Below are 144,179 nucleotides of genomic sequence, written 5' to 3'. Positions count from 1 at the left end.
GGTTTGCAGTAGTGAGGAAAGTTTGGGGCTTACTGACTTGGAACTCATTAAAATATCACTCTTTTAGTAAAAATAGAGGGTATATGCATCTCCTGTTTTTTTCTTGTATTTACTTAGTTATATGCTTCCTTTTATGTGACAAAGAGAACCATTAGGTTATGAAAAGAGCACAGATGTTGGAATCAGACAGGGCTGAGTTGGAACCCAGACTTGTACTGAGTATACCTGAGATGTTTTATGTCATCTCACTGAGAATGAACTTGGTATGTGGTGGCTACTGTCATTAACTGATCATAAGTTGATGTGTGGGTCAAATAAGCTGATGTATGTGAAATATTTCACATAATAACTGGAACATTAAATGTGCTCAAAATTCTATCTTTATAACTCCTCTATTCTCCTTTCTACTTGAACTTCTAGTAAATTCAGAGACAAACCTCAGTTGTTCAGTTGTAATGATTAACCAATCCTAAACATTTGATGTAGCTAGCTTTCTGCATTCTATAAACTACTTTTTTTTGAGTGGATTTTATTCTTAATTGTTTCCTTTTGAAGGTACTTTAATATAATATTAGAACCCCCCTCAATTTGTGGATATAGATGGGAATACAAAAAAGATGAATGAATAAATAGTTGGTGTAGGCATACCTTAGAGATACTATGTGTTCAGTATCTTTACGGTAAAGTATCTCTACCACCATGGTAAAGTGAATATATTGTAATAAAGTAAGTTACATTACTTTTTTGGTTTATCAGTGCATATAAAATTTATGCTTACACTACACTGTAGTCTATTAAGTGCAAAATAGCATTAGGTCTAAAAAAATGTACATACCTTAATTTAAAAATACTTCATTGCTAAAAAAAAAAAAAAAAGCCAAGCATCATGAGTCTTCAGTGAGCATTTTGCCCATGGTAGAACTTCTTTAAAAAATGGAGTCAGTCGTCTCTAACCTTGTCATTGCTTTATCAATGAAGTTTATGTTATATTCTAAATCCTTTGTTGTCATTTCAACAATCTTCACAGTGTCTCACTAGGTTTATATTCTATCTGAAGAAACAACTTTCTTTGCTAATCCATAAGAAGCAACTCTGGTTCCTCTGCCTTTTCTAAATCCAGCTTGAACATCTGAAAGTTCATGGTTCACGTACTGTTGAAGCCTGACTTAGACAATTTTGAGTATTACTTTGCTAGCATGTGAGATGAGTGCAATTGTGTGGTAGTTTGACCATTCTTTGGCATTGCCTTTCTTTGGGATTAGAATGAAAACTGACCTTTTCCAGTCCTGTGGCCACTGCTGAATTTTCCAAATTTGCTGACATAGTGAGTGCAGCACTTTCAAAGTATCATCTTTTAAGATTTGAAATAGCTTAACTGGAATTCCATCACCTCCACTAGCTTTGTTCATGTGATGCTTCCTAAGGCCCACTTGATTCTAGGATGTCTGGCTCTAGGTGAGTGATCACATCATCGTGGTTATCTGGGTCATGAAGATCTTTTTTGGATAATTCTTCTGTGTATTCTTGCCACCTCTTCTTAATATATTTTGCTTCTGTTAGGTTCATACCATTTCTGTCCTTTATTGTGCCCATTTTTGCATGAAATGTTTCCTTGGTCTCTAATTTTCTTGATGAGATCTCTAGTCTTTCACATTCCATTGTTTTCCTCTATTTCTTTGTAGTGATCACTGAATTTTTGAATTGATCACTGAATTGATCACCATGAACTTCCAGATGTTCAAGCTGGATTTGGGAAAGGCAGAGGAGCCAGAGATCAAATTGCCAACATCTGTTGAATCATCAAAAAAGCAAGAGAGTTCCAGAAAAATATCTACTTCTTTATTGACTATGCTTTATTGACTATGCCAAAGCCTTTGACTATGTGGATCATAACAAACTGTGGAAAATTCTCAAAGAGATGGGAATACTAGACCACCTGACCTGCCTCCTGAGAAATCTGTGTGCAGGTCAAGAAGCAACAGTTAGAACTGGGCATGGAACAACAGACTGGTTCCAAATCAGGAAAGGAGTACATCAAGGCTGTATATTGTCACCCTGCTTATTTAACTTTTATGCAGAGTACATATGCAAAATTCTGGGCTGGATGAAGCACAAGCTGAAATATCAATAACCTCAGATATTCAGAAGACACCACCCTAATGGCAGAAAGTGAAGAACTAAAGAACCTCTTGATGGAAGTAAAAGAGGAGAGTGAAAAAGTTGGCTTAAAATTCAACATTCAGAAAACTAAGATCATGGCATCTGGTCCCATCACTTCATGGCAAATAGATGGGGAAACAGTGGAAACTGAGAGACTTTATTTTGGTAGGGGCAGGGGGGAGGGTGCTCCAAAATCACTGCAGATGGTGACTGCAGCCATGAAATTAAAAGATGCTTGCTCCTTGGAAGAAAAGTTATGATCAACCTAGACAGCATACTAAAAAGAAGAGTAATTACTTTGCCAACAAAGGTCCATCTCGTCAAAGCTATGGTTTTTCCAGTAGTCATGTATGGATGTGAGAGTTGGACTATAAAGAAAGCTGAGCGCTGAAGAATTGATGCCTTTGAACTGTGGTGTTGGAGAAGACTCTTAACTGCAAGGAGATCCAACCAGTCCATCGTAAAGGAAATCAGTCCAGAATATTTATTGGAAGGACTGATGCTGAAGCTGAAACTCCAATACTTTGGCCACCTGACGTGAAGAACTGACTTATTGGAAAAGACCCTGATGCTGGGAAAGATTGAAAGCAGGGGGAGAAGGGGACTATAGAGGATGAGATGGTTGTATGGCATCACTGACTCGATAGACATGAGTCTGAGTAAGCTCTGGCAGTTGGTGATGGACAGGGAGGCCTGGCATGCTGCAGTCCATGAGGTTACAAAGAGTCGGACATGACTGAGTGACTGAATGAACTGAACTGAAGAAGCAACTTAATTCCTTTAAAGTTTATAAAATTCCAGCAATTCAGTTACATCTTTGGGCTCCATTTCTAATTCTAGTTCTCTTGCTGTTTCTACCACATCTGTAGTTACTTCCTCTACTGAAGTCTTAAACCCCTCAAAGTTATCCATGAGTTCTGAAATCAATTTCTTCCAAACTGTTGTTAAGGTTGATGTTTTGACCTCTTCTCATGAATCATGAATGCTCTCATTGGCATCTAGAATGGTGAATCTATTCCATAAGGTTTTCAGTTGACTTTGCCCAGATCCATCAGAAAAATCACCATCTCTGGCATCTATACCCTTACAAAATGTATTTCTTAAATAATAAGACTTAAAAGTCAAAATTATTCGTTGATCTGTGGGCTGCAGAATGGATGTTGTGTTAACAGGGATGAAAACAGCTTGTACATCTCATCTCCATCAGGGATTTTGGTAACACAGTTGCATTATCAATGAGCAGTAGTATTTTAAAAAGAATTTGCTTTTTTCTCTTGAGCAGTAGGTCTCAACAGTGGGCTTAAAATATTCAGTAAACTATGTTGTAAACAGAGGTGTTGTCAGCCAGGCTTTGTTATTTCATTTCTAGAGGAAAGGTAGCATAGATTTAGCATAATTGTAAAGGGTCCTAGGTTTTTCAGAATGGAATATGAGCATTGGTCTCAACTTAGTCACTAGCTGCATCAGCCCTTAAAAAGAGAGTCAGCCTGTCCTTTGGCATTGATGTCTCTCTAGGTATTAAAATATTAGAGGCATCTTCTTCCAATGTAAGGCTGTTTTGTCTACATTGAAAATCTATTGTTTAGTGTTACCACATTCCCCAGTTATCTTAGCTACATCTTCTGGGTAACTTGCTACAGCTTCTACATCAGTATTTGCTGCTTCACCTTATACTTTTGTTATGGAGATGGCTTCTTTCCTCAAATCTGATGAATCAGTCTCTACTAGCTTCAAACTCTTGCGCAGATTCCTCATCCCTCTCAATCTTCATAAAATGGAAGAGAGTTAGGCCCCTGCTCTGGGTTAGACTTGGGCTTATGGGGCTGTTGTGGCTGGTTTGGTCTTCTATCCAGACAGCTACAACTTTCTTATCAGCAGGAAGGCTGCTTTGCTTTATCATCCATGTGTTCACTGGAACAGCACCTTTAATTTCCTTCAGAATTTTTCTTTGCATTTACAACTTGGCTAACTGTTTCGTGCAAGAAGCTTTTGGCCTGTCTTGGCTTTCAACAGACATTCCTCACCAAGTTTAATCATTTCTAAGTTTTTAAAGGGAGAGATGTGAAACTCTTCCTGTCACTTGAACACTTAGAGGCCATTGTAGGGTTGTTAGTTGGCATTATTTCAATACTGTTGTGTCTCAGGGAATAGGGAGGCTCGGAGAGGGAGAAATTTGGGGGAATAGCTGACCTATAGAGCAGTCAGAACACACACAATTGTTTAAGTTCTTCTATGAGCACAGTTTGTGGCACCCCCAAATAATTACAATAGTATTTCAAAAGTCCCTAATCAGTGATAGCCTTACAAATACAGTAATAATGAAAGAAACTTGAACTATTGTGAGAACCACCAACGTGTGACACAGAGACACGAAGTGAACAAATGCTGTTGGAAAAATGGCACCAGTAGGCTTATTTGATGCAGGGTTGGCACAAAGTTTCAATTAGTAAATAACACAATATCTGTAAAGCACAGTAAAGCAGAGAGGAATAAAATGAGGTCTGCCTGCATTGCATTTCGGCCCCACTGGGGTACAAATCATATTACCCTCCTTACATTCTTCAGCTGGTGGAGGGCTTTACTTCTGAAATAATTTAGTTTGCCCTACAGATATTTAGTTGCTGTTCTACAGTTGGCACAATATCAAGTCTGTGACCATGATGTTTTATCTGCTAGCCCCTCACTGACAGCCTAGAATAAGAGCTGGTGCAGTTTGAAATGGAAGAAATAATGCTTTGTATTCAGCAAGACCTATCACATTTATTCTTTCTGGCTCACAAGAAAACTACCTTTGTTTACAGTTAGGTTGAAGTCATGACTGGGTACATGCAAATAAGATGTGGGTAGAAGTGATGGCCTGGCCAAGAAACTTTTCCAGAAATTTATATCATTATGTTCTGATTTCCCGGTGACTTCTAAGGCTGTTTTTTGTTTGTTTGTTTGTTTAACAGAGACTGATAATATAGAAAGGTACTGGTTATCACTCAGGAAAACCATCTCAGAGACCCATATGAACCTGCATCAGAAAATAATATGACATGAAATCAATCTTTGTTGAGTTAACTTCTGAGCTATTAGGGCTTGTTTGTTATTGAGGCATAGCCTAATCTATGCTGACTAAAACACTCCCCTATATAAATCACGAGATTTTCTGGGGAGAAGATGATACTACCCTCCTGTTAATACTTTTAAAATGTATAAGAAAACAATATGTGAATGTATCACATTGTTATTTGTGGAAAGTGCCCAGGTTTGGAAGGTAAGAGACCAAACTCTTATAAGGATGTCAAATCCTCCCATCTCTCTCATCTTTTTAGCCCCCTCAGCTGTGAAGTAACAGTCCTAATCCTTTCCATGACTACTTCTCTAGGTTGTTACAAGATGTAAAGGAAATCATGGACCTGTAAGAACCTGGTAAACTGTGAAGTTCTGTCAAATAAAAGGCCCTGGAATGATTTCTCTGGAACTTCGAATCTCTCTGAGGATTACCCTTTTCACATAGAAGAGGGATGTCTCACTACCCCCAAAGTGTTACTGTTTTCTAGAATGTCAGCACTGATTCTTGTTCAGCAAAGTACGAACCCAAACCTCCCGAATGTAATCCGAAACATTTGGCAGGCATTTTCCTGCCTGGAACATCTGCTTGGAGCTGAAAATAAAGGTGGCTGTAATTCTAAACACAGAATGTCTGGAGGGAAGTAAAAAGAACCTTGAACAGAGCTTTGATCTCTCCTAAAGACAAGGGTAGAAACAGAGAGGAGGGTATGTGATCAGGGTCTGGCATAGGAGAGGGAGAGGGGTCAAACTTTACTTGGGGGACAGCTCATAGAACCCAGAAAGACCAGGGTATGGTCATGGCTATACTAAGCTGCCTACAGTAAGCTTTTGCAGGAGCAGATGTCCCCAGGATTACATTCCCCTCTGTAGCTGGTCTCTGAAAATTCCAGGGTAAAGTGCCTATCTTTTTAGCTGGCAGCATTGCTTCCTATCTGGATTCAACTAGTTGAATTGAATTCAACCAACATTCAATTCAACTTGAACAGCCATGTTGTGGGGGTATTGTGCCAAAAGTTAATATTGTCCTAAGGAGACTTTGGAGGAATGTGGAAGCTGAGATGTGGTTTTGATGGCATGGGGAGACAGAGTGATTCACAGATGAAATTTTGGAGCCAAGATCAACCAATAGTCCCTTAACCCAACTTTCCCATTTTAGGGCCCCTCCACTGCAAAGACCTCAGTGTTCACTTTTGTAGCTCTTGCTGCATGCCAGACACCCTCAAGTGCTTCATAAATATTAGCTAATCTGACAAATATTAGTCATAAAAAGACCCTGGGAAGTATGTACTATTATCCTCCTCATTTTAGAAATGGGGAAACCAGAGCCCAGAGAAGCTGAGTTCTGGGACACAAAATAATAATAAGTGGCACAGCTGGGGTTCAAGCCCAGGCAGCAGGCTCTGCAGTCCTTGCTCCAAGTTCTGACTCTGCCAGCTTATCCAGAAAAGGAGCCGAGTTTGCTCCTGAACCTCAGAGATTCCCTGGCCTTCCGTATCCTGGAATTTCTCTGGCTTATACCCATCAGATGAGATTCAGTTAAAAACAAAATCAAGCACGAAAGCCACGTCTTGACCAGTTCATGTTGTACAAATACGTGCTTCCAGCTAACAGAAATAAATTGCAAATCTTCTTTGCCAGTTCCTTGCTCCTGGATACAGCATCTCACTCTTTGAGGCTCTGAAGCGAGTCAAACGCATCCATCGGTGACCCCCCAGGGCCCAGAGCGTGGAAAGCCAGACCCGAGTGAGCTCATTACCCATCACTTGGTTGTTGGCTGAAATAAATAAATAATCAATAAATAAAAAGAAAACCCTCTGGAGTGATGCCTGCAGTCGGGCACACTAACATTCATTAGCATATCTTCATAAAAATGCGTGTCTGCTGCACATGTTCATTGCTCATCACAATGGTTATACACACCTCATTAATTACCAGTTGCCTTTAGGCATTTACTTGAAGGCAGTCAAGTACTATGTAATCGAGTAGAGCTAACAAGTTACTTTTGTGAGGAATCTGGAAAAAGGAAAATGTGAGATTAGCAATTAGTATTTGTCTCTGACTTTGCTTGATGGCTGGTTGCTTACCTTGTAATGATTTGAGGATCGCACAGCTGGGTTTCAGTGAGTCTTCTCTCTGGACTCTCTGTCTCCATCTCCCAGATGAGTATTTTTCTGCCATCTTCTCTTCTTATGATTAAGTCAGAATTGTTCAAAGTGTGGCCCAGACTACCTGCATCTGGGTTTGTTCAGGGGGTCTTGATTAAAAGTGGGGGGTCCCTGGCTCCAGCACAGGCCACTGAATCAGAAAATCTTTACAAATGAGGCCTAGGTGGGCTGACAGCATGAACCAGTCTGTAACCATTAGTTAAGAGTTGCTTTCAAAATCAGAAGGGTTCTGATTTTGATAATAAACTCCATGGGTACTCCAGGCCTGAAGTTATGCATTGGCACATGAGCCCAGGTGATTCTTAAGCATATTAAAGTTTGAGAACCACCATCCTAAGTGTGGTAGAGGGCCTGGATGGGATAAAACTGCCAGTAGTAGTGAGTTTGATGGAAAAAACACTCTCAGTTGTCATTTATAAGAATCATATTACAAGTATCACTTGTTTGGGATAGAAGAAAGATTCTTCTATAGGGAGAAAACCATGAAAAATACACTATCTTACATACTAATTATGAGACTGCTTCTCTGATTGGCCTCAAGTCAGGAAATGTGGCAAAACCCACATCATTTTAGAACACAGTAGAATTCATCTCTGCCTAGAAATTCTCTGAAGACAGGTGTGGCCTGAACACAAACTCACAAGCTTCTTTAGAACTGGCCCCCAAGGAGTGGCCACCATAAAACAGCATCAGCCTTGTCCACAGGGCTGAGAAACTTTGCAACAGTCACAAACTAGCCAGCCACAGCTACGTTCTGCTTTGCACATCATGACTTACACACTTTATGTCATTTTCATATATTTAAAAATCATTGTCCAAACAATTATCCTATCTTCTCTTGAAACATCAGAGGGCTGAGAAAACATGGGCTTTGTTCCCACATGGCAGGAGCTGACTAGCCTGATAGTGACTGCCCTCTTTGGACAGAGTGTAGGTTTTTACTTCCGTGTGGTCCCCAGGCAGCCTGTTTCCTCCATTTCCATCTCCCGCCAAGCCCCATGTCTGGGATGTTGCTGCTTCTGCTCTGTGACCTGGGAGTCTTCAACCTTGGCTACATGTTGAAATGAACTTGAGAGCTTTGATTTTTTAAAGGAGGAGGAGGAAGCAGAAGAGGAGGGAGGAAGGAAGAAGAAAAGAGGAAGAAGAGGGTTGAGAACCACAGCTTCACCCTTAGACCCCTCATAGAAGCCACCTCTAGGGAGGATCACAGCTGATTCTTGTGTACTTGATGGCTCATCTGTAACTAGTTTATTTAAGAATCACTTGGTGAATTTAACCTTGAGATACTACCCCTAGAAGATTCTATCTAAGTGGGTGCTATGGGGTCAGGGTTTACATTTTTCCAGGCAATTTTGAGGCAGGTAGTTCAGAGCCCACACTCTGAGTGGAGTATTTGCTCAGAACTCTCCTTCCCTTCATCCTAACAGTGAACTTTAAAAGAATCTCACCCTTTTCTTCTCACCTGACTTCTGTGAACAGCTGGTCTCTGAGGATGAGGTGTCGCTGTTTGAAACTTAAGTGCCAGGAACAGTTCTTGGCTAGAGCTAATTTATCCCTCTCTGCCTGTTTGGTGCCATTTGACCTTTCAGAAATGCTGTCTCTACTAAGATAAAATGGTGCAAATGGAAACTCATCAGAGGAAAGGCCACTCAGGTTTTCCCTGACTCCAATTCAATTTGCTCCACCTTGTCATTCTGCATGTGGCTGAAAGTCTTGATTAAGTTTTCATTCAATAGTTCCTTTCAAGGTCTAAGAAAGAAAGAGAAATGGGAAAACATAGGAGAAATTCTTGTGACATGGGATTAGGTAGAGATATCCTAGGTAAGCCACCAAAAGAGTAATCTATTTAAAAAAAAAAAACAGATAAGTTGGACTTTTATCACAATTAGGAATTTCTGGTCTTTGAAAGTTACTATTGACATGGAGAAACTATTGGCAAATCCCATATTTGATAACTATATCCAGCATGTATAAAGAATTCTATAATTCTCAAATATTGAGAAAACAGCCCAATTTTAAAAATAGGGAAAAGATTTGACTAGACACTTCACCTTATAACAAGATGAAAAATAGTCATGTAAAAAGCATCTCATTATCTTTACTCATTAGTGAAATGCAAATTAGAACTTCATTGCAATGCCACTTTATACATTAGAATGTCCAAAATTAAAAAGACTGACACATCAAATGCTGGTCAGGATGGTGAGGAACTAGAACTCTTAAGTGCAGCTGATGAGAATTAAAACGGTACAAGAACTTTGACAAAGAACTTGGCAAAGTTTTGAGTGATTACTCCAATGCAACAGGATCCAACCATTCTACCTCTAGGTATTAACCCAAGGGTAATGAAAGTACATGTCCTTATAAAGACATACCTGAATATCCATAGCAGCTTTGTTTGTAATCACCTCAAACTAGAAACTATTCAAATGTTCATTAACAGGTTAACACAACACACAAATTGTGGCATATACCAGTGGAGTACTACGCAGTAATAAAAATAAACTAAGGATACATGCAGCATATAGATGAATTTAAAAGTAAATATGCTCAGTGTGCGAAGTCAAGCCAAAATAACAGTATGTACCGTATCAGTTACAGTTATATAAAATTCTAGAAAATGCAATCTATAACAGAAAGCAGATGGGAAAAGGGTGAGAAAGAATAGGAGGGGGAGGGATTATGAAGGGAGAAGAATAAAGTTTTGAGGGAAATATGTTCATTATTTTAATTGTACAGATGGTTTCTGGGTATGTGCATACATCAAACCTTATCAAACTTTGTGTTTTCATTATGTGCAGTTTATTGCTTTCAGTTTTACATAAAACTGTTTAAAAAGAAAAGAAAAAACTGAACAACAAAAAATCAGTTTTGTGATTGTTGTTCAGTTTCTCAGTCATGTCCGACTCTCTACCACCCCATAGAATGCAGCACACCAGGCTTCTCTGTCCATCATCTCCTGGACCTTGCCCAAACTCATGTCAATTGAATCAGTGATGCCATCCAACCATCTCATCCTCTGTCATCCCCTTCTCTTCTGCCTTCAATCTTTCCCAGAATCAGGGTCTTGTCTAATGAGTCGGCTCATCAGGTGGCCAAAGCTCTGAAGCTTCAGCTTCAGTGTCAGTGAATGTTCAGGGTTGATTTCCTTTAAGATTGACTGATTTGATCACATTGCCGTCCAAGGGACTCTCAAGAGTCTTCTCCAACACCACATCAATTCTTCCGCATTCAGCCTTCTTTAACATATTTAAAAATTTTTTTATTTTATTAAGATTTTTCTGTTATAAGTGATAGAAAGTTGAAGGAAAATGGGTATAGATGAACCTGAGTCCTCTGGAAGACGTTTGCCTCATTAGAAGGAATAAAAGTGAAATTCAGGAAGCTAAAGCTTGGACAGTTTTCTGTTCAACTATTTTTTCCTTTTGGCATGATCAGAAATAAATGAAGTTAACTCGCTTTCCCATTTTCTTTATAAAAAGTTTTGTCTTCTCAAAGGTAAAACAGAATGAAAGCAGAGCTTCTTGGCTGGACATAAGATGTATATTCTTCCAGCAAGAGGGCATGATGGTAAAGCAAGGAAAAATGTCTTTTCTCCCTTTCATCAAGGTCTTTGGATAAGCTTTTTCTTTGTTCTTCCTTTTGCAGAAGGAAAGGTATAGGTCAATTACTTAGAAGGCAGGTCATACTGAAGAGCTGGAAATTATAAGGAAGCTTAAGGATCTGTGAGGACAAAAGTCCCTCCATGGCTCTGGATACCAGACCGTGGTGAAAAGACACCATGCCCTTTTACACCCATCAGTGTGCCATTTGAAAGAAACCTTTCCTTTCAGTCATTAAAGACAAAGGACGGGGCAATGGAAATGTCCAGACAGTCCATGATGTAAGTGAACAAGGAGATGCTCACTGCTAAAGAGAGGGGTGAGTTTTCAACTCATCTGGTCCCTGGGAAATGAGTGTTAATAGATCCACTGCATTGATAAACAAGTCAAAATATCTAGAGAACTCATAATATTTTTTCAAATAAAACGAACTTCTAGGCATTCATTGCTCCCACCAGGAATAGTTAGTATTTTTTTTTTTTTTTATCATTATCTCCATTGTGTAACAGAAGTGATAGTGACTGCTCCATCCAGCATCCCCCTAGAGAAGTTAATCCACCACAGCTCTGGAAAGGTTAGCCCTCCACACCGCATGACCTTGCGCCTTGGCCACACTGATGGATGCTGTCACTCACTGGCTTAAGAATTGGTAAAACCTCAGGCACCAAGTTGGTGAATGCTACATGGTCTGAAAACTCAGACCAAGAGGGGGAATTCACCATAATTTCTGGTAGAGGCTAGAATTCACATCTCTTCACTCCTGTGCTGTGCTTAGTCACTCAGTCATGTCCAACTCTTTGTCACCCTATGGACTATAGCCTACCAGATTCCTCTGTCCATGGGGATTCTCTAGGCAAGGATATTGAAGTGGGTTGCCATAACCTTCTCCAGGGGGGTCTTCCTAATACAGGGATCAAACCTAGGTCTCCTTCATTGCAGGCGGATTCTTCACCGTCTGAGACACCAGGGAAGCCCAAGAATACTAGAGTAGGTAGCCTATTCCTTCTCCAGGGGATCTTCCCCACCCAGGAATCGAATCAGGGTCTCCTGCATTGCAGACAGATTCTTTACCAGCTGAGCTACCAGGGAAGCCCCTCCATGCTCCTTAGGTCTATGCTTTTTGCCATACCAGCATCTTTTGTCCTTCTAGCCTCTATACTCTTTCCATCATTTATACGGGTGACCTCAGAAGGGCCAGCAAACATCTATATTACTCCCATTGTTAGATCTTCCCTTTTCTGTAAAAAGAAGGTTCAGAGAGTTCCAGCTCACCCACCCAGCACCACTCCATAACTAGGGAGAAGTGGTGATGTATGGGTTTCCCAGGAGGGGCCTGACCCTGGTGACAGAAGCAGGAAGGGCCAGGGAGAGTGGCTCAGGATGGGACTGCATCACTGCCTCACCCCTGAGGCCATCACTAATTCCAATCTGCTTTCTCACATCCTTCCTAAGCCAGCATAAGGTCTACAAGTCAGAAACCCAGGAGTGGATTTGGACTAATTGATTGGCCTGGGGAAGCCCCTGTGTTGACTTTTACAACCTCCAGAAATAAATACCATGTGAATGAGACATGATTAACGTGGATGCAAATGCCAATAAACATTTGACACTTATTAAAAAGTGTTGCTAGAAAAACATGAATGATTATTTTAATATATTCAGTAAATGCCGTGCAGTACATATCCCCTGCTTTCCCTTCATTTCCCCAGAGATAGGCTGCTGTGCTTGCCATCCCTTGTGAAGCAAATGAGAAATTATATTTGGAATTAAATTTTCCAAAGGAATTGAAATTGTTTTAGTTACAAGTCACCTAGGATGGGCCCTGAGCTAGCCAGGAATTGGGGTGTCAAAATTGGCAAGGAATTGAGCTCCAAAGCACAGGACTTGACTTTGCGGCAAACACTTACGCTACTGCTCACCTCCCACGGGGAGGAGCATATTTGTTATTATTATTAAATGCAAAAGCAGGTTGAGAGCCTTTTTCATTCTAACATCCTAGGCCTTCCAGCTATGTAAATCCTATTAAACCTAACGGGACTCCTCTGATTAAGGATTTGTGCTCTAAATTCAGAAGATGCTCTTCAGGGCATATTGTGAGGGAGCCTCTTGAGGTCTTTTGGGTAAATAATCTATATATTAATAAGCCTTTAAGTTACCATTAGAATTCAAAAAGTCTCCTCTATATGTACTGAATTACCACTAGAATAGGAATTCCAAAGTAAGTTGTAACCCTTTCTTCAATTTTTATTGAAATATAGTTGATTTGCAATGTTCGTTTCAGGTGTACAGTAAAGTGATTCAGTTATACATGTATATATATTCTCTTCCATTACAATCAATATCTTTCAACAGCCTGCTGCTGTTGCTGCTAAGTCGCTTCAGTCGTGTCCGACTCTGTGCGATCCCATAGACGGCAGCCCACCAGGCTCCCCCGTCCCTGAGATTCTCCAGGCAAGAACACTGGAGTGGGTTGCCATTTCCTTCTCCAATGCATGAAAGTGAAAAGTGAAAGGGAAGTCGCTCAGTCCTGTCTGACTCTTAGCGACCCCATGGACTGCAGCCTACCAGGCTCCTCTACCCGTGGGATTTTCCTAACCCTTTCTAATTCAGCATAATTGAAATAACACACTTGTTCTTTCCTTATGCCTGCTTCTCCTCTTGTGCTTTTAATATCATTAATGGCACCACCATCTACCCTGATAGTCCTCTCTTTTCTCCATTCTTAACTGAAGCGGACATCATGAATCATCTCAGCACCATTTCCTGCTGTCCTGAGATGCTTTTCATCTGGAGCTCTAGCCCAACCCTGCCCAGGTACAGCATTGGCTCTCGGTGTGAAGACATTTTCCAGTTCATCCTGATAGCTTCTCTCCTCATCCACGTTTCTGACTGGTCACTGAGTGCAGGGGAGCCCACCTTCTACATAGCTCTTTCATTCTCACTTTCTTCTTATGTGCATTTTTACCACCCTCCTTAAAGACCCTCCAGATTCTCCCATCACCTTCTGAGTAAGTTCCAAGCTCTGTAGTCTGGTAACTGAAGTCCTAAATGATCTCTCCTAATTCTCCAGCTTTTATTAACCCCATCTCTGCACTGAGTCCTTCTGAGCCATCCCAACTCACTGCAGTTCTCTAAGTTCAGGAGGTTGTTTCAAGCCCCTGTGCCTTTGCTACTGCTGTGCCCTGGGCCTGCTATATTATGTGTTCAGATGCCAGTCACAGCCTGCTATTGCCACAGCCCACGTCCCTTCCCTTAGTGATGCTACGTTTGATCCTCTACTCAAGTTGAGGATTTCACCATTGTCTACATTGTCTTCAGATCTCACCATTGTCTACTTCCCTTTGTCATTAGTGAGAAGTCTGTGGGTAGCGTTTTGTGACTGTGTGATGTCCTATTCTCCACGAGCAGTTTATATAAGGCACTGAAAAAAGGTGATTTTTTTCCATTTCTGTCATTTGTTACATTTCTCATTTAGTTTTTCTGTAAAAAGAACTACTTTTCCTCTTTGTCGTTCTCTCATTCCAAATAACCAAATGTTTTTTTTTTAAATAGCATTCAATGCATATGCTGCTGCTGCTGCTGCTAAGTCGCTTCAGTCGTGTCTGACTCTGTGCGACCCCATAGACGGCAGCCCACCAGGCTCCCCCATCCCTGGGATTCTCCAGGCAAGAGCACTGGAGTGGGTTGCCATTTCCTTCTCCAATGCATGAAAGTGGAAAGTGAAAGTAGGAAGTCACTTGGTCGTGTCCGACTCTCAGCGATCCCTTGGACTGCAGCCTACCAGGCTCCTCCGTCCATGGGATTTTCCAGGCAAGAGTACTGGAGTGGGGTGCCATTATAGTCCTTTACTATTAGTATTTCTCTCCGATGTTTAAATTGTTCAAAATTTGACCAGTGAAAACTGTTCAAGTCAGCCCTTACGTCATTCTCATGCGCTTCCGTTATACTTGAGCACCTCTGGCACAAAATAAAATGCCAGGTTCTCTTTATTTTGTCTCAGCTCCGGACTCAGACCCAGGCACTTCTCCAGGGAACTCCGGTGATTTCCAGTGGGAATGATAGTCAGAATCCAAGGTGTGAGTCCTACCAGGTATCATTGCTTCCAGGCCCCAAGTTTATGGAAGGATTTTCTATTCAATCTTAATATAATTGATATTACAAGGTCTGTTCTTACCTTCCTTTTTTTGTATGCACATTTATAACAAACATCTTAGTTCTAAGAACATGTTTACTTTATCTTATTTTCTATTATAAAAGAGTTTCAGGATTACTAAACTCATTTTAATAAAATAAATGTATTTAAAGTTCCAGGATTCTTTGCAGTTCTTTTAGATTTAAAAAACCTGTGTTCATACAAAGATTTGTACATGAATGTTAACAGCAGCCTTATTTGAAATCACCAAAAATCTCAGATGACCCAAATGTCCATCAAGAATAAACATATATTCAAGTTGTGGTACAGTTATACAACTAAACATGCCTCATCAATAAAAGGAAAGAACTATTACTGTGTATTTCAATAAGAGTGACTCTCAAAATAATTATCTGGAGGGAAACAGCCATAGAAAAACAGAAGAAGAAGAGAGTACTGTATGATTCCACTTATATAAAACTCTAGAAAATACAAATAATCTGTAACCTTTACCTACAAATAATCTCTAGAAAATACGAACAATCCATCTGAAAATACAAACAGACTACCTGAAGAGTGAGCTTCCCTGGTGGCTCAGCTGTAAAGAATCTGCCTGCCAGTGCAGGAGATGTGGGTTCGATCCCTGGGTCAGGAAGATCCCCTGGAGAATGAAATGGCAACCCACCCCAGTAATCTTGCCTGGAGAACCCCATTGACAGAGAAGCCTGTCAGGATACAGTCCATGGGGTCACCAAAGAGTTGGACACAACTTAGCGACTAAACAACAAGAATAACCACCTGAGGGGTAGGGAAGGTAGGACCGGGTTGGGGATTTCCAAGGGGCACAGGGGCACTGCTGGGTGATATATATGTCTACCACCTTCATCATGGTTACAGTTTCACAGGGGCATATATACATCAAACAAAAACTGTACACACATGTGTGTGTTTATTGTATGTGATTAAACCTAAATAAAATGGTTGATTTTTAAGTAAAAGAAAAAAATAGTTATAGATTTATAGGGAGTAAAAAGAGGTCTTGTGTATGCTTCACCATACACTGGACACAACTTTCTTTTTTTTTTTTTTCCAACTGTAATTTTATTTTATTTTTAAACTTTACAAAATTATATTAGTTTTGCCAAATATCAAAATGAATCCGCCACAGGTATACATGTGTTCCCCATCCTGAACCCTCCTCCCTCCTCCCTCCCCATCCCATCCCTCTGGGTCATCCCAGTGCACTAGCCCCAAGCATCCAGTATCGTGCATCGAACCTGGACTGGCAACTCGTTTCATACATGATATTTTACATGTTTCAATGCCATTCTCCCAAATCTTCCCACCCTCTCCCTCTCCCACAGAGTCCATAAGACTGTTCTATACATCAGTGTCTCTTTTGCTGTCTTGTACACAGGGTTATTGTTACCATCTTTCTAAATTCCATATATATGCGTTAGTATACTGTATTGGTGTTTTTCCTTCTGGCTTACTTCACTCTGTATAATAGGCTCCAGTTTCATCCACCTCATTAGAACTGCTTCAAATGTATTCTTTTTAATGGCTGAGTAATACTCCATTGTGTATATGTACCACAGCTTTCTTATCCATTCATCTGCTGATGGACATCTAGGTTGCTTCCATGTCCTGGCTATTATAAACAGTGCTGCGATGAACATTGGGGTACACGTGTCTCTTTCCCTTCTGATTTCCTCACAACTTTCTGAACTTTAGCAGAGTATCAAGGCCAGGAAATTAACATCAGTACCATCTACAGAGTTTATTCAGATTTTACCAGCATCTCATGCATTTATTTGTGTGTGTGTGCATGTATGTATATTGTGTTAATTTATCAGTCAGTCAGACTCTTTGTGACCCCAGGACTCTAGACCACCAGGCTCCTCTGTCCATGGAATTCTCCAGGCAGAAATGCTGGAGTGGATTTCCATTCCCTTCTTCACTCTATGCAATTTTATCACATGTGTAGATTTTTGTAATACATTCAAAATACAGAACTTTCTCATTACCACAGAACCCCCTCATTTGCAGGGTTTTTTTTCTTTGTCTTAGAATTTATCCCTCTAAATTTTTATAACTAGAGAGCTATGTTTAGAAGTTACTTGAATTAACTCTTTTTCTATGGGCTGTGCTATTGACTTAACACAGTTTCATCACTTTCTATTTGACTTCAATTTTAGAGTTTGCATTTTTCATCCCTTTGATCTCAACTCATTTCAAAACCCAAACTACAAATAGGTATACTTGGGGAATTCCTGCTCTCATTCCTGTCTTCCTCAGCACATTCCCACCTAGCTCCTAGAGGTAATAGCCTTTAATAGTTTCTGATATATTTTCCCTATGATTCCTTTTGACAAAACAAGATACATGCTTTCCTTTTTCTTCTTACACAAAAGATAGCACATCGTATTTGCTTTCTTGCAGCTTTGTAGCAGGAGCTCCCAGTCCAGCTTCAGTCAGACCTATGGCTCCACAGGTGTGCCCAGGGTACCTGGGGATGGGTGAGTGGGTGGGTGGTGAAGAGGGGAGGCAAGGCTGGGCTTCAGGCTTATTATCCCTGTTGTTACCTTAGCTGTTCACTTGGCCACTTGTCTTGTGTGATGAGATTTCTGTGGAATACTTTGTTTAAAATGAAAGATTGAAAATCACTGATAGAGGTTGAAGAAAAAGTTTGCAAATACAAAAAGCTAGGAAATTAGGGTACATATTTGCTTTTTCTGGAGAAAACCCAATTTTGTCATAAAGGATAAGTTTAGATTGACAGGAGCTGGCAATTGGCTATTTCTGACTATTCTCCATTGACCACACCACCCCCAGATCTTGTCTCTCTTCTCTGCTCACTCTGTGGCCCAGGTGAGGCTGACCTCTGGAGACTGTACCACAAGGATTCTCTTGCCCTTTGGTTTCTGTTTGAGTTTGGAAAACAGAAGGCACTGGCCAGAGATTGGGGTGGCAGAGGGGGTAAGGGGGGAAAATAAGAGGAGAGAGGTATAGGGTTGCTAAAGTTTGCAAATAAAAATACAGGATCCCATAGAAGCTCCTGAGCTTGATACCCTTCTGCAGCTTGCTCTGTATTCCTCTTCCTTTGGCTGTTCATCTCTGTCATTTACAGAGTCCTTTATAATTAACTGGTATTTGTGCTCAGTTGCTTAGTTATATCTGACTCTTTGCAGCCCCATGGGCTATGGTCTGACAGGCTCCTTTGCCCATGGAATTTTGCCATTTCATACTCCAGGGGATCTTCCTGACCCAGGGAGGGAATCCTTGTCTCTTGAGTCTCCTGCACTGATAAGCGGATTCTTTACCGTGAGTGCCACAATGGGAAGCCCATTGCTGTTTAGTAGCTAAGTCATGTCTGACTTTTTTGTGACCACATGGACTGTAGACTGCCAGACTCCTCTGTCCATGGGATTACCCAGGCAAGAGTACTGGGATGGGTTGCCATTTCCTTCTTCAGAGGATCTTCCTGACCCAGGGATTGAACCCGTGTCTCATGCACTGGCAGGCAGATACTTTACCACTGAGTAACCAGGGAATCGGGAAACTCATAGTTAACTGATAATAGTAAGTACAGTGTTTCCCTGAGTTCTGTGAGCCATTATAGCAAATTATTGAACCCAAGGAGGGGGTTTTAGGAACCCCTGATTTAATGTAGCCAAGTTGGACAGAACTGTGTATACCTTAGGAACAAACACATGTGGTTGATGTCTGAAGAGGGGGATTAAGACTTTAATCTGTGGGGTCTGTACTAACTCCTGAGCGCTGCTAAGTCACTTCAGTCGTGTCCGACTCTGTGCGACCCCATAGATGGCAGCCCACCAGGCTTCCCCGTCCCTGGGATTCTCCAGGCAAGAACACTGGAGTGGGTTGCCATTTCCTTCTCCAATGCATGAAAGTAAAAAGTGAAAGTGAAGTCGCTCAGTCGTGTCCGACTCTAGCGACCCCATGGACTGCAGCCTACCAGGCTCCTCCATCCATGGGATTCTCCAGGCAAAAGTACTGGAGTAGGGTGCCATTGCCTTCTCCAAACTCCTGAGTAGTAAGTATCAGAAATACTTGGTATGGAAATCCCACAGATTTGATGTCAGAAGTGTAGTGAGTAGAGGAATCTTGTTCTTTTATAATGGAATTATTATTAATTATTTTATGAGTGATAATTGTATGTGGTTGTATTATAGAAAGGGAGCTTCCCAGGTGGCTCAGTGGTAAAGAATCCTCCAGCCAATGCAGGAGACATGGCAACCCACTCCAGTATTCTTGCCTGGGAAATCTCATGGACAGAGGAGCCTGGTGCAACCTAAGCCAGGGGGTCACAAAAGGGTCCGGCACAACTCAGCAACTCAACAACAACAAATGTTAAAAAGAGTTCTTACTGCTAGCTATATACTGAAATATTTATGGGTGAAATGCTATGATTCCTGAAGTTTATTTGAAAATAATACGTGGGAGGAGGCAGGTAGGGATATGGATGAAGGCAATTTATGAGTTGGTAATTTATGGCTTTGAGTGATGGGTACATGAGGGTCTATTATTTTTTTCTACTTTTTAAAAATTTATGTAATACAAGCATTACAAATATAAAAAATACAGTATCCTGGCATGTCCTGTTTCCTTCATCATCTAGCCTCTGGTAACCACCCTTCTACTCTCTGTTTCTGTAAATTCAACTTTTTAAATTTATATTTTATGTAGTAGTGAGCTCACACAGTATGTCTTTCTCTGTTTAATTTTATGGCTTTATTCTGTTTAATTTTAATTTTTTTCCAGTTCATTCATGTTGTAGCAAATGGTAGTACTTCCTTCTTCCTCATGGTTGAGTAATATTCTGTTGTACAATATAATATACAATAATAATGCATTATGGTACCCCACTCCAGTACTGTTGTCTGGAAAATCCCATGGATGGAGAAGCCTGGTAGGCTGCAGTCCATAGGGTCACTAAGAGTCGGACAACGACTGAGCAAATTCACTTTCACTTTCCACTTTCATGCATTGGAGAAGGAAATGGCAACCCACTCCAGTGTTTTTGCCTGGAGAATCCCAGGGACGAGGAAGCCTGGTGAGCTGCTGTCTATGGGGTCGCACAGAGTCGGACACAACTGAAGCGACTTAGCAGCAGCATACTTCAAATTTACTGAGAGTATATCTAAAGCATTCTCATCACACACACAAAGAAAAGGTGACTGTGAGACGATGGGTATGTTAATTAACCTGATCGTGGTCATCATTTCACAATGTATACATGTATCAAATCATCACATTGTACACTTTAAATATATATAATTTTATTTGACAACTCTATCTCGGTAAAGTAAGGGGAAACATACAGGATCCCAGTGAAGTCTAAATTGTAGGTAACCAAAAACATTTTGTAATGTAAGTACATCCCATGAAGTATCTGGGGCCTAATTATACTATAAAATTATTTGTTGCTTATCTGAAACTCATATTAGACTCTGCACATCCTCTATTTTATCTGGCAGTCCTAGAGATGCTGGAGTGTTCATTCCTGTTCTTGCTGCTTCCTGGCTGAGGTTTTGACAATGACTCTGTTCTTCTGACAACAGCTCCTGGTGGGCCCCTTTCTGTGGCTTGACTTTTCACTGGGCTCTGAAAATGCCATTTCATTCCCTTCCCACTCCCCACTGTTTCCAGTCTCTGAGAGCCTCACCTTCCCTTGTTGGAAATAAGGGAGGAAATAGTCAGGAAATAGTCCCTTCATAAAATTTAGTTCAATGAAATCCTTTGGAATGGATCATCTGCTTCCTGTCTTAAATAAGAGCCACCCCCATACAGGTCATCATCTGGCCCCTGGTATGTGAGGAAGGGCGCCCCTAGCTTGGAGTTCACACTGTATTATTCTCCAGGGCAGCAAGTCAAAAGGGTGGGTCCAGTGATCAGTCACCAGCACACCCATATCTATTGTGAGGATTGGAATTAGAATATGGTATAAGTGTTAGTCACTCAGTCATGTCTGACTCTTTGCAACCCCATGGACTGTAGCTCACCAGGCTCCTCTGTCCATGGAATTCTCCAAACAAGAATACTGGAGTGGGTAACCATTCCCTTCTCCAGGGGATCTTCCCAACCCAGGGGTTAAACTAGGTCTGCTGCATTGCGAGCAGATTCTTTACCATCTGAACCACTAGGGAGGAATATAGTATAAGCGGAAATAATTCAGGTTTTATAGGCTAGCTATCAGACTGGATTCCAGAAACATGAGAAATGTCAGTCATTTGGTGTGTCTGTGTGTTTGCACACATAATGCACCTACACATGCGTGTATACATATACATACATGTATGTGTGCTACATACACAATGTGCATTCTATTTTATTTTTGAAGTTAATTTTAAAAGAAAAAATTTCTATATAACATATAGAAATTATATATTTCTATATTTTAATAAAATATAGAAATTTTTTCTTTTAAGATGAACTTCAAAAATAAAATAGAATACACATTATATATGTAGTATGCATATATATGTATGTGTATGTATATAGAACAGTCTTTTGGACTCTGTGGGAGAGGGAAGGGGGGGATGATTTGGGAGAATGGCATTGAAACATGTATAATATCATATAAGAAATGAATTGCCAGTCCAGGTTCGATGCAGGATACAGGAAGCTTGGGGCTGGTGCACTGGGATGACCCAGAGGGATGGTATGGGGAGGGAGGTGGGAGGGGGGTTCAGGATTGGGAACACGTGTACACCTGTGGTGGATTCATGTTGATGTGTGGCAAAACCAATACAATATTGTAAAGTAATTAGCCTCTAATTAAAATAAATAAATTTAATTTAAAAAATTAAAAAAAAATTTCTTAAAGTGAATTTCTAAGAAAAAGAAACAAACAAAAACAACCCTATAAATTTATTCCTTTTCTTTAATAACCCGCCTTATCTGCTATGAAGAAAAAGTAAAACACACCAGTGGAGTTGAGTGTGACCCCCTGCAGGAGGAGGGGCCACAGCTCCATCAGCTCATAATGAGCAGGCCAGTTTCGGGAACCACTGAGGTGATGTATATCATCTATTAGGTCATCAGTATTCTTTATCTTGTCTCTTGATTTATAATTTCAGAACATATTTGTGAGATACTATCCTTCGTGTTTCTAATAAAATGAGCAGCATTTGGTTTCTTCGATTTGTCATTTTTTAGTTAACCATAAAATTTGAACAGAAATGAAAGATAATTTCCACAGTTCCTGGCAGCAATTCATTGGCGAGGTCATTTCTTGATGTCTACCTTAATCTAAGCACTCATTATACCTCCCAAGGCCCAGTGGTATCCCATCAACAATGCATTATCACAGAAAGCACATCCTTGATGAACTAAATCGCAAAAAAGCTGATGGAATGCGGTCTCAACACTTTAGTGCTCTGGGTGATCTACGAGTCACAAGCCATGTTCAGCACCCCTCATTCCCATTAAGGCCCCACTGTCTCCTTTGAGGCTGGTAGAATTGTATCAAGGAATGGAGACACCCCCTTTTCTGCCCTTCTAAGCAGCTCCACAACCCGCTCTCAGAGGCTTTCTCTCCAACACCCCGCCCTCAGTTCTCTTCACTCCTGTGTTCCCTTTCAGAGACATCTCTGTCATCTTTTCCTCTGCCTTCACATTTACCCACTCAGGAATGTTGAGTCTTCAAAGAAATTAGGAGATACTCCTCCCTAAAATTGGAGATCCCTGATTTTGGAGTAAGAGTCCTTGACTCAGAAGGAGTTTGGAGACCTGGATGGCACCCTAGCTGTCTCTTAAATGTTGCTTTCAGGCAAATTTTACCTTCACGATAGTCAGTTCTCATGTGAAACAGGTGTAGTATCTGTCTGACTAACTCACAGGACTTTGGCTGTTACTCAGGGAAGTGATGGATCTGAAATGAAGTGCTATAAAGCTGATATAAGTTCACAGTAGGATTAAAGAAAATGGATCACCTTGACTAACTCAAGCGTACAATTCACAAAAACCGCCAACTAATTTTTTTTTTTCCCTACAGAACAAGTCATGGATTTGACTCTTCTGGTTATTTTGGCCTTGTGGGAAGGAATTCAATTTTCTTTCATTTTAACAAAACTGAATCGAGTACCTGTAATGTGACAGACAGTATTCGTAGGAATAAAATAAAAAGTTAGTTCATAAACTATAAACCTTGCCAACCAAGAGGTCACAATGAAAATACTTAAAGAGGATGCATAAAAGGGAAAAAACAAACAAAATCAAAGCATAGCAGTAACAAAGTAATCACAAAATCAAAAAGGAAAAGAGCCAAAGATAAAAAATGAACAAAAGAACTATAAAACAGAAAGAAAATTCTTCAGCTCCAGAATTTGTTTGGTTCTGTTTTATGATTTCTATCTCTATTTAAACTTCTCTTTTTGTTCATCTATTTTCCTGATTTTGTTTAGAAACTGCTTATGGAAACAGTGTCAGACTTTATTTTTCTGGGCTCGAAAATCACTACAGATGGTGACTGCAGCCATGAAATTAAAAGACGCTTACTCCTTGGAAGGAAAGTTATGACCAACCTAGATAGCATATTCAAAAGCAGAGACATTACTTTGCCAACAAAAGTCCGGCTAGTCAAGCCTATGGTTTTTCCTGTGGTCATGTATGGATGTGAGAGTTGGACTGTGAAGAAGGCTGAGCACCGAAGAATTGATGGTTTTGAACTGTGGTGTTGGAGAAGACTCTTGAGAGTCCCTTGGACTGCAAGGAGATCCAACCAGTCCATTCTGAAGATCAGCCCTGGGATTTCTTTGGAAGGAAAGATGCTAAAGCTGAAACTCCAGTACTTTGGCCACCTCATGCCAAGAGTTGACTCATTGGAAAAGACTCTGATGCTGGGAGGGATTGGGGGCAAGAGGAGAAGGGGACGACAGAGGATGAGATGGCTGGATGGCATCACTGACTCGATGGATGTGAGTCTGAGTGAACTCTGGGAGTTGGTGATGGACAGGGAGGCCTGGTGTGCTGCGATTCATGGGGTCGCAAAGAGTTGGACACGACTGAGCGACTGATCTGATCTGATGTGATCTATGTTCTCTTGTAGCTCACTTAGCTTAAGATAATTATTTTGAATTTTTAAGACAATTCATGTGTGCTGTGTGCTTAGTTGCTCGGTTGTGTCCCACTCTTTGTGACCCCATGGACTGTAGTCCACCATCCTCCTCTGTCTGTCTGTCTGAGAATCCCCATTCTCCAGGTAAGAATACTGGAGTGGGTTGCCATGCCCTCCTCCAGGGGATCTTCCCCCAAAAAGGGATGGAACCCAGGTTTCCTGCATTGCAGATAGATTCTTTACCATCTGAGCTACTAGGGAAGACAATTCATTGGTCTCCATATCTTTGGAGTCAGTTACTGAGAATTATTTCACTCAGTGTAATATTTTCCTGGTTGTTCTTGTTCTTTGCATTCTTGTATTAGTATCTACACATTTCACAAAGCAGTCACATCTTATGCTCCTTATGGCAGCGGTCTCCAACCTTTTTGGCACCAAGGACTGGTTTTTTCCACAGACTGACAGGGAGCAGGCAGTGGGGAGAATGATTTTGGGATGATTCAAGTAAAGTACACATTTACTGTGTACTTTATTTCTATTATTGCATCATTTGCACCTCAGATCATCAGGCATTAGATCCTGGAGGTTGGGGACCCCTGCTTTGTGGGATGCCTTGTGAAGGAAAGACCTTTACCTGTCAGCCCAGTAGAGAGTCTAAGGGTATCTTAAAGATTTTCTGTGGATGCACACACTCTACCCCTCTAACTTATTCCTGGAGAGGAAGTCTTAGGATTTTATGACTTACGTCAAACCACAGATCTGTCTTGAGTCCTGAGAGTCACTTAACTTCATCTCCCAAGGGCAGTGCCATGAAATTCTGGAGCACTGGGCTCAATCTCCATGTCTCTCCCTTCCTGCTACAGGAGATACATTGGGACTATACATTTTCACCCTGTCCTGCATAGTCATGCTAAGTACTGAAAGTTGCCTACTGCTTTCCCTAAGGCAGTGTATAAAAATGCTGGAACATGTGTGTAAGCTCTGCTCCTCTCCCCACCTTCTGAAGGAGCAGTCTCAGGCTATGTGCCTCCTGCCAACCCAAAGTACTTGATTGGATTACTGAAGTCCATCCTGGCTCCTGAGATCTGCATGTCACCTGAGGGGACACATTTGTGGCATATGTAGGGGCATGTGGAATGCCAGGTGTGCAGGGGAGCACAGGACAGTTGGCAGCGTGTGCAGTCAGCCATCTGGTGGGGTCCACGCACAGACAGATATGCTGGACGGTAGGGTTTGTGTGTGGGCCGGCTGACTGGTGGGATCTGTGGGTGGGCTGGCTGACAGGGTCCATAAGCCAGCTGGCCGGGCCTGTGAGATGGTTGTTAAAATCCCTGTCCCAGTCGCTGTGAGACTTGTTCCTTTTCTTTGTTCTTTGCTGCCCCCAAACTATCTAGTTGTGCTAGTTGCCTCAGCATTCTGGGTGAGAGGGGATAGAAGCAGGCTTATCAGGCAATGCCCTGAAAGACTAGGGAAGCTGCACACTCAACTCTCTTTATCCTGCAGGAAAAATCACAGCCTAAGGAGATCTCTCTTGTGCTGAGTGGTCTGGCCTGTGGGAAAATGATGCAGGTAAAGTGAAGAACCTTTTATCCTTTTCTATGCAACTGTTCTCAGATGTTGTGCTCTACTAGGGTGTTGGAACCTCTACTCAACTCCAGAGCTTTCATAAAGGTATTGATTGTTAAATCAGTGTTTGCATCAGGGGATGAGGACTGAGGCCTCCTATCCTGCCATTTTGCTGACAGATGTTTATATCAGCTTTAGTAATAACAGGCAAGACTAATAAACAACTGGCGTGTCCTTTAGTGGGTCATTTGTTGGACACATTGTGGTACGTCCATACAATGAACTACTACTTGGCAATAAAGCAGAATGAAGTATTGAGAGATGCAACGACTTGGTTGAATGGCAAAGTCATTCTGATGAATGAAAGAATCTAGTGTCCAAAGGCTAAATGCTGTGTGATTCCATTTATATGACATTCTCCAAAAGAAAACATCATAATGATGAAAACTTAGTGGTTGCCAGGGTTTGAGGGTGGGCAGGGTGTGACTCCAAAGCCAGAATGTGAGGATGTTTTATTGGCCGAATGGAACTATTTTATACCCTGATTATGGTGGACAGCAAAGTTATTTCATCTTCTGGGCTATGGTGTCATTTATGAACCTTGGTGATACAGGAGGGAGAGCTTCTTAATTTGGTAGAAGAAAGCTGCTCTTGTTTGATAAATTTTAACTTGTTTATATGTATAAACTTATCCAAGTTTGCATATGGTCTTTTTCAGTATGATTGCTAAGGAGGTTTTTATTCCCCATGACATGCTTGACAAAACGTTCCACTTGTCACCCCAGGGATGTCCTCTCTGTTGTTTACAGGGCACTGGAGATTCTGCCTGTCTTTGTTCTGCTGAGAACCCTCTGAGTCCTCTGAGGGGAGGTTTACCTTCTCACTTAAGTGCTTGCTGCAAAGCTGGAGTAGATGCACATGTGGTTCCAATGTCTTTTTCCTGAAAAAGTAGTTTGCCAATTTCCATCTGAAATATACTACTCCATGGAGCAGAATCATCAAATTGCAGTAGCATCTCTAGTATGCCAATATATTTTAAACACCTTCCTCAATCCATAGCATTCTTATATCATTCTTATTCCTCAGTTTTATATCCAATGTGATGAAGTTGCAAATACAAGTACTCAAATGTTCTTATTCTAAGTAAACAGTCCTAGGGACTTTTTTTTCTCCTCTCTCTGCTGCCTTCTAGTTTTTTCCAGAATGTTTAGGGAATCTCTGCCATAGCTGGGAAAATAATCTCAGTACTCAAATATCTATTAGGTTATGTTTCCTCTCAGAATAATTTGTACATTACAGTTATTTAATGACATATATAATCCTAATAAGAAAGGAAGTTACATAAAGGATGAGATAGTTTTAACAAACTCATTTAGAGGGTGTCAGTTGCAATTTAAAAGAAGCCCTGTATACATTTTCTATCTATCTCTTTCTATTCTTCTACTTTTCTTGCTTCCCTTCCTTCTCACTTTCCTTCCATCCTACTTTTATGAATGAATATGTTAAAAATGAGTTCTACCCTAAACTAAAAGCATTCCTGAGAAGTAATTGTTAATGTCGTTTTAACAGCTTGTCAAGATTCAGGGTTCCTCTTTTCACTACAATGGGGTTTAGGACAAGTAATCCTTGGACATGACCTTGTTCTTTGATGCTTTAGAGAAACATGAGAAAATACGGCGAGAAGTTTCTGCTTTGTCTAAAGCTAGGCACTTCTAGACTCTCCAATGCAGATTCTATCTAGGACATTTTCATCCTAATTGAGGATTAGTATCCATGTGAAAGTTGCCAAAAAGGAACGATAACTCAGGAATTGAATCATACTCTGGTGATTGGGCAGAACAGCATTATGTCCATTCTTTTAGAAGTACAGATGGTCTATTTACTCAATTTAATGACCATGGCCATAATCTTGACATGAACTCTATTCCATGCCTGAAGAAGTCTTTAGAAGCAATGCCATGAACGAGGGTGAAGCACATGTTCTCTGCTGAGTTGCCAAGCTGAGTCCTAGCCTGTGGCAATGGTGCCCTCTCACTTCATTTTGCCTGTGGCTCTGAGGTTCAGATGTCCTCTAAAATAATTTGTTTGAAAGTTTTCTTTTCTACTATTTATTAAGCTGTGTTATTTTATCATCAGAAAGGAAACAGCAATTATTTTCAGGTGTGTTTCTCGTACTTCTTATTGTTGAACAGATTTAAAAAAATACAATCATTATGCACTATTGTGTGCACATTGCCTTTGTCGCCTCTGAAAGTCCATTCTCGTAAAAACATCATATGCTGCTGTAAAAGTGTACCTCATGCAAAAAAGTACAAGGAAGAAAGTGAAAATAATCACAGAAGATCACACCACCTAGAAAAAACAATTTTCAATTTTTTCAAGAACAATTGATTGCGTTTAAAAGGCCTTCTTGGATTAGGTGTAGTTGGGTTATGGTGTGAGGGCATGCGGGAGGGGAGGAAGAACAGGCTGGAATTACCATTAAGAGTTTTCTCCAATTAAGAATTACCAAGGAAACCAGGTGTTTAGAGGAGAAGGGAGGGAAATTGAGAGGACAGGGCAGGTGTGTGTGTGTGTGCATATGTGTGTGTACATGTGTGTCTATGTTCGTGTAAAGAAAGGAAGGAGCATGGGGGATGCTCAAATGGATGAAAGTAGGTAAATCCAGGTAACAAATACTGTTAGAACCAGCTTGTAAAGAGAAGAGTTTTCTCTTTGATGTGGTTTCCTGGGGCTGGTACAGTATCATCCACAGGGCTATCCTCTGACTACTCAACAACGATTTGAACACTTTTGGAATGAACTTCCTAAATGAAATTAAGTCTATGTATTGAAACTACTGGGCTTCCCTGGTAGCTCAGCTAGTAAAGAATCCACCTGCAATGCAGGAAACCCCAGTTTGATTCCTGGGTCTGGAAGATCTGCTAGAGAAGGGATAGGCTACCCACTCCAGTATTCTTGGGTTTCCTATTTCATGTCAACTGAAAATGTCCAAGTGGGCTTGTCTTTGAGTTTACACATGTGTGTATTTGTGTGTGTTTTCCATGGCTAAACAAACAGAGACACAGATCCATTCAGTTCAGTTCAGTTGCTCAGTCGTGTCCGACTCTGCGACCCCATGAATTGCAGCACGCCAGGCCTCCCTGTCCATCACCAACTCCCAGAGTTCACTCAAACTCACGCCCATCGAGTTGGTGATGTCATCCAGCCATCTCATCCTCTGTTGTCCCCTTCTCCTGCTTTCAATCCCTCCCAGCATCAGAGTCTTTTCCAATGAGTCAACTCTTCGCATGAGGTGGCCAAAGTACTGGAGTTTCAGCTTCAGCATCGGTCCTTCCAAAGAACACCCAGGACTGATCTCCTTCAGAACGGACTGGTTGGGTCTCCTTGCAGTCCATGGGACTCTCAAGAGTCTTCTCCAACACCACAGTTCAAAAGCATCAATTCTTCGGTGCTCAGCTTTCTTCACAGTCCAACTCTCACATCCATACATGACTATTGCTTGGGTCTTAATAAGAGAAATAAAGGTTCACATGATTTATCAGCTTCTTCCTGGTGAGTAGGGTGTAGAAACCCTTCACTGTTAGCCAAGTCTCAGGTTAACCTATGCTGGCTTTATTCTTTAGTCCAGAGAAAGGCCACAGCTTCCTTTGCAACTGAGCCCAGATCCCAGGGTGTAGAGGCACTGGCCCACGATGGTTCCTTGAAATCCAGAGAGGCCAAGGAGCAGAAACCAGCAGTTTGAATGCCACATAGTTTTGTTTTGTTTAGCTTTTCTTCTCCCTTCCCTTCCCCTAGGAGGCCCTGGATGCTGAGTCTCAAGGAACATAATAACACATCTTAGATTTAATCAATTTTAGACTCTCAGGTCTGTTTGCTGACTAGTTTGGGAAGGGGAACAGTGGCATACAGCCCAGGATGGAGCTTGACTTTTTGCCTGAATGTTTCATCCTTTGTGACAAATCCAGTAAAGATTGGTTTTGTAACTCTGCTGAATGGCTTCTTGCCTGCTAGCTACCCCCAGACAATAGAGTTTTATCACACTGAATCACCATAATAGGAATCATTATCAATATGTCCCCTGGATAAATAGCTGCTTTTTGACTAAGCTTGCCCTTCAGGGTTAAATAGTTAAAGATCCATACATCTCCTGTCATTAACAAGTTAGCAGATAAATAGTTCTATTTAGTAATTTTCTTTGTTGGTTTAGACAGTTATAAATTCACATAAATGGAGACAGTTTTCATTTGGAGCCCCCACTTAGCATTCTGTATTATTGATGTTTGCCAGATAAAATACAACCTCTCCCTTTGCTTGGCAAGCAGCTAGAAGAGTTTATTGGGCACCCTCCCCGCTCCAATATTCTTTCCTGGTTCTGATGCTCGAGTCACTCTAGAGTCAGAGCCTTTTTACTCAGGAGCAAGTTGATCTCACAGGATTGACCTTGTAGGAATTCACTCCTTGAGTGCAGAGAACTATAACAGAGAAAGACCAGCATTCAGCAGTCTATCTGTGGTTCTACAGCAATAATTAGATTTGAAATTAGAAAGAATAAGAACCACTGAACACCAGGAGAAGGAAGGACTGTAAAAAAAGTGCAACCTTGTCTTATTATAGATGAAGAAATTTGGTTGAAGAGAGGGAACTGCCTTATCCAGGGTCACACAATTAATCTAAATTGGGGAAAAATAGTAAAGGTCCACATACCAACCCTCTAAGAGATGTGTTTCTCTCTAACACCGTTGGCATGAGCTCTTTTGGGTTAGGGTGACAGTTTCCACAATGGACCTGTTAAAAAAAAAGCTGGGAGAGAGCAAACCTATCTAAAAGTCTTGTCCTTCCACTTAAGCAATTAACAAGAGCTCCTTTATTTGGGAAATTGCCAATGATGACTCAGCCAAAAAGATAACATGGAATTTCTCTAACTCCTGTTGAAGCTGGACTCACCCCAAACTTCTGACACTAATGTCAAGAGCATAAACAAAATCCTGGGAGCCCTGCCCTTGCAGAGTACGTCTTCTGCTCATCAGGGAGGCCCCTCCATTCCTACAGCACTTGGGGCTTTTGACCAACCCCCCTCATTTTAGATTTTTCTATGTAATGATCCCTTAACCTCCCTGATCCTCTCTTTCTGATTTCTCTTCTCTGGAAATCAGGTCTTCCCCTAACTTGAACTTGTGTTCTCGATAAAGGACATTTGGGAGGGTCATAGCAGCTCAGCACCCAGTCAGCCGGGCTGCCAGACTCATACTGACCTTGTGCCCAGCTTTAATAATATGCACGGTGACCAGGTCTCTGACAGATGGGTGGAGAACAATGAGATGGTTGCAACTAATTTTTAAAAGGTTTCAAACCACCACTCTGTATCGATACAGGATGCTGTCTCACTCAGGATTTCCCTCCACAGGGAATTCTGTGGCTTGAGAACTGGGCATGCCTATCCACCTGGCCAAGTCCACCCACAGCTTGAGAGCCAGATGGCTGAGGTGGATGGAGCTGGAGGAGGCAAATGGTTGAGCAGCCAGGAAGTTGCCTGCAGGGAGTCAGAAGACAGATGATAATGCCAAATGTCCTTGGCTGTCCAAGGCCAAGAAGCCCAGAGCATGCTGGGGAACTACCGAAGGGAAATACATCTTTGAAATCTACTCTGAAGGACACAGGACCCAGAGGTTGCCATTAGCCAGAGAACTGCAGGATCGATTCCAGCCATCTCCTCTATTTCTAGGGCTAGTGATTAGACTGCCTTATGAGAGGTCCATGACCTACCATGTAAAGGGGGTAGATTAAAAAACCAAGAAAAGGCTATGTGAAATAAGCCTTGAACCACTCGATTGTAGCTTAATCTTTCTGTAGAAAAGCATTTTCTTTTGACAATGCACTTCCTAGCTAAAGCTAGACTTCATGCTGACAGGAAAGGCCATCTGTTTGGGGAGGATATTGTTATTATTTGTTTAATGTTGAGAGTTAAATGGCTCACTTTGACAAGCTCCAGAGGTCGGTATAATTCAGCTGGCAATCTGAAGTTAGAAGTGGCCACCTGAGGGCCTTGAGACAAAACACGAAGCAAGCAAGAAACAGTCATTTCTCCACGCCTGACCTTTTCAGTGCGGCCTTTTGTATTTCATGAAGGAAAGAAAAGGGGTGTCTTAGTTTGGGCTGCTTTGAAAAAATTCCATTGACTGGATGGCTTAAACAAGAAACATTTGTCACAGTTCTGAAGGCTGAGAAGTCTAAGATCAAGGCACAGGCAGATTTTGTGTCTTTTGAGGACACGCTTCCTGGTTTGCAGAAGACTGCTTTTTTGCTGTGTGTTCACATGGTTAAAAAGAAAGAAAGCTCTGGTTATCTTCTCTGCTAGTGAGGGCATCAGGGGCTCCACCCTTGTGACCTCATCTAAATCTAATTATCTCCCAAAGACCCCAGCTCCAAATATCACATTGGGAATTAGGGTTTCAACATATGAACATTCAGCACATAACAAAGGATTCAGAGGTTGACTCCAAAATGCATGAGAGAGGAAAGCAGGCAGTAACTTAAAAAAAAATTGTTTGTTTATATGGCTACATTGAGTCTTCGTTATGGTGCACAGCTTGTCATTGTGATGGCTTCTCTTGTTGCAGAGTATGCTCTATGGCACATGAGCTCAATGGTTGCAGTACAAGGGCATGCCTCATGGCATGTAGAATCTTCCCAGATGTGGGGAGCAATCCATGTGCCTCGCCTTGGCAGGTGGATTCTTAACCACTGGACCACAAGGGAAATCCAGGAGTAGCTTTTTGAATGCTAAATGCTAGTGGTGTTTTTCAAAGTATCTTATTTCAGAGTTGGCCTAATTAAAGAATCTGTTTTATTTCTCACATATCAAATAAGATAAATTTAATATCCCTATACTGACAATAAAGCACTCCAAGACTCAAGGGCTTCAAACAATACTCATCTATTGGTTACATGTGTGGAAATCAAGGGAAGTTAAGGTGAGTTCACTGGGTAGTAATTTAGGCTCTGCTTGGTTGGACAGTTCTCCTGGTCTTATCTGGGCTCCCTCCTGGTTCTGAGCTTGACTGGCTGTGTTGATTTAGGATGGCCTTGATGCATAGAGATACCTGGGGTGACTGGGATCTCCCTCCCAAGTGTGTTTCACATGCTCCCAGCAGGCTGACTCAGGCATGTTCTCATAGCAATGGTGGAGAAACCAGAGGGAAAGCAAAAAATCTGTGAGTGCTTCCACAAATTTCAGCTGGCATTAAGTTTGCTTACTGTCTCATTGGTCAAAGCAAGTGACATGGCCAGACAGTCAGTGCATGAGGACAATTTAAAAGACATAATACAGTGAAGCTATTACTCAGGGTCATTCATGAAGTCATTCTATAGTCCTATAGAGAAATACAGCTTGCTCAGTAGTGGTTCTACCAAATCCTTACCATCTTTAGGATAGTGATGACACTTAAGACAGATTGCACCCATGGGCAATTTCGGTCTCTACTGCTTTGTACATCGTAAGGCTGGGTCTCCTAGAAGAGCTTTGGTTCCTGCCTCTCTTTCCTCCCCATCTGACTCTAATTGACTTTCAGCCCTAGCAGCAGCCCTGGATTGGTGGGCATCCATTCTACCATCATAACCCAAAGCAAGAGCCCATTATCTCCTTGTTCAGCTTTAGCCTCCTTTCCTTGTGTGTGTGAGGGAGACAGTGAATGTGCAGAGAAGCCCAGAGGATCAAAGGAACTTTATTTGGCATGGTTCCAGAGAAACAGAACCAGTAAGATACATGTGTATGTGCCTGTATTCAGAGAAAGAGAGGATATATACATCCCTATAATACAATCACTTCATATATAAAATGTTTTATTATGAGAATTGACTAGTGTGATGATGGAGCCTAGGAAATCCCACAGTCTGCCATCTGCCACCTGGAGGCCCAAGAAAGCTGGTGGTGTACTTTCAGTCTGAGAGTCAGGGGAGTTGATGGTGTAAGTCCTAGTCCTCGAAGAGAAGATCCAACTCAACAGCAAATTCTCCCTTCTTCCTAGCTTGATTCAGGCCCTCAGTGGATTAAATGACGCCCACCCTCCCTGGAGAGGGCCATCAGCTTTATTCAGTCTACTGAGTCACATGCTAATCTCATCCAGAAACACCCTCAAAGACACATTCAGAAATAGCGTTTTTAACCAAATATCTGAGTGCCCTGTAGCCCAGTCAAGTTGACACATGAAATTAACCATTGAAAGAACAATCAGTGGAGATTGGAGAATGAGGACAAGATCACCTTATACGTTCCCTGGAGATTGTGTGTTTGAGTCATAGATTCCCAGAGAAGGGAGGAACATTGGGAGTCACACCCCCAGTGGCAGGGATCTCCATGTTGCGTGTCTCCATAATATATTTAGGGAATCTCAAGTTATGGATTTCAACCCCTTAGAGTTTGTGTTGTGCTCAGTCACTCAGTCATGTCCATCTGACCCTTTGTGACCCAATAGACTGCAACCTACCAGGCTCCTCTGTCCTTGGAGATTCTCCAGGGAAGAATACTGGAGTGGGTTTCCATGCCCTCCTAGAGGGGATCTTCCCAACCCAAGGACTGAACTCAGCTCTCCTGCATTGCAGGCATATTCTTTACTGACTGAGTCACTGGAGAAGCCAGATCCTGTTCCTCATATTTGCATTTTCTGGATTCATTTCTTAGAGTTTGCTGCTTTTATTTTGGCCTTCATGTTATACAGCGTCAAAGACTGGGGAAAGTGTCTGGGTCTATAATATTCAGGAAGAGACTTGACTACATGTTTCAACTTATCTCTCTCACTCTCCCTCCCCCACTCAATACACTTGACCCTTGACACACTTAAGGTGCAGCTTTCTTAACCTCTTTCCATTTCCTATTTCTTAGTCTAGACATTGAGTTGACTTCATCATCCTGTCTTAACCTGCTATTCTTCTTCCAGCTAGTGCAGAGTCCATTCTGTCTGTTTCTCTTACTTATCCTCTTTTCCTACTTTTTTCTTTCAAGGCTTAGGCTTCACCTCTATATTCCCAGAAAAGTAACACTTGGCTATTTTCCCACTTAAGATCAGTGGCAGAGTGGCATAAAAGTTATATTCTCTGACGTAATCCTGAGCAAAGAAGGTACAAGGGGAAGAAAGAAAGAAATATTCTTTGAATATTAGAGCCTTGATGTCACTGGAATTTCATAAATGCTATATTAAGATGGATAATGTGACGGCTCAGAGGGTAAAGAGTCTGCCTGCAATGTGGGAGACCTGAGTTTGATCCCTGGGTTGGGCAGATCCCCTGGAGAAGAAAATGGCAACTCACTTCCATATTCTTGCCTAGAAAATCCCATGGATGGAGGAGGAGCCTGGCAGGCTATAGTCTATAGGGTCGCAAAGAGTCGGACACGACTAAGTGACTTCACTTTCACTTTCCTTGCTTTATGAAACAGGAGCTGGGAAACTCAATAGGGTAAAGGATTCTATGCATAGTCAATTGTTTCATGGAGATTGGACTCAAGTCTTTTGACTCCTAGCTCTGAGTTCCTCATCCAGTGATGATATTTAGAGATTGGGAGTGTCTTCTCATCTCTGAAAATGTTCAAGCAAAAGACTTAAAAACCTTTGTATCAAGGAAGGATTTGGATTAATTGGCCTCAGAGGCCTTTACTGATCTGAGATTAGAGACACTGAATCTAATCCCTCAATATACAGATGAGGCAACCAAGAGAAGTCAAACAGCCCACGCCCTGTTGGCCACAGGGTTATGATGTAAATTGTGATCTTCTGTCCTTGGTTGGCATTCTTTTCTTGCACTCTCCATCTTAAGTGTGTCCTGCATAGATGAGAACTGCAGTCTTGGGTGTTTCTCACCCTAGTGAAACTGAAGTAAAAGTGAAAGTCACTCAGTCATGTCTGACTCTTTGTAATCCCATGGAATATACAGTCCATGGAACTATCCAGGCCAGAATACTGGAGTGGGTAGCCTTTTCCTTCTCCAGGGGATCTTCCCAAGCCAGGGATCAAACCCAGGTCTCCCACACTGCAGGCAGATTCTTTACCAGCTAAGCTACAAGGGAAGCTCTCACGTTAGAGAAGCTTCATATTTCCTGAATCTCAGTGTTCTAGAGCAGGAGAGAAGATCCTGTTCCTCGTATTTGCATTTGCTAGATTCATTTCAGTTGCTCCTAAGCCAGGAATTCATTTTTTAACATTTACTATAAAGTTGCACAGCAATTATTTGGATCATTTAAAGTAATTGATTTTTTTTTCTTGCATTTTTTTTTTTTTTCTCAATTCCTCTGGAAGAATTTGAATGAACACACAAAGAAGAAAGAGGAAATTTTTGAAAGAAACATCTGAATTCCTTTCTCAGATGATGATTTTCTCATCCCTAATGATTTGTCTGTTTCTGAAATTAATACAACTGAATTTCCCCATCAAATACTCTTAATAAGGAAGAAGATGGAGCTGGTATTTCTGCTGGAGACAGAACTCTAAGATCCTCCCCCACTGCTTACCTTGACATTTCTTTGAAGCCTTTAGTCTTTGTTTTAATAGAATTTCACATCCTACTCTCCAACCTATGCGTTTTGCCTGTCAGTTGGTTTTTAAGTGTTTCAACTTACCAGGAACTAAAATGGATTCTGTAGGAAAGGCTGCCATGTTTATCCTACAGCATCATCTATCTCAGCGATATTGCCAGCTATTCTTTTGGGCATTCATCTACTTCTTCTTTTTTTTTTTTTTTTACATAGGTAAGAAATAGATTTATTAATATTCTTTGTAAAGAGATTGCAGGAAAATGGGGCACAGGAGATCTCACCAAGTGAGAATGGGCCACCAAGTGAGGGTCTTTGGTTTCACACAGGAAAGAATTAAAGAGTGAGCTGTAGTCAAGTGAAAGCAGACACACACATTCCACAGGCAGAATGTGGGCCTTTTCAGATGTGCGCCTGCGTGCTAAATCACTACAGTCTTGTCCGACTCTTTGCAACCCTATGGACAGTAGCTGGAGGAAACATATGAGGAAACATAATGAGACTTGAGTTCAGTCCCTGAGTCGGGACGATCCCCTGGAGGAGGGCATGACGGCCCACTCCAGTATTCTTGCCTGGGGAATCCCATGGGCAGAGAGCCTGACAGGCTGCAGTCCATAGGGTTGCAAAGAGTTGGCTATGACTGAAATGACTTAGCATGCAAAGATATTAAAATTCCATTCTATTTCTTCAAGGGAAACACCTTCCCCAATATATTTTATATATAGTGTCTTGCAATATTAAGAGCTAACCTTTGAATGTTTTGTGCATAGTCTCTCTTCATCCTCAGAACTCTGTAAAGTAAGAACAACATCATGAGCTCCATTTCCAAAGATGAATTGCAGCTTCAAAGGAGTGAAGTAACCTGCCCAAGGCCACTTAACAAGTGAAGGAGTGGAGGTGGGTTTCTGATGAGACTCAGTGCAGTCCAGAACCACCATTCCTTCTGGCTCCTCTCCATGAGTTTCTTCCCATTCCCAGTCAATAGTTGCTGCTCCGGCTGACAGGCTACTTTTCCCAAGGATGATTGTTCTAGAAGCAGATCCCAGTGTGTTGTGTATCACAGGATAGTTTGTTTCTCGTCTATTCCTCCAGTGAAGGAGAGAACAAAAGAGCCCCTTGGCCATTTTCAGATATCCTCTGTCTTTTTGAGAAAAACAGGCCATTTGTATCAAAAGTAAAAACCATATCAAACCAAAACAAAAATGCAGTGACTTAGATACCGCAGGGAACTAATCCTGGAAATACTTAAACCAGCAAGGATGAAGTCTTTAGCTCAGGGGCTGTCACACTATAAACCTGCAGGGAGAAGACTCAGTCATGATGGACAAGGTTTCTGGGAAGACAGTCCCCCAAAGCTGGGTTCTGTTGCTCCCTTGTTTTTGTGCTGTGCATTGTCTATCTGCCTGCATTCTCTTCTGTTCTTCCATTTACCCCTTGCTCAGCCATTTCCCCTGGCTTGTATCATCAAAGGACAGTCTGTCCTTTGGGAGCAAGGGTAGTACTATTACCTTGATCCACTTTGTTTCAGAGACAATTACAATTTCTTCCGGCACTACACCCTTAAACGTGGGGATGTCTGGCACTATGCCACCAGCACCCCAAGAAAGGGAATGTTGACTGTCTCAGCTCTGGTTCTCTAGAGTCATGGAGCACCTCACCATCCTACCTGATTTACTCTTCATTCAACAGTATTTATTAAGCATCTACTTTGTGTAAACCCTGGGCTAGAAACTTTTGATAAAACAATAAGACATAGATGCTCCCAATATCTGGAAGACTCAGATAACAAGACTCAGGGGAGACTCAGTTAATAAACAGTGCAAATCTATGCAAACTTGCACTGGGTAAAAGGAGAGATGTGTATGATGATACTGTGAGAACATTTAGCAGGTGCCCCTGACATTGCCTGAGAGAGTTTAAAAGGAAAAAAAAGACTTCTGCAAAAACTAAAAGACGAGCAGATGTAAGTCAGGTAAAAGTAGACGAAGGGCAGAGCATCCCAGGCAAAGGGAGCATCACAGAACACCTTTGAGGCCAGAAGGCAGATATCACAAATAAAAGTGACATAACATGAGGCTGCAAAGCTGAGTGAGATTATGCCGAGTCTTCTAGGTCATGTGCATGACTTTATCGCAAGAGCGTAGGAAGCCATTGAAGTGTTTAGTGAGGGAAGGGCTAGGGATCTCAACATAATCAGAGTTACGGTCTGGAAAAGATTCCTCTGGCTTCAGCATGGAAAATGGATTAGAAGGAAGGAAGAGGGGATTAGAGAAATCAATTAAGAAGCTATTAAAGATGTTCAGGCAGAAAGGCTTAGACGAGAACATTGACACTGGAGCTAGAGATAAATGTCTAGATAAGAAAGACATAGGAATATCAATTCAATAAGAATTGCTGATAGATATGGAGGAAGTAAAAAATGACTTCTACTTTCTGGATTGCAAAACTAGATGAATTGCATGACATTCAGTGATATAGGGCACGGAAAGAGGGCCAGGTTTGGGGATAAAAATCACATTTGGTTTTGGATTTTTTTTTTTTTTTTTACTTAGACCCTTCTAGGTTTGAAATAAAGGTATTAGTAGGCAACCAGATATATGGGTCTCTGGTTTAGAAGAGAAGTCTGAATCAGAAGTATAAATTTGAGAGTCACTGGCATAAAGATGATAATTAAAACCATAAATAAAGAGATGACTTAGGGAGGGAATTTTAAGCGAGAGAAGACAAATTAGAACTAAGCCTTCAGTTCAGTTCAGTTCAGTCCCTTGGTTGTGTCCGACTCTTTGCAGCTCCCTGGACTGCAGCATGCCAGGCTTCCCTGTCGATCACCAACTCCCGGAGTTTACTCAAACTCATGTCCATCAAGCCAGTAATGCCATACAACCATCTCATCCTCTGTCGTCCCCTCCTCCTTCTGCCTTCAAATTTCCCAGCATCAGGGTCTTTTCAATGAGTCAGTTTTTCACATCAGGTGGCCAAAGGATTGGAGTTTCAGCTTCAGCATCAGTCCTTCCAATGAATATTCAGGACTGATTTCCTTTAGAATGGACTGGTTGGATCTCCTTGCAGTCCAAGGGACTCTCAAGAGTCTTCTCCAACACCACAGCTCAAAAGTATCAATTCTTCAGCACTCAGCTTTCTTTATGGTCCAACTCTCACATCCATACATGACTACTGGAGAAACCATAGCTTTGACTAGATGGACCTTGGTTGGCAAAGTCATGTCTCTGCTTTTCAATATGCTATCTAGTTGATCATAACTTTTCTTCCAAGGAGCAAGCATCTTTTAATTTCATGGCTGCAGTCACCATCTGCAGTGATTCTGAAGCCCCCCAAAATAAAGTCTCTCACTGTTTCCATTGTTTCCCCATCTATTTCCCATGAAATGATGGGACCAGATGCCATGATCTTAGTTTTCTGAATGTTGAGTTTTAAGCCTGCTATTTCACTCTCCTTTTTCACTTTTATCAAGAGACTCTTTAGTTCTTCTTCTCTTTCTGCCATAATGGTGGTGTCATCTGCGTATCTGAGATTATTGATATTTCTCCTGGCAATCTTGATTCCAGCTTGTGCTTCATCCAGCCTGGCATTTCTCATGATGTACTCTGCATATAAGTTAAATAAGCAGTGTGACAATATACAGCTTTGACGTACTCCTTTCCTGATTTGGAACAAATCTGTTGTTCCATGTCCAGCCAGACATCCTGGAATGTGAAGTCAAGTGGGCCTTAGGAAGCATCACTGCAAACAAAGCTAATGAAGGTGATAGAATTCCAGTTGAGCTATTTCAAATCCTAAAAGATGATGCTGTGAAAGTGCTTCCCTCAATATGCCAGCAAATTTGGAAAACTCAGCAGTGGCCACAGGACTGGAAAATGTGTTTTCATTCCAATCCCAAATAAAAACAATGCCAAAGAGTGTTCAAACTGCTGCACAATTGCACTCATCTCACACGCTAGCAAAGTAATGCTCAAAATTCTCCAAGCCAGGCTTCAATAGTACATGAACCATGAAATTCCAGATGTTCAAGCTGAATTTAGAAAAGGCAGAGGAACCAGAGATCAAATTGCCAACATGCGATGGATCATCGAGAAAGCAAGAAAGTTCCAGAAAAATATCTACTTCTGCTTTATTGATTACTCCAAAGCCTTCATGCGGATCACAACAAACTGGAAAATTCTTCAAGAGATAGGAATACAAGACCACCAGCCTACCTCCTGAGAAATCTGTATGCGGGTTAAGAAGCAACAGTTAGAACTGGACATGGAACTAAGCCTTACCAAACTGAAATACTTAATGGCCACAAAGGTGGGAAGATTTGCAAAGAAGGCTAAAAGCAAGTGGACAGGAAGTCAGAGGAAACTCAAGAGACCAGGACATTATGGAAAACAGAAAGGGAATTCTTTAAAAAGGGAGGCTTTATCTGAACACTGTTGAGTCATCAGATAAAATGCTAGAGTTAGTTTGTTTGGGCTTCTGTCACAAAACACCATAAACTTGATGTCTCAGAAACCATACAAATTTTTTCCTGATAATTGTAGGCAAGGAAGTCAAGCTCAAGTCGATAGCAGATTTGGTGTCTGATAAGGAACTATTTCCTAGATGGCCAAAGTGTAACCTCGAGTGGAAGAAAGAAGAGATGAGCTTGGTCTCTGGCTGCTGCTGCTGCTAAGTCACTTCATTCGTGTCCGACTCTGTGTGACCCCATAGACGGCAGCCCACCAGGCTCCCCCGTCCCTGGGATTCTTCAGGCAAGAACACTGGAGTGGCTTGCCATTTCCTCTTCCAATGCATGAAAGTGAAAAGTGAAAGTGAAGTCCGCTCAGTCGTGTCCAACTCTTAGAGATCCCATGGACCGCAGCCTACCAGGCTCCTCCGTCCATGAGATTTTCCAGGCAACAGTACTGGAGTGGGGTGCCATTGCCTTCTCCATGGTCTCTGACGTCTGTTTCATAAGGGGATGAATCCCAGTCTTAAGGGCTCTGCCCTTTGACCCAATCATCTCCTAAAGGTCCCACCCTTATCACTCCTTATGGGATTAGGAGTCCAACATATGAAATTTGGAGGAACACATTCAGACTGTAGCATATGGGTACCAAAAAAAGCAATTCATTAGTGACCTCATCACCATTTTATTAATTAATGATACAGGCCAGATTGGAATTCATTAGTGACCTCATCACCACTTTATTAATTAATGATACAGGCCAGATTGGATATAGACCTGGTTGAGAAGTGGCTAAGAAATAAAATAAAGACAGCAAATGCAGGTAACAATTTGGGAAGTGAGACTGAGAAAAGCAGATGGGAGACCGGGTGATGGCTAGAAGACTATGAGGAGCGTCTTCCCCACCTTGGATGTAGCTCCCATCTGACTTCTTGATTTTGGACGATTCCTTAACTTCTTCAGCCCAGACTTGTGTGTGTGTGTGTGTGGTCATTTCTACTCTGTATTCCTTGCCAAAACTCTAGGTGACTGACTGTCATGGTCCCACCCTCACTCATGACTCTTGCTGCCCAGCCAAAAGGGTTGTGCTTAGCCTGAGACTCCTTAAAAATAAAAAGTGAGAGCTATCTGACCTGAAATTGAATATACAAGTTGAATTTTTTTTAAAGTGTGTGTGTGCCTTGAGGGGAGGGCTGAAAGGGGAAGAGTGGGGTTGATCCCAACCTCTTGGTGTTTAGAGGAATTAGTTGAAGTCAGTCACTAGCCTCATTCCACAGCTGGAATATGTTGGAAAGCATAGCTTTGATGATAATGGTGGATAGCATTTATTGAGGTATTACTATATACCAGGCAATGGGCTAAGTGTTTTATGTAGATCTTTTAATCTTCACAACTATAAGGTGAATACTATTATTATTATCATCCCCATTTTACAGAAAAAAGCCTGAAAGTCCATAAGACTTAGAGACATCAAGCACTTTGCTCAACATAATACACAGTAAAGTCGTGGTGGAGCTCCTGAGTCCATTCAAACTCTAAAACTTGTGCTCATCATCACCAGACTACCTCCTCTCCAACCTCCAACCCTCTCATCTGAGAGCATTTGGGTAGACTATCTCCCTCAGGATTAGGGCCCTTGAAATGGCTGCATCTCTGTGGCCAGTCACAGAAGAAAGCAAGCGTCCATGAGATTTCTGACACTTCCTGTTCTCAGCTAGATAGAGGGAATGAGGTTCAGTGAAAAGGGTGGTGGTCAACTCGGAAGAAGTGGATTCCTTTTTGATGCTGCAACTTCTTAGCTGTGATTCTGAGGAATTCAATTCACGTTTTTGAACCTCACTTTGCCACTTGCTAATATCCATTAGGTGCTGAAGGAAGGCATTTTCATACTATTATCTCATTAAAACCTTACCCTCCCTCCAAAACTCCTTGTAAGGTTGTTGTTAGTATTCCTCCTATTTTATAGTTGAGAAAATATTCTTAATGAGGTAAATGCACAGTGCATGTTTCTGGATATCACCTCTGCCTTTTTGCAGGGCTGGCCCCTCTTCCTGCCTGCAGAACCACTCTACTAACCCCTTTCAAGCACCCTCTGAGAGATGATCTAACTTCTGAGATCTTCCTCATCTCAGCCAGGTACCTCTCTCATCTCTTCAGTCAACAGGCGATAACTGAGCATCTACTCAGTGGGGAAAAAGAGACTTTTTCTGTACCTTTTGAAGCTGGCATGATGGGTAGCTGCCAGCTGCTTGGTAGAGCTGCCGTCTTTTTAGGAAGTTGAGTCCCTTTACTAATTCCTCTCCACCTCAGTGTGTGTCCTTAGTCGTGTCTGCTGCTGCTGCTACTGCTGCTGAGTCGCTTCAGTCGTGTCTGACTCTGTGCGACCCCATAGACGGCAGCCCACCAGGCTCCCCCGTCCCTGGGATTCTCCAGGCAAGAACATTGGAGTGGGTTGCCATTTTCTTCTCCAATGCATGAAAGTGAAAAGTGAAAGTGAAGTCGCTCAGTCATGTCCGACTCTTCGAGACCCAATGGACTGCAGCCCACCAGGCTCCTCCACCCATGGGATTTTCCAGGCAAGAGTACTGGAGTGGGGTGCCATTGCCTTCTCATGTCAGTCGTGTCCAATTCTTTGCGAACCTATGGACTGTAGCCTGCCAGATTCCTCTGTCCATGGGCTTCTTCAGGCAAGAATACTGGAGTGGGTTGCCATGCCCTCCTCCAGGGGATCTTCCTGACTCAGGGATCGAACCCATGTCTCTTCTGTCTCCTGCATTGGCAGGCAAGTTCTTTATGGCCAGCACCAGCTGGGAAGTAGCCCACATCTTAATTGTATGTCTGCTGACTCTCTAGTAGAAGGGGAGGGAGGACGATATGGCGGTTTATGTGTATCAGCATTTGCAACAGGCTGATGCTCTCTGCACAATGGGCCTGGAGTCTTTGGTTCCCACTCAGGGCGTCCAGCTGGCCAGAAATCCCACTGAGTGAGCAGAATGAGTCTGATGCTCATCATTATAAGTGGCTAAGAGTGAATGTAGTCATTAAAATGATCAGTCTCCAGAAAGCATGACTTTTAAGTGGTAAGAAAACAGGAGGCTGCTTCTTATTTGACATTATGTTGACTTTGAAAAGCATTGTCAAGACCACAGGCAACCCGAATCCTTAGAAAAGTCCGTTTGTCCTTCAATATTCCTCGGTTAGTTTTTCCTTCCTGAGGCCCTGGATGTAGAGAGCTTTCCTCCTCGTGGGGTGGGGGTGGGGGGAGCTTACTGGAAGGAGCTTGCACTCCAAGTAGGAAGCCTGAACATGGGGTCCTCTCCACCACAGTTGACCTTGACTAGCATCTCTCGCTTCTCTGCACCAGTTCTCTTTAACAACTGACGTTGCCTCCCAAGTCTTTCCTGACATCTTGCAAAACCAGCTGCAGGAGGAAATGGGTTTTTTTTTTTGTTGTTGTTGTTCTTTCTCAGGTTTTTAATTGTACAAATTCCATCTGACAGTGTATCTCAGCCAATACCCTAAGGGAATTTTAAAGATTTCTCAATAAGATGAAAATAGGTGCTTAGTTTGTGTCTATAGTCTTATACTGACAGCCGTGACTTGCTTTGAAAATGTTTGACTTTGGCAGGACTCTCTAGTTCAGACTAAGAATATTAAAATTCTCATCAATGCCAAACCTTTAATGGTAATGCAAGTTCAACTTTAAACAAATTTAGGTGAAAATTACCTAAAAACAAATGATGGGGATATAGTGCTATTTTTCTTTTGTATTTAGGCAGGATTTTCTGGGCATTTACAAATTAGTAGGAGTCAAATCAGTTAAAGACATGTCATCATTAGAGAGCAGATACCTCACTTGGGCCTCCCAGGCACTCCTAGTGGTAAAGAACCTGCCTGCCAGTGCAGGAGGCATGAGAGACACGGGTTCGATCCCTGGGTCCAGAAAATCTCTTGGAGAAGGAAATGGCAACCCACTCCAGTAGTCTTGCCTGGAGAACCCCACAGACAGAGGAGCCTGGAGGACTCTAGTCTATAGGATCACAAAGAGTCGGACAGGACTGAAGCAACTTAGCACAGCACACAGCCTACTAGCCCAGACTTTTCTTACTGGAGAAGCGTTGGCTTGCTGGTGAAGGCTTTCAGTGTTGGCCTCCAAAAAGTCTTCCAGCCAGGAGGTGGTGCTGCAGGCTATATCCAGTAGAGCTTTCCAGCTTTCTTTCTGTTCTTCACTTCAACACACACTTACATGTGTAATTGTTCAATCGCTGGATTGGGAAGAATCCCTGGTGAAGGTAATGGCTACCCACTCCAGTATTCTTGCCTGGGGAATTCCATGGACAGAGGAGCCTGGCAGACTACAGTCCATGGGGTTCAAAGAGTCAGACAAGACTATTTATCTCTTTCACTTTTACTTCTTGCACATGTAATACTTTAAATTTAACTTGGTAATTACTTACCTTTATCTTCTCTTTTTGCCCCTTTTCTATGCTTTTGTTTTCTTTCTTTTCCTCTCTCATACTGTGGTAAATTTTATTGTAATTTAGTCCTACATAGCAAAAGTCTTATAAGACCATAGGTTGATTCTACAAAAAATATTTGTGTGTTTGCATGTATACATGTATTTGATGTTGCTTTTCTAGTATTTTCCTCCTGTATTCCACAGTTTTATCTGTGTCAACCACACATAAGAGGTTTTATATACTAACAAAGTTACAATTTGGGATTCTACCCTAAGATTACACTTTCACTTTTCACTTTCATGCATTGGAGAAGGAAATGGCAACCCACACCAGTGTTCTTGCCTAGAGAATCCCAGGGACGGGGGAGCCTGGTGTGCTGCTGTCTATGGGGTCGCACAGTGTCAGACACGACTGAAGCGACTTAGCAGCAGCAGCAGATAAATATTATCCTTGTCCTTTAGAATAAGCTTCCTGGTCTGTTTTCTTGTTGTAGAATTATACAGTAGGTTCCCCTACGCTGCTATTGTGTACACATGCCCCTATGTGGTGTTTACCATACTCCTGTTTTTCTTGCATATTGTTTCTTCCTTTTAATCTTTTCCCTTATGTCTGTGGACACAGGCTAGATATCATATTGGCAGCTTGAGTCACTGTGAATGAACAGACAAAGAATTAATGGACAGTTGGTTGAAATCCTTCATGTTGTGGCTTTAGGAAATAAACTGTTTTGTCAATCTAGTTCTCATAAAACAATCTAGTTCTTCTATGTTCTCAGAAAGCATATGCCAACCAGAGGAGCCTTGCAGTCTCCATATCATCCATCTTGCTGTCTTTTCATGATGTATTTTGGTCCCTGTTGTATGTGCATTTGTAGTTTATTTTATACCAAGGACAAACTTATCAGGTAGAAGATTCCCCAGGTCCCAACAGCAAGTGCACAGACTTTGTGCAAAGGTCTTGGAGTCTCCTCTTGCAAGATCTTCAATCAAATTCATGAGAATTGCACCCTCCCTATTTTTCTCTGACTCCTTTGTCTCAGCAGAGTGGGAGAACCATACATTTTCAAACTTGAAAAATTGTAAAATTTGGCAGGAAGTTGTTCTGAAAGCCATGACCTTATGCACACCTAGAAGCCATCCCAATGCCAGAAACCTGATCCCTAAGACAATTGTTCAATAGAACCAGCCTGGAAAAATCTCAGCCTTAGTCTTGGCTTGGTACTCTGTGCCATTCAGCCATCAGTACAAGCACCACTTCTTCAGAGGAGCCATTCCTGACCAGCCAACATTAAGCAGTTTTTTGGATTCTTGCTATCACATTGCCCCATTTCACTTCTCTGTCTCATCGAATCTGATATTTCCTTTCTTTCATATGTATATTGGTATGTGTTTATTATTGTTCTTCTGCAAAGGAAAGATAATTCCAGAAAATAAAGGACACAGTCTGCTTTATTTGCTTAGTCCAGCACTGGGTCAATTAGCCCCAGCTGTGTAACAAGCCATCCCTGAAAGTTAGTGGCCTAAAACAACAAACCATTTCTTTGTGTGCTTATGGTTCTGTGACTCAGCAATTTGGGAGGTGCTCTGCTGAGACTGTTTTTCTCTTCTCATCATGGTGTCAGCTGGATTCACTCATGTATTTGTAGTAAACAAATGGTCAATATGTTGCTCTCATCAGGCAGGGAAACCTGGACTCATTCGTTTAGTGATGGTCACAGGGTTCCCATGAGCAACAAGGAAGGGTAAACCTTAATGATCAAGAACATTTTTGTTAGAGCCTGATTGTATGATACATGCTAATATCCCCATTGGCCAAAGCAGGTCACGTGGTCAAGCTCAGCCTAAAGGAGGAGAGAAATACACTCTTTTCATGGAGGAAATGTCAAAGTCACATTGCAAAGAGGCTACAGAATGGGAAACCAGATACAGAGATGGGAGAAATTGATGATCCTCTGCAATTTACAAGTGCATGGTGCATGACAGTGACTCAGTAAATTCTTCTTGAGTGGATAAATACATGAGCAAATGAAAATTCAGTTATCCAAATCCACTAAGTGGAAACTCAGGACCCTCATAGAAGTTCTAGCTTATGATACTAAGTATCATGTTTAGAGGTTTTGGATCTGTCTTTAAAGAATTGATCTAAAGAAGCATAAAGATCGGCTAGAGTTAACAGTAGAGATGGTCATGTGGGAGTGTGTGCTTATTAGAGCTCCTGTATCCACAGTGGCGGAGGCACTTGAAAGAAAAAACTAGAAAAGTGTGCCACAGACAACATCACCAGAGGCACAAATCTATCAATTTAGAAAATGAACAACAATACATTCAAACATCAGATACCAATGGGCTAGGTTTTTGCAATCAGCCATAATTTGTGTTTATGTCCTAAAAGCCATTTATTAACTTCTCTACATAATCAGTTCAATTCAATTCAGTCACTCAGTCGTGTTCAACCCTTTGCAACCCCATGGACTGCAGCACGCCAGGCTTCCCTGTCCATCACCAACTCCTAGAGCTTGCTCAAATTCATGTCCATCGAGCTGATGATGCCATCCCATTATGTCATCCTCTGTCAACCCTTCTCCTCATGCTTTCAATCTTTCCCAGAATCAGGATCATTTCCAATGAATCAGTTCTTTGCATCAGGTGGCCAAAGTATTGGAGCATCAGCTTCAGCATCAGCCCTTCCAGTGAATATTCAGGACTGACTTCCTCTAGGATGGACTGGTTGGATCTCCTAGCAGTCCAAGGCACTCTCAAGAGTCTTCTCCAACACCACAGTTCAAAAGCATCAATTCTTTGGTGCTCTGCTTTCTTTATAGTCCAACTCTCACATCCATACATGACTACTGGAAAAACCATAGCCCTGACTAGACGGACCTTTGTTGGCAAAGTCATGTCTCTGCTTTTTAATATACTGTCTAGGCTGGTGATAGCTTTTCTTCCAAGGAGCAAGTGTCTTTTAATTTCATGGCTGCAATCACCATCTGCAGTGATTTTGGAGCCCCCCAAAATAAAGTCTCTCACTGTTTCCATTGTTTCCCCATCTATTTGCCATGAAATGATGGGACTGGATACCATGATCTTAGTTTTCTGAATACTGAGTTTTAAGCCAACTTTTTCACTCTCCTCTTTCACTTTCATCAAGAGGCTATTTAGTTCTTCTTCTCTTTCTGCCATAAGGGTGGTGTCATCTGCATATCTGAGATTATTGATATTTCTCCCAGAAATCTTGATTCCAGCTTGTGTTTCATCCAGCCTGGCATTTCACATGATATACTCTGCTGCTGCTGCTAAGTCGCTTCAGTCGTGTCCGACTCTGTGCAACCCCATAGATGAAAGCCAACCAGGCTCCCCCGTCCTTGGGATTTTCCAGGCAAGAGTACTGGAGTGGGGTACCATTGCCTTCTCCAGATATACTCTGCATAGAAGTTAAATAAGCAGGGTGACAATATACAACCTTAACGTACTCCTTTCCTGATTTGGAACCAGTCTGTTGTTCCATGTCCAGTCTAAATGTTGCTTCTTGACCTGCATACAGATTTCTCAGGAGGCAGGTCAGATGGTCTGGTATTCCCATCTCTTAAAGAATTTTCCAGAATTTGTTGTGATATACACAGTCAAAGACCTTGGCGTAGCTAATAAAGCAGAAGTAGGTGTTTTTCTGGAACTCTCTTGCTTTTTCGATGATCCAGCAGATGTTGGCATTTTGGTCTCTGGTTCCTTTGCCTTTTCTAAATCCAGCTTGAACATCTGGAAGTTCACAGTTCATGTACTATTGAAGAAAATTTTGAATATTACTTTGCTAGCATGTGAGATGAGTGTAATTGTGTGTTAGTTTGGAGATTCTTTGTCATTGCCTTTCTTTGGGATTGGAATGAAAAATGACCTTTTCCAGTCCTGTGGCCACTGCTGAGTTTTCCATATTTGCCGACATATTGAGTGCAGCACTTTCACAGCATCACCTTTTAGGATTTGAAATAGCTCAACTGGAATTCTATCATCTCCACTAGCTTTGTTCATAGTGATGCTTTCTAAGGCCCACTTGACTTGGCATTACAGGATGTCTGGCTCTAGGTGAGTGTCACACCACTGTGATTATCTGGGTCATGAAGATCTTTTTTGTATAGTTCTTCTGTGTATTCTTGCCACCACTTCTTAATATCTTCTGCTTCTGTTAGGTCCATACCACTTCTGTCCTTTATTGAGCCCATCTTTGCATGAAATGTTCCCTTGGTATCTCTAACTTTCTTGAACAGATCTCTAGTCTTTCCCATTCTGTTGTTTTCCTCTATTTCTTTGCACTGATCACTGAGGAAGGCTTTCCTATCTCTCCTTGCTATTCTTTGGGACTCTGCATTCAGATGGGTATATCTTTCCTTTTCTCCTTTGCTTTTCACTTCTTTTCTTTTCTCAGCTATTTGTAAGGTGTCCTCAGACAACCATTTTGCCTTTTTGCATTTATTTTTTGGGGGGATGGCCTTGATCCCTGCCTCCTGAACAATGTCATGAACCTCTGTCCATAGTTCTTCAGGCATTCTGTCTATCAGATCTAGTCCCTTGAGTCTATTTGTCACTTCCACTGTATAGTCATAAGGGATTTGATTTAGGTCATACCTTAATGGTCTAGTGGTTTTTCCTACTTTCTTCAATTTAAGTCTGAATTTGGCAATAAGGAATTCATGATCCGAGCCACAGTCAGCTCCTGGTCTTGTTTTTGCTGACTGTATAGTGCTTCTCCATCTTTGCCTGCAAAGAATATAATCAGTCTGATTTTAGTATTGACCATGTGGTGATGTCCATGTGTAGAGTCTTCTCTTGTGTTGTTCGAAGAGGGTGTTTGCTATGACCAGTGCGTTCTCTTGGCAAAACTCTGTTAGCCTTTACCCTGCTTTATTTTGTACTCCAAGGCCAAATTTTCCTGTTATGCCATAATATTATGGAGTAATATTAGTAATATGGACTAATAGTACTAACAAGGTATTATGTTACTCTACATAATAGCTTTTTTTTTTTAATGCTCATTTATTAGGCCAAGTCGGCTCTTAGTTGCTGCCCATGCGATCTTCATTGCATCACATGAATCTTTCGCTGAGGTTCAGGGACTCTCTATTTGTGGTGGGCATGTTTAGTTGCTTCACAGCCTGTGGGATCTTAGTTCCCCTACTAGTGATCAAACCCACATCTCCTGAGTTGCTAGGCAGATTCTTAAGCACTGGATCACCAGGGAAGTTCCAGAACAGAGATTCAAATCAGAGGAATCCCCACTTTGTTATAACAAGCCCAAGCCCATCATGTTCTACATTTTGTTGCTAAAGACTCATGCTAGCTCAAGTCAAGTTTTAAGACATATGCCACACTCTTGTGCTACAAAGATAGGGAACATTTATATACATATATAGACGGGGTGGGGGAAAGCCTTTCACTACTTGACATTTCAAATTTCTCCCTGTCTCTCCTCCCAGTCTAATTTTATTTACATCTCTTATACTGCAATTTTGGTGATAACTATATCCTCTCCAAATTCTGATAAAAGTGATCCTTGGACCAGCTACATTTACTTCTTAATATGATTCCACACACATAGTCTTATTTGGAGATTTTAGGGACCCCTTTTCTCTGCCAGATTGAGAGGCAACAGAGTCAAAAATCTGAGGAGCCAACTATTAGCTTTATTGTCAATGAAGCTGTTTTGGAGGATGTGGCTTAGATATGCAGCAACACAAGATTATTGATGCTGAACCCCAGAATCGGGATCCCTGCCTAGTCAGAGGCTCACAGCATAACCACGGTCCTTTCCTCACAGGGACTTGTTCTAAACATGAAGACCAGGAGGAGCAAACTGGAATTCTAATTTCCAAATTTGGAAATAAGAAAGAAGAGAGAAGCTAAACCAAGAATTTCCCTGCTTCTTTTCAGTGAACGACTACTTATCCTTCCAGAGAGAGAAGTGAGGTTGAGGGTGGAAAATTCAGAGAAAGAAACCAAAGAGGTTTCTCCATGCCAGTGCCTTGAACCCATTATATATTTTCTCATTTGCATTGAGAGATCCAAGTTTCTTATACCAAGTTTCCTAGAATAAAGGTTAGGGCCATGTATGTATTCCCAGATCACTAGATATATCCATTTACGGGCTGAGTGTCACTGTCTTAGGTTTGGGATTAAGAAAAAATGGTTTGAGACTTTCTCATACTGTATCATCTTAACTGTTGCATCCTATATTGCTCAAGTCTTTCTCTTGCCAAGTTGCAGCAGGAGTAAAGACAAGCACTCCTTGACTTGCTGGCATTTTGGGCTGTAGCACTGAGTATTCCAGCTATGTTTTGAAATAAGGGCTTCATCTCTCTGAGGTGCTGAGCTAGACTGATCCATCAATACAGGCTTCACTGAGAGGTGCTTCTGTACCAAGTGATATAATAGCACAAAGAAGTGTCGCTAAGTAGGTAGGAATGGCCTGGGTCATGCTCCCCTATGCTGCATGATTTATTGTGGGAGGGTGCAGACGTGCCCAACCCCATCTCACCTGCTGAACTGCCAAGGATATTATTTCCAATGTGTGGTAAATGAGAATATTTTAAAATAATTGTTACCTTCTTAAGTGTATCTAGAGGAATCTAAACACTTGAGCAATGTGACATTCACTGTCTCCAGTTTGAAACACACAAGTTTTTAACAGTACATGAGTTCCTTTTCTTTCTGAACTCAAATTTCCATTCCACTTCCCACACATAATTTTATCCTAATGTAATGTATTTTAAGCTTGAAACTGTTTTATACAAAACCCTGTTATGCTTTTCTAAATGAAAAGTATTATGTATAAATGGATGTCAGTTTGTATTGCCTGTTAGCATAAGGCTCTAAGAATTAACTTTTTTCTGTATGAGATATTAAAATTATTATTTTGTATTTAATCAAGACAGCAAATATGTTTTAAATTCTGAACAATATTGATTAAAAAATAAGATTTTATAGTAAATATTTCTTAATGAGAGAAAAGAGATTTTAGCTTAGATGGTGTGTTTTAAACAAGTGTCAATTATTGTTAGAATGAGGTGGGATTCACCATCAATTTTACTTTTCTCTTTTTGTCTTTAAAATGTAAATAATGGCCAGCTATATTTAAGATTTGTTGTAACAATGCCACTCAATTCTTTGAATGCTTTCTGAGTTACACACTAAAAAAAAAAATAGGGATTTATCATTAAAAATTATTGCTAGTCATCTATTGACAGCTCAGATTACATTGCCCTTCAATTTTATTGAAAAAAAATTAGAAACTACGTGTCTTACAAAGGATTGATTTCTAAATCATTAGTCATTTACTTTCGCGAAACCAATAACAGCATTTCAAATCCGTTACTTTATTTAATGCCCTGATGATTTTTACTCCCTAAGGTGATGCTTCTTAGTGAGAATTAGAGTGGTGTGAGATGTTTTCCTTTCGTAAAGCTGGGAGAAAAAGGAACACTGTCACCACCTTAGCCACTTATCAGGTAATCTTTAATCTGAAGATTGATTTCCATAAAACTATACCTGCCTGGTAACCAAGGTTGTTGTGATAAGGCTACTCTCTGAAATAGAAAAGCTTAGATTTATAGTATTTGCTGAGTTCCCTGTTGTAAATATACCCATGATATGCATCTGATATCACTGAACTGCAGAGCTGGAAAAAAAAGGTACCATCAGCTCTCAGGAGCCAGTAGAAGCTGAACATCCACTGCTCTGTACCCCTTAGCAAGTCGTCACCTAGGCTAATTTGAATACTGCTGCTCTAGATCACTCTAAGTCTCCATTTCAATCTTAGCATTTTTAAAAAAAATCAAAAGGCAATTTAAATAATGATTATCTCTTACAACCCAGAAGGTGCATTTTGCAGATAAAGGAACTGCAGTTCATAAAGAACAAGTAACCTGCTCAAGGTCATACAGCTAGTTTGTGAGAAGAACTAAGCCAAGAATTCAGATTTTCTACTTTCAAAGTTGTTATCGAGTCCACAGATTAGTTTTTTTCTAGAATCCTACAATCTCAGAGTTGGAAGGAGCCGTGTGAACATCTCATTCCCTGTCCACTACTTGCAGGCTTCCCAGGAGGCGCTCTTGGTGAAGAACCCATGGATTTGAGATCCCTGGGTCAAGAAGATTCCCTAGAGGAGGGCGTGGCAACCCACTCCAGAATTCTTGCCTGGAGAATCCTGTGGACAGAGGGGCTGGTGGTGGGCTGTGGTCCATAGGGTTGGACATGATTGAAGTGACTTAGCATGCATGCATGCCACTACTTGCAGGAACCCCCCTCCCTAACATTCTCTAGAGACAAGCATCTAGTTTCTGGTGAAATATTCCCAGAAATGTTGGTTCTTACCTTTACAGTGTGTTCAGTTTCATTTTTTAACCAGCATTATTGCCCCACTCCCTTCTGTTTTTACAGTGACCAAATTCCTTTTCATGTTAATTTCAGTAAGCTATTTCTGACCTGCCTTCTGAAGACTCTGGGTTAAACCTAACTGTTCTTTCATGGGACTGACTTCAGCTATTGAAGGATTTTAATTGTAATTTCAGTCCCCTGTTTGATCTCTCAGTGCAAGAAGTAAACGGAGTCAATGCAGCCAGTGGTTTATATTGGGGTATATGGGCTATGAAAATCCTTGGTCATCTAATGAAGCCTCTCTGATATTATCTGAGGTACACTATCTCACCCTTGGCCTTGAATCACCAACATTCAACTCACAGAAGTTTGAGTCTGCAACCTAAGATAAAACACATCTCCCCTCATATACTCCATGCCTTTCCAAAGCCAACTTCAGCTCTTCACTTTACTTCCAAATCGTAAGTTTATTTAGCCAAATTCATTTTCTCTGCCTAAGATGGTGTAGAAGTTGATATGTTATTCAAAGTGCATGGTTGAAGAGCAAACTAAAGCTTATATCACTGATTGATTTTTTCTAATTATGTCACTTTCCCTAGCTAAGCATGCAAATGGCTTCATTGTTTTTCATGAAGCATTTTACTAGACTATAATGTGAGCTAGAACAATATAATTGATGACTAAAAGTTAATATTTTTGCTCTAAGTTCAGGAAGAAGACAGAGATATTCATTCGGAACACTTCTGTTCAACATTGTACTAAGAAATTAGGCAAGAAAGAGAAATAAAAGTCATATATATTGGAAAGGAAGAAGTAATTATTTCTATTTGAAGATGGCATGATCTTACGTGTAAGAAGTCCTATCAGTTCAATTCAGTTCAGTCACTCAGTCGTGCCTGACTCTTTGAGACTCCATGGACTGCAGCACGCCAGGCCTCCCTATCTATCACCAACTCCCAGAGCTTGCTGAAACCCATGTCCACTGAGTCCATGATGCCATCCAACCATCTCATCTTCTGTCATCCCCTTCTCCTCCCTCCTTCAATTTTTCCCAACATCAAGGTCCTTTCCAATGAGTCAATTCTTTGTATCAGGTAGCCAAAGTATTGGAGTTTCAGCTTCAGCATCAGTCCTTCCAGTGAATATTCAGGACTGATTTTCTTTAGGATTGGCTGGTTGGATCTCCTTGCAGTCCAAGAGACTCTTAAGAGTCATCTTCAACACAGTTCAAAAGCATCAATTCTTCAGCACTCAGCTTTCTTTATAGTCCAAATCTCACTTCCATACATGACTACTGGAAAAACCATAGCTTTGACTAAATGGACTTTGTTTGCAAAGTAATGTCTCTGCTTTTTAATATGCTGTCTAGGTTGGTCATAGCTTTTCTTCCAAGGAGCAAGCATCTTTTAATTTCATGGCTGCAGTTACCATCTGCAGTGATTTTGTAGCCCCCCAGAATAAAGTCTCTCACTGTTCCCATTGTTTCCCCATTTATTTGCCGTGAAGTGATGGGACCAGATGCCATGATCTTAGTTTCTGATTACTGAGTTTTAAGCCAACTTTTTCACTCTCCTCTTTCACTTTCATCAAGAGGCTCTTTAGTTCTTCTTTGCTTACTGCCATAAGGGTGATGTCATCTGCATATCTGACGTTATTGATATTTCTCCTGGCCATCTTGATTCCAGCTTGTTCTTTATTCAGCCCAGCATTTCACATGATATACTCTGCATATAAGTTAAATAAGCAGGGTACAGCCTTGATGTACTCCTTTTCCTATTTGGAACCAGTTCATTGTTCCATGTCCAGTTCTAATTGTTACTTCTTGACCTGCATACAGATTTCTCAGGAGGCAGGTCAGGTGGTCTGGTATTCCCATCTCTTGAGGAATTTTCCACAGCGTGTTGTGATCTACACAGTCAAAGGCTTTGGCATAGTCAATAAAGCAGAAGTAGATGTTTTTCTGGAATTCTTTTGTTTTTCAATGATCCAAAGGATGTTGGCAATTTGATCTCTGGTTCTTCTGCCTTTTCTAAATCCAGATTTAGAAAAAGAAGTCCTATGGAATGCACTAAAAAACATAACTAATAAATTCAGCAAGATACAAAATCAATGTATGAGTCAATTGTACTTCTATGCACTAGCAATGAACAACTGAAAGAAGAAATCAGAAAAATAATTTAATTTGCAATAGAATCAAAAAGAATACAGTACTTAGGGATAAAGAGTTGTAAGAATTGTACACTGAAAACTTAAAAATATTGTTGAAATTAATTGAAAAAAGATTATAAATAAGTGGAAAGACAGTCTATGTTCATGGATAGGAAAATAATATTGTTAAGATGACAATATCCCATAAATTGATCTACATATTTAATGCAGCTCTTACTAAGAATCCAAGTGCCTATTTCTGCAGAAACTGACAAGCTGATCTTAGCTTTTATATTGAAACTCAAGGGACTGAGAATAACCAAAAGTCTTCAAAAAGAAAAAGTTGGAAGACTTATATTTCCCAATAAGTTATACGAAGCCTATTGGTTCTGTTTCAGGAGAAACGTAACTAATGCACACATACAAAGCAATCTGATATTTGATCTGAGGCTCTTTGGAAAGCTCTCCTCCTTCATGACAGACTTCCTTCCTTAAGCTTGTTTCTAGAGAATCTGCCATTAGATTAGAAGTCCGGGGAAGTAGATATACAATACATTTTCAAAGAGATAGAAACCAGAAAATCAATTCCCTAGCATTTTAATGCAGTGTTTGTGATTAACACTACCCAATAAGGCAGTAAAGTTCTGGATATTTCCAGTCAAGAGTAGGGTCTGAACAACATGAGGGATCATGTTACTAAGTGGAGCTTCAAGGTCAGCAGAAAGTGGAGTGAAAGTGTTAGTCTATCAGCTGTGTCCAGCTCTTTGTGACTCCATGGACTATAGCCTGCTAGGCTCCTCTGTTCATGGAATTTTCCAGGCAAGAATACTGGAGTCCCATTCACTGGAGTTGCCATTCCCTTCTCCAGGGGCTCTTTCCAACCCAGGGATCAAACCTGCGTCTCTTACATCTCCTGCATTGGCAGGCAGATTCTTTACCATCTGAGCTACCAGTTAGCAGAGGCCACAGTTAAATTTGTGGCTGCTGGCACTGAACACAAGTAAGAGGGGTGGAGGTGGGTGGAGAATTTTGCTAGCTGTTGAAGAGGCTCTAATAACTTATAAATGCCTAATTAGCATATGTCACCAAAGAATTCTTTAAGTTGTCTGCTGGTAATTGGCCCAGGAAAGTCACAGATGGCTTACAATCTTTGAGAAGAAACAGTCTTTCCATTCTGCATTATGTCATAGCCTAGACAATGTACTTCAGTATGACAAAGTTGAAGATAATCCTTGGAGATTTGTGTCCCTGAAATGCTAATGCTATCAGCAAATGAAGGGAATCAGTTCTTTAATTGTACATTCTGTCACATTCTGAAAATGTAACATGTTGTTTAAGAACAGAGTCCTGGGTGATTAGGATGCTTCTAAAGCTATGGTTAAATAATTTTAAGAAGTAAGAGGGTATTTTGTAAACCATTGTGGCATACTGTTGATATATACCATTCATTTTCCCATGTAAATGCAAATAGATACAAGTCTGTGTGCAAGTGTATACTAAGAGATTTGTTGTTCTTTAGTTGCTAAGTCATGTCTGACTGTAAGACCCCATGAACTGCAGCACAGTCTTTCCCAATGAGTCGGCTCTTTTCATTAGGTGGCCAAAGTATTGGGGTTTCAGCATCAATCCTTCCAATGAATACTCAGAGTTGATTTCCTTTAGGATTGACTGGTTTGATCTCCTTGCAGTCCGGAGACTCTTAAGAGTCTCCTCCAGCACCACAATTTGAAAGCATCAATTCTTCAGTGCTCAGCCTTCTTTATGGTCCAACTCTCACATCCATACATGACTACTGGAAAAATTATAGCTTTGAGTATACGGACCTTTGTTGGCAAAGTGATGTCTCTGCTTTTTAATATGCTGCCTAATACAAGGCATAACTATACTCATGTAAAGTAAGCAACTATTTTGAGTATTGATAACAGGATGGTATTAGGGTTTGGAGTTGCAGAGAGTGGAAGAGACACAGTCTTGTTAATGATCATTAAATCCGAAACAGAGCAGAGGCCATGGCCCTCTCTCTGTACTTAGAACAGATATGCTACAGGCAGGTAGAAGGGATAATGAATCCTTTCAGGAAGTATGCAAACACAATGGCCTGCATTATCCTTTCATACCCTTGCTTTTGAGTGGGTCTTGGGACAGTTTTGATAAGAGCATTGCTGGATTGAGAATTTAAAGGTTCAGCCTCCCTGATGTGTCACACTTCTTATCTGTTCTAGACCTAGAAGCTCTTAGGGAAAGATTTAAGATCAGAGATATTGATAGTGAGTAATCAATCTGTGAAATTATTAAATTACATACTGGGGATTCTTCTTGGTATTATAGAAAGAGGCCAATGATCCATATTTAATAGTAGCTTCCCTTTTAGAAAGAAAGTTTCATCCAACTGACTCACTGGGGTGGCTTCACTAGGCAGAAAGGATGTTGATTGGCAAAAGAAACCAGAGGAACAAGAGTCAGTGAGACAAAGGTCGTCTAAGGGGTATTTGAGATTTCAACTGTTGGAACTTTTTTGTTATTCTGAGTAAGAAATGATTGAAAGGCAGAAAGGTTTGTAGTAAAGAGTGTAGCTTAGAATCATCTAGAAATAGAAGCCTCTGCTTTTGAAAATGCATGGAAATTTTTCCTTTCCTTGTTAAGAGTAGAGGCTAACTTTTTCAGAGGGCTGTCATTCTGTCAAAGTTTTGAGATTTTTATCTTTCAAGCTAAGCTAAGGAATTATTGTTCCAGAGCCTCCTTTCCTCACTGCGTTGGCCAGTGTCTTGGTATATATTAGGCACAGAGGTGCCCTTGTTCTTGGGTTTACCTAATCACTTAATATGAAAAGCTATTATTTTGGTCTGAAATTTTTTCTTTCTGAGTCAAAATGCCATCAAAGTGTTCAGCAAGCCCTGTTAATTTAGGAGGTGGGCAGACAGTCTTTCTGTCCTCTACCTAAAAGTGCAACCTCTAGTTTAAGAACATCAACAGTGAGTAATGGCATTATTAGGATATCTTTGTCCCTGTCAAAACTACAGTATTTCCTATGAGATTTCTTTAAGCAGTTTCTGAAATCAGAGATTGATTGATTTATTTTCTGTTTATAAGGCTGGATTGTCAACGAGTCAGTTTTAACAGGAAAGACCTCAGAGATAGCTGTTAATTATTCTGTAATCAATACACTGCAGTTTCTAACCCAGTTCCAAATCTTTGGGTCTCACAAGACAGTGAGGCAATTGATAGTGATCAGGCAATCCAGGATTATAAGATCATAGGGCACTTCTAAATACTTCATTGAACTGTTTTCCATTATGTGCATATATATATAGTTGAAGTATAGTTGATTTACTGTGTAGTGTTAATTTCTGGGGTATAGCAAAGCAATCCATATATATTTTTTCTGATTCTTCTCCATTGTAGATGATTACAAGGCATTGAATGTAGATTCCTGAGCTATACAGTAGGACTTTGTTGTTTATTTTATGTGTACTAGTATGTGTCTGTTAATCCTAAACTCCTAATTTATCCCTTCCCTCCCCTTCCCATCTTTCCCCTTTGGGAAACATAGCCTTGTTTTCTGTCTGTGGGTAGGTTTATATTTTGTAAATAAGTTCATTTTTATAATGTTTTAAGTTATATATAAGTGATGTCAGCAAGAGAGTTCCAGAAAAACATCTATTTCTGCTTTACTGACTATGCCAAAGCCTTTGACTGTGTGGATCACAATCAACTGTGGAAAATTCTGAAAGAGATGGGAATACCAGACCACCTGACCTGCCTCTTGAGAAATCTGTATGCAGGTCAGGAAGCAACAGTTAGAACTGGACATGGAACAACAGACTGGTTCCAAATAGGAAAAGGAGTACATCAGGGCTGTATATTGTCACCCTGCTTATTTAACTTATATGCAGAGTACATCATGAGAAATGCTGGACTGGAAGAAACACAAGCTGGAATGAAGATTGCCGGGAGAAATATCAATAACCTCAGATATGCAGATGACACCACCCTTATGGCAGAAAGTAAAGAGGAACTCAAAAGCCTCTTGATGAAAGTGAAAGTGGAGAGTGAAAAAGTTGGCTTAAAACTCAACATTCAGAAAACGAAGATCATGGCATCTGGTCTCATCACTTCATGGGAAATACATGGGGAAACAGGGAAAACAGTGTCAGACTTTATTTTTCTAGGCTCCAAAATCACTGCAGATGGTGACTGCAGCCATGAAATTAAAAGACGCTTACTCCTTGAAAGGAAAGTTATGACCAACCTAGATAGCATATTCAAAAGCACAGACATTACTTTGCCAACACAGGTTCGTCTAGTCAAGGCTATGGTTTTTCCTGTGGTCATGTATGGATGTGAGAGTTGGACTGTGAAGAAGGCTGAGCACCGAAGAATTGATGCTTTTGAACTGTGGTATTGGAGAAGACTCTTGAGAGTCCCTTGGACTGCAAGGAGACCCAACCAGTCCATTCTGAAGGAGATCAGCCCTGGGATTTCTTTGGAAGGAATGATGCTAAAGCTGAAACTCCAGTGCTTTGGTCACCTCATGTGAAGAGTTGACTCATTGGAAAATACTCTGATGCTGGGAGGGATTGGGGGCAGGAGGAGAAGGGGACGACAGAGGATGAGATGGCTGGATGGCATCACTGACTTGATGGACTTGAGTCTGAGTGAACTCTGGGAGTTGGTGATGGACAGGGAGGCCTGGCGTGCTGCAATTCATGGGGTCGCAAAGAGTCAGACATGACTGAGCAACTGAAATGAACTGAAGTGATGTCATATGATATTTGTCTTTCTTTGACTTAGTATAATAACCTCTAGGTCCATTCATTTTGCTGCAAATGGCATTATTTCATTGGTTATATAGAAAAATGATAGTTTTGTATGTAACTTGTAACTAATCAGTTTATTAAGCTCTTTTGCTAATCTCAGTAATTTTTCAGAGTCCTCTTGAGTTTTCCAAATAGATAAAATTAGGTGAAAGGAAGTGAAATCCAGCCCCTCCTTCCCATACCACAAAACTTCATCCTTCTTGCTTTTGTATTCACCCATTATCTTTCTTCCCCCAGAAGTTGTGGTGAGCTAATCTTATTACCAATCAGAGTTCTTGGACTCTTTGATCAATCAAAATTGATGAGACCAGATGAGAAATTCAGGCAAGGCTTTATTGGATTTAGCAGTGTAGCAGGAGGGAGCAAAGACAAGTAACTGACTCCCTTGCTCACTCATGAGGTGGGGTGAGCTGATCCCTCGTATGGAATGTGGGTAGGGGCAGGTCAAGGGTCTGGCCAGAGGGGTGACTTGGGTGGTGTGCCCACCCACTTGGTGGTTCTATGTACAGGGTGCATAGGTTTTTATTTTTCTCTTTGTTCCTCAGAGGTAGCAGTTGGGTTTTTGGTCTTTTTGTATCTTGTTGTTCATAAGTCACCCAACTGGGCATGCATACAGTTATTTTTAGTCCCTTATAGTTTCTTTGTATTTTATTGCTGGAGGAGACAGCAAAGGGTTTCAGATCCCAGCCCATATCAATCTGATTGATCATAATCTAGGACAGTTGATGGGAACACCTCTATTATTGATACAACAACAATAGAAATAGTTACCTTTTTTGTGTTATATTTATATAAGATTTTGGTTATTGGGGTTATGAAAGTGAAAGTGTTAGTCACTCAGTCATGTCCCAGTCTTCACAGCTCCATTGGACTGTAGCTTTCCAGGCTCCTCTGTCCATGAGGTTATCCAAGCAAGAATACTGGAGTGGTTGCCATTCCCTTCTCCAGGGGATCTTCCTGATGCAGGGATCAAACCCTGGTCTCCTGCATAGGAGGCAGATTCTTTACTGTCTGAGCCCCCTATACCAGCTTCATAAAAAAAAAAAAAGGGGAATCTTTCTCTTTTCATGGAAAAGTTAAAACAATATAGGTATTGTCTGCTCCTTGAAGGATTCATATATATTCATCTGGGTCCATTATACATCATAAAAATTGTTTTTTGAAATTCAACTTCTATGAGAAATAGATTTAAGGGCCTAGATCTGATAGATAGAGTGCCTGATGAACTATGGAATGAGGTTCGTGACATTGTACAGGAGACAGGGATCAAGACCATTCCCATAGAAAAGAAATGCAAAAAAGCAAAATGGCTGTCTGGGGAGGCCTTACAAATAGCTGTGAAAAGAAGAGAAAAAAAAAGCAAAGGAGAAAAGGAAAGATATAAACATCTGAATGCAGAGTTCCAAAGAATAGCAAGAAGAGATAAGAAAGCCTTCTTCAGCAATCAATGCAAAGAAATAGAGGAAAACAACAGAATGGGAAAGACTAGGGATCTCTTCAAGAAAATCAGAGATACCAAAGGAACATTTCATGCGAAGATGAGCTCGATAAAGGACAGAAATGGTATGGACCTAACAGAAGCAGAAGATATTAAGAAGAGATGGCAAGAATACACTGAAGAACTGTACAAAAAAGATCTTCACGACCCAGATAATCACGATGGTGTGATCACTGACCTAGAGCCAGACATCCTGGAATGTGAAGTCAAGTGGGCCTTAGAAAGCATCACTACGAACAAAGCTAGTGGAGGTGATGGAATTCCAGTTGAGCTATTCCAAATCCTGAAAGATGATGCTGTGGAAGTGCTGCACTCAATATGCCAGCAAATTTGGAACACTCAGCAGTGGCCACAGGACTGGAAAAGGTCAGTTTTCATTCCAATCTCAAAGAAAGGCAATGCCAAAGAATTCTCAAACTACTGCACAATTGCACTCATCTCACATGCTAGTAAAGTAATGCTCAAAATTCTCCAAGCCAGGCTACAGCAATATGTGAACCGTGAACTTCCTGATGTTCAAGCTGGTTTTAGAAAAGGCGGAGGAACCAGAGATCAAATTGCCAACATCCGCTGGATCATGGAAAAAGCAAGAGAGTTTCAGAAAAAACATTTATTCCTGCTTTATTGACTATGCCAAAGCCTTTGACTGTGTGGATCACAATAAACTGTGGAAAATTCTGAAAGAGATGGGAATACCAGACCACCTGATCTGCCTCTTGAGAAATTTGTATGCAGGTCAGGAAGCAATAGTTAGAACTGGACATGGAACAACAGACTGGTTCCAAATAGGAAAAGGAGTATGTCAAGGCTGTATATTGTCACCCTGTTTATTTAACTTCTATGCAGAGTACATCATGAGAAACGCTGGACTGGAAGAAACACAAACTGGAATCAAGATTGCCGGGAGAAATATCAATAACCTCAGATATGCCAGATGACACCACCCTTATGGCAGAAAGTGAAGAGGAACTCAAAAGCCTCTTGATGAAAGTGAAAGTGGAGAGTGAAAAAGTTGGCTTAAAGCTCAACATTCAGAAAACGAAGATCATGGCATCTGGTCCCATCACTTCATGGCAAATAGATGGGGAAACAGTGGAAACAGTGTCAGACTTTTTTTTTTTGGGCTCCAAAATCACTGCAGATGGTGACTGCAGCCATGAACTTAAAAGACGCTTACTCCTTGGAAGGAAAGTTATGACCAACCTAGATAGCATATTCAAAAGCAGAGACATTACTTTGCCAACAAAGGTCCATCTAGTCAAGGCTATGGTTTTTCCTGTGGTCATGTATGGTTGTGAGAGTTGGACTGTGAAGAAGGCTGAGCACTGAAGAATTGATGGTTTTGAACTGTGGTGTTGGAGAAGACTCTTTCGAGTCCCTTGGACTGCAAGGAGATCCAACCAGTCCATCCTGAAGGAGATCAGCCCTGGGATTTCTTTGGAAGGAATGATGCTAAAGCTGAAACTCCAGTACTTTGGCCACCTCATGCCAAGAGTTGACTCATTGGAAAAGACTCTGATGCTGGGAGGGATTGGGGGCAGGAGGAGAAGGGGACGACAGAGGATGAGATGGCTGGATGGCATCACTGACTCAATGGACATGAGTCTGAGTGAACTCTGGGAGTTTGTGATGGTCAGGGAGACCTGGCGTGCTGCGATTCATGGGGTCGAAAAGAGTCGGACATGACTGAGCGACTGATCTGATCTGATGGAGGAAAGAGAGAAATAGGCATCCTTGATTATCATCCAAAATTCTTTATAATTCTTAAGTATATTTTGATCATTTACATTATTAACAAAATTTAAAATTTTTCAATTTTCATTTTGTTATAAACTCTTATTCATTTCTAATAGAAGATAGCTCCCTCACCCCCAGTGCATGCTCTTATTCTCTTTTTTCCCAGGATATACACATTTCTAGATATATGATTAGTTTCTAGAACCACTCTGCTTTGTTAATAATTTTTCTTTACCTTCTAATTCATTCATTTATGCTTTCGTCTATCATTCTTCTCTCCTACTGAAGTATATTTTGTCTCTTTCCTAACTTCTTGATTTTAACAATTATTTCCTTGTATTTATTTTTTGGCATTTATAAACGAAAGCATTTATGATGATATAATTTCCTTTGAATGCAGTTTTGACCATATTTCATAAATTTGATTTGTAGAGGTTTTTATAGTAGCTGTTCTCTAAAAATCTGTAACTGCAACTCTCTTTTCCTCTGTGATCTAAAGCTTCTTAGAATGTTTTAGAATTTCTAGTTTTTTTTCTAGATTTAAATGTTTCTTACTAATTTTAATTTTCATTGCTTTGTTTACCCATCATCCAGTTTAAGAACGTTTGCTTTCTAAGAAGGTAGGATTGAGCTGTACTTTCTATAGAGTTTCCAGTTACTTGGAGTAGTCCTTGCTTTCTCTAATTCCCTAATGATACTTATTTTAGTTTGTTTGGTGTCATAGTTCTGTTGTTTTATTTATTTATTCTTTGACTGTGCATTGCAGAATGCAGGATATTAGTTCCCTGACAAGGGATCAAACCTGTGCCCCCCTGCATTGGGAGTTTGGAGTCTTAACCACTAGACCTCTAGGGGAATCCGTGTTTGGGGTCTGGGGTGGGGAGTTATGTCTATTTCTGCACCTGTCTCAGTTGTACAAACAACTTAAAGATAGTGCCCATATTTTATAGTTCTTTCTGTTTCCACATATTACTTATTATTAGTTGATCAGTAAATATATGTGTACTTCTTTATATCTCAGAGATGGTAAGACTGATACAGAATGTAAACAGATCAAAGCCCTTGTTAAGAGTTGTTGATGTGATTAACCTTTTTACTAAAATCTATTTATATGATGCATTCTTCTGATTGTGAGAAATCCTGCTTTCCTGGCAATGACCGTGAGTATGAAAACTCATATGATTGTTAACACTATTTATGGAGCACATCTACATTCCAGGCACTGCTTTAAGAACTTTATATGTTATTTCATATTTCTTCACAATAGCTCTCTCAGGTAGATATGGTAATTATCTTCAGTGCCCAGATGAGGGAAATGAAGCTCAAGGTCAAGACCATGTTCAGGCTCTTACAGGTGGTACAGATGATGCCTTGATTGGATTCCATATTTGTCTATCCCTTCTCCTCCTGCTCCACGGTAGATTCTGTTAATTTACTCTCCTACTTACTTACTCATTCTCTCTTTCATTCTGTCCAACATTCACACAGCTAAATGTTGGCTGATTTATTTTGCCAGATACAGGACTAAAAGGCAAGGAATGTGAATGTGCATAAAACATGGCTCCTGCTTTTGGTGACCTTCCAGAGTCCAATGGGGCCTTTTCTCTGACATGTATCAAATTGTATGCTGTTACAGAACGTGCTCGTTGTATCTAGGCTTCCCTATAGTCCCTTCACTTCGGTGTTCTCTGCTCCCGTGCTGTTCAGGTGTTAACCGTTTGCCCAAACGGATTCAGATCCCTTGCTGTGAGAGTCAGGGCATATAGAGTCATTGTATGCTCTTTGTATGTGCAGAAAGAACCCAGGGTTTTAATAGCCTCTCTTTACCCACCTTCAACTTTGTTTCCCTCAGGACAATAACATAAGCTTAAAGCCAAAGACAATTATAACAATGTTATTTCTTATGGGGAAAATTGATGTTGCCAACCTGCAATACACGCCAGACTCCTGAAACTTACACAGAAATCACTCTTGAAGGGCAGGGAAGACTAGCTTCAGAAACATATGAAGGAAAAGAACCAGAGTATTTCTTTACCTAGACTGTTTGGTCATCTGGGCTCAGAATAGGCTTAGAGAAATCTCAACCATAAGTAAGCTCTTTTCTTCTGCATGTCAGCCTCCAGGCACCCAACTCAGAGCCTACATAAATGCCACAGCTCCACACGTGTACCACTGTGTACCACCTAGAGTGACAAAGATTGGACCAGGGAAGAAAAATGCAGAGGGGCCCCCCATAACCTGTCTCACTGAATTGAATGAAATCTTCCACAGGCTTTGGATGTTGCTGGGAGATTTCAGCTGTTAAAGTATCACTCTCACTAATGTCATCACCACCTCTCATCATCTCCTGTCGCTTCACTCTACTTTTCTTCTTACTAGCCTAACCTTTAATAATTACATGACTATTCACATATTTCTAGTGTTCCTCCCCATATAAAATAATGCAGCAACTTTGTTTGGTCTATTTTTGTACACATGATGCTAATGCAGTGCCTCACAGATGGTCAGCTCTCAACACATACTTGTTCAGCGATTGAATGAACCATGATGAATCGTTATGATGATCCACACTGTTTTCATCTTATTTACCACCATCTTCTCCAGCTACTTTATCATCATGCATGTCAACATCTTCATCATTTTCTCACAATCTTTTCTGTCACTGGTACTTTACAGTTGTCCTGGGGCCTTCCCAGCCTTGCCTCCTCTCAATATTTCCAGCTCTCGTTTCTGCTGTCAGATGAGGTAGGCAGGGGAAAATGAATATCCCCAGCTCACCACCGAGGAAGCTGAGCCCCAAAGAGGTAAAGTAACTTACCTCCTTGGTCATCCTGGGGCAGAAATGTAACCACCATATTGTGTATCCCTCTGCGGTGGTACTAATGACCCACTCACCTGGGCAAGGATCATTTGTAAATGGCTTTTGAACCAAAGTCCTTTCCTTCTTTGTTCTCTTAAGAGTACTTCCCACGGAACCCAGTAGTAACTTAAGAATATTTACTGAAGGACCAGATGACTTGAGAGGCTTCCATGACTGAGCCTCCAACTTCGTTTCCAGGCTTGGCACTCCTGCCTGGGCACTGTCCTTTAACACAATGATCTGCCTGCCTGAAGTTCCTTGTCTTGTACTTCTCTCTCACTGCCCAATCTGCCTGCTTCTTACAGCTTTTCAGGCTCTTCCAGCTTAAGTTGACCATTGTTCCCTTGGATGATAACCACAGCCTATAACATTCCTCTGTCATAGTTATGGAGAAAATAACAACCCACTCCGGTATACTTGTCTGGGAAATCCCATGGACAGAGGAACCTGGTGGGCTACAGTCCATGGGGTTTCAAAGAGCCTGACATGACTTAGCACATGCACTGCTACTACTGCTACAGAAGTGTGGTAGACTTTAAGCCTCTACAGGGCAGCATGCGTGTCGGTATAGCCCATCAGTCTATCACAGCATCTATCAGTCTATCAGCATCCATCAGCCTATCATAGTCACACAGAGTCTGCTGTGTGTGCCCAGTCTCTCAGTCGTGTCTGATCCTTTTCAACCCCATGGACTATAGCCCTTGTCTCCTCTGTCCATGGGCTTCTCCAGGCAAGAATACTGGAGTGGGTTGCTATTTCCTCCTCCAGGAGATCTTTCTGACCCAAGGATCAAACACATCTGTGATTCCTTCTTTGACAGGTGGATTCTTTACCACTGAGCCACCTTGGAATCTTTGCAGTGACTGCTAGTAGCACGGAACACTGTCGGCCAACCACGAGATTTGTTGATACATATGTGTGTGTGTGTGTGTGTGCACACATGCATGAGTGCACACACACTTGCTCAGTTGTGTCCATCTCTGTGGTCCCATGGACTGTGGCCTTCCAGGCTCCTCTGTCCATAGAATTTTCCAGGCAAGAATACTGGAGTGGGTTGCCATTCCTACTCCAGTGGATCTTCTTGACCCAGGGATCAAACCCATGTCTCTTATGTCTCCTGCATTGACAGGTGGATTCTTTACCACTGAGCGACCTGAGAAGCCATATATATATATATATATATAGTTTAATCCTCATAATAGCCCTATTAAGTAGTGTCATTATTATCCACATTTTATAAGTGACAAGTAAGGTTCAGAATTGTTAAATAAGAAGCCAAGGCCACATCTCTTCTAGCATTGGTAAACAAGGAACACATTAAATTTTGCTATATGTAAATCTGTCCTTGAATCTCAAGCAAAAAAATCCAGAATCATAAAAAAATCACTTAAGCAATTTGAATTTAATACTTTTTTAACATTACATGGAATGATTTCTGATCTCTACACCCTTTTGCTTTCCTTGAGACAGGGGTCTTCCACACATCTTACTGAGTGATGTACTTTCTCAAATGGAGGTCCCTTTCACATCCAAGACCTCCTCCTTTTCTTGTACTCAAAAATAACGGGGAGTGGCTTCTGTGTTGACAAGCTCTTTCTGTACCTGTTCTGGTGGGTGGTGTTTGCCACAAGGTTAAATGGCTAAGTTGGCATTCTTTCTTATTGTGTTTCCCTTCTACAAAAGATAGCTCAGTTGCAAGTCTCAATGGCAGGGATTGTGCGCCATTCCCTAGCCCCTCCCCAGGCTACCTTCTCATATATATAATCTAATAAGGTAGTATTACCCACCTAGGATGACTACTTCAACGTACTTCCCCAAGGCATGAAGCCTCTGACCTGTCTTCTTCTTAGAGTCTCACCTAAAAAAAGTTATTTCTTACCAGACTCTTCAAAACCATAATTATAGTGATATGCTTGTGTTCTTGGCACTATTTTCATAGTAGCAGAATAAAATAAATGTGTACAGTGATCATTCTTTTCCTCTTGACTACTGGGAAAAATCAAGAAGACTTCAGAACTTGAGTTGAAGAGAAAGAATAAACACACTTTGTTCATTTTTGCTTCTTTCAAATGTGGCCCTTGCCAAACACAGGGAAGGAACTCATCCTTAATGTGAGCAGGGCCCTGTCTCTCTCTAATTCCTGGAGTCATGTCAACCTTATCTAAAGGAGCAGTGGGAATCTCTTTGAGACTCTCTAGTCTAATTAGCCACCAATAGTGAATGAATAAACTAGTCAACAAAACTACCATATGTTAAGAGAAGTGAATGAATAAACTAGTCAACAAAACTACCATATGTTAAGAGAAGATTCAATATCCTTACTTTATAGAAGAAACCACTGCAACTCAGGAAAGGTGAGTTATCTGCACCCTGCTCGAGTAGCCTGGTGTTGGTTCAGTTCAGCTACTCAGTCGTGTCCGACTGTGACCCCAGGGACTGCAGCACACTAGGCTTCCCTGTCCATCACCAACTCCCAGAGTTGCTCAAACTCATGTCCATCGAGTCAGTGATGCCATCCAACCATCTCATCCTCTATTGTCCCCTTCTCCTCCTGTCTTCAATCTTTCCAGCATAAAGTTCTTTTCCAATAAGTCAGTTCTTCACATCAGGTAGCCAAAGGTCTGGAGTTTCAATTTCAGCATCAGTTCTTCCAATGAATATTCAAGACTGATTTCCTTTAGAATGGACTGGTTGAATCTCCTTGCAGTCCAAGGGACTCTCAAGAGTCTTCTCCAACACCACAGCTCAAAAACATCAATCCTTCAGTGCTCAGCTTTCTTTATGATGCAACTTCACATCCATACACGACTACTGGAAAAACCATAACTTTGACTAAACAGACCTTTGTTAGGCAAAGTAATGTCTCTGCTTTTTAATAAGCTGTCTAGGTTTGTCATAGTTTTTCTTCCAAGGAACAAGCATCTTTTAATTTTATGGTTGCAGTCACCATCTGCAATGATTTTGGAGCCTAAGAGAATAAAGTCTTTCACTGTTTCCATTGTTTTCCCATCTGTTTGCCGTGAAGTGATGGGACCAGCATCCTGCTCTGGTAGCCTGGGGTTGGTGCCTGCTCCTATTTTGTTCTTTTGGCTGTGCTGTGCAGCAAGTGGGATTTTAGTTGCCTGACCAAGGATTGGACCTGCATCCTCTGCATTGAAAGCATGGAGTCTTAACCACTGGATCATCAAGGAAGTTCCTGGTACATAGATTTTTAGAATCCGGAGACTCACAGCTCTGCCACTTATCTTTTATATGACCTTTGGTGGTTATTTGACTTTCTGAAACTTGGATTCTTTTATCTGCAGAATGGTGATAACAATGATTTTTTTTTTTTTTTTTGTCTCATAGAATGAAGAAAAGAACAGGCTATTTTCTGTCTTGCGTAGCTATATCTCTAAAGCCTAAAATGATGCTTGACATGTAGAAAACACTCAGAATGTACCTGTGCAATGAATGAATGACTAACACAGGGCATGACATATAGTAAGTATTCACCTGGCCAGGTGAGTGATAAAAGCAGGATTCAAAACCGGGTCTTGCTGATCCTGAGAGCAAGTCCAAGCAGTTCATCCGCCCACATCATTTCTCTCCTTCTCCCACCCACAAAGAGCTTCATCCTTCAGCCACTAAAATCACTTTGTAAATAAAGTCTTCCACTTAATTCATTCTGTACCCGATTGTCTGAATTCAACCAAAAACAAAAAAACTTGAAGTTTTCCAAGTGTCTATAAGGAAAAACATAGATTCTGTCAGCTTACTCTAAAGTGTCTCTTTTTTTCCAGACCCACTAGCACCTCTAAACTTCTCCAGAATTCTTAATACAGACTCTTGTCTACCAGACTGAGCAACTCAGTGTGCCCCTAAGCTTTCCCTCCGCTCTGCCTTCTTCACCCTCGTCCATTCTAAGGTTCTTATCCTTTTTGTCAGTCAGACAATACTCTGCCTCAGCTCAATGAAACATGCTCTGACCATGCTAACTGTAGTTATCTTTTTCTTCTTTTGAATTTGACATTTTGATCAATGACACTCCTATGGTTTTTTCCTTTGTTTTAAAACATGCTTATGATAAAATCCCCCATGCTACTTGTATTTTTGAATTTCAAGCAAGTATAACTTGCTGTATCCCTTGGATAGGTATATGCTAGTTTCAGCTCTAGTAAAATGACAAGGCATTTCCTCAACTATAAAATGGGAATAATAGGATCTACATTTCTGAATCGCCGTGAAACTTACAATAAATGCATTGTGTTCCATCAAGAACTTTGCACATAAAATGTAGCTACTGTTGTTAAATATTACTTGTTTGCTAAATCTGAGTAAAGATGCTGGGCAGAGCATGTTCTGAAAATACTGAGTAATGTTGGTAAATGTTCTTCAGTTTATAAAGCCAGCCCTCCATTCTCTCTCGTCTTTGGTGGAACCTAGTTTCCTCCATATCAAGTTTCCCTAAACTAATATTACTCAGTTTGATGTGAAGGACCCAAAGATTCTCATGAGTCTCATTAATATAATTTTTTACCCCTATCCCTAGCACTGCCTCCTGATTTCTATACTGTTCACCCAGGCAAGGACTGGTGTGTGTAGGAAGCAAACCAGATATTGTCTGCAGATTGGAAAACTCAGAGACACTTTACCTTACCTCACCTCCTTCTATAGAGGGTGCATCCCAGAAGGTCAGCCTGTTTTGATAAGATTCAGTTCAGTTCAGTTCAGTTGCTCAGTCGTGTCCGACTCTTTACGACCCCATGAATTACAGCACGCCAGGCCTCCCTGTCCATCACAAACCCCTGGAGTTCACTCAGACTCATGTCCATCGAGTCAGTGATGCCATCCAGCCATCTCATCCTCTGTCATCCCCTTCTCCTCCTGCCCTCAATCCCTCCCAGCATCAGTCTTTTCCAATGAGTCAGCTCTTCGCATGAGGTGGCCAAAGTACTGGAGTTTCAGCTTTAGCATCATTCCTTCCAAAGAAATCCCAGGACTGATCTCCTTCAGAATGGACTGGTTAGATCTCCTTGCAGTCCAAGGGACTCTCAACAGTCTTCTCCAACACCACAGTTCAAAACCATCAATTCTTCAGTGCTCAGCCTTCTTCACAGTCCAACTCTCACATCCATACATGACCACAGGAAAAACCATAGCCTTGACTAGACGGACCTTTGTTGGCAAAGTAATGTCTCTGCTTTTGAATATGCTATCTAGGTTGGTCATAAGATTAGTTTTTAGTTAAGCCTGGAAGTGGAAGGGCTGGGATAATGTCAGGAGGACCAGCCATCGTGGTATTTCCTATTGTGACTAGCAGTGGAACGGAGAGATTTCTCATTCCCAAAGGTCAACAAGGAATAGTTAGGGGGTGGGGAAGAGGTTCCGATGAAGTTCCAGTCTTTGACGAAATCACAGTGTCTCTGGCTTGGCCCCATGCTTCCTGGAGTTCCTGTTTCCTCGAGGACAGGGGGAAACTTGTAGACCTCTCACACCTGTGTATGTACTAGAGCAGGGGTCCCCAACCTCCAGGATCTAAGGCCTGATGATGAGAGGTGAAGCTGACATAATAAAAGAAATAAAATTCATAATAAATGTAATGCCCTTGAATCATCCTGAAACCATCCCCTAACTCCTACCCCTGGGTCCACTGAAAAATTGTCTTCCCCCAAAACCAGTCCCTGGTACCAAAAGTCTGGGGACCACTGCACTAGGAGCAACTTGAGCAGAGCACCAGCTCACTGGCTCGGGCGGCTAACTCTTCAAGAGCTTTACAACTTCCCCTACCCTAGTCAACAGTTAGCATCTTTACAACAGGGCTTGATAACTCTGAACGGTGTTTATGACCTCCCTTATGTCATAAAAGGAGAAAATGTATGTTTACTTCGAAGCTAAGCATGTTTATAGTAATTCTAGTAGGGACCTGGGTGTTGGTTTGCATCAAGATTTTCTTTTTTCAGTGGAATAACAATTATGAGTCACAGTCTTAGGCTCTTGGAATCGTCTATGTGAGAACCACATGAAGCTTTTGTTCTATATGTGGCTTTCTGGACCCCCACTGCAGACATTCAGAATTAGACTCTCTGAGGACTGGCCTAGGAATTTACATTTGACAGACTCCTCAGCACTAAAGTTTGAGGGTCACTGAGGTACCCCATACTACTGAGAACTGAGTTCTCATGACCTTCTGTGTTATGAAACTAAGGCTTTGTTTTTCTTCATTACTCATTGGCTAGAGGAAATTGACTCCCAGTTTTAATCTGATTTGGAAGAATACACAGATTTCTTAAATTGCATCACTTTCACATTCATTCTTTAACACATACATTTATTGAGCACTCTCTGTGTGCCAGCAACAATGCTAGATGTGTGGCTCCAAAGAAGAATAAGACATGGAATCTGAATTCAGGGAACTTCTAAGCTCTTAAGAAAACACATACGTGCCATTAGGTGTGAGGGGAGCTCTGACAGAGGTCCATAAGGACAGAATGAAGCCAAGAGAGAGAAATCAATTCTTCCTGTGGAACGTGGTAGCCATCATAAATGTTTTCACACAGTGAATGATGTAGAGGAGTTCATCGAGCAGACAAGTTGGAAGAAGGGTAGCTTTCAAGGCTGATAGAGCAAAGACATAAATTCTAAAATAGCAAGACAAATTTGGGGAACTGAAAGCAGTTCAGCATAGCTGGATGATATAATAATGGGTAGAGGAGGAGGATAGCACAAGAAATGTTCTCTGGGAGATAAGGAGTCAGATCATTAAATATCCATGATGAGGAATTTAAACATTATCCTCTAGGATTGTTTTCTCAAAGTGTGGACTTCAGGGTTTCTACAATATACTTGCCCAACTGACTCAGAATTTCCAGAGGTAGGACCTCAAACTGGATATTTTAATAAGCATCCTTAATGGCCAGTACCCCAAGTTTGGAACCCACTATTTGGTAGGGTGGAGTCATTGGAGGACTTTGTGCAAAGGAGAGAAATAATCAGAAAGAACTACTCATTGGAATGAACAATGGATTAGTTGGACTGAGGTTGAAAGCAAGGAAAGTCTAAGAGGCTAAATAGTAAACCTCCAGCAATTCTCCAGGTGAGAGATAATGAGGAATTCATCTAAGGTAGTATGTACCTCGGATGAAGGAAGAGGGGTAGCCCGGAAGGCGTGTAAAGAAAAAGGATTTATAGGGTAGAGTTCAAGTGGAAAGAGATTTCTGAGAAGGTAGTGCAGCCAAGTACAAACCTTAGTATTTGTTGAAAGTTTTAGCCACTTTTCTGGGATCATTTCTATTTTATATGACAAAAGAATGCTCTTTCATCAGGACTTTCTTTGTAAAGGTAGACACCTTTATTTGTTCTCATGCATATACATGAAGGTGCATGAAAAGTCGCACTAGTTTGAGAACCACTGAAGGCAACATTATGGATGGTGCTGAAAGCAACTGTCTTCTCAGAGACATAATTCTGCATGGTACTCCCAGTAGTGGCTGTGGTTATCCCAGTTTGCTTGGGCTGCCATGACAAAATACAAGACTGGGTGTATTAAACAATAGAAATGCAAAGTTCTGGAGGTTAGATTTTCATGATCAAGGTGCCAGGAAGTTTGACTGCTGGTGAAATCTCTTCCCTTGGGTTGCAGATGGCTGCCTCCTCATTGTGTGATCACGTGGCCTTTCCTTGGCTTGTGTGCTGAGAGGAGGGTGGGCAGGAAGTGAAGTGTTCTCTGGTGTCTCTTATTAGAACAGTGACCTATTAGATCAGGACCCTACCCCTACCCCACTTTAAATACTTCCATAGAGACCCCAAGTCCAAATACAGCCACACTGGGGATTAGGGCTTCACATATGATTTTTAGTGACACAAGCATTCAGTCAATAATATTCCACCCCTGGTCCTTCTTTTATGCAGAATAAACTCATGTAATACCAGCAGATGCAAGTTCATTCCATTAAAAACTCTAAAGTTCAACATGTTATCTAAATGTCATCTAGATCAGGGTGACACTTGAGGCTTGATTTATGCGGGGGCAAAATTCCTCTCCAGCTGTGAATCTGTGAAGCCGGATAAGTTCTGTGCTCCCAACATACAATGGTGGAAGAGACATAGGATAGACATTAACATTCTAAAAGGGAAACATTCCCACTGCAAAAGGAAGAAACAAAAGAGAGGTGGCAGGTCCCAAGCAAGTCCCAAGCTTAGCAAAGCAAACTCTCTTATACCTTACACCTTGAGAATAATCCTCTATGGCAACATTCCTGTAGAGAAAGGCTCTAGAGGTCTTTCCTTTAAGGTATCAGAAATACTCTGTTTGGCTTTTTGAAACCAAGATGGTGGCCCCACCCTTTGGGTGGTTGATGGCCTCTCCAAGTGTGCATGGCCTCTAGTTACAAAGGGAAGGCTCTTCCCCTAGTGGAGTGTGTCATTGTACATGTTTTTATTTGGCAAAGATCAGGTGAGGGAAGACTTGAAAAGAGTTTCTGTATCCCCTGGACTTTGGAACCAGGGGATACATCACTAGGAATGTTTGCTAAGTCATCATAGATGTTCTCCTCGACCCAAAGAATAGGAGCTTCTTGTCTTCAGAGAGAAGGCAAACCCTGTGGCCTCCTCCTCATGACCATCTCTCACATCTCTATCCTTTTCTTAGCTTTAAAGCAGACCAAATCTTATCCAGAAAAATGATAAAGACTGTTTAGCTTCTTACATTGCAGGAGAAGACAGCAAAGAAAGGAGAGGTGCCGTTGGCCTTTTCTGATTGTACAAAGTGTGGTAAAACCGTCACTGGACCCAAGCTTATGCTGCATACCACATGACAGATCAATACATCTAGAGATGAGGTATTGGGGCAAGGAATAGTGACTTTATTCAGAGAGCTAGCAGACTGAGAAAATAGTGGATGAGTGTCCCCCAAAAAACATCTTACCTGAGTTGGAATTCAGGCTTCTTTTAAACTAACAGGGAAGTGCTGTGACTGGTTGTTGCACCCTTCTTGGTGCAGGAATTCTTTGTTCTTACAGCCGTGCATGTTAAGTCTGGTCACAATGTTCCTGTAAACCTCCAACAAGATAATGTTGCTCTCTGTTCCACAGCCTTTTCTCTCCATATGGATGAAAAGTGTTATACCCTTACAGGTCCAGCCTGGCAGGTAGAGTCTTGAGAAGGGACTGGAATGTCTGTTTCAGGTCATAGGCAAGATTCTTTTACAGAGATGCAGATCCAGCATGACTAAGCACAGATGACAGAGGATAAGGGTGGAATATACAATATGGAGGCAGGTTTGTTTTTCTCTGTTGCAAAATGGTGTTTCTATAGCTAAGGTTCTACAGCAGGAATCCAAAGCTTTCTTGGGCTTCCCATTGAGTGCAATAGCTCGAAACTGTGCAGGATGGAGAGTTCCCTTTTATGCAACCATGTTTTGTTCACTGTCTTTTTCGCTCCTTTGTGTCTGCTTGTCCCAGGCTTCAGTCTTCTAACAGAAGTACTTGGGATGCAGATCAACTCCCACAGAACTGGGAGGCCAGCAAGGCTGGGTAATGTGAATACAAGCTCTGTTTGTTCCAAGTTGTTGCAGGTCTCCTGCGAAGCTGGGCTCTGCATAGGTGGAGGTATTTACTATATCTCTCTTGTTTCCACATTTTTCTCTCCCAGCACTACAGCTGCAGAATCTAAGACACAAGGGCAAGGTCATTTCCTTCCCAGAGTGGGCTGTTCTTCTGCCTGCCTATTTAGAGCACTGTGGCAGATTTTATTATTCTATGTACTGACAAAATGTTCATTTTAAAAATATTGTTATTGTTTTATATGGAATAAAATAGTATGAACTCTGAGAATAGTTTTTTACAACTGATTCAGAAGTACCTCAAAAACTTCCTTTTCTTACTGAACAACAATAACTTGTGTTTTTAGAGATTCTTTTTTCCCCTGACAATAGAAACAATAGCTAAAAGAATAACTGTTCTAACAAAATGCTCTCCAAATTAAAATGCTATGTACTGCTAAGTAAATAAGATGTCCTTACAGACTCACATTTTGTTGAGCTATAAGAGTGTTTGGACTTTTATCACCATGTTAATTAGGAATGGGAAATTCAAAATAACAATAGTGGCTTCTCTTTGGGACTAGGTATGAAAATATTTGGAAACTAAGACAAGTTCCTACTATTGCAGGAGGGGAAAAGTATAGAACTGCCTACTTTTGAAGACTCAGTTCAGTTCAGTTCAGTCGCTCAGTCATGTCTGACTCTTTGCGACCCATGAATCGCAGCATGCCAGGCCTCCCTGTCCATCACCAACTCCCAGAGTTCACTCAGACTCACGCCCATCGAGTCACTGATGCCAACCAGCCATCTCATCCTCTGTCGTCCCCTTCTCCTCCTGCCCTCAATCCCTCCCAGCATCAGAGTCTTTTCCAGTGAGTCAACTTTTGGCATGAGGTGGCCAAAGTACTGGAGTTTCAGCTTTAGCATCTTTCCTTCCAAAGAAATCCCAGGGCTGATCTCCTTCAGAATGGACTGGCTGAAGACTAGAAACATAAATGAATGAAGAACAAACTGCCTATGACTAACAGGCTTCACACCAGTCCTGTGAAAGTAGGGATCCATCCCGTGGGTCAAACTAAGTGTTATTTCTCTAGTTGCAAGCAGGTCCTTAGTTCAGGTTCAACACTCAAGAAATATTTGTAGATTAAATGAACAGGGGTTAGCTTGGCCCTGGAAGAGTGGATGGGATAAAAGCTGATTGAGATTCAGAGTGAAAATGTTTTTTATTTTGATCATGGTCTAAGGTAAGAGTCAAAGTTTGTATTAGCACGAAGAATGAAGCTGGAAAAATCTCTCACAGATCTACTCCAAGTCCTAAGAAAGCCAGATCAAATCCTATTTTTGAGGGTAGTGTTACAGCAGAGTACGACGTGAGCTGTTTATTTTTCATTCAGTTTCTTAGACATAAACCAGCCCTATTGACTATACACAGATTTTTTTTTTCAGTTTTCCAGCTCATAAATATATACTTCTGGTCAAAAGGTAGAAGACTTGTGCTACCCAATAGATGATTTGTTGGCAGTTTAGTGAAAGCTCATGCTTACTACTGGAGAACATATAAGAGCAATCATCCTGGTGATGGGAAAATAAGTCAAAACTGCCATCTTGTTGAGCTGTGCAGCAGAAAGATTGTTGCTGAATTATTCTTCCTAAGGTAATATGTTTAACTCTTCCTATTCAGCTGTAGAAATGGGCCATCCACACCTTTTGCCAGTTTGTGCTTATTATTTGGTTCAAGCAAACTTGTTGTTTAGTCGCTAAGTCATGTCCAACTCTTTGCCACCCCATGAACTGCAGCATGCCAGGCTCCTCTGTCCTTCACTATCTCCCAAAGTTTGCTCAAATTCATGTCCATTGAGTCGGTAATGTTATCTAAGCATATCATCCTCTGCCCTCCCTTCTCCTTTTGCCTTCAGTCCTTCCCAGTATCAAGGTCTTTTCCAATGAGTCAGCTCTTCTCATTAGGTGGCCAAAGGATTGGAGCTTCAGCATCAGTCCTTCCAATGAATATTCAGGGTAGATTTCCTTTGGGATTAACTGATTTAATTTCCTTCCAGTCCGAGGAACTGTCAAGTCTTCTCCTGCACCACAGTTCAAAGGCATCAGTTCTTAGGTGCTCAGCCTTCTTTATGGCCCAACTCTCACATCCATACCTGACTACTGGAAAAACCATAGCTTTGACTATACAGACCTTTGTCAGCAAAGTAATGTCTCTGCTTTTTAATATACTGTCTAAGTTTGTCATAACTTTTCTTCCAAGAAGCAAGTGTCTTTTAATTTCATGGCTGCAGTCACCATCTGTAATGATTTTGGAACCCAAGAAAAGAAAATCTGTCACTGCTTCCACTTTTTTCCCTTCTATTTGGCATGAAGTGATGAGACTAGATGCCATAATCTGAGTTTTTTGAATGTTGAGTTTTAAGCCAGCTTTTTCACTCTCATCTTTAACCCTCATCAAGAAATTATTTGGTTCCTCTTCATTTTCTGCCCTTAGAATGGTATCATCTGCATATCTTAGGTTGTTAAGATAGGTTATTCTCCTGGCAATCTTGATTCCAGCTTGTGATTTCATCCAGCTTGGCATTTTGCATGATCTCCTCTGCATAGAAGTTAAATAAGCAAAGTGATAATATATAGCCTTGTTGTACTCCTTTTCCAATTTTGAACCAGTCAATTGTCCCATGCCTGGTTCTAACTGTTGCATCTCGACCCACATATGTGTCTCAGGAAACAGGTAAGGTCTGGTAGTCCCATCTCTTTAAAAAATGTCCACAGTTTGTTGTGATTTACAGTCAAAGACAGTTGTATGATACTTTGAGCATTCTTTGGCATTGCCCTTCTTTGGGACTAGAATGAAAACTGACCTTTTCCAGTCCTGTGGCCAATGCTGAGTTTTCCAAACTGGTGACTTCTTTTTCACCTCCTTTTCAGTGTAGCTCAATAAGACTATACTCCTTAAGCAAACACTGCTGTAGGAAGCGATTAGGGAAAGCACAGTTCTACTTTACACTTCTCTCTTCAGTCCCAATAGTACTGGTTTGAGAAAGAACACTAAGCATCTGATAATCAGTTCTAAATCTCTATTTATTTGATTTCAATTTTACTGCCTGGAGCTGAATCCTTTACAGGATAAGAACTCCAAAACTGACAGAAAAAATAATTTGATATTGATTCTGAGTCAGTGAGAAAATATCCTTGAGATAACAATGTATATGCTCAACCAGAACAAAACCCCAGGGGAAAAAAAAAGCAGAGCATCCTCACTGGAGAGAGAGAGAGAGAAAAAAAAAAAAGTACATTATTGTCTTCCCTCTATGCTCTTTAGTTTTCATGTCTGAACTTTTGCAGATAGAAACTTTTTGCCTTATTCCCTGCCTTTCTGACCTATACTTAATCCATTCTGATGATAGAGCCAAATTAATCTTCATAAAGAGTCAACTCGATCATTTACAGTCTCCCCTTTAGCAATTCTCATCCCCAAGAATTCTAATACCTTGTTGTTTGGCTGGGCATTGATAACTGAGAATCAGTCCCATCTCTAAGACTAGCACCAACATCATAAACACACATTGAGTATGTCGCATGTGGCAAGCATACTTTATCTTATTTCATCTTTACTACAACACTAATGGCACCCCACTCCAGTACTCTTGCCTGGAAAATCCCATGGATGGAGGAGCCTGGTGGGCTGCAGTCCGTGGGGTTGCTAAGAGTCGGAAACTACTGAGCGACTTCACTTTCACTTCTCACTTTCATGCATTGGAGAAGGAAATGGCAACCCACTCCAGTGTTCTTGCCTGGAGAATCCCAGGGACAGAGGAGCCTGGTGGGCTGCCGTCTATGGGGCTGCACAGAGTCGGACACGACTGAAGCAACTTAGCATAGCATAGCATGAAGATAATTATTATCCTTATATTAAAGATGACAAAACAGGCTTCGAGAGTTTAAGTCACTTGTCAAAGGTCATGAAGCTAGTAACCTTGTTGGAACTCAAATTTTGCATGGTACCAACCTTCATGTTCTCTTCCTACCCGCTTCCATACACTCTCCTAGGGCATACCCACTTCCTACGTCCCCTGAATTGGCCGCAGCATTCCTACATCTATGCTTCTGCTATTATGACCCAAAATGTTTGCCACTTCCCTTTTTATTTATGTATATAAATATTTTATTTATTCATATAATCTGGAAGCAAGATTTTTAATATTTAACATAATTTTATTCCCTATTATTAAATTTGTGAGTGTTAGTCACTCAGTCATGTCTGACTCTTTGCAACCTTATGGACTGTACCCCACCAGGCTTCTCTGTCCATGGAATTCTCCAGAAAAGAATACTGCAGTGGATTGCCATTCCCTTCTCCAGAGGAACTTTCCAACCCAGGGATCAAATCCTGGTCTCCTGCATCACAGGCAGATTCTTTACCATTTGAGCTACAGGAAAGTCTGTATTGTTAAATTTAATGTCTATCAATCATATTCCTTAGTTTCCATCCTATAGTATTTTCAGGGATCACATTAGTCGTCTTCCCCTACCCCCAGTCCCCACTGAACACCAAGTCCAATAAGTGGACTTTCTTATGCTCTTTGAGTCCATTAAATTCTACCCTCTTCAGTGTATCTCTATCACTACAGCCCAAGTTCCCTCTCTTGCCTTTAAAGTCAACATGCTTATTATCTCACTGCTACTTAATAGGCTCTGTTACTCCTAGAATACATGTCCTAAATGTTATACCATGAAGGCAGAGGTTCTGACTGATGGTACTCATTATATGTCATTATATCAGTTCTTGGCACATGAAATAAAGCCAGCGAATATTTGTTGATTGAATGAGTGAATGTAAACCTATAAGGTCAGTGAAAAATTGTGTGCACAAGTCATAGCTGTGAAGTTAACCTTGATTCTTTGCCACTGCCTTGACTTACACTGATATTCTTGGGTGGAGCAATGATATGATGTATTAAAGAGAAAAAGCAGTCATTGCTTTCTGAAAGATTTAGTTTAAACTCTGTTCCTACCTAGTGTGGAATCTTAGGTGAGTCTGCTTATTTTACTTCATCTCTAAAATAGGACTAATATTGCCACAAAATTGGTTTTTAAAAAGTGTTAGTAATAACACATGTAAAGTGCTTGGTCTAGAGTAGACAGTCAGAAAATGGGAGCCATTTTATTGGAATTAAGGGACAATAAAAAGTAACTATAGTTGCTGGAAAAAGAGCAGCAGTCATATAACTTTTTAATTCTCCCTGAATCCCTCCATTACATTAACAGGATAGCTATAAGAACCAATCTGAAGAACTATAGACATCCACAGCAAAATTGGATAATTTGGCTTCTTCCATGAGCCCTGGATATAAACAGATGGAGACAAACCCCTGAAAAGAATCACATAGCATCAGCATCTGTGAAGGAGGAAGTGTAGGGGCAAGGAAATTAGGCTTATTATGACCCTGAGGATAGAAGAACCTCAACATTTTTAGTAGGAACTCAGTGGGAAATATTACCAGCCAGTATAAGAACAGCAACAGAAACTGGGGAGATGTTCTGAAATATATAATTTGTGAGTGAATGAAAGGGAATTGGAATGTAGTTAGATCTGAAGGCCTTGGGAGCACTCTGGGTACTATAAATTCTTTGAATTAACAACTTAAATTTCATTTCAAAAGAAAGACATGCATTTTAAAAATTCCACCTTGGATAGAAAAAGCTGGAAAGAGTCACATTCCCAAACAATAAGAAAAACTCAGATAATAAAGTCAGCAACCAGAAAAAATAACAATAAGCAGAAGCTAGATAATCTAAAAAAAATCACAGAAGCAGAACTTTTCTTGAACTTATCAGAGATCTGAGGTTACAAACCCAACTATTCTGAAGTCTAAGGAAAGGTGGGCAGTAACGGAATTGAGGAACAAAAATGATAAAAGCTGTGTAGAAACAGCACAAGACTAGAAGTAAATTCTTCCTTACTAGTAATTGCTTAAAATGGTTCTGTAATAATAGTTGGTAACTCTAACACACCATTTTCAATGGTGGGAAAGAACCCACCATTGAAAGAACCTTTCAATAAGGGAAAGAACGACTAGATAGTACATCAGTAAAGAAATGAAGTATGTAAACAGCATTTTAAAAGTTAGGCCTGACTTACATGGAGCACAGTTCCCAACAACCTTTTGTAAAGTGCACGCGAGAGATTCTCCTGGATAGACAGTATAACTGCTAGATCAAAAGACAGGTCTCAGTAAAATTTAAAATCTTACAAAGTTTCTTCTCTGAGCACAATAAGATGAAAATAGAAAGCAATAATAAAAAGAAGACTAGAAAATTCATAAGTATGTGGAAATTAAGCAATACACTCAAACAGTTGTCAAAAACGAAATTGTAAGTGAAATGAGAAAACAGAGATGAATGGATATTAAAATACAACATACCTACAAGTCCATTCTCTGTCTGCATCTCCATTGCTGCCCTGCAGATAGCTTTATCAGTACCGTATTTCTAGATTCCTTATATATGCATTAATTAACGATGCTTGTCTTTCTCTTTCTGACTTAATTCACTCTGCATAATAGGCTCTAGGTTCATCCACCTCATTAAAACTGGCTCAAATGGGCTCCTTTTTATGACTGAGTAATATTTCATTGTGTATAAATACCACAACTTCTTTATCCATTTGAAACGGATACATTACCATATGTGAAACTAGATAGCTGGTGGAAATTTGCTGAATGATGCAGGAAACTCAAATCCGCCGCTCTGCGACAACCTAGAGGGATGGGTCAGTTGGAAGGAGGGTTAGGAGGATGGGGACATGCATATGCCCTGGCTGATTCGTGTTGGTGTATGGCAGGGACCAACACAGCACTGTGGGGCAGTTATCCTCCAGGGAAAAATAAATAATTGAAAAAATACAACTTACCAAGTCTTATGGGATGCAGCAAAAGCAGTGTGTGATGGGAAAAATGCATAGCTGTATGCACCTACATTAAAAGGCAAGAAAGACTCAAATCAGTAATATAACCTTGTACCTTAAGAAACCAGAAAAGTACGAGCATGCTAAATCCAAAGCTAACAGAGAGAAAGAAATAATAACAATTTGATCAGAGAACAGAAAAACAATAGAAAAAATCCATTCAAATTTTGATTCTTTGGAAAGATTAACAAAATTCACAATGGTAAGAAGACACAAATCACTGTTATCAGGTATGAAAGAAGAGACAGCACTGCAATTTCTATGGGCATTAAAAGCTAAGAATGGGATAGTAAAGCTATTATAGGTCCACAATCTCCACAACTTAAAAGAAACAAATACATTTCTTGGCAGATACAAATGACCAAAGAACTAATTAAAAAAGAATTAGATAACCTAAATTGTTTTATATATAATAAAGAAATTATATTTGTAGCTAAAATTCTCTCCAAAAGAGAAAACTTTAGGGCCAGAGAGCTTCATTGGAAATTCTGCAATATGTTCAAGGGAAGAAATAATTCAAATTCTGCACAAACTCTCACGGCAAAAACAAAATAGAAGAAAGCACCTCTGAATTCATTTTATGAGATCACAATTACCCTTATATCAAAACAGAGAAATTAGAAGAAAAGAAAGCTTCAGGGCAATACATTTCATGAATATTGATGCAAAGGATTCAATAGAATATTTGCAAATAAAAAGTAACACTATGGAAAATAATAATATATCATGCCAATTATAGTTTAGCTGGGAATGCAATGTTAGATCAAGCATTCAAAAATCAATCAATAGAGCTTACTATACTAATAAAGAAAAAAACATGTAATCATCTCTGTAGATGCAGAAAAAGCATTTAAAGATGAGCCTCCAGAAATGATAAATACATAGGAATAGAAGGGATATGGGAATAGAAGGGAATTCTTTTAATATGATGAAGGGCATCTTCAAAACCCTATAGTTAACATCATACTCAATGATGACAGATTGAACAGTTTCCCAAAGATTATAAACAAATCAAGATTGTCCACTGTAATCACTCCCATTTACATTGTATTTCAGCTACAATAACAAAAATCATATGCTATGGAATATCTAAGAAAGAAGAGGGTAAACACACACTTATATTAAAGAAATGAAAAAATTACTCATAGAAACTTAAAAAAAATTTTGATGTATAGTGAAAAGAATGGGCATAGAAAGAAGTTAGACTTCTTTCACGTATTTATTTGTAGATTTTATAGATGTTTTGGTGGTGGTGGTTTAGTTGCTAAATTGTGTCCGACTCTTGCAACCCCATGGACTGGAGCCTGCCAGGCTCCTCTGTCCGTGGGGATTCTTCAGGCAAGAATACTAGAGTGGGTTGCCATTTCCTTTTCCAATAAATGTTTTACTTAATCTCTAAATAATTTTATTTTTGAGAAGGAATTCCTACAAATCAAAAGTAAAATGAACATTAACTGTGTTTAAAACTGTGGCATAATCACTAGGAAAGAAGATAATTCAAAGTGATTTGAAAAAATGGTTCTTTGACTGTATATCCCTGGTAGGGATAAGGACAAAATGAATGGTCAAAAATGAAAAAACTTTAAATATCATATCAGCAATTGCATTGGTGATGTTATTCTGGGTTAGGTTCCACATGTCTTAGGGATTAAATCAAGAGTGCTTTTGTTGGTATCTTTGAGGACCGATACTTTTAGTGTGACTTAAAGGAAACACAGATGTGATTTTGGCATTAAGTAAAATCATCAAGTTTAGTTAAACTCGGTAGTTCTGCTTTTGGATTGGAAAAATCGGTATGATCTCATTATATGCTGCTGCTGCTGCTAAGTCGTTTCAGTCGTGTCTGACTCTGTGTGACCCCATAGACAGCAGCCCACCAGGCTCCTCTGTCCCTGGGATTCTCCAGGCAAGAATACTGGAGTGGGTTGCCATTGCCTTCTCCATCTCATTATATAGTGTATCTTTAAATTCATGCTTTTCTTTTGCTTAGTTCTGTCAAATGATATTACTATCTTTCTAAATTCCATATATATTAGAAAGATGGTAACAATAACCCTGTATACGAGACAGCAAAAGAGACACTGATGTATAGAACAGTCTTATGGACTCTGTGGGAGAGGGAGAGGGTGGGGAGATTTGGGAGAATGGCATTGAAACATGTAAAATATCATGTATGAAACGAGATGCCAGTCCAGGTTCGATGCACGATACTGGATGCTTGGGGCTAGTGCACTGGGACCACCCAGAGGGATGGTATGGGGAGGGAGGAGGGAGGAGGGTTCAGGATGGGGAACACATGTATACCTGTGGCGGATTCATTTGGATATTTGGCAAAACTAATACAATTATGTAAAGTTTAAAAATAAAATAAAATTTAAAAAAAAAAAAAAAAAAGAAATTACTAGGAATCTTGACCAACTTAGTAGGAATAAGTACCTCAAATGCCCAGATTGTGATTTGTAAGTACTATTTCCCATTAAAAGTACCAGAAATACTTGAAGAAGTAGCTGTTTCTAGGTTCACAGCAAAAAATATTCAGAATGACCTTGGAATATTTTATCATTAAGAAGACAGAGAAAGCATCAGAGTTAAAGTTAAGGACATGACAAAAGGATTTAAAAGTCAAGCTAAATAAACTTCTACTGACTAAAGAAGGAAAAATGTGTCCTTCCAAAGAGTAATAACAGCAGTGGTAAATGACATTAAATATATTTGAATCCATGAGTTTATAATGATAATATTAATGATAATGACAATGATAAAATTGATAAACTAGTTGTTGATCTTTTCAAGATGGCAGAGAACTATCCATTATTTTGAAAATTGATAATTAAAGAAGAAACTTTGTTTTGTCTTTCCAGTAAGAGTTCCAATACCTCAAGATGACAAAATCGCTAACGAGAAAATTTTTCTTTGAAATTTTCAGCTAACTAATGAAGAAGGCATAATAAAATTACAATATCGCCATTTTGTAACCCCTAATGAATGAATGGTTTCAGGCATTGACCGTCAGTGAGTGCTACCACCAAAAAAGGTAGCTGTACATTATGTGCTTCCTGGCGGAAGTTCACAATCACTTGCAGACCGACAGCCACAAACATGAAAAACTCAAACCCGAATCTGATCAAACCTCTAGGTCTAATTACTAATGAATAGGAAGATAGAACTGTAATAGAATGACTATTTACTAAGTTTGGTAGTCAGTTTAACTCAGAAAGTGTTAGTTGCTTGGTCCTATGCGATTCTACGACGCTGGATTGTTGCCTGCCAGGCTCCTCTGTGCATGGTATTCTCCATGCAAGAATACTGGAGTGGGCTAACATTTCCTCCTCCAGGGGGATCTTCCTGACTCAGGGATTGAACCCAGGTCTTCTGCATTGCAGACAGATTCTTTACCATCTGAGCCACCAGGGAAGCCCCTAGTCTGAATATGGCATTAACATATAATTGGAGGATAAATACAGAAACCATAGATCTTCTTGCCTTCAAGATCTCCGAAACATGTGTGAGTGGGTTGTGTGAGTGAAAGAGAGAGAGACACACACAGACAGAAAACTATCACTGAATTAGTAATTTGCAATTTTCCAGGTATTCTAATAAATACCTTATGTATTTTTTTATTATTTAATCCTTGTAACAATTCTGTGAATTATTTTACAGATTGTACTTTAAAAAGCTAAGAGATTTGCTTTAGGTGATAATTACTCAATTCCAAAGCCTCTGGTCTTATCTGTTACAATGTAATTACTTCTTTATCTAAATGACTTTAAAAAGAGTTTAAAAACTGATGACCTGTGAGATCAACATAGCATGCAGATGCGTTTCATTTGGTTTCCACACTATAGACTCAGATAAAGGTCAGTTTTCATTCCAATCCCAAAGAAAGGCAATGCCAAAGAATGCTCAAACTACCGCACAATTGCACTCAACTCACACGCCAGTAAAGTAACGCTCAAAATTCTCCAAGCCAGGCTTCAGCAATACGTGAACCGTGAACTTCCAGTTGCTCAAGCTCGTTTTAGAAAAGGCAGAGGAAGCAGAGATCAAATTGACAACATCCGCTGGATCATGGAAAAAGCAAGAGAGTTCCAGAAAAACATCTATTTCTGCTTTATTGACTATGCCAAAGCCTTTGACTGTGTGGATCACAATCAACTGTGGAAAATTCTGAAAGAGATGGGAATACCAGACCTGACCTCTTGAGAAATCTGTATGCAGGTCAGGAAGCAACAGTTAGAACTGGACATGGAACAACAGACTGGTTCCAAATAGGAAAAGGAGTATGTCAAGGCTGTATATTGTCACCCTGCTTATTTAAGTTACGTGTAGAGTGCATCATGAGAAACGCTAGGCTGGATGAAGCACAAGCTGGAATCAAGATTGCCGGGAGAAATATCAATAACCTCAGATATGCAGATGACACCCTTATGGCAGAAAGTGAAGAGGAACTAAAAAGCCTCTTGTTGAAAGTGAAAGAGGAGAGTGAACAAGTTGGCGTAAAACTCAACATTCAGAAAACGAAGATCATGGCATCCGGTCCCATCACTTCATGGGAAATAGATGGGGAAACAGTGGAAACAGTGTCAGACTTTATTTTTGGGGGCTCCAAAATCACTGCAGTTGGTGACTGCAGCCATGAAATTAAAAGACGCTCACTCCTTGGAAGAAAATTTATGACCAACCTAGATAGCATATTCAAAAGCAGAGACATTACTTTGCCAACAAAGGTCCGTCTAGTCAAGGGTATGGTTTTTCCAATGGTCATGTATGGATGTGAGAGTTGGACTGTGAAGAAGGCTGAGCACCGAAGAATTGACGCCTTTGAACTGTGGTGTTGGAGAAGACTCTTGAGAGTCCCTTGGACTACAAGGAGATCCAACCAATCCATTCTGAAGGAGATCAGCCCTGGGATTTCTTTGGAAGGAATGATGCTAAAGCTGAAACTCCAGTAGTCTGGCCACCTCATGTGAAGAGTTGACTCATTGGAAAAGACTCTGATGTTGGGAGGGATTGGAGGCAGGAGGAGAAGGGGACGGCAGAGGATGAGATGGCTGGATGGCATCACAGACTCAATGGACAGTGAGTCTGAGTGAACTCCAGGAGTTGGTGATGGACAGGGAGGCCTGGCGTGCTGCAATTCATGGGGTCACAAAGAGTCGGACATGACTGAGCGAGTGAACTGAACTGAGGGTTATTTATTCTTTTTTTTAATTTTTATATTTTTTCAGATATTTTGATAATCCAGATCATTGAATCTTTCTGGAAAATAATAGGATTGGCAGAAGATGGCCCCTAATCTTGCCTGAAAGCTTGACAGCTCAAATGAGTAGAAACTTCCCACTTTAAGCAGTGTAAGTACTCCATAATTTGCCATAATCCCCACCAATTGCTTCTTTCACAGACCAGCTTTACCTAGGCTTCATTTTCTGCTGGATTCCCTAGGCATTTGTGTTTGTAATTTCTGATCTATATCATATTAAATTATTCATTAACTTATACTCTTTTCTGTCTTTATTCTGTGTGTCTTATGTCTTTAATTGCACTATAAACTTTTAAAAAGCAGAATTTACATCTCATTATTATTTTATATTTTCCATAGCATAAGATTTGTATTCATTCATCAAATAAATAAATTTAATCAGTTCAGTGAAAATTAGAGTATGACCTACCCTATGTTATTGTATTTTGTTTTATTAAACTTCACAGATACTGCATATTTTACAAATTGAAGGTTTATGGGAACCCTCTGTTGTAAGATGATGTTTAGCAGTTTTTAGCAATGAAGTGTTTTTAAATTAAGATATGTGCATTGTTTTCTTATACATAATGCTGTTGCACATTTCATAGACTACAACACAGTATAAGCACAACTTTAACATGCACTGGAGAACCAAAAAATTTGTGTAACTCACTTTTTGGGGAATATTTTCTTTATTTAGGGGTCTTTACACAACCCTGCCATATCTCCAAGGTAAGCCTGCAGTTGTTATTTTAGCTTGTGGTTACAGTGTTAGTTGATTTAAGAAGACTTCCAAAAGCTCAGGCACAATGAACTGTCATGTCTGCTACCAGGAAAAGTAACTTGCTAAAAACATGGTTTAGATAATGAGGTTTTCCTTTGTTGCACAGTGGAAAAAGTTAGACCAAAAATACAGACTTTTTATCTTTGAAAACACCATCTTATTCTCAAAATCATCACTCTGCATGGAACTTGTATTTTACAGCTGAAATAATCAGTTTCTGTGGGGTGTTATTACTCACACTATCTTTTCTGTTGAGAGAAAACGTGTTTTCAAAGCACAAGTTCCCAGTCTTTCAAAATAAGGCACCTTGCAAGAAAATGAAATGTAACTTTAGTATGTCCAGACGCTACCATGTGAAAGGTACCTTCTCCAACCATAGCCAACTGTGGGGAGCAATTGTGGATATTTCTGTAGACTGGCAGCCCATAGGGATTGTAGAAGAGACAAAAACTCTGAATGACAGAACACTAAGGAGTGATATAACTAAAAAAAGAAAGAAAGAAAGAAACCCAGTAAAGGAATCCTTCCACTTGTCTACATTTTGTTCTTCTTTCCCTCCCTGCAACATACAGAAAATATAATTTGTTTTTCTATCTTTCAAAAAATTTCTAAACATTTCCTTCTGCACAATATACTGTGGTTGTAAAAATACTAGAATTAAAAATCCAGTGTATCTTCTGGGTAGAAGTGTTTAAGGCCTCCCCTCTGTCTTGCAGGAATGTTTTATTTTATTTTTTTAATCTTTATGAAGTTTATTGTAAGAATATTACTTGTAGACTTTTTTTTTTTAATTTTATTTTATTTTTAAACCTTACATAATTGTATTAGTTTTGCCAAATATCAAAATGAAGCTTTGCGGCTCAATTTTGAGATCCCGATAGAGCAGGGAACTAAGGGGCTAACCTTAAGTCATCCTCAGTGTTCAGAGTCAGAGGTAAGAGGGGACAGACTAGCTGTGCAGCCCCAGACCTGGCTAGGAATGAGATAGTCATGAAACACAGGACCAAGAGCCCAGCTTTGGCTTAGAGTGACTATCCTTTTTGAATAAACCAGGAGGGTCTCATGATTACAGGCCTGAACAATATAGTCTTCTTTGTTAAAATCACCTGTATTGGAAGGTGGGACCCTGAGGAAACGGTGCCCCAGAAAGCAAGCAGGCATTTCCTAGGGACCAATGGATGAGTTAGATAGTATCACTGACTCAGTGGGCATGAATTTGAGCAAACTCTAGTGAAGGAGAGGGAAGCCAGGCATGCTGCTGTCCATGGGGTCACAAAGAGTCAGACACAACTTAGCGACGCAACAACAATGAGATTCATAGGACATTTTCACAACAGAAAATGGTACAAGGACTTAGCCAATTTTGAGTTGTCCTTCTGACCATATCTTCTCTCATCCTTATATTGTACCTTATTTGCCATGGCATTCAGGACCATTTATGCTCTGACTCCAAGCTACCTTTCTTGGTTTGTTACTGATTTCTTCAGTCTACCACCTATGCATGTGAAGCCATACACACAAGCTACATACACTTGCCCATATTTTTGTTTATGCTTTTTCTTTGGGAAGGTCCTTCTCCCCATGAAGCATTCTGGAATTTGTCTTTCCCTTCTGTATGTCCATACTCTCCTATTTTTTCCCCCTTATCTGCTGGTTCCTATAAGGAAAGCTAAGCTTGATTTCATGTTCCCTACAGGCCAGGCATGTGTGTTGAGTGCAATAGCCACTCAAGGCAGAGAGAGAGGTCTAGTCAGAATCAGGCTGCCTCTGTGGATCACCTTACTTAAGTACAATAGTTTGAAATCAAATGAGTCTGAAGAAATCTTCCACTATGTCAGTTCCCACTGTTCTTATATATTAAACAGGTTAGGTTCTTTTGCCTTCACCTTTTTCTTGGGTCTCTAGTTTTCATGCTGTGGTCACAGAGCTCTTAACAGTCTAAGGTAGTCTGCAGAAGCCAGCAAAGAAGGTATGACATGATAAAACTTCCATCTTGGTATCAAGGTGTTGTTTAGATCTCTCCCATACCCAATGTCAATAAAATCAGACAGATGCAAGAATTATATGAATCCTCCATATTCAGAAAATGGTTTGCAGGGCTCATCTTTAAATTTATGAAACACTTTATTAAAATCATACAAAATGTGAAATCTCGACATGTGGAAAAGACAAATGTGGGCCTCCATGTAAGATTTGCTGAATGTTCATATTGGGATTATGAGAGAACTCAGACCTCTATTACTGATTAATCTAGAACTGCTTGTCAATGGGCATGAGTTATTAAGGTGATGGATCAAAGAAGCCAATCTGGGAAGAAATCATTTAATAAAAAGAGGGAAATTATAAGCCTTTGTAAAAGTACTCATCATTAGGTAGGACATCAGACTCTAACGTCTGCTTTAGTTTAAGAGAAACAGTCTTAATCTGATAAATTGTCACTTTGCTTAACCTTATCCTTGCTTTAAGATGTTCCTGTGGGCTATATCTTAATAATAATCTGTAAAAATGAGAACTTTATACATTCATTTTTGCTTAGCTACATTTAGAAATAAATAGAAACGATACAAGGCTTATGTAAAGAAGGAAGTAATATAATTTAAAAAAGCACAAACATCAGAGTTCTGCAGATCTGGGTATTGCCTACAGATTTACCACTTCAGATGTGTGATGGTTTAGTTGCTAAGTCATGACCAACTCTTTTGCAAGCCCATGGACCATAGCCAGGCTCTTCTCTCCATGAAATTTCTCAGGCAAGAGTACTAGAGTGGGTTGCCATTTTCTTCTCCAGGGGATCTTCCCAACCCAGAGATTGAACCCAGGTCTCCTGCATTGCAGGTGGATTCTTTATCAATTGAGCCCACAGAAGTCCTACACTTTCAAAGAGGAATGTCAAATCAGCAGAGTTACTAAATCAAAAGCAATGTGAAGTGAGAACTGCCCCTTTTTTTTTAGATTTTGATTAAAAATTTCAAGAAATCACCTTTGTTTCATCTCATGCATTAGTTTACTACTGTGGAAAGTAAAAAATGCATTTAACTTTCCCTCCATTCCCATTTCCAGTCTATGGGTCTCCCCTGGTCCAACCTCCTGTGAAATTCTGGGCTCTGCATTCTCGTCTCAGCAAAGGGAATTCAGGTGACCAAGTGAGAGTCTGCACAGCAGCTTCAGCGATCCCAGGAGCTGAAATGCTTTGGATTCTGGGAAAACCTTGGCCCAACAAAATGTGAATCTGGGGTTGACAGAGAGGTATTTCCAGTGTTCTTAGCTGTCAAGAAGTTAAAGGGAAGTTGAGCAACTGGGTCAGCCATCTGCACTCCTGAGGCTGGGAGAGTTCAAGGAGATGGAAGACATAACAGTCCACAGAGCACAAAATATTTTATATCCCATCCCTTTCTAGATTGCTACCACAACTTGAGACCTAACAGTAAAAATAGTAACTCAGCTATGAGGACTCAGGAGTCAGAGAAAGGAAGATCAAGCAAAGAGATGTCCAGCAATATAGAACTACTGAACAATAAGAACAAAACCAAAATTAGAATATTTAAGAAGTGTCAGGTACAGCAAAATATAATGAATTCATGATTATTAAACTAAAACTTTCAAAATATGAACTGAATTACTGACAATGACAAAAGAAGTAGAAAACTTGTAGATCAGTCATCACTGAGATTGCTAAGGTATGCACAGATCTACCATTTAAAAGGTACCAAGACCAGCACATTCAAAAGTGAGCATTCTCTAATTTAAAAAAGAAGTAATTCCAACATTATTTAAGCTATTCTTTTATTAAAATGTATAACCTTTCCCATTTTATTTCATGAAACTGACATATTCATCTTGTTGGATGTTAGTACAAAAGAAAACTACAGACCAATTTCAACCATGATTTAAAATGTAACAATTCTAAATAAGCTATTAGCAATTGGAATCCAAAAATATATCAAAAGAATACTATGATATGACTAAGAAGGTTTATTTGGAGAAATGTGTGAATAGTTCAAGCCAGAAAAGTCTCTCAATATATTCCAGAGTATCAATTAATAAAGGAGAAAATACATATGAACTTACCAATATCAGATGCAAACAACACATTTCATAAAATACAGAGTCATTTCAAAAAATTGCCAAGTAAAATAGAAAATACTTAATGAAGTTACTTAAATATAATATTTCCTAAAATCTGATCACATATAAAAGTTTAAAGAGTAAAACAATAGACCATTTATAATAATAACAGAAAAATAATAGAATGCCTTCTATCAAGATTATTAATCAATGTTGCCTTGGCAATGTATTGAAATAAGAAAGGACTTTCCAGGTGGCTCAATGGTAAAGAATCCACTTTCCAATACAGGAGCTACAGAGACACAGTTTCAATCCCTGGGTCAGGAAGATCCCCTGGAGCAGGAAATGGCAATGCACTCCAATATTCTTGCCAGGACAGAGGAGCCTGGTGGACTACAGTCCATGAGGTCGCAAAGAGTTGAACACAACTGAGCATGCACACAAGATAAGAAAATAAGATAATTGGTATAAACAGTGGAAGAGGTATAGCTATATTTTTTACTGATAACATGGTTTGTATACCCAGAAAACCCCAGAGACTAAAATACTCAAACTCAAATAAAGAAGATCATATGGTAGATACCTGGATACAAGATAAGTATATTTATAATAATACACTCAAACTTACACACTGATATGTGAATATGTATGTATTTTTATATATTCATATATATACATATATACTCATAACCCTCATGAAATATTTTATAGAGCAACACTAGCTGATGTAACAGATAAATCTAGGAACTCAGTGGCCCATCATAGTTGAAGTCAACGTTTCCCTTCACGGATTGAGGCAGTGGGTGTTGTGGGGTGAAAAAGAAGTTTATTCCATAGTCATCCAAGGAATGCAGCTGACAGAGGCTCTGTCATCTTTATTGCAAGGCTCCTAAAGTTGCCCTGAAAGATGATGCTGTGAAAGTGCTGCACTCAATATGCCAGCAAATTTGGAAAACTCAGCAGTGGCCACAGGACTGGAAAAGGTCAGTTTGCATTCCAATCCCAAAGAAAGGCAATGCCAAAGAATGCTCAAACTACCGCACAATTGCACTCATCTCACATGCTAGTAAAGTAATGCTCAAAATTCTCCAAGCCAGGCTTCAGCAATACGTGAACCGTGAACTTCCAGATGTTCAAGCTGGTTTTAGAAAAGGCAGAGGAACCAGAGATCAAATTGCCAACCTCTGGTGGATCATGGAAAAAGCAAGAGAGTTCCAGAAAAACATCTATTTCTGCTTTATTGACTATGCCAAAGCCTTTGACTGTGTGGATCACAATCAACTGTGGAAAATTCTGAAAGAGATGGGAATACCAAACCACCTGATCTGCCTCTTGAGAAATCTGTATGCAGGTCAGGAAGCAACAGTTAGAACTGGACATGGAACAACAGACTGGTTCCAAATAGGAAAAGGAGTACGTCAAGGCTGTATATTGTCACCCTGCTTATTTAACTTCTATGCAGAGTACATCATGAGAAATGCTGGACTGGAAGAAACACAAGCTGGAATCAAGATTGCTGGGAGAAATCTCAATAACCTCAGATATGCAGATGACACCACCCTTATGGCAGAAAGTGAAGAGGAACTAAAAAGCCTCTTGATGAAGGTGAAAGTGGAGAGTGAAAAAGTTGGCTTAAAGCTCAACATTCAGAAAACGAAGATCATGGCATCCGGTCCCATCACTTCATGGGAAATAGATGGAGAAACAGTAGAAACAGTGTCCGACTTTATTTTTCTGGGCTCCAAAATCACTGCAGATGGTGACTGCAGCCATGAAATTAAAAGACACTTACTCCTTGGAAGAAAAGTTGTGACCAACCTAGATAGCATATTCAAAAGTCCACTGAGTCAGTGATGCCATCCAACCATCTCATCCTCGGTTGTTCCCTTCTCCTCCTGCCCTCAATCTTTCCCAGCATCAGGGTCTTTTCCAATGAGTCAACTCTTCACATCAGGTGGCCAAAGTTTTGGAGTTTCAGCTTCAACATCAGTCCTTCCAATGAACACCCAGGACTGATCTCCTTTAGGATGGACTGGTTGGGTCTCTTTGCAATCCAAGGGACTCTCAAGAGTCTTCTCCAACACCACAGTTCAAAAGCATCAATTCTTTGGCACTCAGCTTTCTTTATAGTCCAACTCTCACATCCATACATGACCACTGGAAAAACCGTAGCCTTGACTCTAAATTTATTAGGCATAGATTGAATGAGAAAGATATAGATCCTATGTGAAGACATCTTGAAGGACATAAAAATAAATATGCACAAATGAAAAAACACTGTTTATTCTTGGATAAAACTTAACAGCATAAAAGTGTTGGATTCTTCAAAAACTAGTAACCCCAAAGAGTTCATTTTTTAGAATTAGACATTTATGTGAAATGTCTTTTTAAGCTGCCCAACGTTTATCTATAAAAACAGAATATTAGGGGGATTGCCCTACTAGATATTGGCATATGTTACAACCAAATTAAATGGAAATACCAAAAAAAAATAGAGAATAGAAAAAAGATCCCAGCATACATTAAAATTTAAAAGATGAAAAATGCGATTTTAATTCAGTCAGAAAAGGATGAGTATTAAACAAATGGCGGTAGTACTTCATGCTTATCCATGGTGAAGAAAGTAACATTGGACTTTTATATTGCATCACCTACAAAAATACATTCCAAATGGATTAAAGACTCAAATACAAATAACTAAAATGTAAAGCAATCTTGGCAAAAATCAAGGAGATTACACATACAATCTAAAGCCAAGAGAAACCTTATTAACCAAGACAGGGAGACCAGAAACCATTTCAAAAACAGCACATTTGGTTATATAAAAATAATTTTTAAAATGTTTCCTGAATAGTAAAAAGTAAAGCAATAAGCTAGATATTGGGAGAAAATTGCAGCACAGCCAACAAAAAATTAACAATTTTAATTATATGCAAAAAGGTCTTATAAATTGACAAGGATAACAACTGAACAGAAAAATGAGCCCCCTAAATATGAATAAGCAGCTCAAAAAAATATCCAAATGGCTAGCATACATATTTAAAACTTCTCCAACTCACTAGTGGTCAGGGAAATACAAATTAAGGTAATAATGAAATATCACATACCTATAAAACTAACAAAAGTTGTAAAAGCTGCTATTACTTATTTCTGATGGAGAATTTAAGTATGCGTTCACACATTGCTAGTAGAAATCTGAATTGTTATGTGTTTTGGAGAAAGCAATCTGGAAATATCTATTTAAAACTATATCATTTGACCCAGCAATCTCAAAGAAATAAGCAAACCACGTCTCAAGCTATAAGTGGTTCAATCCATCATGAAAACAAAGTAGACTTGCAATCTATGATATTCTTCAAGAATAAAAAATAAAAGATCTGCAGCTCATCAGCGCTACCCTGATTTGACTTTGAAATATCAAAAGCAGAATGTCTCTGGTTTCAGTGGTTGATGCTCAGTTAAGAATAATTTAGGAAGAACTTCCATGTTTGACTTAATGTCAAGGTATCTGAAAGAAAGTGTTAGTCATTCAGTCATGTCTGACTCTCTGCAACTCCTTGGACTGTAACCTTCCAGGCTCTTCTGACCATGGAATTCTCCAGGCAAGAATACTGGAGTGGGTTACTATTCCCTTCTCCAGGGGATCTTCCTGACCCAGGGATCAAACCTGAGGTTCTGATCAAAGTTCAGATCTGATCTGATCTGAGTTCAGATCAAACTCCTGCCTTTCAGTCAGATCCTTTACTATCTAAGCCACTTAGGCTCACATAATGAGAGAAAGAGGCCTTATTCAGTTTGGGGCAGAATGGAACGGTGTGTGTAAGAACTTTCTTCTGGAATCTCTCCAAGAAAGGTGCGACAGAGGGGTTCATTCAAGAGGAAAGAACGATGTAGGAATGTTGCTTGGGCCAGGTGGTTAAAATGATGGCCCACAGTTTATACACATCTCCTCTAGGCAGTCTTCTCCCACACTGAATCTGGGCTTGGTCATGAGGCTTATTTTGGTCAAGCAAGGAGAGACTTGAAAAATGCGTACACATCCGAGCTTGCTTTCTCTCAGTGCCATTGGGAACCTGGAGATTATCACAGTGTGAACAAGCTTGATCTAGCCTACTGGATGATGAGTTTTATTTGGCCCAGTTATCCTACCAGCCAGCCAACTAACTGCCCAACATATGAACGAGGCCATCAACCACTAGCCAATGGAAGATGCCTGAGTGAGCACAGCTGAGATGGTCAGAACCACCCAGCCCAAAATGTCAATTCACTAAATCTTGAGCTACTGATATGGCTATTACTTTAAGATTCAAAGTTTTGGGATGGTTTCTTACACAGCTAAAGCTGCTATACTACTAAAAGACCAGGGGACCAAAATGTCATAAAACTTTAGAATCTTTTGAACATTCATGCTTTAAAGCAGGGAGCTTATATGAATATAACCAACTGTCAATTTATAAAAATGCATATGAATAGAGATGTGTTATACGAGGACAAGCATTGAAAAGAAAGGCAAAGCTTATGCTGAACAATAAGAATACCTAATCAAGTTGATTCAGCCCTTAAAAGCAAACAAACTGAAGTATGAAATAAAAGCACTGAAAAGTGTGAATGCTTAAATCGTATGAATAATGCAGTTTGATTATAAGCATATCTAATTCCTCTAATATTAAATTAAAGTAATTCTAAAGACACATGGTACACTAAATATAAAACAGGAGACTCAGAGAACTGAATCATTCTTTGTAAAAAAAAGAAATATCTAGTTAGTTTGAACTAGTGCTTATGATGTATAGCTTGAGAAGAATTGTTGTTTTAGATATGGGAAAAACAGTAAAGCACTGAGAATTATGGTCAGTGTTAAGTTCATTTCAGTCACTCAGTCGTGTTCGACTCTTGGTGACCCCATGAATCGCAGCACGCCAGGCCTCCCTGTCCATCACCAACTCCCAGAGTTCACTCAGATTCAGATCCATCGAGTCAGTGATGCCATCCAGCCATCTCATCCTCTGTCATCCCCTTCTCCTCCTGCCCCCAATCACTCCCAGCATCAGAGTCTTTTCCATTGAGTCAACTCTTGGCATGAGGTGGCCAAAGTACTGGAGTTTCAGCTTTAGCATCATTCCTTCCAAAGAAATCCCAGGGCTGATCTCCCTCAGAATGGACTGGTTAGATTAATTCAGATAAAACCCACTGCCTAGTAAAATTTATAGAAATTGTGAACTTGTCCTGAGCTTAGTTTTCCATTACTATCATCAATGAGAAATAATTTACTTCTTTGCCCAACTCCTCTTCTTGTTCCCAAAGGATCAGTTCAGCAAGCCTTATTAAGTGTAGGGTTGACTCAGAAAAATGTGAACTTTAGTTGAAAGAATAGTGTCCAACACGTGGTGTATGGGGAGTTGCATTCTGTCCCTGTGGTATTTCTCAGGGACAATGCCACTGTACAGGGATTGTTAGGTATTACAAAATGCCTTTAAGTGAGATTTCTCTTGAAATCTCATCACTGTCCTTGGAAATTTGGTGTTATCCCCTTTGTGCAGATGAGAAAGTTTAGATCAGGCAAGTTGGACGGCAGCCAGGCTCTTGTCTCCTAGGTATTAGTAGTTTGGATTCTACAGCCAATTACCTTGTACTCCTAAATGGCTAGAAAAGCCTCTCTACTACTACTTCTTTTTTTTTATCTGTGGCTCTGCTGCGTCTTCGTTGCTGTGTGCAGGCTTTCTCTAGCTGCAGTGAGCGGTGGCTACTCTCTAGGTGCGGTGCAAGGCCTTCTCATTGCGGTGACTTCTCCTGTTGCGAAACATGGACCGGAGGGTGAGTGGGCTTTAGTAGTTGTGGTACCCAGGCCGAGTTGCCTATGGCATCTTCCTAGACCAGGGATCAAACTTGTGCATTGGCAGGTGGATTCTTAACCATGGACCACCCCAGAAGTCCTCTCCTGCTACTTCTTGATTCTTCACTAAAGCATTAGTTTGAAAAGCTCAGGTACGAGCCCTGTAGTACTGCTAGAAATTACTCATCCCAGATGTCACCTTTCAAGCCCTTTGGTCAATGTGTCACTGCCCTTTTACCTGTGTCTCGAGTGCTGTCTCCAGGGTGGAGATGCCCCCGCTTGCCCTCACTGTTAACTGACGGTCACTTCCACTTTAATCCAGCGTCTTCTCCTTGGTGCCCTGCACTTCTTATAGCTCCAGGACAATTAAGTCAAACATGAAGTGTTGTAAATATGGCAGCACTCATTTTGCTAAATTAATTTGCTCTGCATTTGCAAACCTAAAAGTTTCTTTGAAGGAAAACAAAAGAGCACAAAGAGTTGGATTTCAATTTTTGGACACACAGACCATGTTTGCCCAGAAACTAATTTTCTAGATTAATGAATCATATCGGATATTGTAAATTAAAAATTACTTTTAGAGAATGGGAACAGTGCAAATAAATGGAAGCCACTTATTGAAGAAGACATTGTGGTACCCACGTGTCATACACATTGAAACACAACTTTGTGGTTGTTAAGCTCAGTTGAATGGGTTCTTTGCAATCAGAAATCCACTCTTTGGCTTTCCTTTAGATGGGTTTCTCTAAAAGGATGAGGGTTTCCTCCATTCCTTCTATTTTTCTGGACTTTTGAAAAGGATCTGAACTATATGGAATTGCTAAAATATCAAAACTCTCAGTCCAGCAGCCCATTTAAGCAGTAACACTAGTAGTTTTCATTCATTATCACATCATTATTTCCAGAGTATGACTATACATGTAATTTCATTTGATTCACAAAGATTTCTAAAGCATTTACAGGGAACAAGACTGTTTGATAGGGAGAAATTGGTAATTTTATCTCTATTTTGTGAGCAGAGGCCTTCAAGAAAGCCTGGGGAGGCGAGGGAATTTGCTGGCCGCTAATGAAGGAATTGCTGGGGCAGGCTGCTTGCTCCTAACCAGTTCTCTCTCCTGCTCAATCCGCAAATAGGGCTTATGAGAATTACTGTCCCATTGCAGGAAGAAGAACCTTCTTTGCCCATTGAGAAGCCACTACCGCTCCATCTTAGAGAGATGGTGGGAAGGGTCAATGGCAGGATTTCAGCAGATCTGGTTCCTCCATCATGCTGCCCAGAACTACCTACATTCATTTCTTAGATCCCAGTGTCTTAAAATGGTAAAAAAGACATCCACTGTATTCACTGGCTTGTGATGATGATAAATTTAAATAATGAATATGACTATGTTTTTGAACTATAATCATTCCATAAATGTCAAGGTGAGACAAGAAATCTGAAAGCAAAGGAGCTTCTTTGAGGCCTGAGTCTAGCCCCTGGAACTAGGCATTGGGCAAGATGGATTAGACATATTATTTCATTTAATTCTCAAATCAGCCCAGGGAGCTGAATATTTATTATTATTAGACCCCCTTAGTTTTTTCCAATTATTATAAGTGATGAACTAATTTGAATATTTTATAGCAGGAAACACACTAATACAGAAAATAATAAAACACAAGCATCTTTCACCTCTAAATATTCTGCAGAAGTCTCTTTTTCCCCCAAGAAATAAAATGTCATAGTTAAGCCAAAGCCCTACCCTGACTTCACCCCACCTTTCTCATGTCCCTGTACTTCATGTGCATTCCTCCAAAGGATGTGTTTATAATTTTACTATGTCTATGGACATCCATAGAAGTCAGTTCAGTTGTTCAGTCATGTCTAATCTTTGAGACCCCATGAACTGCAGCACGCCAGGCTTCCTTGTCCATCACCAACTTCCGGAGCTTGCTCAACTCATGTGCATCAAGTCGGTGATGCCATCCAACCATCTCATCCTCTCTCGTCCCTTTCTCCTCCTGCCTTCAATCTTTCCCAGCATCAGGGTCTTTTCCAATGAGTCAGTTCTATGCATCACGTGGCCAAAGTATTGGAGGTTCAGCTACGGCATCAGTCCTTCCAATGAATATTAAGGACTGATCTCATTTAGGATAGACTGGCTTAATCTCTTTGCAGTCCAAGGGGCTCTCAAGAGTCTTATCCAACACCACAGATCAAAAGCATCCATTCTTCAAAGCTTAGCTTTCTTCATGATCCAACTCTCATATCCATACATGACTACTGGAAAAACCATATCGTTGACTAGACAGATAAAAAGAAGAAAAAAGATGTCCTTTTTACTATAGAGGACTGGAATGCAAAAGTAGGAAGTCAAGGAATACCTGGAGTAACAGGCAAATTTGGCCTTGGAGTACAGAATGAAGCAGGGCAAAGGCTAATAGAGTTCTGCCAAGAGAATGCACTGGTCATAGCAAACACCCTCTTCCAAAAACACAAGAGAAGACTCTACAGATGGACATCACCAATGGTTGACACCGAATTCAGATTGATTACATTGTTTGCAGCCAAAGATGGAGAAACTCCAAAGATGGAGAAACACAGTCAGCAAAAACAAGACCAGGAGATGACTGTGGCTCAGATCATGAACTCCTCATTGCCAAATTCAGACTGAAATTGAAGAAAGTGGAGAAAACCATTAAACCATTCAGGTATGACATAAATCAAATCCCTTATGACTATAAAGTGGAAGTGAGAAATAGATTTAAGGGACTAGATCTGATAGAGTGCCTGATAAACTATGGATGGAGGTTCTTGACATTGTACAGGAGACAGAAATCAAGACCATTCCCAAGAAAAAGAAATGCAAAAAAGCAAAATGGCTGTCTGAGGAGGTCTTACAAATAGCTGTGAAAAGACAGGAAGTGAAAAGCAAAGGAGAAAAGGAAAGATATACCCATTTGAATGCAGAGTTCCAAAGAATAGCAAGGAGAGATAAGAAAGCCTTCCTCAGTGATCAGTGCAAAGAAATAGGGGAAAACAAGAGAATGGGAAAGACTAGAGATCTCTTCAAGAAAATTAGAGATACCAAGGGAACATTTCATGCACAGATGGGCTCAATAAAGGACAGTAATGGTATGGATCTAACAGAAGCAGAAGATACTAAGAAGAGGTGGCAAGAATACACAGAAGAACTGTACAAAAAAGATCTTCACAACCTAGATAATCACGATGGTGTGATCACTGACCTAGAGCCAGACAATGTGAAGTCAAGTGGAATGTGAAGTCAAGTGGCCTTAGGAAGCATCACTATGAAGAAAGCTAGTGGAGGTGATGGAATTCCAGTTGAGCTATTTCAAATCCTGAAAGATGATGCTGTGAAAGTGCTGCACTCAATATGCCAGCAAATTTGGAAAACTCAGCAGTGGCCACAGGACTGGAAAAGGTCAGTTTGCATTCCAATTCCAAAGAAAGGCAATGCCAAAGAATGCTCAAACTACTGCACAATTGCACTCATCTCACACGCTAGTAAAGTAATGCTTAAAATTCTCCAAGCCAGGCTTAAGCAATACATGATCCGTGAACTTCCAGATGTTCAAGCTGGTTTTAGAAAAGGCAGAGGAACCAGAGATCAAATTGCCAACATCTGTTGGATCATCAAGAAAGCAAGAGAGTTCCAGAGGAAGCATTAGCTGGAATCAAGATTGCCGGGAGAAATATCAATAACCTCAGATATGCCGATGACATCACCGTTATGGCAGAAAGTGAAGAAGAACTAACCAGCCTCTTGATGAAAGTGAAAGAGGAGAGTGAAAAAGTTGGCTTAAAGCTCAACATTCAGAAAACGAAGATCAAGGCAACTGGTCCCATCACTTCATGGGAAATAGATGGGGAAACAGTGGAAACAGTGTCAGACTTTATTTTTCTGGGCTCCAAAATCACTGCAGATGGTGACTGCAACCATGAAATTAAAAGACACTTAGTCCTTGGAAGGAAAGTTATAACCAACCTAGACAGCATATTAAAAAGCAGAGACATTACTTTGTCAACAAAGGTCCGTCTAGTCAAGGCTATGGTTTTTCCAGTGGTCATGTATGGGTGTGAGAGTTGAACTATAAAGAGAGCTGAGTAGCGAAGAATTGATACTTTTGAACTGTGGTGTTGGAGAAGACTCTTGAGAGTCCCTTAGACTGCAAGGAGATCCAACCAGTCCATTCTAAAGGAGATCAGTCCTGGGTCTTCATTGGAAGGACTGATCTTGAAGCTGAAACTCCAATACTTTGGCCACCTCATGCGACGAGGTGACTCATTGGAAAAGACCCTGATGCTGGGCAAGATTGAGGGCAGGAGGAGAAGGGGACAACAGAGAATGAGATGGCTGGATGGCATCATCGACTCGATGGACATGGGTTTGGGCAGAGTCCGGGAGTTGGTGATGGACAGGGAGGCCTGGCGTGCTGTGGTTCATGGGGTTGCAAAGAGTCAGTCATGACTGAGCGACTCAACTGAACTGCACTGACTAAACAGACCTTTGTCACCAAAGTACTGTCTCTACTTTTTAATATTCTGTCTAGGTTTCTCATAGCTTTTCTTTCAAGGAGCAAGCGTCTTTTAATTTCATGGCTTCGGTTATCATCTGCAGTGTTTTGGAGCCCATGAATATAAAGTCTGTCACTGTTTGCATTGTTTTCCCATCTATTTGCCGTGAAGTGATGAACCAGATGCCATGATCCTAGTTTTTTTGAATGTTGAGTTTAAGCCAACTTTTTTGCTCTCCTCTTCCACTTTCATCGAGATGCTCTTTGTTCCTTTTCACTTTCTGCCATAAGGATGGTGTCATCTGCATATCTGAGGTTATTGATATTTCTCCTGGCAATCTTGATTCCAGCTAATGCTTCCTCCAGCCCAGTGTTTCTCATGATGTACTCTGCATATAAGTTAAATAAGCAGGGTGACAATATACAGCCTTGACGTACTCCTTCCCCAACTTGGAACCAGTCCTTTGTTTCATGTCCAGTTCTAACTGTTGCTTCTTAACCTGAATACAGATTTCTCAAGAAGCAGGATAGGTGGTTTGGTATTCCCATCTGTTGAAGAATTTTCCAGTTTATTGTGATCCACACAGTCAAAGGCTTTGGCATAGTCAATAAAGCAGAAAAAGATGTTTTTCTGGAACTCTATTGCTTTTTCTATGATGCAACAGATGTTGGCAATTTGATCTCTGGTTCGTCTGCCTTTTATAAATCCAACTTGAACATCTGGAAGTTCTCGGTTCACATACTGTTGAAATCTCGCTTGGAGAATTTTAAGCATTACTTTGCTAGTGTGTGAGATGAGTGCAATTGTGCAGTAGTTTGAACCAACTTTGGCATTGCATTTCATTGGGATTCGAATGAAAACTGACCTTTCCCAGTCCTGTGGCCACTGCTGCATTTTCCAAATTTGCTGGCATATTGAGTGAAGCCCTTTAACAGCATCATCTTTTAGGACTGGAAATAGTTCAGCTGGAAATCTACTAGCTTTGTTGGTAGTGATCCTTCCTAAGGCCCACTTGACTTCAGGCTCTAAGATTTCTGGCTCTAGGTGAGTGATCACACCATTACAGTTATCTGGGTCATGAAGATCTTTCTTGTATAGTTATTCTGTGTATTCTTGCCTTTTCTTAATATCTTCTGCTTCTGTTAGGTCTATGCTGTTTCTGTCCTTTATTTGTACCCACCTTTGCATGAAATGTTCCCATGGTATCTCTAATTTTCTTGAAGAGATCTCAAGTCTTTCCCATTCTATTGTTTTCCGCTATTTCTTTCCATTGATCACTGAGGAAGGCTTTCTTATCTCTCCTTGCCATTCTTTGGAACTTTGCATTCACATGGATATATATTTCCTTTTCTTCTTTGCCTTTTGCTTCTCTTCTTTTCTCAGATATTTGTAAGGCCTCCTCAGACAACCATTTTGTCTTTTTGCATTTCTTTTTCTTGGAGATGTTCTTGACCGCCGCATCCTACACAATATCATGAACCTCTGTCCATAGTTCTTTAGGTATTGTGTTTATCAGATCTAATCCCTTGAATCTATTTGTTACTTCCACCGTATAATCGGAAGGGATTTGATTTAGGTCATACTTGAATGGTCTAGTGGTTTTCCCTACTTTCTTCAATTTAAGTCTGAATTTGGCAATAAGGAGTTCATGATCTGAGCCACAGTCAGCTCCTGGTCTTGTTTTTGCTGACTGTATAGAGCTTCTCCATCTTTGGCTGCAAAGAATATAATCAATCTGATTTCAGTATTGACCATCTGGTGACGTCCATGTGTAGAGTCTTCTCTTGTGTTGTTGGAAGAGGGTGTTTGCTATGACCAGTGTGTTCTCTTGGCAAAACTCTATTAGCCTTTGCCCAGCTTCATTTTGTACCCCAAGGCCAAACTTGCCTATTATTTGAGGTAACTCTTGACTTTCTACTTTTGTATTCCAGTCCCCTATGATGAAAAGGACATCTTTTTCTTTTTTTGGTGTTTGTTTAGAAGGTATTGTAAGTGTTCATAGAACCAGTCAATGTCAGCTTCTTCTGCATTAGTGGTTGGGGCATAGACTAGGATTACTGTGATAGTGAATGGTTTGTCTTGGAAATGAGCAGATTATTCTATAGATTGCACCCAAGTACTGCATTTCAGACTCCTTTGCTGCCTATGAGGGCTACTCCATTCTTTTCTAAGGAATCTTGCCGTAAGTAGTAGATATAATAGTCATCTGTGTTAAACTCATCCATTCCAGTCCATTTTAGTTTGCTGATTCCTAAAATGTTGATGTTCACTCTTGCCATCCATAGAAAATACATACTAATTTTTGGTGTTTTTAAAATTTACATGCATTTTAGCCAATATAGTATGCCTTGCTTTACATTTTTCATTCAGCATTATGGTTTTGAAATTTATCTGTGTTGACAGATGTTATTATTGTTTAGCCACTCAGTTGTGTACGAGTCTCTGTGACCCTATGGACTGTAGCCCACTAGGCTTCTCTGTCCGTGGGATCCTCCAGGCAAGAATACTGGAGTGGATTGCCATTTCCCTTTCCAGGTGTTGACAGATGAGTTCCAGTTTATTCTTTTTAGCTGTTGAATGCTATTCTAGTGTTGGACAAAACCATCAATTATTTATCTGCCTGTCTACTAATAGGCAGCTTGCTTGTTCTCAGTGTTTTGCTGTCATCCACAGCAAAATATATTTACAATAAACACATTCATAAGTGTCTTCTTATATAATTGGAACTGAGTTCTTCTGTTAATGTATTACGAAGTGGAACTGCCAGTTTTGGGGTATATAAACATCTTCACCTTTGCGAAGCATTGCCAATTTGTTTTCCACAATGTAGCAATTATTCTCCTCTCACCAGGTAGAAGTTTCCATGTATCCTGTCTGCCCCACAGTTGGTATTATCAGAGGTTTATTATTATTATGATGATGATGATGATGATGATGATTAAATTAGGTTTACTGTACTGATTATTTCTTCATTTACTTTTTGGCCATGCCTCTTGGGATGTGGAGGGCTACCCAGATGATTCAGAGGTAAAGAATCCACCTGCAATGCAGGAGATGCAGGAGACATGAGTTTGATCCCTGGGTCAGGAAGATCTCCTGGAAGAGGAAGTGGCAACCCACTCCAGTATTCTTGCCTGGTGAATCCCATGGAAAGAGGAGCCTGGCAGGCTATAGTCCATGAGATCGCAAAGACTTAGACATGGTAGAGAGGCTAAACACGCAAGCATTCCTGGTTTGCTTTTGCTTTGCCCAATATTACCTTTCTTCTTTGGGTTCTACTTTTGCCTTTGGGCTCTTGACCATTGAAATTCCCCAACTATGACTTATATTTGGCCCATGGGTTCCTCCAGCTTTAAGGAACTCTGACCCTCACCAATATTACAAGATCCAAGGCTGGGCAATTAGAGGAGAGGGACTGGACTTTGGTTTCAATGGAGTCTGTTTCCACTCATAATTCCTAATTAGCATGTATGCATGGCATGTGGGATCTTTGTTTCCCAGCCAGGAATCAAACCCAGTCTGCCTACATTGGGAGTGTGGAGTCTTAACCACTGGACCACCAGGGAAGTCCTGATCAGAGTTTTATATTTGCAGTCATTTGATGGTAGTAAAATGACACTTCATTTCTTTTTCTGTCCTTGAAAATGCAAAGTTAACATTTCCAAAGTTTGTCTATGGGGATTTTAATATATGTAAGGATTTGAGGAGGCCAGTTCTGGTCTCATCTAGGTCTCCCATGGATTGGGCACTCACTTAGGGGGGTACTATGGACTGAATAGTGTTGCTCCACAGATTCATGTGTGGATCTCTAGCTTGGTGGTATTTCGAGACAAGGCCTTTGGAAGACAGTAAGTTTTAGATGAGGACATGAGGATGGGACCCTCATGATGGAATTAGTGCCCTTATAAGAGACACCAGAGCGCTCTCTCCTGCCATAAGAGGACACAGTGAAAAGACCCATCTGCAAACCAGGAAGAGAGTTCTCACTAGAAGCCAAATCAGCCAGAACCTTAATCTTGGACTTTTCATCCTCCAGAACAATGAGAAAATCAATTTCTCTTGTTTAAGTCACCCAAGCTATGGTATTGGTTATGGCAATCCATGCAGATTAAGGCAGAGTTAAGAACTCAGACTCCAGAGTCAGATTAGTTGGTTTAAATGGCAGGTCCCTGACTTAGCAAACAAATGGCCTTGGGAAAGGTTCTAAGCCTCTCTTGGCCTCACTTTCCTCACTGCAAAATGGAAATCTTAATGGGTCCCTTCTCACAGGATTGTCATGTAGGTTAACGAGCTATGGAACATGAAATATTTAACCCAGTGCATAGCAGTTGAAAGTAAATCTTAGCTATTGTCATTATTTACATGATTAAACAGAAGTTTTTTGTTTTTTTCTTTTACATCATTCCCTTCTTCAATAACCTTTCAAGTTTTCTCATTAACTATAACATTAACTACAAAATCAATGCTTTCCAGCATCTGGGCCACACCTACCTTTCTAGATTGATGTTTTACAATGGCCCTAATGAGCCATTTGCCAGTCACAACCATTTATACACTGTCCTCCACCAGACTGTGTGCTTCTCGGCCACTGTGCCTTTGCACTTGTCAATTCCCAAGCCTAGAGTACTCTGCTATTCATTCTCTCCTCTACTCATCTCAATCCTATGCATCCTTTGAGAATCTGGCACAAATCTCTTGTTATATGTGGAATAATGGCCCTTGTATATGTGCACACCCTCATTCCTGAAACCTGTGAATATGTTACCATACATGGTAAAATGGATATGTTTTATATCATCCACCTCCAGAACTGTAAGAGAATGCATTGTATTGTTTTAAGCCACTAAGTTTATGATTATTTGTTGCAGCAGCAACAGGAAACTAATACATCTCTCCTTGACCATACAGTCTGTCTTAATTGCTTCTCTAAGCTCCCTTGGCAAGTGCTGTCCTAACTGCTCTATGGAATCCATGCCAGCCATTTGCCTTTAAGCCTCCTCCTACCCTCCATGCTGGACCTTTATGAATAGCAAACAACTGTTCACATCCCTGACTCCCTTGTTTCTGCCAGTGGGGGCCATAGGTGGGAGGTTGGAAGGGGGCGCTTGGTAGTGTCTTTTTGTTTGCTTGTTTTTGGTAGTGTCTTGAAGCAGCTTCAGGAATCCCAGTGGTAACAGAAGGTGTGTTGATGGCAGTAATAGTAATAGCAGTGGTTCAGGACTGGCAGCTATAGCAGAAGCAGGAGGAGCCTGGGAGTACAGACTTCCGGGTCACGCTTAGGCAGCTGGGCTTCAGCAACAGGATCTTTAGCAGCACAGCACACTGGCTTACAGGTAGATTTTTGCTCTGAGATCCAGAAACTGTACTTGTTTCCTACACTACTTTAACTCTGTTTTCCTCTCTGTTAATAACTTCAGCCCTTTCAATACTCTCTCTTATAATCAATTCCTGTATTAAATATCCTCTGTTTAATACACCTGGAGTGGTAAATTTTTTCAGTCTGGATTCTGAGAGATATATAGTCCCAGCATATTTTTCAGTATTAAAGATATATCTTCATGGGTTCTGGCTTATATCCCAAAATACTTGGTAAATTCTTTGAGATCAGGTCCAGTATCTTAAGTATAATGGGAAGAGCATGATGTTTTGAGATAATCATTGCAAGATGTCATGACAAGTCACAAAATCCTAGTGACTTAATGCAATAAAAGGTACTACTTTACTTAATGATTCAAGTAAGGATATTATTCCACTTAGTGACTCAGGGATTTAGCCTCCCTCAATCTATGACACATCATATTGGCATATGCACTTTCTAGTTACGCCATGGCAGGGAAGAAAGAAATGAGAGGATCTCACCAAAGCATACATGTTCTGGTCCAGAAATGACTCATTATTTTCTATTTACCAGACTCCGTCATTTCACCCAATCCAATGGCAAGCATGTTGGGTAACATAGGGATCCTATGGATTTTTAAAAACACTTAATGTCTCAGTCATCTGGAGATCAAGTCAGATAGATTGAGTTCTGTGTGGTCTCAGACAAACTGGCTAACCCCTCTGAGCCTTAATTTTCCATCCGTAATAATTCTCAACTTGCAGGATTGTTGTGAATATTCATTGAGATGATGGCTGTGGTGATAAAAATGATGATGATGATAGCAGTTGTTGTTTAAGAGTGCTTACAACATGCAGGCAAACAGTGCTAAGAGCCTTACATACATAACCTCACCTTGTTCAGTTCTCAAAATATTTCTACAAGGTACTAAGATATTCCCATTTTGCAGAGGAGAAAATGAGGTACAGATGTAAACTTTCTCAAGAGTACACAGCTATAAAATGAGAGCTGATATTGGGAACCATGGCTGTCTGACTTTAAAGCTTATTCTCTTTCCACTATGTTTCAAATATACTTCATAAACTCTTAATCCATGGAAATCCAGGATTCTGCAACAAAGATCATAACAACAGCAATAATCACTATTGCTTATATAGTACTTACTGTACTATGACAGGGAAAACAGGGGAGTCTAACGTGCTTCAGTCCATAAGGTCACGAAGAGTCAGACACGACTTAGCAAATGAACAGCCACAGTGTTTGCCTTATTCTTAGTTCTTTACATATATTAACTTATTTAATCAGTGTAATTTTTCCAGTTTGAAAATAGAGAATACCATTAAGTAACTTGCCTTAAGGTCACACAGCTAGTAAATGACTCTTCTGAAAGAACAAGATGGTCAACTATGTTTGAGAGCTGCTGTCTATTGTATCCCCCCTTTCAGAGATCCCCAATTTAAATTTCCTATTTGGGGCTCTTAGACACACTGTACTAATGAAACCCAATTATTTCCTAAACATATTTTCCCATGGAAGTCTTTGTCTTTTCTTCCGGCATGGGAAGAGACTACTTCCTTGCCCCTCGGCTGAGAGGGGCACATTGTCCAAGTCAGTCCTTCCAGTGCTTCAGGAGAGACTGGAGTTTGCTTTTCCACAAAGGCCTCAGCCACAGTGGACCATGGAACTGTGGACTGGCTACCATTCAGTCTGACTGCCCTTTCTTCTGAACAAAACATTTACCTTCCCCTCTTTTCCAATGGCCACATCCCTGCCCTTCTACAAAAACTTGGTCAATCTCCCTGTCAGGAAAATTCCCTGAAACAAGCATGCAGTAAGATGCTATTAAGAGGAGCTTCCTCGGTGAAGTGGAGATTTGGGGCAGATCCTGGCAGGGTGCATCATCCTTCTAGGCGTCCTGCAGAGCACTCGTGACTCCTAGGTTCTGTTCTGGATGAGGTGAGGCGTGAACGACCAGTCATTTCTTACTGGGCCCTCCAACCAGCTGAGAATGAGGCTAAGGAAGAGAAAGTTTGCTCAGGATCTTGATCAAATGGAAGGGGAGGAACTGTGGAAATAATAAATACCCACTCATTATTTATCACTATTATTGCTTGGCATAAACAGCTTCATTCCACTGACTTCTCACTTTGAAATGAGCTGGAGAGAGGCCCAAGTTGTTTTTGTTTTTAAACTTCCCTGAGAGAATATGAGTGAGTCCATGGCATTCGTGTATTATTGACTCATAAAGTTTTTGTTGTTGGTGGTGTTGTTTGTTTCTTCTAAATGATACAGGTTGAAATGGGACTCTATCTTAAGTTTAGTGAAGATTTTCCAGTAGACCCTTAGCTATCCACTATTTCTTTCAATACAGAAACATAGGATCCCTTGAAATCAAATATTCAGAGCAGTGGGATAGCAGAGAATAAAATATTACCTTCCAAATACCCACTGGAAGCCAAACCAAATAAGTAAAGGTAGTAGCATTAAACATTGAAGGGAAATTTGTCCTCAGAGTGGGCACAATTCTATTGTTTCTAGGTATCTTTTGAGGGGAGGGATGCCAAAGAGCAGGTTATTTACACAACTCCAACATTGTTTTATGATGATTATCTGAATCTACAAAATATAGATTTTGAATATACACTAGAGATATCTCTTGTGTAGTCTGATAGCCAGGCTAAGATGTATAAAGCAGATCAGCCTAATGCTCAAAAAGGTTAGTCTTAATTAGCTGAGAAATAAACCAAGCCTGTATTTTGCAAGGTAGCTATTTGCAGATCAGACAAAGAAGGCGGCTTGTGGTCTAAATCAGTGGGACAAGATTACTGGAGTGGGAGTCTCATAACACACATGGCAGAAGGTCAGAAATATATGTGATAAATGAGATGGGAGAGAGAAGGAAAGAAAGAGAACTGGAGGGAGGGTTGTCCAAAAAGAGAATTGTGATAGATAAAAGTGACAAATTTCTCATCAGTTTCAGGGTATCTCATTCTCTTGGCACACTCAAAAGAGTCTCCATGCTTTCTTAGTCACTCAGTGCCTACTTTCAGCAACCAAACTGAAAGGATGCTGTTGAGAGTACACATCTTTCCAGCACCAAATCAAGAGCCATCTAGGGCATCTCAACATGTGAGGATCAGGGGCCTCCAGAAGGCTCATGGACCAGCATCTCAAGTAAGGCTACACTATGAACCCCTTACTCCTGACTGTATTCTAACCACACCAGACAGGCTGAGAATGTGGGGAGACACGTGAAAAGAACTAAATTTCCTTCATTTTTTTAAAAAGAAACTCCATACTGTTCTGCATAGTGGTTGTACCAGTATATATTCCCACCAGCAGCGTAGGAGAGTTCCCTTTTCTCCACACTCTCTCCAGCATTTATCATTTCTAGACTTTTTGATGATGGCCATTCTGATTGGTATGAGGTAATACCTCATTGTAGTTTTGATTTGCATTTCTCTGATAATTAGTGATGTTGAATATCTTTTCATGTGTTTTTTGGCCATCTATAGGACTTCTTCAGACATTTCTTTGGAAAAATATCTATTTAGATCTTCTGTCCATTTTTTGATTGCATTGTTTGATTTTTTTGACCTAGAGCTGCATGAGATTGTGTAATTTTAAGATTAATCCCTTGTTAGTTTCTTCATTTGCAAATATTTTCCCCCATTATATGGGTTGTTTTTTCATTTTGTTTATAGTTTTGTTTGCTAGGCAGAAGTTTTTAAGTTTAATTAGGTCCCATTTGTTTGTTTTTGTTTTCATTATGCTAGAAAATGGATCAAAAAAGATATTGCTGCAATATAAGTCAAAGAGTGTTCTGCCTATGTTTTCCTCCATGAGTTTTACAGTGTCAGGCCTTACATTAAGGTCTTTGGTCTATTTTGAGTTTATTTTCATGTATGATGTTAGAGAATGTTATAATTTATTATTATTTTTTTTACATGTAGCTGCCCAGTTTTTCCAGCACCACTTCTGGAAGAAACTGTCTTTTCTCCATTGTATAGTCTTGCCTCCTTTGTTATAGATTAATTGACCACCGGTACATGGGTTTATTTCTGAGCCTTCTATCCTATTCCATTGATCTATATTTCTGTTTTTGTGCCAGCACCATGCTGTTTTAATTAGTGTAGCTTTGTAGTCTGAAGTCAGGGTGTCTGATTCCTCCAGCTCTGTTTTTCTTTAACAGGATAGCTTTGGCTATTCAAGGTCTTTGATTTCTCCATATAAATTTAAATGTTTTTCCTCTAGTTCTGTTGGAAAGATTTAGATAAATCTGATTTTTAGGGTTGAATAGCCTTTTACCATCGTTGTAAATCCTAGGAGTTTCCTTGTCTGTCATGTGGAGGTTAATAATAATGCCTAGTTCATAATGTTGTCACAATGATTTAACTCAGATTGTTCCCGCCGTGTAGTACATGTTTGACAACTGATAATCATCATTTCACAGTGTGGATTCCTTGCCATAACCTACCTCCATCTACATCAAATATCATTGCCCAGCAATTTTTATGTAAAAATCAGGCTTCAAGGTGAATGCCTGTTGCCTTCCTCATAAACTAAACTTCTACTCCCTCCCAGATACATCAAGGGCTGTCTTGAAATGAGCTATTATCATCCTTCCTGTAGAATCTCTGCAAAGTTCCTGAAACAGTGGATCAGAAGCTTCATACATTGAAACATTCAGAATCTAAATCTCCATACTATTAAAGGAAGACACAAAACCCTGTAAAAACAGGAAATAGAGCAGCAAATTTTCTTCTAGTGAAAGATCCCATGGCTCTCCAGAGATATTAACATGGTAGACAATAAGAGGTAGTGTTTTGGCCTCTTCCTCTCCCAGAGAAAAGAGAAGCATCAGTGAGCCAACAGTGCATAAAAGCAGTTTTTCTCCAAGCCTAACTATGTTCAGCAGATGGGAACATAACCCAGTGGTATAGGTGGGTATCTCATGAAGGCTCACAGAAGCAAACTGTGAATCTTCCCAAATTTTTGTTCAATGGCACAATGCAGGGTCTTTTGATAGAGTGGCATTTGTCCTTCTATGTCTCAAATAAATGTTCTTGTAAGAATTCTTTACTCATTTAACAAAATAGAGATTCCAAATTCTATTTTTTCCCAATACATAAGGTATCATGTTCTGTGACATGATATCAGTAGCTTGAAATTGGCCATCGAGGGTGTGTTTACATCATCAGTCAGTCAGTCAGCTCAGTCGTGTCTGACTCTTTGTGACCCCATGGACTGCAGCACTCCAGGCTTCCCTGTTCACCACCAACTCCCAGAGCTTATTCAAATTCATGTCCATCAAGTCAGTGATGCCATCCAACCATCTCATCCTCTCTTGCCCCCTTCTCCTGCCTTCAATCTTTCCCAGCATCAGGGTCTTTTCCAGTGAGTCAGTTATTCACATTAGGTGGTCAAAGTATTGGAGGTTCAGCTTCAGCATCAGTCCTTCCAATGAATATTCAGGACTGACTTCCTTTAGGATGGACTGGTTGGATCTCCTTTTAGTCCAAGGGACTCTCAAGAGTCTTCTCCAACACCACAGTTCAAAACCATTAATTCTTCAATGCTCAGCCTTCTTTATGGTCCAACTCTCACATCCACATATGACTACTGGAAAACCATAGCTTTGACTAGATGGAGTACGTCAAGGCTTTATATTGTCACCCTGCTTATTTAACTTATATTCAGAGTACATCATGAGAAACGCTGGGCTGGAGGAAGCATAAGCTGGAATCAAGACTGCCAGGAGAAATATCAATAACCTCAGATATGCAGAGGACACCACCCTTATGGCAGAAAGTGAAGAGGAACTAAAGAGACTCTTGATGAAATTGAAAGAGGAGAGTAAAGAAGTTGGCTTAAAGCTCAACATTCAGAAAACGAAGATCATGGCATCTGGTCCCATCACTTCATGGGAAATAGGTGGGGAAACAGTGGAAACAGTGGCTGACTTTATTTTTCTGGGCTCCAAAATCACTGCAGATGAGATTGCAGCCATGAAATTAAAAGATGCTTACTCCTTGGAAGGAAAGTTATGACCAACCTAGATAGCATATTAAAAAGCAGAGACATTACTTTGCCAACAAAGGTTCATCTAGTCAAGGCTATGGTTTGTCCTGTGGTCATGTATGGATGTGAGAATTGGACTGTGAAGAAGGCGGAGCGCTGAAGAATTGATGCTTTTGAACTGTGGTGTTGGAGAAGACTCTTGAGAATCCCTTGGACTGCAAGGAAATCCAACCAGTCCATTCTGAAGGAGATCAGCCCTGGGATTTCTTTGGAGGGAATGATGCTAAAGCTGAAACTCCAGTACTTTGGCCACCTCATGCCAAGAGTTGACTCATTGGAAAAGACTCTGATGCTGGGAGTGATTGGGGGCAGGAGGAGAAGGGGACAACAGAGGATGAGATGGCTGGATGGCATCACTGACTCGATGGACGTGAGTCTCAGTGAACTCTGGGAGATGGTGACGGACAGGGAGGCCTGGCGTGCTGCGGTTCATGGGGTCGCAAAGAGTCGGACACAACTGAGCGACTGATCTGATCTGATCTGATGGTTTTTCCAGTAGTCATGTATGGATGTGAGAGTTGGACTATAAAGAAAGCTGAGCGCCGAAGAATTGATGCTTTTGAACTGTGGTGTTGGAGAAGACTTTTTAGAGTCCCTTGGACTGCAAGGATGTCCAACCAGTCCATCCTAAAGGAGATCAGTCCTGGGTGTTTATTGGAAGGACTGATGCTGAAGCTGAAACTCCAATACTTTGGTCACCTGATGCAAAGAGCTGACTCATTTGAAAAGACCCTGCTGCTGGGAAAGATTGAGGGCAGGAGGAGAAGGGGACGACAGAGGATAAGATGGTTAGATGGCATCATCAACTCAATGGACATGGGTTTGGGTGGACTCCAGGAGTTGGTGATGGACAGGGAGGTCTGGCATGCTGTGGTTCATGGGGTCACAAAGAGTCGGAAACGACTGAGCAACTGAAATGAACTGAACTGAACTGACTAGATGGACCTTTGTCAGCAAAGTAATGTCTCTGCCTTTTGCTATGCTGCCTGAGGTGGTCATCACTTTTCTTCATAGGAGCACCGTCTTTTAATTTCATGGCAGAAGTCACCACTTGCAGTGATTTTGGAGCCCCCCCAAAATAAAGTCTGTCACTGTTTCCATAGTTTCTCCCACTGTTTGCCATGCAGTGATGGGACTGGATGCCATGATCTTAATTTTATGAATGTTGAGTTTTAAACCAGCTTTTTCACTCTTCTCTTTCACTTTCTTTAATTCCTCTTTGCTTTCTGCCATAAGGGTGGTGTCATCTGAATATCTGAGGTTAGTGACATTTCTCCCAGTAACAGGCAAACACTAAAAAATTGGGCTTTGTGGTGGGGTGGGGATAGGGAAGCAGGTTAGAAGGGCACTTATTGATTAACATATAACCCATGTAATGTTCTATGAAAACTGCACACATGTAATGAGGATACAGCCCAATAGTCAAAGGGATTTCAAAATTTTTGGTGAAAACAAGGCTGATATATCTATGGATAATTAGTTATTTTTTACCATGTGTGAACTGTAAATTTTATTGTTTATATCTTCTTTTGTGTAAAACACTACATCTTTATTATATTAAAGAAGAAAATAAGAATCACCATAAGTCTACCACCCAGAGATAACCTCTGTTAATATTTTGATTTCTTTTATTTATATGTAAACAATATAATAATAGTATCATAACACACACTTTAATCATGTTTCAGTAATTACATATTCTTCTATAACACTATTTTTAGTGGTTGTTTGGCATCATTAGTTTTTTTCTGAAAGGGGCTTTGCTGGTTGCTCAGGGGGTAAAGAATCTGCCTGCAATGCAGGAGACCTGAGTTCAATCCCTGGGTTGGGAAGATCTCCTGGAGAAGGGAATGGCTACCCACTCCAATATTCTTGCCTGGAGAACCCCATGGCATCATTAGGGCATGAGTTAATTCCAAGCATTATGCATAGTGTCATCTTCTCATTGGATGAGGTGTCCCCATTAAGTACTGAGTGGAGGAAAATTTCCCATGAGTTCTGCCACCTGCATATGGGCAGCTCGGTGTTAATACATACCATGGTGCTACTTTAGCCATCTGGCTGCGCTCTCTCCTCTAATTCTTGGTTGATAATTTTGAGGTTTCTCACAGTTATTTTCAACTGCTCACCAGGAGAGAATAAGTGGGAAGATATTTCTAAGTAAAGAGATTAGCTTATGATTACCTGGAAGAGTTCCCTTGCATCCAGACAAGAGACATGAATAATGGAAAATCCATTTCAATAAATGAAAGTGAACATCCCTGAGCACAGACACACCTTCCTACCCCCCCAGTAAGTTCATTGCCTCTCTGATACTCAAACATCAATTAAAATAATTATTCATGAATTATCATTTTAATCCACTTTTCACACAAAACAGCACTAATCATCTGCAGATTCAGCTCAGAGCTATTTTCTCTGAGGTGATATTCATTATATGCCAGATGGGTGAGGCTTTCTGGAAACCAGCTTAAAAGCTGTCACAATCTATCCCACCCCACACGTTCCCAATCAGATTTTGCTTTTCTTTCTTTTTTCTTTTTTTTTTGTACAGCACTTTGATTATTTTCTCACATACCGTATAATTTATTTATTTATTCTATTTCTTATCTTTCACCCTGCTAAATAGTAAGCTCCCTGAGTGCAGAGATCTTTATCTGTCTCACTTACTGATGTGAATTCACACTGAAAACAGTGCCCAGCACATAGAAGGTGCTCCCTAAAAACACTTTGTAATGAATCTCATGGCCCTGCTGTAAACTTAGAGGCTTCATATCATGACTTCTTTTTTCTTTCTATACCTGCAAAAACAGCTGTGAGTTGGACATGAACAGCAGTCTTTACATACGAAGGCCGGAGAACTGAATTGAAGGCTCTTTTTCTTTCAGGAACAACTCTGCAATTTATCTGCTTTAAGAGGATTAAAGGCAGGGGAGCAGGAGATGATATTAGAATTTTCACAGAAGCCCATCCAGGCCAATATTATTTCCCTGAGTCTGTGTCCAGATCCCGGTGTTTTCAGTGGACCCTGTCATCTGACCCATTTTGACATCAAATTGTGGTGTGTGTCCTCATGGGTACCGTTTACACCACCAGCTAAGTGCCAGGATCTAACGTGGACACTTAACACACAGTAGTTCTTTTATTTTAGTACTGAAAGGTACATGTTGTTATGCCCCTTTTACAGATGAGAACACTGAGATTAAGAGGTGCTGAGCAGCTTATTTAAGGCAGCCCTGGCCAGGACACGTATCAGTTGAGTTGATCTGAATCCAAGCCTGTGTTCTTACTACCAAGTGACTCTGCCTTGCTACAAAACTCTGGGTTCCAGATTCCATTATCTTCAGTTCCATGACCTGTAAATGAAGATAAAACTGGGTTCTTCAGAAATCTGGGGTAAAGATTAAATGAGATGGTATATACAGAATGTGTTTATCACTGTGCCTGACATTCAGGAAGTGGAAGTTTCTTCCCATCTTTCCCATTTGATAAATGGGAAAACTGAGACTTAGCCAGATGAAGTAACTTAAAGTACCACGTACAATGGTGAGCAAAATGGACATGAATTCAGGTTCCACATTCTCCATCTGTGCTGCTTCCTGGCTCATTCATAAGCGCTCCCTTTCACAGCTACACTTGCTCATGAATTCACCCAGGGTAGGAGACACATTTTCACTGAATATACCTTCATGACTAAGGAGGGCAAATACAAGAAAATATAAAAATAGTAGTAAAAAACAAATTCGAAGATTCCTGTTTTATTTTTCTAGTGCTGATTTAAATTGGAAAAGGGAGTAGCTACCATCTATGGTGTTCCTACTCCTGGACAGGCTCTGCTAAAGCCTCCCAGGCACATATGTATTATTCATCCTATTTTATAGATTTGGAAACTGAGGCAAAAGGAAGTTGAGCTAAGTATTCAACATCACCCAGTGAGTGTTAGAGGTGGAAACTGAGCCTAGATCACTTTTTAAAAATTTTTTTAAATTATTTATTCATTTATTTTATTATTTATTTTTGGCTGCACTGAGTCTTCCTTGCTGTGCATGAGCTGTCTTCAGTTGCGGCAAGTGGGAAGCTAGTCTTCATTGCTGTGCTTGGGCTACTCATTGCGGTTGCTTCTCCTGATGCAGAGCACAGGCTCTAGGATTTGGGCTTCAGTAGTTGCAGCTTGGGGGCTCAGTAGTTATGGCATACAGGCTTCGTTGCTCCGCAGCATATGGAATCTTCCTGCAAATCTCATTTTTAAACTGTATGTTGAGTTGCTGATGGGCTGACTTCTGGTCTCAGGACATTGATTCTCATGTGACACTTTGCTTCCTTGTGAGGTTACTCATCTTAGTCAGGAAGATCACTGTGAGGATTACCTCCCAGCAAAAATAGAAGCCTTTTAAAGACAAGGGCTGACAGAGAAAGACAAATATGGTATTGCTTGTGTGTGGAATTTAAAAAAATGAAACAAATGAACTTATTTACAAAACAGAAACAGACTCACAGAGAAAACAAACATAATTATCACGAGAAGGCAGTGTGCAATGAATTAGGCATTGGGATTAACATATATGTTGTTGTTCAGTTACTAAGTCGTGTCTGACTCTTTGTGATCCCATCAACTGCAGCACACCAGTCCTCCCTATTCTTCAGCATCTCCTGGAGCTTACACCATCTTCCTGTAGCACAAGGAACTATGTTTAGTATCTTGTAATAATCTATAAGGGAAAAATCTGAAAAAGGACTTATATATACATAAAAAGATATATATAAAAGGATTTATATATACACACACACATACATGTATGCATAACTGAATCAACTTTGCTATGCACTTGAAAATAACATTGTAAACTGACTATAATTCAATTTTTAAAGTGAAAAAAACGCTAAGATACTGATTATGTCACAGATCTGTTCTGAACATTACTAGTAAATAATAAAAAAAAGACAATAGCTTAAACATATTACTACACACATCACTTATTATATTTAGCAAAAGCTTTTACTATTTATAAATACTGAATAAATATTTTTGGTTGATCCATCCATAGAAGACCATAATTTGAATTCCTTGGGGAAAACTTGATTTTCACCACCTCCCCCCTCCAGGGCTAACTCCACAGGATATGAAACTCTCTATTATGAGATGAATAGAGATGAAAATCTTTGGATCACATGTGAAATATCCTTGCATTTTGGAGTTGATTCTCAGTAGCAGTAGTCTCTTACTCTGCACAAGTTTATTCTAACATTCACCCACTCATTTACTCTCTGACCAATGTCCCTCTGCTGTTTACACAAAGACTCAAAATGTTCTTTAAGCTCTGTGGCCACCTCAGGAATGTGCTGTGGTGTTATTTGTACCCATAACTTGGGAGCATCTGCGTAGGCAGTGACTTTCTGCTTCTGATGGAGATGCATTTGTCTTTGTTCTACACTTTTATCTAATAACTGATCCTTCTTAATCATGTTAGAAGACAGACAAAGTTTAATCACAGTTTTCATCATGATCAGGACACAGTGTGCTAAGAGAGGCACTTTATTTATTGCATTGTCCAAACTGAGTTTTAATACGAATTATTATGACAGTGAAGAGATGCTATTATTTATCCAATCAAGACATTGCTACAAGTACAAATTTGTTTTTTGTTCTGAAGTGAGAGCATCAAAATGAGTCCTACTTAGTCTCATGACAGCTTTCTTGAGCCTTTGAGAAGTTTCTTAGTTTTGACAGCCAGGACTGTATATGAATTCCTTTCTTGTCTTTTGAGCTCACCCTAGATGGAAAACTGAGCACAAGCTGTGTCTATATTGTCCACCCAGGGAAGCTGTTGGCATGTTGTTGCTATATAATGAATCATCTTTGTCTCACCTATTTTATTGCAAAAGAGACTGATACTAGGGAAATCCTTGTCTACTCCCCTCTCCATGCTTGGACTGTGGATCTCAGTAATTCACCCTATGGGGGAATGGATACTTGCTCTGTTCTTTCCTGTCTCCACAAATCAGGGAGCATTAAGAAAAAATAACTTTATGTATGGGCCCCAGTATTGACTTTTAGAGGGGCTTGAAGTTCAGTTGAACTTAGTAATCATTTCCTGATTATGTCGATTTTAAGCAGGGGAAAAATTCTGGGTAGAATAACTCTGGGATAACACAGAACAGCCTGTCAGGAGAACTACTAGCTTCTTGGCTTTTATTTGATTCCAGTATATTCCCTTTGATCATGATGATGGTGATGATGTTGATAATACCACCATACATAGTGTTGAGACATGAAAGAATTAAAGTTGCAGGGACCGAATACTAGACATTAAGATTAGACTTCTTTCCTACTGTTCACACATCCTACAGGGGAAACAATGTCACCTCCACCTCCTCCTCTCCACTCATAACTCACTATTCATTTCCAAGGTATTGGAAGGGATGCATTCAATCAGTAAAACTGGGAAGCTGGATTGAGCAGCCCAGCAGAAACGATTCTCTCTTTCAGAGCTGAATATTGGGAGACCTTTGCATCTGACTTTGCTCCTAACTTCTCTGCACCAAGGCCAAGTCAGGGTCTAGGCTGCCCTTGACAGAGAGATCCTGTGATCTTTCTCCTTTTCTCTCTCCTGTGGAAATAAACAAAGACTGACTAAATGGGAATGATAAAGGCTACTTTTTCAGAACTTGCCATAGAAAGGAAGTCAGCCCCCATCAGTTGGTGTTTTGGCAGAGGTGTGAAGTAGGAAAAAGAGAAGACTTCAGGTGTGCCCTGACTCGAGGCTGTTGGCCTAGGGGAACTGTGCGCAAATCAAGAAATGGAGCATCCAAGGCACTGATGGGGGCCGCAGGTTTGGCTGTCTCCCTAGTGGCTCTGACAGTAAAAAATCTGCAATGCAGGAGACCAGAGTTTGATCCCTGGTTCAGGAAGATCGCCTGGAGAAGAGAATGGGCTTCCCAGGTGGTGCTGCTGGTAAAGAACCCACCTGCCGATGCAGGAGGAGTAAGAGACTTGGGTTCGATCCTTGGGTCAGGAAGATCTCCTGGAGGAAGAAATCGCAACCCACTCCAGTATTCTTGCCTGGAGAATCCCATGGACAAAGGAGCCTGGCAGGCTACAGTCCGTAGAGTCACAAAGTGCTAGACATGACTGAAGCGACTTAGTATGCACGCACAGTGGGTCCTACACCGGAAGTAGGAATAAACATTAGGGGAACTGTCAACTGTTAAACAAGTTGTGGCCACTTTGGGCTGATCATTGCAGGCATTATTGTTTAGCTTCCTGGACCAGTTACTAGAGAGCATTCTGACTTCGTGAAGTCTGACTTGCAGATAGTAGGCTGGCTTCCTGGGCTTGGTGCTGCAGGTTCTGGATCAGGCTTCTGTCTTTACATATGGTCTGGCTGTTATCCATTTGTATATTCAGTCCTTCGCTCTGTACTGCAGAAGTGAGGAACTTTGATATAGAATGCATCATATTTTTTATTTGTTTTGTTTTTTTAATTTATTTTTAATTGAACGATAATTACAATAGTGTGTTGGTTTCTGTCATACATCAACATGGATCAGCCATAGTTATACATATGTCCCTTCCTTTTGAACCTTCCTCCCACCTCTCACCCCATCCCACCCCTCTAGGTTATCACAGAGTCCCTGGTTTGAGTTCCCTGAGTCATACAGCAAATTCCTACTGGCTCTCTATTTCACATATGTTAGTGTATGTGTCTCCATTTGTCCCAGCCTCTCCTTCCTACCCACGCTTCATGCCCATAAGTCTGTTCTCTTTATCTGCATCCCCACTGCTGCCCTGCAAATAGGTTCATCAATACCATAATTCTAGATTCCATATATATGCTTTCAGTTCAGTTCAGTTCAGTCGCTCAGTCTTTGCAACCCCATGGACTGCGGCACGCCAGGCCTCCCTGTCCATCACTAACTCCCGAAGCTTACTCAAACTCATGTCCATTGAGTTGGTGATGCCACCCAACCATCTCATCCTCTGTCATCCCCTTCTTCTCCTGGCTTCAATCTTTCCCAGCATCAGAGTCTTTTCAAATGAATCAGTTCGTCACATCAGGTAGCCAAAGTATTGGAGTTTCAGCTTCAGCATCAGTCCTTCCAATGAATATTTAGGATTGATTTCCTTTAGGATGGACTGATTGGATCTTCTTGCAGTCCAAGGGACTCTCAAGAGTCTTCTCCATACCACAGTTCAAAAACATCAATTCCTCGCCACTCAGCTTTCTTTATAGTTCAACTCTCACATCCATACATGACTACTGGAAAAACCATAGCTTTGACTAAACAGACCTTTGTTGGCAAAGTAATGCATTATTATATGCTTTGATATATATATATATATATATATGCAAAATATATGCATTAATATGTGATATTTGTTTTTCTCTTTCTGACTTATTTCACTCTGTATGATAGGCTCTAGGTTCATCCACCTCTTTAGCACTGACTCAGATACATAGAATACATCATCTTTTATGGCCACACTCTCCCTCAGCAGATTAGAAAGACAAATATTACAAAACCCATCCGAGCCACATCTTGCAATCAGCTTTGTCAGTAATAAGGCTGATATGTTGATTTCTGTCTGTCTGGCCCCTGAGCTTTTCAATGTTGATACTGAACTCAGGCATATAGATGGGGTGAAGTCAGTTATCACACCATTAGGCCCTACCAGGTGAAGGCTAATATTCAGACAGAATTAAGGAATCATCTTAATGGGCAGAATACTTTAAAATCAGCTCCCTCTTCTATTTTTAATATCTAAATTGTATATCTAACACCCTTTATTTCAAATTTAAGTCCCTTTGTATTTATATAATAGCTTTCCTTTTGTTCCCTTTATGGTTCCAAATTATTATTTTAGAGTGCTTTAGATTTCCATTTTCCCCATTTTATATCCCTCTTGATGGGAGGCTGTGGTTCTTTTCAATCTAATATATAAAATATATGTTACTTGGTACTTTGGTTATATGGATGCAGACATTAAGAAAACATATGTCCTTAGTCACTCAGTCAGACTCTTTGCAACCCCATGGACTGTAGCCCACCAGGCTTCTCTGTCCATGGGGATTCTTTAGGCAAGAATACTGGAGTGGGTTTTATCCCCTTGTCCAGGGAATCTTCCCAATCCAGGGATCGAACCCAGGTCTACTGCATTGCAGGCAGATTCTTTACCATCTGAACCACCAGGGAAGCTCAGGTTGTAAAATATTATGGGCACAAAGGAACCTGGGTGGGGTAATGAGTCTGAGCTCTCTCTGCATTTTTCCTAGCTTAACTGACATAAAAATATGACATATGTAAGTTTAAGGTGTACAATGTAATGATTTGATTTGATAAGGTATATATTGCAAAATCAAGGAGGATATGGCAACCCACTCTAGTGTTTATGCCTGGACAGAGAAGCCTGGCAGGCTGCAGTCCATAGGTTCATAGGGTTGCAAAGAGTTGGACATGGCTAAAGTGACTTAGCACATATTGCAAAATGACTACAATAAAATTAGCTAACACTTCTATCTCCTCCTATAAGGACCATTTGTGTGTGGTGATAACATTTAAGATTTACTCTTTTAATGGCTTTCAAGTATACAATACAGTACTGTTAATTACATTAATAGTCAATATGCTCTGCATTAGATACCCAGAACTTATTCATCTTACATCTGGAAGTTTGTACCCTTTAACCAATATGCTAGTAAATTTGTCTATTTCTCCTCACAGCTTTATCAAATTTTCCCTTATTTATTTTGATGTTCTGTTATTAAGTCTATACGTTTGTAAGATTATGATGTCTTCTTAGAGAATTGATCCTTATGTAAAACTCCTCTTTATTTCTGGTAAGTTTTCTTGTTCTGTAGCCTGCTTTGTCTGAAATTAATACAACTATTTCAGTTTTCTTTTGATTGTTAACATGGTATATCTTTCACCATCCCTTTTTCATTTATCTATTTTTATTTCAAAAGTGATTTTCTTTATATGATTTTCTTTTTTAAAAAACACACTTTGAAACTCTGCCTTTTAATTGCTGTAGTTAGGCCATTTGCATTTAAAGTGGTTATTTATAGTGAGGTTATATTTACTATATGTGTACAACTGCTTTTTATTTATTGCATTTGTTCTTTGTTTCTTTTTACTCCTTTTTTTGCCTTTTTGCTTTTAATTGAGAATGTTGAATAATTCCAATACCTCTCTTGGTTAACACTTTTGAATAACACTATACCACTTCACTTGCAATGCAGTTAATGCATTACAGAATATTCCCATTTCCTGTGACATTGCTGTCATTCATTTGACTTATTCATATGCTGAGATCACCCAATACAAGATTACTGTCATTACTTTAAACAGTGGTTATTGTTTACACAGACTAGTAGAAAAATAGGGAATTTCCTGGCAGTCCAGTGGTTAGGACTCTGCACTCTCACTACCAAAGACCTGGATTCAATCCCTGGTCAGGGAATTAAAATCCCATAAGCTGTGATACCAAAATATATATAGAGAGAGAGAAAAATAAAATAATTTTTTCATTATTTGTTTTTCCTCCAATACTCTTCCTTTTTCTGTAGATTCAAGCTTCTGACCTATACCATTTTCCTACTCCCTAAAAAATGCCTTTTAATATTTCTTGTATGGGAAGACTACTGGTGATGAATTCCCTCAATTTTTGTTCTGAGAAAGTCTATCCTTCACCTTTGAAGGTTAATCTCACTTTATACAGGATTCTAGATTGGTGGATTTTTTTTTTCTTTTAATACTAAAGGGAATGGAATGAAATATTTATGTGATTTCTGATGAGACATCTGCTATAATTCTTACTCTTGTTCTTCTACAGGAAAGGTGTTTTTATTCTCCATACCTTTCATGATTTTCTCTATATCTTTTGTTTCTTGCAGTTCAAATATGATATGCCTAGATATAGATATTTTGGTCTTTATCCTGCTTGGTATTATCAGTGATTATCTGGCTTCCTGGATCTGTGGTTTGGTGTCAGTCATCAATTTTAGAAAATTCTTCTCCATTATTATTTCAGTATTTCTTCCTTTCTTTCTCTCTTACTTTTGATATTCTAATTATGCATATGTTACAACTTTTGAAATTGTTTCACAGCTCTTGTAGATTCTGCTTTTTTCCCCACCTATTATTTTTACTCTTTGTATTCCAGTGTGGAAAATTTATATTTACATCTTCACATTCATTGATTTGTTTTCCTTGGCCATGTCCCGTTAATTAACAAGCTCATCAAAGGCATTCTTTATTTTTATTACAACATTTTTTATTTCTAGCATTTCCTTTGAACCTTTCTTAAAGTTTCAATCTTTATTTACATTACCCATCTATCCTTATGTGTTGTCTATTTTTTGCCATGGGTTCTTAGTATATTGATCGTAGTTATTTTCCATTTATTATCTGAGCATTCCAAAGTTTGTGTTATATATGAATCCGGTCCTCTTGCTTGCTCTGTATCTTCAGATTGTTTTCCTATGTATTAGCATGTCTTTTATTTTTTTGAAGAAACCTGAACATGATGTATCAGGTAATAGGAACTGAGATAAAGGGAAGAAGAATCTGACACTGATACCTAAAACTGACACAATATTGTAAATAAACTATAGTTCAATAAAGTAAACACACAGAGGGAAAGAGAGGTGCAGCCATCCGCAGCTGAGTCCTGCTCCTAGTCACTCTCCAGCTGCCTTCAGCCACATGAATGAAGCCAGGGAACCCATTGGAAAATCAGCTAGGGAAGCCACAGTAACTGAGAACAGGTATTCTTTTAAGCCACTTGTTTTGAGACTGTTGATTACATTTAAATAGATAGCTGGGTTCTTTCCTGGTGTCTCAGTCCATTAAGAGACTGCCCACAATGAGGGAGACCCAGGTTCAATCCCTGGGTCAGGAATATCTCCTGGAGAAGCAAATGCAAACCCACTCTAATATTCTTGCCTGGAGAATTCCATGGACAGAGGAGCCTGGGAGGCTATAGTCCATGGGGTCCCAAAGAGTCGGACAAGACTGAGTGACTAGCACTTTCACTGTAACTTTGGGCTAATTCCATTAAGTTCAAAAGCCTGAATTCTCTCTTCTATCAAGTGGGAATAAAGGCATTCACACTCCCAAGATACTGTGAAGATTGACTATAAGGATGAATTTGTTGTTCAGTTGCTAAGTCACATCCACTCTTTGTGACCCCATGAACTGTAGCACACCAGGCTTCCCTCCTTCAAATGATGAATTTGGATATTCCCAATTCTGAGCCTGGTCCATAGTAGACTCTTGGATTTTAACAAGCTACATATTTTTACTACTATTTTTGCTGCCTCTGCATCTATGGGGAAAAAAAGAAGTGAATCTGTTTTTGTCCTGAAAATCTAGTGGATTGTTTTATAGGGATGAGTAATCAGGATGTGAAAAGTTTTCTTTCTCATGGGATACTTTTGGAAGTTGTTCTGTATAACGAAAAAATTACATTGTCAGAGCAATAATATTTGCCTAACTAATGTTAGCTTGTTTTCAAGTAATTCAATGGACTGTGCATTTTGACTGGACAGTGACTACAAGGAGCGAGTCTATAATGACGCTAGCTAAAAAGGCATGTAACAAATGCAGAACATAATTGAGGACACAGCTTACTCATTTATGAGACCCAGAATATCACCCTTCACATGCCTCAAAGCTGACTCAAGCCAAAATATGGCACAAATGATTTAATACAAATATACATTTGTATAAAATTATGTCTAATGCTCTAATTATGAAGAAAATCCAGTCCTGTTTACAAGGCATCCTAAAAAGAAGTGCAATGGTAGATCAGTGTATTTGAAACTATGATGTACTTTGAAGTAACTGAAAGATCCAGAGTGGTTCAGTCCATTGAAAACAGATTTGCTGAGTAGAGGACATCATTATGCTCACAGCACATTCAAGATGAGATAAATGAAACGGGACAAATATAGGATGATGAAATTACTCTGGCCTTTTTCAATATATTGTGCAATGGCATTCTTAAGCAATTATTGACTAAACTGGTAAAAGCTAGAAAATGTGCAAAATTACAGGAGAAATTATCAGTATAAAAATACAAAGCCATCCAGAAGCTAATTTGGTACAGACTTCCAGAGAGGTTAGAAATGATTTTAACTATTTTTTGATTTGAGGTTTATTGGGCTAAGTTTGGCAAAATTTTGTAACTTTCTTATACGAACAAAAAAAAAAATGTATGGTAATTTGGATTATGGATTACACTTTAAAATGCAACAGGAACATGGCAGACTATCAAAAGGCCTTGAGTCTTGGACTCAAAAGGCCTTATTTCTAGTTATGGCTATGTGACCTTGAATAAGCCACCTCATCAGGTCTTTGTTTCTACATCTTTGAAATGAAGGTATTGGAGATTTTCAGATATTTTTAAGATCTTAAATGTGCCTAATTTTCCATTTGCCCTACAAGGGGTTAATATCCAAAATATATGTGGAATTCATATATCTCAACAACAACAATTAAAAAATAGGCAGAAGATCTGAAAAGACATCTTTCTAAAGACATACAGATGTCTAACAGGCACATGAAAAGATGTTCAACATCACTAATTATTAGGGAAATGCAAATCAAAACTGCAATGAGCTATTACCTCACACTTGTTAGAATCAGTTCAGTTCAGTTCAGTTCAGTCGCTCAGTTATGTCTGACTCTTTGCGACCCCATGAATTGCAGCACGCCAGGCCTCCCTGTCCATCACCAACTCCCAGAGTTCACTCAAACTCACGTCCATCAAGTCGGTGATGCCATCCAGCCATCTCATCCTCTGTCGTCCCCTTCTCCTCCTGCCCCCAGTCCCTCCCAGCATTAGAGTCTTTTCCAATGAGTCAACTCTTCGCATGAGGTGGCCAAAGTACTGGAGTTTCAGCTTTAGCATCATTCCTTCCAAAGAACACCCAGGGCTGATCTCCTTTAGAATGGACTGGTTGGATCTCCTTGCAGTCCAAGGGACTGTTAGAATAGCTGTTATCAAAAGATAAGAAAAAAAGGTTGGAGAAGATATGGACAAAGAGAACTTCTTAGACACTGATGGTGAGGGTGTACATTGTTGCAGCCACTATGGAGATCCCTCAAAAAAGTAAGAGTAGAACTAAAGTATGATCCTGTTATTCCACTTCTGGGTGTTTATCCAGAGAACATGAAAAGACTTTGTCTACTGCAGCATTATTTACAATAGCCAAGATATGGAAACAACCCAAGTGTCCATTGATGGGTTAATAGATAAAGAAGATATGGTGCATATATGGAACGGAATACTATTCAACCATAAAAAATAATGAAACACTGTCATTTCTGACAACATGGACAGAATTTGAAGGTATTATGCTGCATGAAATAAGTCAAATGGAGGAAGTCAAATGCTTTGGGAATTCACTTATGTATGGAATAAAAACAAAAAAATAAACAAAAAAATTTTAATGCCTGATTTTCACTAATTTTTTTCAAATTTAAAGTCAGGCAATTATGAGAGGTTAAACAATGACCCCCAGAGATAGCCAAGTCCTAATCCTTGGAACCCCTGAATGCTATCTTATTTGGATATGAGGGTTTTGCAGATGTCATCAGGGCAAGGGTCTTGAGAAGGAATGATTATTCTGGATTACCTGCTTTCCTGAGTGCATGTGCTCAGTCGCTAAGTTGTGCAACACCATGGACTGTAGCCCACCAGGCTCCTCTGTCTGTGGGATTTCCTAGGCAAGAATACTGGAGTGGGTTGCCATGTCCTTCTCTGGGGGATCTGCCTAACTCAGGGATTGAATCCCCATCTCCTGCATTAGCAGATAGATTCTTTACCACTGGGCCATCAGGGAAGTTCCCTGGATTATCCAGGTGAGACCTAAATGTGATCACAGGCATCCTTATAAGAGAGAATCAGGGGATATTTGACTAGAGAAGAAATAGGAAATGTGACAAAAGAAGCAAGAGGTTACAGGGATCATAAATCAAGGAATGCAGGCAGCTTCCAGGAGCTAGAAAAGGCAAGGAAACAGATCATTCCAAAGAGCCTCCAGAAGGCATCAATTCTGCTGACACCTTGACTTTAGCCCAGGGAAACTGATTCAGACTTCTGGCCTCTAGACTGTAAGAGAATAAATGTATGTTGCTTTAAATCACCAAGTTTGTGGTAATTTGTGATAGCAATAACAGGAAATTAATACTGCAGTCAAAATCCTTGAGACCAACTGAGATATAAATGACTTAAATCATGGAATAGTAACTCTGAATCAATCATCTATGAAGGTATCTATTGGGCACTGACTATAGAACATATATAAAACCTGGTGCTGGAGCTGTGATTTAAGTCCCCTATACTAGGTAGAAAGTTTGACTCAGAAACAGAAAACTCAACCCAGACATGCTTAAACACTAAAGTGGATGTGTAAGCTCATGTAACTGAAAAAATTAAGATACATGGCATAGGTTAGGAAGGAACTGGTGCTTTTCCAAACTGGGAAATGGATTTAGGAAAGCAACTAGAACTTTCTAGTGCAATTATTGTTGCTTAGTTGCTAAGTCATGTCCGACTGTTTGTGATCTCATGGACTGCAACTCACCAGGCTTCCCTGTCCTCCACTGTCTCCCAGAGTTTACTCAACCACATGTCCATGGAGTCAGTGATGCTGTGAAATCATCTGATCTTCTGTTACCCCCTTTTCCTCCTGCCTTCAATCCTTCCCAGCATCAGGTTCTTTTCCAATGAGTCGGCTCTTCGCATCAGGTGGCCAAAGTATTGGAGCTTCAACATCAGTCCTTCTAATGAATATTTAGGGTTGATTTCCTTTGGGCTTGATTGGTTTGATTTCCTTGCTGTCCAAGAGACTCTCAAGAGTCTTCTCCAGCACCACAATTCAAAAGCACCAATTCTTTGGCATGCAGCCTTCTTTATGGTCCAACTCCAGCATGGCTCAGAGCTTCACTGAGTTATGCAAGCCCCTTTGCCACTACAAAGCTGTGATCCAGGAAGGGATCACATATGAATGGTAGATGTGGTCATTATGAACTACCCTCTATCTGTATATACCACCCACTGAAAACTCTATTTTCCCTTTCCTGTTTCTTTTTTTATACCAGGTTCTCTCGCTAAGTCTAAAATTCTGCTCACTGATGATGTCTGTTTGTTTCTGATTTGGTCAAGGCTAAAAGTGTCATTACTTACAAGGGTCATTCCTCAGTACATATGTTCAAGCATTCTTTCTACAAGGCCTTGAAACAATTACTTGATCAATATTAAAGACAGATGGAACATTCTTTTCATTGAAAGACAATATATCAGAGCTATCAAGCACTTGGACAATGGAATCAAGCTTAACTAGATTCAGATCCCAAATCCACCTGTGTGATTAGTTAACTTTACCTTTTTTCTATGATAGAATCTATCTAATATCATCCTTTTGATATAGATGTTTGAAAATGTTTTAGCTTCAAATTTTTTGTTCTTTTTTTCCTAGCATTGTCTCGTAAGCATTTCCTTGTCCCATTAAAAATTTCTTGACAATCTTTAACTTAATGGATGTAGATTATTTTGCTTAGGGATCATTTCTTTTTAACTTATATTGTTGTACATTTCCTTCCCCTTCCCCTTCCCCTTCCCCTATTATAAGTAAGCCTGCTGTGAATATCTTTGGAGATACATCTTTACCTGTACTTCTGATCATTTTTTTCAGGTTCATCTCCTAGAAGTGCTCAAGCTCTGGGTCAAAGGGCATGAGGACTTTAAAGTTGGTCAAATTGCTTTCCAAATGGTATTCATTTACAATTCCACCAGCATGTAGGAGAATGCTAATGACTAGTTTTGTGAGGTTCCCCAGACAAATAGAAGCAGCTTCTTCTCTAAAGAAAAGATATTTCTTTAGAGTGGTATGTGGAATAGTGAGTGATATGTGGCAGAGTTTTTAGATTGTGTGTGAAGCAGTGTGTGAGTGTGTGTACGTACGTTTTTTTGTGTTTGCATCTGCACATGCATTTGCTCAGTTGTGTCGAATTCTTTGTAACCCCAGGGACAGTAGCCCTTTTCTGTCCATGGAATTTCCCAGACAAGAATACTGGAGTTGATTGCTATTTCCTCCTCTAGGGGGAATCTTCCTGACCCAGGGACTAAACCCGTGTCTCTTGCATCTTCTGCCTTGGCAGGAGGGTTCTTTACCAGCTGAGCCACTAGAGAAGCCCAGATTAGGAAGCAGAGTTCTAGAGAAAGAATTCTTAAGAAACATTAGCAGCTAGCTCAGTGAAGTTAAATGCAGATGTTCACCTTTCTGCTTTTATTACACAGCTGAAGGGGCAATCGCTTGTGTCTCATACCACCTCACTGATCCACCAGCTCCATGTCTGAAAATACTTGTTCATTTCAAATCGAGTTGATCTTAAACAGGTGGAATTTTCCAAAAGCTGTCTTCATATTGCTATCCAGTTACTCATGATGGGTCAGGGGCAAGCTAAGTTCATGAAGAAAGAGCCAAATCAAGCCAAAGGCATTAGTGATGGAACTCATAATTCTCAAACCAGACATTATTCTCATTGGTAGTGTCTATAAATTATTCTTTCTTCAGTGTCTTTAAATAATGGGCTTATTGCAGATGAATAAGGAAAGTTTCTTGAGGCTGTAGAGGTGCTTAATAAAGCAGTAGGGAATGTATGAGTACTGCCAAATGGAAAAACCAGCAAAATGGTTTGACCTCAGGTTTACATCAGATGGGGAGATGGAGACAACTGCAGGGGAGAAGGGGGAGGGAACATCAACTTGAGGGACTATGGGAGCCGAGAAAGCTGAGCATCACTTTGAATTTAAAAGAAAATTAAGACACACTTGTGTATATCAGGACTCCTTTTAAGGGTGATCACTAAAGGGAAAGATCTAGATCAAAAATCTAGATTAAAGAGTGGAAAGGGAACAGAATACGGAAAAATATCAGGAAGCAAGGTGACTAAGGAGTCACATTAAAACTCTGAATTTATTTGATTTGAGATTATGTCCAACCTCTTCCTGAAAAGATAGCTACAGATTAAAATCCTAATGTGGGATGAGACATGTGAGGTCTTTGAGCAAAGTAGAAAATATGTATTTTTAGGCTACATGGCATGAGACACTCCAGCTGGTGGTGTCCAGATAGAACTTCTCTTCACCACGACCACCACAGTGACCAGAGCATTTAGCTGAACTCACTTTTCAGCCTCTTTGTGTTTTCAGCAAGATGTGATTATTTAAGGTTTATACCAAATTCTTATGGATCTCATGAGTTTCACAAATGGATACAGTCTATTGTCAGGAAAAGAATAGAGTTCTTGTCCACCATACTTTTTTGGGGGTACTTACCTTGGCTTTCTTGGTGACTCAGAGGGTAAAGAATCTGTCTGCAATGCAGGAAACCCAGGTTCGATCCCTGGGTTGGGAAGATCCCCTGGAGAAAGGAATATTCACTCTGGATTCTTGCCTGGAGAATTCCATGGACAGAGAAGCCTGGTGGGCCATAGCCCAGAGGGTCACAAAGAGTCAGACACCACTGACTAACTAACGCTTTCATTTTTTTCACTTTACCTCAGCTTCCAAGCTTTCGTGCTGTAGATACTTCATAGGAGACCTTGAGTTTTACTCCAAAAGCACTGAGTGCATTCCAAGTGAGAGGCAGTAGATGCTGTAGCTCCCCATTTCAGATTCTCTTTATTCCCTTTAACTGGGTCCCTGTACCCACCCCATAGCTGCTCTGGAGTATTTTTGGCTAAGGGATTCATGACTATCCATCTTCTCCACAGGATTGTCCCCTGTAAAGGGAGTCTCCTACCCTGGGAGAGGAGACCTGACACCCATCTAGGCTGCCCATAGCCCATACCTAACTAATAAGGGGATAAATAAGCAGCCCCTCTGCCTCTAGAAGGGATGTATCTGTGGTGGGGATTATGCTCCAGAGCCCACCAACATCACCCTTGTCCCCCAGTAGATTGGACCAGGACCAGTTTGTAGCTGAAACCACATGAATTTTTTGTTGTTGCTATTGACAAAAGTAAAGGAAGTCAATTTGAGCTAGCTTAAGCAACAAGGAAAATTTTGGGAAGGATGTGAGAGTGTCTTAGCATTCAAAGAAGAATGCTATGGTCTCTTTGTTTCCTTATCTTCTTGTCCTCCTGGCTTAGGTTATCCTCAGAACATTCCATCATTACATTACATGCCCAAATCTCTGTCTCAGAACCTGCTTCTAGACCTAAGACTGGAGAAGTGATTTTATCATAATTATGTATCTTGCAGTGTCAGAAGAGATTGTAAACTGCTTAAAAGCAAGGTCTCTCCCTTTCCCCATCTGGTACCTCTCTATTTCCTTCCACATTTTAGGTCCTCAAATATTAAACTGAAGTAACAATTGATATCCAGAAATATGCAACAACTCAGATTTTAGAAGACCACACACTATTTATAAGAAATTCAAATATACCATGATTCCCCTTTGAATTACTGGGAGACCCCAAAAACATATCCAAAGGCCAAAATGACTTTATCTCCCCCTGACTCCCAAATTTGAATATTCTCAAATCTCTTGGTACATTTTCTTATTTTTTTCATCACTACCAACAACCTCTACTCAATCCTATCATTCTTTATTCAATAGATTTTGAACCGCTACAATAAGAGCTAAATATACTAGTGAATTTTTTGTTGTTGCTGTTGACAAAAGTAAAGGAAGTCAATTTGAGCTAGCTTAAGCAACAAGGAAAATTTTTGGAAGGATATGAGAGTGTCTTCATAGCATTCAAAGAAGAGTAAAATAATGTGTCATTAGAGTGGACAAAACAGGATATATTTGGCAACTTGGGTACAGAAGTTTACAAACCGTCTCTTTAGGGAACCACCATTAATAAGACTTAGTCACCATCAGACTCTAATTCTTATGTCTCTTGGTTAAAATTCTAAGATATACAAGATCAAATACATGGTTTAGGTGTCAACCAAAACAAATAATCAGTTATGGCCAGAATATATCATGAATCACCCACATGGTTATCAGGATCCATCCTAGAAAAGTTGGAATTTTATGAACCGACATCTCCCTGGAAGGGACATAACCCAGAAAAGGTAGCATCCTGGACCTTTTAGGTCATTTTACTTACAGTTATCAGAGGAGAGCCTCAAAGGGGCTGAAAAATCTAGTGGAGGAGCTAAAATGCTTGCTCAAATAGTTATCAACTAACACAAGTAAAACTGGCAAATATGGAGAGAATAAAAGCAAAACATTTTGGGGGATCCAAAGAAGGAAAAACTTGGGACTTCCCTGAGAGTCCAGTGGTTAAGACTCCACACTTTCAATGCAGGGTGCATCAGCTCGATCCCTGGTCAGGAAACTAAGGTCCACATGCTGCACAGTGCAGTGAAAAAATTTTAAAAAAAGGAAAACTCTTTTCAATAGGCATGAACACAGTAAAAGCAAGGGTGGGAAAAGGGGATTTTAGAGCCAGAAGAGCACAAGCGAAGCATAAACAAAGTGTACTGACTGGAGATGGCTGGGTTTTTTTTTGGAAGCCAGAGAGCATTTTGGACAGCTGTTAGAAAACAGGTACGAAAGGCGAGACTTGGATAGCTGAGGAAGGAGCAGAAACAAGATTTATTAGATAATGGGGAGGTGGAAGGTTTCTGAGCAAAGGAATGAGGTGATCAAAACTGAGCTTTTAGAAGATCAATCTGTTTACACCCACGTGCCCCAAAGGCTGCTCTTAGGAGGCACAAAGTCCCAATTTCCTGTACTTGATATTTGTTGATGCGGAGGCAGCCAATGTAAATGATTTCACCTCCTTTAGGGAACCCGTGTGGGAAGGTGTTGCATAGCTGAGGCTTCTTGCATTGTGCATATGCATGCAGAGTGAAGAATTATGGCAATTAGCCCCAAAATCTTGACTGTAAAACTCACATTCACTTGACAAATCCCAATTGTTCATGGAAACGGTGTGTGGGGGATTTTTTACCCCTTAGTTTGGTTTGATTTGAGGTTGTTTACTTGAATCATCTGGATAATTGCTTCATCTTCCCACCTTTCCTGTTTCCGCCCTCGAGGCCTTCAGGTGTCAGAGTTCTCAGGGGCCTGAAGAAGCCCTCCTCCCAAGATGTGTTAGAAGCTCCTTTCTCAAGGTGGACCCATTTCTGTTTCCCTGTCTACACTTAATTCTCAAGAGAGGAACTCAAGTCTAGAGCTCGGTTCACATTGAGATTCAGCCTTTTTTTTCCTTCTTTCTTCTTCAGAGAAGTTTTGGAATTATTTCCCTTGGTAGGTAGGGGTAGGAACAAACAAAAGTCAGCAGGAACCCACAGGATCATAGCCAGGAAAGTTGCCTTGCTTACCTGAATGTCACCTTCTCATGAGGTGGCAGTCAGTCAGTAGAGATGTGGATGCTCGAGGTCATTCTTTTTAATGTTTCTAAGTTCCTTTTAGGAGTGGGGGAAGACAAGGGAGGATATTGGTGACTTCTGTCTCTCCACAGGAGTTAGATGCATCATTCCTGAGTGTAGTTAATTAAAGAAACAATATCATTATTTTCCTTAATAAGACCTACCCTGAGTTCCCATCCACTAGAACCTTCAAAAGTTTCTATGTCTGCTGTGTTTTGGGTATCCGCTGTAATTGATGCTTTTGAACTGTGGTGTTGGAGAAGACTCTTGAGAGTCCCTTGGACTGCAAGGAGATCCAACCAGTCCATTCTAAAGGAGATCAGCCCTGGGATTTCTTTGGAAGGAATGATGCTAAAGCTGAAACTCCAGTACTTTGGCCACCTCATGGGAAGAGTTGACTCATTGGAAAAGACTCTGATGCTGGGAGGGATTGGGGGCAAGAAGAGAAGGGGACGACAGAGGATGAGATGGCTGGATGGCATCACTGACTCGATGGACATGAGTCTGAGTGAACTCCGGGAGTTGGTGATGGACAGGGAGGCCTGGCGTGCTGCAATTCATGGGGTTGCAAAGAGTCAGACATGACTGAGCGACTGAACTGAACTGTGTTTAGAGAAGTTGTGTTTGTGTTTTGGGAAGTTTAGTTTCTTGGCTATGACAATTCTGAGGGGCTTACACAGTGCTCAGAAAAGATAGGATGTGCCTGGGCCTTAGTTTACAGTGGATGTCAATGCAGTATGGTCAGGTGACCCCATTATGCTCATGTGCCTTTTGTGAGGTCCTTAACACAGAGAATCTGTCTCTTGGTGTTGCTTTTACAACCTGACATTTAAAGCTCATCATCCAAAGGCACCCCACACTTAAGCCCAATCTGGGAAATTGCTGGTTGGCCCTTCGTTTCTGCTGCCATTCTCAGAAATACTCAAACTTCCATTCCTTTCTCAGTGTCTCTTCGTTGTCTGAATCAAGGCTCCTCTTTGTAATATTTCCTTTTCAGTGGCCTTGCAAGAAACAAAAAATACCTGTTTGCTTTTCCAGGTGTTTGTGAGAAAGAGAGAGATAGAGCAAGCCAGAGATGAGTTAGTTTTGGATTTTTATGAAGAAGAAAGATTGATTAGACCTTGTAGAAATACAATGCTTACCACTCATTCCTGTGGTGAACATTGTGATGTGAATATAAAACGAGGTTTCATCATTCCTTAGTGAGTTCACAGAAGCTTCCCTCAAAGCTCCAAAACACTTCTAGCAGGGTTTCTTTTGCTGGGAGAAGGGTGGTGGGAGGGGCTGGGGGTGGAGAGGTTGTCTGGTACTCTGAGGGGTTCTTCATAATACTTTACTATTTATATGTATGTTTGTTAAAAACAGTAATAAGTAAGGAACCAGGGCAAGAGAAAGGGTAGAAACATGAGACAAATATTTAGGATTGTGGGCCCCAGGGTCGCTACTGCATTTCTTGTTCCTTCCTTGGCTGCTGAATATGATATTTCTAATTCTTGTTTCAGGAATAGGAGTAGGCTAGCTCTTCAAGGCTCCAAGCCTTAGGGAGGGAATTCATCGTCAGTCTACCATGAACTTGAGATCTGTCTCTCATACTCTCCTTCCAAGTTCAGTACCTAATCAACAATGGAGGTTTTTTGCAGGAAGTTAAGACCTCCATCTGGCTCCCATAACCCCTGACTTCCTTGCCTGTCAATACTCTGAAATTCCTCTTCATATTGAAGAGGAGAATCTTCAATCTCTCAAGAGATTCTCACCTTGAGAATCTCTTCCTGATTTCAAGCTGGCTTACATATTCAACCATTATTTTTTGTTGATCCAATACTTCCAAGTGTTTGAAAGGCCTGTTTATTGTGGAAAGTTCTTTGATTACAGATTCAAATGCTTTAATAGATATAGGGCTATTCAGATATTGTTTCTTGTGTCAGGTTTTGTAAGTCATTTAAAAGAATTTTTCCATTTAAGTTAAATTTATTAGCATATCAGTTCAGTTCAGTTCAGTCGCCCAGTCATGTCCAACTCTTTGCGACCACATGAATCGCAGCATGCCAGGCCTCCCTGTCCATCACCAGCTCCCAGAGTTCACTCAAGCTCATGCCCATCGAGTCAGTGATGCCATCCAGCCATCTCATCCTCTGTCGTCCCCTTCTCCTCCTGCCCCCAATCCCTCCCAGCATCAGGGTCTTTTCCAATGAGTCAACACTTCGCATGAGGTAGCCAAAGTATTGGAGTTTCAGCTTCAACATCAGTCCTTCCAATGAATACCCAGGACTGATGTCCTTTAGAATAGATTGGTTGGATCTCCTTGCAGTCCAAGGGACTCTCAAGAGTCTTCTCCAACACCACAGTTCAAAACCATCAATTCTTCAGCGCTCAGCCTTCTTCACAGTCCAACTCTCACAACCATACATGACCACAGGAAAAACCATAGCCTTGACTAGATGGACCTTTGTTGGCAAAGTAATGTCTCTGCTTTTGAATATGCTATCTAGGTTGGTCATAACTTTCCTTCCAAGGAGTAAGTGTCTTTTAAGTTCATAGCTGCAATCACCATCTGTAGTGATTTTGGAGCCCCCAAAAATAAAGTCTGACACTGTTTCCACTGTTTCCCCATCTATTTCCCATGAAGTGATGGGACCAGATGCCATGATCTTTGTTTTCTGAATGTTGAGCTTTAAGCCAACTTTTTCACTCTCCACTTTCACTTTCAACAAGAGGCTTTTGAGTTCCTCTTCACTTTCTGCCATAAGGGTGGTGTCATCTGCATATCTGAGGTTATTGAGATGTCTCCCGGCAATCATGATTCCAGCTTGTGCTTCTTCCAGCCCAGCGTTTCTCATGATGTACTCTGCATAGAAGTTAAAGAAGCAGGGTGACAATATACAGCCTTGACAAACTCCTTTTCCTATTTGGAACCAGTCTGTTGTTCCATGTCCAGTTCTAACTGTTGCTTCCTGACCTGCATACAGGTTTCTCAAGAGGCAGGCATAGTTTCCCTAGTTTTATATTACTATATTTTGGTATCTGTACGATCTGTAGTGCTGTCCCCATTTTCATTTCTGACATTGGCAATTTGTGTTCTCTATTTTTCAAAAAGTGTTCTTGCTAGATATCTCTGAATTTTTAGAGTAATTTTAAGAAGGAAAAATTGACTTTGTTAATTTCCTTTATTATTTGTCTATTTTATATTTTATTGATTTCTGCTCTTATTGTTTGTTTTCCCCTTCTGCTTATTGTAAGTTTGCTCTAGTTTTTACAGCTCTTGAGGTAGAAACTTAAATAATTGATTTTTAAGCCTTTTTTCTCTTCCGATATATTTCAAGCTATAAATTCCCTCTAAGCATTGTGCAGTATTGTTCATCCCATGATTTTTGTCACTGTTTGAAATATTTTCTAATTTCTCTTATTTTTTCTTCTTTGTCCTATATATTACTTATAAATATGTTCCTTGATTTTTAAACATTAGAAGCTTTTATAAGATTATTACTAGTTACTGGTAGTTACTAGTTTCTAATTTAATCTTGTTTTGGTCATAGAATATATTATCTAAGGTTTTGACCTTTGATATTATTGAGATTTATTTTATGGCCCAGAACATGGTCTGTCATGGTGAATGTTCGTGAATGTTTGAAAAGAATGTGTATTCTGCAGTTGTTGAGTGTGTTCCCCATGACTAGCAGCAAAAGTACAGAAGATCCTTTAGCTTAGGAAGATTGTTATGAGTACTTTTTCATGTAATTAATTATTAATTAAAATATCCAAAATAGTTTGATACTGATCTGGATCCTAGAACTCCTAAATTGATAGGAATTGGTAAGAGGCCAGATGAGAAATTCAGACAAAGCTTTAGTGGGACGTGTGCTGCAGCACAAGCGAGCAAAAACAAGTAACAGGTGCCCTTGTTCACTCTTCAGAGAAGGGCCGGCTGGTTCCTTAAATGGCATCATGATAGGGGTGGATCTTTGAACCAGGCCACCCTCTTGGTCGAGCTGTGTGCAGGGATCGAGCACCATACCCGCTTTTGCTCTCAGCACCTCAGAAATGACAAATGATTTGTGGGCTTTCTGTATCTTTCTGTTCGTAACTGCCCCAACTGCATGTGCCTGTAGTTTTCAGTCCTTTATAGCTTCTCTGTGGTCTGTTGCTTAAGGAGATGTCTGTCCAGGGGCAAGTAGAAGGTTCTAAGTCCTAGGTCCCAGCCTGTCTCAGTTTATCACGACTTTTATTTACCTATATCAATTTCATAAATATTGCCAAGTTGATCTTTTGTGCAATTCTACCAGTTTGACTTTGGATTAGCAGGATATCAAAAGACCATTACTCACACCCACATCAATATTTACTGTTGTTAAACTTAATATTGACATTCTGATGAGTGACATGAACATATTATTATTCTTTTAATTTCATTTCCCTGGTTATTGGTGAAGCTTAGCACCTTTTCATAGCTTATTAGATACTCAGTTTCTGTGAATTGCTTGTTCATATTCCTTGCCCATATTTATTTTGAGCTATTTGATTATATTCTTAATAATTTCTAAAATTTCCTTAGCTCTTCTAGGTATTCTTATAGATACTGCAAAATTTTCTGTTGTTCTGTTGCTTGGCACTTAATTCAGTTAAAGGTGAACTTTTTCAAACTGACAGTTTTAATTTTGATGTGGTCATTTTCATCTGTTTCCTTCTCTGGTAAGTACTTAGTGTTTTTCAAGAATTAAGTAACTACCAGAAATTATTTGAGTGGTCTATATTGTCCTCTATAAAAGTTTTAAAGAATTACTTTTATGTTATAATGTATCTGTACATTATTTTTTTATTTACTCTAAGCGGGATTCTTACTTTTTTTTTTTCTACTAGAAAGCCATTAAGTAGCCTCTCCATTCCTAATGACCCTCTTTGATTTATGATAGCATCTCTATTATGTACTATGATAGATTTCATAAATGTATAAGTCTGTTCCTAAATTCTTTGTATTCATTTATCATCTAATTTCCATAAGTCTCACATACTTTTCATAATTATGGCATTATAACAACACTTGATATCTGGTAGAGAAACATCTTTCTCCTTGTCATTCTTTTATGAAATTGTTTTGGCTAATCCATTCCTCTATTCATATGAAACTTAATATTTGCATATCATATTTTGTATCGTACTGATTTCAAAGATTAAATGGAGATTAAAAGACAAGTTTAGCATGTAGTGTTTTCATCTTTATAACACACTGTATCTCTTATTTTATTAAAGTTTTCTTTTTATGTCCTTCTGTAAGGTTCAGTATGTGGCAACCCACTCCAGTATTCTTGCCTGGAGGATCCCAGGGACGGGGAAGCCTGGTGGGCTGCCGTCTATGGGGTCGCACAGTTGGACACGATGGAAGCGACTTAGCAGCAGCATAATGTTCAGTAAATTTCCGCATAAAGTTTCTAATTTTTTATTGAATTTATTACTAATTATCTTAAAGGTTTTGAATGAAATATTTTCTTCTTTAGCGTATTATTGAATTTGGTTATCCCTGGTATAGTGGAATGCTAACAATTTCAGTTAATCCCAATGTTTGAATATTAAAATATAATGTCAAATTATAATAATATAAATGAATAACAACTCTTTACCTTCTCTATGATCGTGAGTTTTCAGTATTAGGCCCATAGCTTTTTTGAGGAGTGTATTGGTCATAAAAATGAACTATGTCAGAGAGGAACTAGATGGTCACTAATATTTTCTCCTCCTATGTACATGTGTTAGCCTTTTTGCAATTTGGTTGAGGTCATGTGACTCCTTCTGGCCAGTAGAATATGAGCAGATGTAATTAATGGAGGCCATTTCCAGGCCTGGCCATAAAGTCACCTTCAGGGTCCTCCTCACTTCCTTTCTCCCTTGCTTATTGGCTGAATACAGAAAATCCAACCAAGCACTTTGAGAAAATCCTATGGGGAGCATAGAGCCACATGAGGCTAGGGACTTAGTTTCCTGTTTATTTTTCAAACCAGAGCCACCAAGGAGAGTTGCCCAATCTGAGGATTACGATAGTTTTTCTTTGGTAAGCCACTGGGATTCTGAGATTGTTTCAGCAATTGGAGACAACTGTCCTAACTGATATGAAAGCTTTTGACAAACAATTTATCAGAAAACTATATTAAGGGATTCAGAGTCTGTCCATGATTAATAGCCCAAACATGAAGAAGAGGGATAAGCTGAATAATGAGCTTGGGTTCAGACTCTGGGATGAGAATTGAACCAGAGTACAGTTGCTAAAAAACAGGGCATTCTGAGCTCTCTGGTCTGGTGGATCATCACAGCAATTAGAAAAGGAGAATGATCTTTGCTGTAGTAGTTCCTTCTCCCCAAAAACCTGGAACTTTGAGGGAGAGGGCATGGCCTAAGAACCATCCTATTACTCTATACCAAGCAGAAAGAAAAACCCCTTTTCTGTATGGAACATCCCTGGTGGCTCAGATGGTATAAAATCTGCCTGCAGAGCAAGAGATCAGGTTCAACCTCTGGATTGGGAAGATCCCCTGGAATCGGAAATGGCAATCCACTCCAGTATTCTTGCCTGGAGAATCCCATGGACAGAGGAGCCTGGTGGGCTGCAGTCCATAGACTCTCAAGAAGTCAGACACAACTCAGCAACTGACACTTTCATTGTAAGTTAAAATATTGCATTCCATTCAGCAAACATGCACTGACCACCTCTTCTTGTATCACTTTACACACACACACACACACACACACACACACACACACCCCAGAATTATTTTCTTTCTCAGAGCTTCAGTTAAATCTTTCTAAAACCCTAGGGAAGATATTCCCGGAGTGTGGTTTTCCTAAAATTGATTTTCTAGACTCTAGTTGTGTAATGAAGAACACATCAGGCCCTGGAGACATTCTTGTCTATATCAGCCAGTACCAAAGCTAATTAATACACTGGAGAGCATTTCTTCTTTAGGAAAATATCAGCCCATTAGTGCAGATAAGAATAGTGATCTTACGTGTGTAAATTCTAGTCCCATGGAAATACTTAACCTTTCATGGTAAAATTGTTACAAGGAACATTAAGAAGACTGTGTTTTCTCTATCTAAATTCTTTAAGTGTACATTTGGGTAGAAGAGAAATTGAGAAGAGGATGTGACCTTAGCTAGGCAATGAAGTCATGTCTCATGAGGAGAAAATATGCTTTATTCATACTAATTAACCTGTCTTTGAAAGTCTTGCATCACAAGTAAAAGCCAAATGAATGTTCTGTCTCCTGTAATACTCAGGATTGGCAGTAAAGCAAACATTTTGGTTTCCACAGCATTCTGTTCAGTGCTTTAGAGGTCATTAGGGAGCACATATTATGTAGACAAGACTGAATGATGATGTCCCTATGCCTCAGAGGTGAAAAGAAACAAATTAGTTATTTGGAAAAAAAACTTTCACCATACTGACTATTATGTGTACTGTGCGTCTTTCTGAAAAGCATTAATAATAAAGCCGTGTGTATAATTAGAGACGCTACACTGTTTATACCTGAATTGAGCAATCCAATCTATCCTGAAGCAATGATCCAGAGGGAAAAAAACCTTCCATACACAATATCACCCATTGTAATTGACGTATTTGTGCTCCACGTGTTTATGTACTGTCTGCTTTCACGCTGTGCACCGTACCAGGTGCTTGGATTCCATATTGAGCAAGCAAACTAATGCTGAAGGCTTCCATGCTGGAAATGCACAGTTCCAGAGACCCAGACACTCTCCTCTTACAAAGTAACCAAAAAAGTGCCACATAAAGTTACATTTTAAGGTAACTGTTTAAATAAATGAGTGAGCCT

Source organism: Bos indicus, chromosome 26, assembly GCF_029378745.1.
Source record: "Bos indicus isolate NIAB-ARS_2022 breed Sahiwal x Tharparkar chromosome 26, NIAB-ARS_B.indTharparkar_mat_pri_1.0, whole genome shotgun sequence".
In the NCBI taxonomy this organism is placed as follows: Eukaryota; Metazoa; Chordata; class Mammalia; order Artiodactyla; family Bovidae; genus Bos; species Bos indicus.
Note: the sequence above shows the minus strand (reverse complement) of the source record.